Source organism: Panthera pardus, unplaced genomic scaffold (assembly GCF_024362965.1).
Source record: "Panthera pardus isolate Hobbes unplaced genomic scaffold, ASM2436296v1 HiC_scaffold_6, whole genome shotgun sequence".
NCBI lineage: Eukaryota > Metazoa > Chordata > Mammalia > Carnivora > Felidae > Panthera > Panthera pardus.
In genome coordinates, this window is record NW_026526991.1 from 5,946,317 (window position 1) to 6,086,859 (window position 140,543).

Here is a 140,543-nt window from a genome sequence, read left to right on the forward strand (position 1 = left end):
GTCGCATGCCTTCGGCAGGCGGGGCAGGGGCCGGGGTCGCTCGTGGGCGGGCAGGGGGCCGTCACGGGTGCAGGTGGTTTTCAAGCTTCGGCCGGTGGTGTGGATACTCACACCCGTTGGCCAGGGCAAATGTCATGTCCGAGGCCGGGGTCACAGTGGGAGGGCTCTGGGACGTTGTTTAGCAAAAGGCGGCCATGGGGAGGCTGGGGGATTGGGGCCTGCCGGGGGCTCCTGGTCGTGTTCCGCCTCTGCGTTGGGAGACGCGCCCTGTGTTTCCCGCTTAGATACGGCGGAGAAAGGTGGTTCTGCATTCCCAGCACAGAGCCCCCCAGATTCACCCCGATTGGACAGGCTTGGGCCACGTGCCCGCCTTGACCCTCACCGTGGTCGTGTCTGTGCTGATTGCCCTAGGCCTGAGTCGTGCACCCCACCCTGGACTGGGGTTAAGGACGGGTGGCGCCCCAGATGCGTCAGCCCTGGCTTCCGTCACAAACACCACAGGCTGGGGGCCTACGCGACAGACGTTTATTTCTTACAGGCTGGAGTCCCGAAGCTCGAGTTCTGCAGGCCCATGCGGCCGGCTTCTGTCGAGAGCCCTCTGGCTGGCTCGGGCACAGCCACCTTCTCGCAGTGTCCCCGCCCGGCAGGATGGGGAGAGAGGGAGACAGAGAGAGCCCTTTGGAGTCTCTTCGCAGAAGGACAGTAATCCTGGTGGCTCAAGGCCCACCCTCGTGACCTCATCCAACCTGAATTACTTCCGTAAGGGCCCCGTCCCCGGTTACAGCCGCCCTGGGGTTCGGGGCTTCAACGTACGGGTTTGGGGGTGAGGGGGCACAAACAGTGCATCCGTAGCACCAGACGGGATGGTGACAGGTCGCCTGCCACCCTCCACGGAGCGTAAGCCGTGTGTCAGGACTGCGTCAGGGGCCCCAAGCTCTTGCTGCATGGAGGGGGGGAGGGCTGTCAGGGAGCAAAGGATAAATGTCCGTTGCACATCCCCCCAGGCTGTCCAGGCCTGGGATGGGGTGCTGACCCCCGACTGAGCGATGCCCCCGGGTGCCCGTCTGGGTCCTGGGGTCTCCCAGGAGAGAGTGGGTGCCTCCCTCACCTCTCCCTCTCTCTTCTCACTTTCATGGGGTTAATCCCCCTCCCTGAGCTGATGTGCTTGGCTTTGCTGTCTTTAAAGAAGGGGCCGTGTGAGCTCGGCCAGTACCTCCCAGCACCTGCCAGTGGATGGCTGACCCCTCCCACTGAGGACCGTTTGGACCCACGAGCCGGGGAGCCGTTTCTCTGACACGGATTCCGGCCCTTGTCAGGGCTGTAGCCCAGCGTCCCTGGGCCCTGGCCATCCATCCAGTTCGCAGGGACGTCGATCCCATTAAAGCCTCTGGAGCAGAGGGGGTGGGGATCCCCGGATGCTGCGAGGGGGTCCCTGCTGCTCCCTGAACGCCTTCCCTGGGAGAGGAGGGCTCTGTGGCCTCAGGTCGAACGTGGTCAGAGGTGAGGGGACAGACACGGCAACGCGGGGCCACAGGCCGGCGACAGGCAGCTGTGTTCCGATGGGTCCCTGCTCCATAGGGACTGGTTCTCGTCTGCTCTCACCCTTCACCGTGCTCGGTCCATCCTGTTTTTCTCACGCCCTCGGCTGACCCCGGCCAAAGCGACCCCATCACACAGCTTGGAAGGTGACCCTGGCTTCACTTTCTGTTCTGCCACAAAGCCTTTTCCCTTTTCCTTCTTCTTCTTTTTCAAACTCGACCCTCTGAGCCCTGACCGACCACAGCCAGGCGCAGAGAGCCCAGAGCGGACCCAAGAGACCTCCGTGGCCTCCAGGGAGGCTTCCTGGCCTCTGCCCCCCTGTGCCTGGTAAGGGGTCTTGTGCTCACGCACTCCAGCACAACCCCAGAAAACCCTCCGGGTTCTGTTGCCAGGGAAAAAAAACAAAAACAAAAAAACCACCCTGAAATGAAAATGATGGCTCCCTTAAGAGCACACCACTGTGAACAGCAGAATTAACAACGACATTAAATCAAATCTCGTGCATTATGCAGAAGGGTTTACAGGGTGACGCGCGTCTGTGAAATATATGTCTCAAATTTCCTGACTCCGAGAGGTGGCCCCGAGACGTGTCCCTGTGGCTGCCTTGATAACAGTCTCCCTTTCACAAACGATAATTGCGGAATCTCGGCTTCGGCACGGCGTGGCCTTGTCACCCTTCCTTGTATCAAAGCACGATTTCCCCCGTCATTTCCTCTGCAGAAGAAAGCGATCGCGGTGGTCATGTGTTGGAGACACGTGTGGTGCATTTCATCGTAAAACAATGAGTTGTGACGCGGACCCGGGGACTCCAGGGTGTCTCTGTTGGCAGGACGTGGGGAATACATTGTTCAAACATTCACTTTTGCAGAAACGGCAGAGGTTTTTAAGTGACCCCGGAGATTAGGCAGGCTGCCCAGATCTCGTCGCCGATACCCACGATGAATTATTGAATGCCGTCCAGAACGTAAAAGTCGGCAGAATGCACGCGGTCGGTCGGTCTGCCCCGAGGAGAGCCAGGCCGCCGTCACTGGGGGAGCAAGGACGGGGCACCTCGCTTCTGTCACCAGCTCGGATCCACAGCTGCGTGGCCCCGGGCCAGTCATTTTGCCCAGTCTGAAGGTTCAGCTTGGGTTTCTTTCTGTCCCCCGCTGTAGGGGTGCGAGCGGGGTGCTGGAGGCGCTGTCCCCTCTGCCGTCCATCCCGTGTGCTTCCGAGCACCTGCTTCGAGCCAGGGAGTGCCAGTCTGTCAATAACAGAGACGGGTAGGATGCACCTCCTGCCTTCCCGGGGCTGGCGGACTAGTCGGCAAGTAAATAAGCAAAGAAACGCACAAATCAGCGTGTTTCAAGCCAATGCAGTGTGCACGGGACACGGGCAAGTGTGGAGAGCGGGTAAGGGACAGAGGAGCGTGTCGCGGGCACCTGCCGGCCCTCTCACCTGACCTGCGGGCAGCCGAGGGTGGTGATCTGCCCTGACGTGGAGAGGGTGGGAGAGGAAGGACAAGTTCTGCTGGCTTGCGAACAGAAAACCCCGCTGTTGTAAGAACAGGCTGCTCAGAGCGGGGAGAGAACGGAATGACAGGAAGTATAGAACGAGAAGGTGAAATCGCTCGGAATTGTACCGCTCGCACATAACCGCTGTTAATATTTTGAGGCGCGGGCTTTTACGTGCTGCTGGGAGAGCTGTAAATCGGCACACTTTGGAGGGCAATTTCGCCAGATGGTGGGGCGAAAGCTGGCCCAGCAATCTCTCGTCTGGGTGGAGAATCGAAGAGTGTTAACGGCAGTGTTCTTGTCCCGGCAAGTGGCCAGCTGCGGCCTGAGGGTCCGTCGGTAGAAGAAATGGCTGATAAAGGAGTTACGTCCATGGGGTTGAAGGGTGAAAATGAACGAATTGGGTCTGTATGGCTCGAGGCGGGTAGATCTCCAAATAGCACATCGGGAGGGGAAAACGTCGGAGCACGATAAACACAGTGTGTTATCACTCGTGTGAAGTGCTCAGCATCCCCGACCCTATTTCTGTTCATAAATTGTACAGTATTGCACTGTTTAAAAAAGAGCCCACTTTTGAGTAATCTCTACACCCACCGTGGGAGCTGAACTCACAACCCCAAGATCAAGAGTCGCACGCTCTAGGGACTGAGCCAGCCGGGCGCTCCGGTATTAGGCTTTTCTGAACAATATACGTAGAAGACAGATTCTTAAAAAGTGAATAGGTGGAGACATGCCAAATTCCTCAGGAGAGAAGCAAAGGGGCTTTATAGCTCCTACAAGACTCGGCCTTTCCACAGATGACATCTATGGGCTCCATGAAATACAAAAGAACAAAAACAAAAGGCAATGCCTTGAAGGCACTGGAGAGTGAACAAGGACAGAGTCTGGAGGGGAGGCCACACGTGGAAAAGCGAATGGCACAGGGTGAGCTTCCGTTATGTGGCTTTTAACAACCGAGCCAGGCTGAAGCCGGCACTTGTGTTTAACTGGCTGTATCTCCGGTAGAAATCTGGCCTTTTTGGCTGGGAGAACAGGACAGAGTTTGGGACGACAGTCACCAGGAAGCGGGGAGGGGGTTCCACCCGGGAGAGAAACAGCTCGGGAGAGGCTAAATCGCGTGCATCAACTCTGCCCCAAGTTCTGCTTGATCCCTGAGCCACTCCTGTGCAGGACAGACACCAGCTGTGGCCAAAAGACCCAGCCTGAGGTTTATGCCTCTAGGAGAGTTTGCGGCCTGACTCCCAACGGAAGCCAAAGCCTCTACAGCATAATAACAACGTCTAGCATACAATGAGAAATCATTATGTGAAGGACCAGGAAAATGCAGCCTACTCTACGACAATCAACAGAGACCAGGGTGTTAGAAATAACGACCAGGGATGTGGAAACAGCGATTATACACCTTCTCAAGCACATAAGGGCAAACGTGCTTACAAAAAATGCAAAAATAGGGCGACCGGCTGGCTCAGAATGGTAGGCTTCAATCCAACCATGTCCATCACTATTTTCTTTACGTTTTTTTTAATGTTTATTTTAGAGAGAGACAGAGAGACAGAGTACACGCAGGGGAGGGGCAGACGGAGAGGGAGACACTGAATCCGAAGCAGGCTCCAACTCTGGATTTCAGCTCAACACGATCTCATGGTTTGTGGGATCGAGCCCTGCGTCGGGCTCTGCGCTAAAGGTGTGGTCTGCGTGGGATTCTCCCTCTTCCTCTCTCTGCTCCTCCTCCATCCACGCTCTCATTTGCATGCAATTAATTAATTAATTAACAAAAAAAAAGAAATGCCAAGATTAGACGTCTCAGCAAAATTAACAAAAAAAAAAAGAAATGCAAAGATTAGACGTCTCACCAAAAAACATAGAAATCCTAGGAAACAAAGGGGGAATTCTAGAAAACCAAATGCAATACCTGACAGTACAAGGGGGGGGGGGGGAAACAAAAAGCAAGATAGAAACACTGGTTCTGTTTACTAGAGATGACAAAAGAAAGTGACCTTGAAGGTAGCCTAGTAGAAATTACCCAAAGTACAAAGAGTCAAATGGGGGCGCCTGGATGGATCGATCTGTAGAGCATGCAACTCGTAATCTCGGGGTTGTGAGTTTGAGCCCCACGTTGGGCCTAAGGATTACTTAAAAAAAAAAATAGAGTGAAAGGATTGAAAAATATGAACGGAGGCTCAGAGACCTGCGGGACAATATCAGAATATGTCACAAACATGTAACTGGAGTTCTGGAGGCAGGAGACAATAGGGCACAAAGAGTATTTGAAAATTAATGGCTAAAAGTATTTCCAGTTTGGTCAAAGACATACGTTTTCACATTCAGTCATCTCCATGAACCCCCAAACTGGATAAAATACAAAGAAAATGACACAGAGGCACCCTATAGTGAAACTTCTGGAAACCAAAGGTAAAGAGGAAATCTTGAAAGGTCCCAGAAAAAAATGATACAGCAGACCAGCCGTTGGGTGGACCTACGAGCTGAAACTATTTAGGCCAGAAGACAACGGAATAAGGTCTTGTTCCAATACAGTAAAAGAACGATAATAAATTGCCCAAAGGAGGGGGACAGTGCGCAAACCACAATTCTCGGTCAGTCAAAAATATTTCAAGACAAAAGGTTGAATCAAAACTTTTTTTAGGTGAAAAACAAAACAAAACAAAAAACTAAGGAATTTTTTTCATCAGCAGACCTGAACAACAACAAAAAATACCAAAGGAAGTTGTTCAAGGTGATGGGAAATGAGAACAGATTGAAACCTGGATATGTTGGAATTAACGAAGATCACGGAGCCTCCGGAAGCTGTCAGCACAGAGCCCGACGCGGGGCTCGAACTCACGAAGAGCGAGATCATGACCTGAGCCGAAGTCGGACGCTCAACCGACTGAGCCACCCGGGCGCCTCTCAATAGTTATTTTCTAATGTTAACGTACTAAGTTCTACAATGAAGAGCAGGGCAGATATTGTCAAAATGGACATAAAAGCAAGACGTGACTAGATGCACTTTATTTAGGGAGCACGAGTAGGGGAGGGGCAGAGGGAGACAGAGAATCCTAAGCAGGCTTCGTGCTCCGGGCAGAGCCCGATACGGGGCTCGATCCCGTGACCCTGGGATCACGACCTGAGGCAAAACCAAGAGTCAGATACTGAACCGACGGAGCCGTCCGGGCTCCCCGACTGTGTGCACTTTAAGTATCTGGATAGGTTGGAGGTAAACAGAAGCAAAGACACATACCTGGACACACTGGTCAACGGGAATCGAGGGTATCTACGTTACCGACGTATAAGCCGTTGCAATTTTGATCCGTCCACTTTTGGCCAACTGCTAAATCCCGAGGATTAGCTTGTGCCTGGAAATTTTGTGAGGAATCTGGGGTTGCATTTTCAAACACAGCACCTGGGGCCGATCTGGACACAGGCTGGCTTTGGAACCACACCCCTCCACGTCTGTGTCATTTGCACGCACGCGCACGGGTGTCCGCGTGTGTGCGGGTCGGTGGGTGTTTGGCCACTGGCTCTCTAGGGACATAAGGGCCTGATGTGTAGCGTTCGCCCATTTCCCTGGTGTAAATACGCCCACCACGGCTAATTGCAAACTACCAACACGAAGTCCCCAGACACGGATCTGGTCGGAGAGGCACACGGGGACTTGGCCGGTGGCAGCCGGCTCCGGCCGAGACATCGCCGCGCGTCCAGCGATGACCCTTTCCCGGCCGGGCCTCCCCTCCAAGACGGGCCGGTTCGGAGCTGCACTGTCCCGCAGGTGGGTGGGATCCCTCCGTTCTGTTTGGAAACCAGGGATCCTTGGGGGTGGGTGACGGGGCCTCGCCACACGGAGGCTGGCCGGTGGAACTGGCAGCCGCAGCCGGCACCCTGCCCTCTGTGCCCGGTGCGGGATCCTCGAGGGGGTCCTGTGGGGGGAGAGACCCCCTTCCCGCCCCGTCAGCGGGCGGTGCCTAAGCGGGGTTTGGCTCGGTGGGTGGGGTCACGCGCTCTGGTCGCAGACTTCTCCCCGGGACGGGCCCAGGCCTCCACGTGCAGAAATGCCGTCACCGGAACCCACCCAGGAACATCACCCAGAAACGGCAGGTGTTGTTTGGGGAGCCTGAAAGATGGGGTTGGGGGCAAAGCAGAGCTTAGCTTCGGAAGCTCCCTTCCCCCGCTGTGGGGCCACACAGGGCCGGGGGTGGGACTGGGCTCCCTGCCCGGCCTGCGGGGTCAGTACTTAGTTGGCTTGTGCTCCTTTGTCTGTCCCCTTGCACCTGTGCGTGGTCACCTGCAGCCTGGGGTGCCGTCGGCAGCTCCCAACAGGCGAGGTGGCTGGGTCAGGAGCGTGTGTGCGTGCAGCTTGGCAGGGCGGCCTCCGGCTGACCCCCTGTGTCCCAAGAGGTGACCAGGGTCCAGCGGGCAGGGTAGCAAAGGTGCCTGGAGCAGCGGTGTGGAGCCACAGCCCAGGCTGAAGCCACCGGCTGGCTGTGTGACCTCGGAGTGCCACTCAAGTCCCTGCGCTTTGGTCCCCTCTGAGGGGCCGTCACGTGCCTGGGTGGGTCGGAGGAAGGAGCCAGGCGGGACGGGGCGGGCAGAGAGCGGGTCGTCGGGCAGGAGGGCACCACGGTGTCTCCACCTGTGAGCTGCGTGGGGGCAGATGAGGCAAAGGGGAGAGTGCCGAGGGGCCCGGGGGCCGGGGGGCAGAAGCCACGGGGAAGCAGATCTCAGACGACCCAGGAAGGGTGTCTGTCATGGGTTGACTCGTGTTCTCCAGAGGTTGGAGTCCCAACCCCCAGGACGAGTGACTGTGACCTTATTTGGAAACGGGATGGCTAAGTTTGTGTGAAATCATGAGGGTGGGCCCTGGTCCGGTGTGACCTTGCCCTCGCAGAAGAGCCGCTCTGCCAGAGACCCACGCACGGGACAAAGCACGGGAACGGGGGGCAGAGATGGGGGTGATGGGTCTACGGGCCAGGGAACGCCACAGCTCGCCAGCAAGTTACAGACAGAAAGTGACAAGGACACAGGGGGAGACGGCCACCCAGGAGCTGGGAGCCTGCGACAGCTTCTGTCCCCCAGTCCCAGGGGGAACCAGCCCAACTGGCAGAGAATTCATTTCTGGTGTTTAAACTGTGTGGTCTTGGGAGCAGGGGCGGTGGGGGGGGGGGGGGTTCATCCACATTTGGAGGGAATTCCTGTCCTGCTCTGAGGGTCCTGGACAACCCCCCCCCCCCCCCCCCGCCACCCGTGCCTAAGCCCCTGCCTTTCGTGGTGGGAGCAAGGGCTCCCTGGAAACCCCCGTGGGATTGGAGGGCAGGGACAAGGCGGAGCGTGGACCCACCCCCTCTGCAGCTGCAGGGGCTCAGGCAGCCCGGTCTCTCCAGCTTCCTGCCCCCACCCTCCACCCTCGGGGGCCGAATGGGCCTGGCAGCTGGACTGGGAGCCGGGAGCCTGCGGGGACCAGGTCCTGAACCAGGATGGAGGCAGCCCGCGGCCTGGCAGCTGCTTCTCGAAAGGCTCCTTCACTTAGCCCGCGAGTATTTACCGAGCTCCTGCTTCCTGCGTGTCAGGCAATGTTTTAGATGCTGGGAATTGGTGAGTAAAAGCGACCAAGTTCCTTGCATTTGTGAAGCAAAGGCAAAAAGGTGAATCACAGAAAGTTGTTAAAGCCTAAGGAACCAACAGGGAAGGAGAGGAAATGGCAAGTCTTTGGGTGACCGGGCGCAGCTGCACGGAGGGGGGACGGTGGTCGACTCCCTAAGCGAGTGCAAGTGGGGGAGCCAATCGAAGAGACAGCTGGGCACGCCGGGCAAGGACACGTGCAGCCTGTGCAAAGGCCCCGTGGCAGGAGCATGCCGCGTGGGTTCCAGGTAGAGCAGGGAGGCCGTGTGGGCTGGAACACGGCGAGGAAACTGGAGAGAGGCAGGAATGTGGCAAGCGTGGCCCTTGTAGGGCTTGAGCTGTTGCTGGGCAAGATGGGCCGTGAAGCGGGGTTTCGGCAGAGGCCTCGTCCTGCTAGCTGCTGGCTCGAGAACCGACGGCAGCGAGATGGGGGAGGAGCACGTGGCTGCGGTAATCCCGGTGAGGCGGTGGGCTGAGACCCACCCAGGTGACGCTGGCGTGGGTGGGGCACACGGCCACCTCCCGCGTGTATTCCGAGGGCACTGCCGATGACCAGGGGCGGAGGGTGAGGCCGCTGGGGCGCTAGCCCGTGTTATCGGAAGGTGGCATCTCCCGGACACAGGACACGAGCAGGGGAGCTGGCCTGGCGGGGACAGACGCTTGCTGGTGCCCAGTGCGCTGGGGTCCGTGGCAGAGGCCCAGTCCGCAGGTAAGAGTTGGGAGCGGCCAGCATAGACACGGAAAACCAGGAGGCGGGACGAGGTCAGCCAAGGAATTCGGGAGCAGAGAGGTCAGAGCACAGACCGGGAGACCGGGGCTCTCGGGCATTCAGCGATTAGGCGGAAGAGAGAAACTGGAAAAAACAGGCGAGCGGGGGAGGGGGGTGGGGGGTGGGGGGTCCCGGAGTCTCCTCCAGCAGGAGGGCCAATGTGTCACCCGCTAGGCCTGGCCACAGGAAGGTCACTCCTGACCCTGAACTGGGCAGCTCCAGGGGAGCAGAGGCAGCCTGACTGGAAAGGACCCCAAAAGGAGGGAGGAACATAAGGAACTCAGAGCAAGGGGGCTCTGAGTCCCCCAGCCAGGAGGGCGAGGGGCTCCCCGGGGCTGAGACTGGCCGGCTTTTGGGGGGGGGGGGGGAGGGGTGTGTAGGGGGTGGTGAGGGACCTTGTGGCTGGGGGTCGGGCAGAGAGGCCTGCCTTGAGTTCTAGGCCCCGCCCAAACCATGTGATTCTGGGCCAGCCTGGAAACCGGACAGGACTGTCGGGGCCCCCGGCCAGGTGGCCCAGCCCTCCCCTGTCTCTGGGCACATCGCTCAGTCCTGGGGCTCCAGTCGGCCGTCACTTCGTATCTGATCCCACCCTCGGCCACATCTGGGTTCCTCCTCACCTGACTGAGCCTCCCGGAGGCCCCTGGAGCTAGGACGTGGCCGGGGAGGGGGGGGGGGCGGTCTGGCTCCCCAGTTTGGCCGCCCTCTTGAAAGGCCAAGGACTAAGCCCCAGGGTGGCGGCGGGACCTCGTGTGGAACAGAAAAGGCAGGTGCTGTCGATGGGCGGAGAGAAGCAGGAACGAGTGAGGGAGCGGGGTCCACACCGCACAGCGCCTGGCCTGGAGGGTCTCTGCCGCTTGACAGCCTCCGCCTGGTCCCAACAGGCGCACCTGCCACCTCTGGGGGGTGCCCACGAGCTCTCTGCTGCCCCCCTCGCTGGGGGCGGGCCCGCGGCAGGACCCCGCCCTTCCACCTCCGCGAGTCTCCCCGCCCCATGTGCCCCCGGAGGCCTCTCTGCTGACGGCACGGTAACGAGAAGCACACGGCTCTGAAATCATCAGTTGCGTTTAATGCATCCTACAGAAGGGAAACTACACGGGCATATTTAAGACAAACACTTTTCTCTATCCTCACTATCCACTGGACGGTCCTCCGTGGTCCAAAACACTACGCCTCGAGACACGTCGGCAGCTACCCCTCCCGGGTCCAACCTCTCACATCCTCCCATTACGTTTTTTTTTTAAAAAAAAATGGAATCCGATCCACCCAAGAAGAAAAACGAACCAACGGAAAGGAACCTGAAGACATTTACATCGCAAGCCACGCGGTGACGCCCAATTGGCATCTAGAGTAACCAATATAGAAGACGTGTGTCTCACAGCTCACTTTGTTCATCAATAAAAGAATATAAAAATCTTGTTCAACCCAGTGTTGAGTGTATTAAAATAGATCTGTATCGTACAGCACAGTTTCTCCCGGAGTCGAGAAAATGACAGGAGGGACCACGGCAGCCCGTGGGATCCTGGCCAGCCTCCCTGCTCTGCACTTGGCGGTGCGCGTGTGCGTGTGTGTCTGGGGCCGCGTGTGCACGCACGCCCGTGTGTTCGATGCAGCGCGGCACCGTGTGATATGCTGGGGTGGGAGCCCTGCGGCTTCCCCGACGCCCATCCCGTTGTGCTAGGTCCCTCGGGACCGGAGAAGCCGGAGGCGGGGTGTGACAACCCAGCCCAAGACTTGGGAGCCCTTTTAGGACGGCTCACTAACTCAAGGAGGCAGCAAGAAAAGGGACTCTCGAGTCTCCAAAGGCCAAACCCTCCAGAGGCCACGGCCCCCTCTCCCTCCCCACCCTCTCTCCCCGCCCCCCAGCCTCCTTCTGAAAGAACCCTCTGGATCTCTCCAGGTTGGGAGTCCCCCAGGAAGGGCTTTTGCATTCGTACCTTGCAGGTGAGACTACCGTAAGCGGGAAGAGAAGTCAGCAAGCATCCCCCCCCTTCACATTAAATAGCTTACAATAAAAACGCCATACAAAAATGTAAAGTTATTTTTTGGCATAGTGTCTGTACTGGCAAGAAAAGAGGAGTGGAACACTTGATCGGCTCTTCGAGGGGAGAACGGAAAAGGCTTCGGTCGTAAGTTGAAGGGTTCAACCCCAAGCAGAAAACCTGCCACGTGCCTCCCCTGCGTGTCTGCAGCCCCATCTTGCCCAGAAAACTCCACGAGAAACACACATCGGTGGCAAAAGGAGTCCAAACGGTCAGCTAAGGGCAGGAGCCTCGGGGGCACGCGGGGACCCTGGCAGGTGGGTACCGCGGCGTCCCTGGAGGGACCCACAGTGTAGTTTCTTTCAAGTTCAACAGCTGTGACTCTTAATATGCTAATAATACTGACTGACAAGGGCCCGCGATCCAGAAGGCGCTGGAGCCCTGCGGCCTCGAGCCCCGAGCCCCGGGCCCCTACCTAGATTCGCTACCCACTGCTCGTCCCAACTACCCCTACTACTCAGCTAGGTCCCCGGCTCCCCTCCCAACCTCTCTCTGCCCTTCTCTCCCCCGGGGGCAGCACGAGGCCGGGGAGACAGCTGTGCCTGGAAGCCAGGGGCCCGGGCCAGCCCCCCAACGGCCGGGGGACCGACTGTGCGCCCGGCCGTCTCGCGCCCACCTGGCCTCCTGGGGTCCCGTCCGCACGTGGAGGGTAGGACTGCATCCCAACCCGTCCCGGTTCCTTCTCCCCTTCTCTCCTCCGTCTCTCTCTCTCTCTCTCGGTCTGGTTTTAGTTTCGTCTGAAATTCATAGTGTTTATGAATTAAGGCGGACAGAACCCTCAGGTCTGGTGAGCGGGGGTCCCAGGAACCTTCCGTGGGTGTGAAGCCGGTCCCTCGGGGTCAGTTGTGCCCCTGGGGCTGCTGGAGGGCGGGGTGCATGGCTGCTGCCGAGGGCTTGGTCCAGGGCCCGGCCAGCAGCGGGGCGGGGCCGGTGGTCGTCATGGCAACTTGCAGCACCTGCTCGCCCTGTATCAGTCTCAGGAGGGCCCGCAGGCGGTCCAGGGATGTCTGGGTGCCCCTCTGCCGGGCCAGCAGGCTCGTCTTAAGCTCTAGGCATTTCTGTCAGGGGGAGAGGGGGGCAGGGGGAGGCTCTCAGAATCCAGCCGTGCAGGCGTCCCGGGGCCACCGCCCTCTCGGCCCCTCTCCCCCTACAGCTCCTCCCCTCCACTGCGGGGGCCCGAAGGACGCCGGCCAAGGGCCTCCGGCAGCGCAGGAGGAATCCGTTTTAGAGTTCAGGGCTAGGAACGGTGTGCCTGTGCCAGAGTGTGGAACGTTCTCCCTCGTGGCTGTGGTGCCGCCTTGCTGACCACGTCTACCCCTCCTCCTCCTGGAGGAGGCTGGGGCCGGTTCAGCCTCAACGACAGCACCTGCAGGAGACCTGCGGATTGCCAGCCCGCTCTCTGCTCTGCTCCCGCCTGCCGTGCTCTTGCCTCTTCGTGGGCTCTCTACGTGTCACGTGCGTGAGGCAGCCAGGACGGGCGCGCAGGCTACAGCATCAGCCATCTGCTGCTCGGGGAAACCGCTCCCACCCCCTGAAACTGTGTCCCGACTCCCAGATAGGAATGATCAGAGAGCCTCTGCCCGGGCTCCTGAGAGATTAAATGAGATACCGCCTTTAAAGAGCTTCGCTAGGGCCTGGCACCGCCCTCACCGCCATTATCCCCTCCACGACCTCAGCCATCGCCACCACCACCGCCGCCACCATCGTGACCATCACATTATCACGACCACCACACTCCAGGAGGGAAATCATCACGTTCACATCACGCACGAAGCGCCCGAGGCTCAGAGAGCTTTGCCAGAGTCAAAGAGCTAGGAAGGAGCCTAAGCCCAACCGCTCAAGACTGAACGTCGAGCGGATCAGAGCCGCGCTCCGCCTCGCGGAGCGACGTCCGTGAGTCCGTCTTCTCCGGGGGCCTCAGGGACGGGACAGCGAAACCCTGGCCTTGTATCCCGCGGCCGTGAGGTCCCCCAGCCCCCTGACCCGCACGCCCAGCGCACCTTCACTGCCGAGGCCAGGCGCCGGTCACACTCCTCCAGCTGCCGGAGCTCGCTCTGCAGCTCGCTGCCTCTCTGTAGCAGCTTCTGCTTCTCCTCTACCTTGACTAGGAAAGAGAAGGCCAGGTGAGCCAGCAAACTAGGGGAGCAGAAAGGCCGGGCCGTGGGCGAGCGGGAGGAGCACAGAGAACCCGCGCCTACGGGCCGTTCTGGCCACATCCTCCCGCAGAAGCCAGTGGCCCTGGCTGAGGACGCGGGGACTGGAGATGACCCCCCGCTCCCCCCCCCACGGTGATGGCCCTGCACGCTGCACCGCTCCCAGGGTCCCTCCGCGCAGAGCCCTGGCTAGGAATGGCTGCGGATGGGCCCGGGGCGAGCCCAGGGGACGGGGTGGGGTGGGAGGGAAGGGAGCAAGACCGCCTTACCTGTCTTGTGGGTGACGTAGGAGTGCACAATGGCCAGCATCCCGGACCAGGGCACGCCACCGTCTTTCTTTAAGGCCTAGAGGGCAGATGGGGGAATGAACAAGCAGACGGGCCAGAGCCTGCCTCGGTCTGGCCGCGCAGCGCTGGGGGGCGGGAGTGGGGGCAGCAAGGCTTCCTGAGCTGCGGGTTCCTCAGCTGGGACGGGAGGGAGCCCGTCCCTCCTGCCTCACGATCTGGCTCCCAGAGCTCCCCGAGGACAGGAGCCTGCGTATCGCCAGGGCCCCAGACCGTGCCGGCGGGGAGGGGGTTCTGATTTTTCCTGAATGAATGAATACGTGAATGACCACTGGGGTGTTCTCCCCTTGTGCTGGGCAGCCCCAGGCCAGCCGGGGGGGCAGATCGAGTGCCCGGTGAGGCCCCACCATCATGCCGAAGTGGGGAACAGAATCCCGTTCCCTCTGTCTTCCTGCAAAGAGCCGCGACCCCCCGGGCAGTCACAGTGCAGGGGCTGGTGGCACAGTGACATAGGGCCCACTGTACCCACCCTGTCCCTGGGTTATTCTGCCTACAGTTTTTCTCAGGGAGCTGATGATTCAACTATACAGCTGCTATGAAGCCTAGCGTTCTCTCTCTTTTTCCTTTTAAACTTAATTCCATACGGTGAACAAGTCCAAAGAATCGCAAAACCTTTGCAAAGATCATTTTCAATGACCACACAACATCTCACTGAGTGCACCCACTGGAAGTAATTCCACTGTCTCCTGCTGCTTTGAAGTAGGCTGTGTCTTGCCTTTGTGAGCAAGGGGCGAGGGGCTTCTTTGTGCCCAGAATCCTATCTGTATTTGGATCATTTCTTTGGACCGCGTTCCCCAAAGCTAGATTCTGGGTTTAAAAGATACACGCGCTTTTGAGGCTCGGATAAAATTCTGCAACGTCCAAGAGTGCCTGCCTCACCACATCGCCACCGGAGGGGAGTCTTACTGTTTTTTTGAACCCGATTGGTTTTCATTCGTGTGTCAGCAGGGAGATGGGACCTGCCAAGTCAGTGCTATCGTTGTGGTCTGTGTTATCAGTCCAGCTCCACCCGGGAAGGAGTTCTGAGGCCAGAGCTGGAGTCACTGGGTCGTGCCGAGGCGGAGAAAGCCTCTCCCACGCCGGCCCCTCTGGTCGCCCCTCCGCGGCCCGACCCGACCCCAAAACACAGTGTGAGCAGCTGCAGATGTTGTGCGGAGGGTCCCCGGGTACGGGGAGAGAGGCAGGGTGGGGGTGGGAGGGCCGGCCGCCCCGCAGCGCAGCCTCCTTACCTTCTGCTGGCACTTGGGACACACCCACACGCCCTTGGGCGCGGTCTTGAGGGGCGGGTCCAGGCAGCTGAGGTGGTAGGCCCCCGGGCAGGTGCCGCAGGGCTGCAGATTGGCCCCTCGCTTGCAGGCGGCACAGTGCTCGTCGTGGGTGATCTCATTCTGAAAGAGAAGGGGGGGGCGGGAGGCGGGTCAGTGGGGGGTGAGGGGTGGGGGCGGGGGTCCAGGTCAGCTGGGCTGGGAGGGAGCCGGACCCAGCTTCCGCCAGCGTTTCTCAGCAGCTCTGGGAGAGAGAGGGATAAGCCCGGAAGCCGGGAGGAGGAGGCGGCCAGACGCGGGACTCTAGGGCATCCCCCAGGCCACGTTTACTAGGGGTGAGGGTCGGGTGGGTGTGGCCCCCGCATGAGACCTGGTCCCCAGGTGCAGGTGGCGGGGCAGGCGGTCCTGCCGTGGCTTAGGAAACGGTCCCCCTCGGGTCCACACCGTACCCCACGTCGGGGGTGGGGGGCAGGCCAGCGCTCACCACGCGTCCCTCCCACACGGTTTTCCTGCACGCGCTGCCTCGGGAGGCCCGGATTCACGGCGCTCTCCAGGCCCCTTGATGGAGCCGCAGCCCGACCTGGCACCTCCGGCCTCCCGTGTGGGTTACTGCGCCCCTGTTTCTGCCTCTGTAATGTGGGCTAGTGACACCCGCCCCCCCAGGCCACCGGGAAGACTCGAGAGGAGAGGGCACCCCAAGCGCAGTCCAGAAGGAGCCTGGGAAAGGGCAGCTCCCTCTTTCCTTGGGACAAAGGAACTTCAAATGTCCCTTGTGGAGTCGTCGTCATTTGGTCATTCAGCCTCCACTTACACACCTGCGGGGACAGGGGGCTCACTGCCTTTCCAGCCAGCCCGCTGCCCGGTGCACAGCCCTGACCGAGAGAGGAGCTTTTCCTAACGCCCTGCTTCCCGTGACCTGCAAAGTCTGAACGGTTTTCCACCACCCGCTAGAAACCCTTCTCCGTGCAAGCGACGTCGCTTCTCTACCTGTGTGTCAGCGGCAGCTTCCGACTTCAGAGCTGCAAGGGACCAGAGGGCTCCCATCGGGAACGACCCAGGCCACGAGGACACTGGAGCCCAGGCCGTCCACGAGGGAGGGGGTAGCAGACCAAGGGCCCAGGGAAGGTGAGCCACTCGCCCGAGACCACTCAGGGAGCTGGAGCCAGAAGCAGGGCCAGCATCGGGGTCTCCCGCCTCGAGGCCAAGGCCCCTGCGGGACTCTGGGGTCTGCAGAAGCGAGGCTCAGGCTCCAGGCGTCTCCTGTGCTCACGCTGGTCGGGCACAGGTGGCTGTGGACGGGCACGGCAGGCCACCAGCCCTGATCCGTGATGCTACAGGGTTCTGGTGGCAAAAAGCCCGGAATGATCGGAGTTTATACCCGTCACCTGCTGCTGCTTAGTGGCTTGGCCATTCTAGGCATGTAGGGACTAGAAAATTCTTTTAGGACGAGATCCAAAACTTACTTAAAAAAAAAGAAAAGCCACTAAATAAATTCTGAGGCCATGCCTGCACATGAGGTCACGGCCAGCCTGTGTCCTGGGAAGCAGGGACGTGGTCTGTGCACGGGGGATTGGGGTCTCACAGGATCACAGAAACGGAGCCGTGAGGGCTGAGACCCTGGGGGTTACTAAGTCTAGACCCTCGTGAGGTGGACAGTGAGAAACGGAGGGGACCCACTGCACCTAGCGTCACACTGGGGCCGAGAAGAGCCAGGTAGGGCCCGGCTGGCAGCCCTGGGATCAGCTGCCTCCACCTGGGCCTCCTTGGCTCCCGGGGTCCCTGCGTCCTCAGCTCGTGCTTGAACCCTGTGGGCTGGCCCTGGGGTGACGCCTAATGCACCATGCGGGCTGGACGACGGCCGACGTGTTGTCGCAAAGCTCTCGGCGCTGAGGACGGAGCCTGCAGCCCCTCTACTCGGCTCCCGCCTGCCAGGAGCCCCCACACCTGGACCGTGGAAACATGCCCCACCCCGCCCAGGCGTGACAGCGAGGGGACACGTACCTTCCAGCAGGGGTCCTCATTGGCTGGCACAGGGAAGAAGGGCGGAGAACATGTTAGTGGGCATTGGTTGAGCGCCGATCAGGACTGGAGGCCACGAGGCCCAGTACGGGCGGGGGGTTCTCACCCAGGGCATGACGGGAGCATCACTGGACCCGGGACACCCGGGTCTCACCTGGGACACTTGAGTCTCACCCAGGGCATGATGGGAGCATCACTGGACCCGGGACACCCGGGTCTCACCTGGGACACTTGAGTCTCACCCAGGGCATGATGGGAGCATCACTGGACCCGGGACACCCGGGTCTCGCCTGGGACCTGATGGGAGCATCACTGGACCCGGGACACACGGGTCTCACCCGGGACGTGTTGGGAGCATCACTGGACCCGGGACACCTGGGTCTCACTCGGGATGTGATGGGAGCATCACTGGACCCAGGACACCTGTGTCTCACCCGGGGCATGATGGGAGCATCACTGGACCCGGGACACCCGGGTCTCGCCTGGGACCTGATGGGAGCATCACTGGACCCGGGACACACGGGTCTCACCCGGGACGTGTTGGGAGCATCACTGGACCCGGGACACCTGGGTCTCACTCGGGATGTGATGGGAGCATCACTGGACCCAGGACACCTGTGTCTCACCCGGGGCATGATGGGAGCATCACTCGACCCGGGACACCCGGGTCTCACCTGGGATGTGACGGGAGCATCACTCGACCCGGGACACCCGGGTCTCACCCGGGACTCTTGAGTCTCACCCGGGGCATGATGGGAGCACCACTGGACCCGGGACATCCGGGTCTCACCTGGGACACTTGAGTCTCACCTGGGGCATGACGGGAGCACCATTGGACCCGGGACACCCAGGTCTCACCCGGGACCTGACGGGAGCATCACTGGACCCGGGACACCCAGGTCTCGCCTGGGACACTTGGGTCTCACCCGGGGTATGATGGGAGCATCACTGGACCTGGGACACCCGGGTCTTGCCCGGGACACTTGGGTCTCACCCGGGGCATGATGGGAGCAGCACTGGACCCGGGACACGACGGGAGCACCACTGGACCCAGGACACCTGGGTCTCACCCAGGGAGTGACAGGAATAAGGGTCTCTGCCCCGGTCATGGCCAGGACCCACCATGGGACAGGCAGGGAGCTGCCGAGGGGAGGGACCCATCATTCCGGGAGCCTCTCAAGGTGATTTATTTTCGACCGTTTTTTCCCCCCCATAACCACCCACCCTCCTTCCAGTAAGCGATGCCAAACCACACATTTAATGATCACAAAAAATGGCTTTCCTCTTAGTTTCTGGGTCAGGGCTGTCCGCACATGACGCTGTCCAGTGGGAAGCTCAGCTTCGGTGTGTACGGGACAGTTTACAAACCGCGGTCACATCCAGCCCTTACGTCGTCACCCAGCTCCGAGCCCCGGCACCGCCACCGCCACCCGCCCTCCTCCTCCCTACAGACGACGACAGGGCGAAGGGGGCCGGGGCGTGGCGCTGGAACGCACCATCCGCCGGAAACAATTGTCCCGGCCGCGGACGGGCCAGCCCAGCCCCACGGAGGCCAGGAGCGGAGGGCCACCAAAGCCACCAGAGCCACCAAAGCCGACCTGGCCCCCGGCCCCACAGCGGCCGAGGCAGGAGAAGCCACGCCCCGCAGGCACTTACCTCTTGCTGTGAGGAACAGGGGGGTGTTGAGATAGTTGGATGCCAGCCGTTTCCTCTGCAGGGGACACAAAAGAAAAACCGTCTCGCGGGGAGCCCTCCTCAGTGACCCTGCCCCTGCCCAGGGCGTACGCGGGACAGACTCCCCACCCAGGGCTCCAGAGGCAGAAACAGGGATGGACACTGGGGCTGCAGGGCAGGGGAGGGGCGGGCTGGCGTCAGCAAGGGCTCTGCCCTGTGGCAGGCGTGGAACCCGTGCCCGCTCCCCACCGATGCGTCCGCCTCACTCGGGAGGGACGAGTGGGGGACCCCGAATCGGGGCCAACCAGTAATAAGCAGCCACCAGGTTCCCCGTCCGTCTGCCTCCTGCACCTTGTCAGCTGGCTCTGGGGTCAGGTGGGGAGACGAGGGTGTGAGGGACTCGCTCCCCAAACCTCACTTCTTGGCACGGGGCCCAGGAACCCTCGGTACAGGGTCGTCCCCGGCACCACACATCGTGGAGACGCGGAGGCTTCCGGAACGTTCCGAATGGTGGCTTCAGCCACAGGCCGAGAACACACGACCGACTTTGCACCCGCCTCCCCCGTCGCGGTGGGGCTGTGCTCAGAGCCAAGGGCGAGGCCCCCGTGGCAGGGCCGCTCGTGGAGCCACAGATGTGTCCAGGGCTCAAGGGTCACGGCTGGGAGGCGGCTCCTGATTCCTTAACCAGGTCATCTCTGGCCCTGGCCACAGACTGGGGACACTGGGGTGTGGCTTCGCGCACAGCGCGGGGGACGGTTTCATCAGTGAGCACGGCAGAGGGAACGGGGCCCTTTGGTCCAGACAGCGGTCAGCACCTCCTTGCGTGGAGGCCAAGGAACAGCTCAGTGACATCCTTCCAAAAGGGCGCAGTGCTCGGGACACCATGGGCGGGGCGGGGGGGGGGGGTTCCCTCCGCAGGTGCAGAGGGCGGGTCCCTCACCTCGGTCTCCAGGAGGCCGCTGTAGGCGGGATTGGCTGTGCTTCTTCTCTTCCGCTCTTGGCGCTTGCTCTGGATTTCTGGAAAGACACAGACACAGCAGTTACTGGGTCCTTCCTGCCCCGGGAACCCTGAACCCTTCCGCTGCAAGCCCTGGGCGGCCCCGTCCCCTCCTGCCCGGCATCCGCGCCCCAGAGTGGCCCCGGCACGGCTCCCTCTGGGGCAGACAGAGGTGCTGGCTTCCGGCTGGAGGGTGGCGGGTACCCACCGACAGTGCCGGTCCCCCGTGTGCCATCCCCCAGCCCGGGGCCGCCTCTCTCAAGAACCCTGAGATCATAACCCGGGCCGAGGTCGGACGCTGAACCGACTGAGCCCCCCACCCCAGGCGCCCCCAGGAGGGCTATTTACAAAAACCGTAGTAACAGTCACGAGTCTATCAGCAAAGCACCGTTAACGCAGCCCTCACACCCGTTCTGCCAAGTTGTGCGGGGAGGCAGGGGGAGCAGGGAGGCTCTCCCTCTCTCTGCGCTCACAACCTCCGGCACTTGGGACACACGTCCCCGAAGGGACTGCCGCCCCCCCTGCCGGCTGTCACCCCACGGCGCAGGCCGGTCCCAGCCCAGCCTGCCGCCGTGCGGGGTCCTTACCTTCTAAGTGCTCCGTTGTGACCAGGCCAAGAGCTACCATGAAGGCGATTTTCTAAGAGAGGGAAACAGAGAGGCGTTACCACCACCTTCCACGTCTTTCCAGTCATTCGACAAATTCGACAGGAGCACCTACTCATGGGGCTGGCTGATCTGTCTCGGGTCCCCTTCGTTGCTACCTACGGTCCCCTCTCTGTCCCAGGACCCCATCCAGGATCTCCCGCTGCATTCAGTTGGCGTGCCTCCTTAGCTCCTCTGGGCTGGGCCAGATTTCTCTGGTTTTCTTTGTTTCTGATGGCGACAGTTCTGAGCTTGGGCTGGTCAGGTGTTTCAAAGGATGCCCCTCAGTTAGGATTTGCCTGATGGTTTTCTCATGGTTCGACTGGGCTATGGGCCTGGGGGAGGAGGACCACAGAGGGGAAGAGTCCTGCCAAGCCATCATATCCAGGGCACGTGTTATCAACGTGACTCAGCACTGTGACGTTGCCCTTGACCACCCGGCTGAGGCATCGGTCGGCCTTCTCCACTGAAAATCCCTCTTTCCCCGCCCACACTGTCCTCATTGGCAGGAAGTGGCTGGTCACCACTCACACTTAAGAAGCAGGGAATTGTGCTCCCCGGTAGCCTTTTTTGGCCACGTAGACTAAAAAAAAATTGTACGTAGTAGAATTTAGCAGTATTTTCTTTTTCAGTGTTTCGGTGTTTGAATCTTAGCTACAGACTCTGAGGTTGTAAACCAAGTTGCTTATGTTTTATTTCAATATTTGTAATTTCATTGCTTGCTTTATTTTATTATGACTTTTTAAGTTTATTTATTTTGAGAGAGAGAGAGCAGGGGAGGAGCAGGGGGTGGGGAGAGAGACTCCCAAGCAAGCTGCACCTGTCAGTGGAGAGCCAGCCCAACATGGGGCTTGAACTCACGAGCGCTGAGATCATGACTTGAACCGAGATTAAGAGTCAGACGCTTAACCGACTGAGCCACCCAGATGCCCCTATGATTTTTTCACTTTTTTTAAATCTTCATTTATTTTTGAGAGAGAGAGAGACAGAGTGCGAGCAGGGGAGGGACAGAGAGAGAGGGGGACGCAGAATCCGAAGCAGGCTCCGGGCTCCGAGCTGTCGGCACAGGGCCCGACGCGGGGCCTGAACCCACGAACCGTGAGGTCATGACCTGAGCCGAAGACGGAGGCTTAACCGACTGAGCCACCCAGGCATCCCTGTAACTTTAAAAGGAGGCTCCCCCACCCAACGTGGGGCTTGAACTCACAACCCCGAGATCAAGAGCCACACGCTCTACCGACGGAGGCAGCCAGGCCCCCCTCACTGTTTACATTCAGGTTTATGGGCCGTTGGGAACGTATCCTGGCGCTGATGGTATGAAATGCGGATTCCTTTCAGTCCACATGGCTACTACTCACTTGTTCCAATACCATTTATTGAAACGTCCGTCTTTCCACTTTTCACTGGTTTGAGGAGCCGCTTGAATCATAAGCTAAATGATCACGCGTATCCGTGGTCTGTTTCTGGGCCCCCTGTTCTGTTCCTACCTGTTCGTGAGCTCCCGTGGCACCGTGTCCCTACCTTGGCTTTACAGAACTCTGACGGGATTAGGATCCCTTTCTCTGTGTTCTTCCTGTTCAGGGCTCTCCGGTCCTTCCTGCTTGTTTTTTGCAGGTGAAATTTACAGACCATGAAGGAGCCGGAGGGAGCCCCTTGGCAGCTTTACTGGGATGATGTCAAGACGATAAATTAACGTAGGGCGGGGCGCCTGGGTGGCTCAGTCGGTTGAGTGGCGACTTCGGCTCAGGTCATGATCTCACGGTCCGTGAGTTTGAGCCCCGCGTCGGGCTCTGTGCTGACAGCTCAGAGCCTGGAGCCTGCTTCGGATTCCGTGTCTCCCTCTCTCTCTGACCCTCCCCCGTTCATGCTCTGTCTCTCTCTCTCTCAAAAAGAAATAAACGTTAAAAAAAGAAAAAAAAAATTAAAAAAAAAATAAACATTAAAAAAAATTTTAAAAATTAACGTAGGGCATAATGACAACTTTGTGATACGCAATCTTCCCCCCCAAAACCGTGGTGTGCCTCTCTCTCTGTTCCTCTTCTGCCTTCGGGGGTTTAAACTTACCCTCCAGCGGGGTTTGACTGTTGTCAGCGTGTCTGTCCCTAGATATTTCATCTTTTTGTTGCTACTGTAAATACGGTTACCTGTAAGGCTTCTAACAGGCTGCTCTGTGTTTCTGTTGACGATTATCGATGTTTTGCATTAATACTAAACCCCGCTGCCTCGACAACTTCTGTCTGCGGATTTGTTTTCCTATCATCGATTCTCTTGGGTTTTCCAAATCATTCCAAATAGTGACTGTTTACTCTTCCATTTTTTTACTTCTGTGCTGCTAAAAATAGTTCTCCCCCTCCATCTGTCAGCTTTACGTGATATTCTTTGATTCACTGAAAATCTCAGCTACGACGGAGACTCCCCCGGAGCTCATTCTGCCTCCCACCTTCTCTCACGGCCCCCCCACCCCCGACGCCACGGAGATGAAGCATTTGTACGTGATCGGAGAATGTCCTACTTCAGTTCTGATCTGACAACCTTACCCTTTTTGTTTCACCCCCCGGCTGAGTATTGGAGCCACCCGCCCGAGGGCTGGTGCCAGAGGGGCCCCGGTCTCCTCTGGGCCGGTGGGGGTCGAGCCAGGCCCACGGAACAGCATCTCCCGAGTTCTTAGCAGATTTAAAACCTATCTGGAGGGGGGCGCCTGGGGGTGGGAGGGGGGGCTCGGTCGGTGAAGCGACGGACTCTTGATTTCGGCTCAGCACGATCTCACGGTTCGTGGGATCGAGCCCCGCGTCGGGCTCCGCGCTGACAACACAGAGCCTGTTTCAGATCCTCTGTCTCCCTCTCTCCGCCCCGCTCTCGCTCTCTCAAAAATAAATACACATTAAAAAAATAACAAAACCTTCCACGCGGATGGAGGCTTCCAGTTTGAAGGCCAGCTTGGCGGGACATAAAACCCTAGGCTCTTTCTGTCTCTCCTCAGGATCTTGTCTCGAACTCATGAACCGTGAGATCATGACCCGAGCCCTGAGCCAAAGTCGACGCTCAACCGACTGAGCCACCCTGGCGCCCCTCGCTTTGCTGGATTCTGGTCTCAGATGCCGCGCGGGAAAGCCAAGGCCTGGCTGTTTTCCCTCTAAAGTGACGTGACTGCTTTTGCCCGGACGCCCTCCGGATCCCGCAGGGACCTTCCGGGTCGCGTAGCAGGTGCACACGGCCATCTTCCCCGGTGCCTGGTACCAGGGCCACAGTCCGCGTGATGCGTGCGTAAGTCTTCTTTGATTTCAGTCAACTTTTCTTGAAGTATATATTTAAAAAAAATTTTTTTAAGTTTATTGAGAGAGAACGAAAGAGCGCGAGCAAGCATGTGAACAGGGGAGGGGCAGACAGAGAGAGAGAGAGAGAGAGAGACGGAGAAGGCCAAGCAGGCTCCACGCTGTCAGCGCAGAGCCCCATGGGGGGCTCGATGTGACAAACCGTGACCTGAGCAGAAACCAAGAGTCGGACGAGCCCCCCCAATTCTATTTAAAACACCATGAAGCACCTCCACCCCATGGAAAGTAGGGCCTGTAAACTGTATTCCGGAAGGTGTGGGCTCACGTGAAGGCAAGACTTACAACGTGATTAACACGGCCGTGCAGCCTCCGGAAAGGGGATTGTGGGGTCTCCCAGATGCAGCCGACAGTGGTCCAGGCTGCGGTCTGCTGCCACCTGGCTTGAGCGCTGCTTCGGGGCCCTGGGGCTGGCTGCACGGTGGCAGGGACTCTAGGGACCCCCCTCGGTACCCGCACCGGCCTCGCTGGCCCCACCTGAGCAAACACCACCAACGTGGAGGCCAAGCTCCTGCGTCCTCGCGCCCCCCATGCGGCCTCGCCCTGCCGCCACCCCCGTCTTCCACGGAAGGTAACTCGAGCCACAGTCACTCGAGGACGGGAAATGGCAGCCAAGTGCCTGCCACGATACAGCCAAACCCCCATCCCCGCGGCTGTCGCGGGAAGTGTCTCTTCGTCCGTTTGGCTCCGTAATCCTGGTAGGGCTCCCCGAAGCTGCCACTCCCGTCGTCATATCCTCTCTGCTGGTCTTCGAAGGGATCATTCTTTTTCTTCTTTTTAAAAAAAATTTTTTCAAATGTCTTTTATTTTTGAGAGAGAGAAAGAGAGATACAGAGTAGGAGCAGGGGAGGGGCAGAGAGGGAGGCACAGAATCTGAAGCAGGCTCCGGGCTCCGAGCTGTCAGCACAGACACAACGCGGGGCTCGAACTCATGAACTGTGAGATCATGACCCGAGTCCAAGTCAGATGCTTAACAGACTGAGCCACCCAGGCGCCCCCCATACTTTTTTGCAACTCTGTGCTACATCCCTGGTGGCATATTCCAAAGCACTAATTATCTCCGTTCATCCTGTCTCGTAAGCTTTTTATGAAGTTTATTCGTTTCTTTTGAGAGAGAGAGAGAGAGAGAGCGCACGTGTGAACACTTGGGAGCAGGGGAGGGGCAGAGAGAGAGGGACAGAGAATCTCAAGCAGTCTCCACCCTGTCAACGCAGAGCCTGGCCCGGGGCTCGAACCTACGAACCGTGAGATCATGCCCTGAGCCGAAATCAAGAGTCGGACACTCAGCAGACTGAGCCCCTGAGACGCCCCCGTCCAGTAAGACGTTTAATTTCAACCAATCACCATGTTCCTCATCACCAAGATTTCCAAACGGGTTTGACATTCACCTGATCTCGCTTTATCTTTCATGACATCGTTTGTTCCATTATTTCTTATTTATTCCAAAAAGGGGCTGTTATTCCTTTCTTTTTTTTTTTTTTAACGTTTATTTATTTTTGAGACAGAGAGAGACAGAGCATGAATGGGAGAGGGTCAGAGAGAGGGAGACACAGAATCTGAAACAGGCTCCAGGCTCTGAGCCATCAGCACAGAGCCCGACGCGGGGCTCGAACTTACGGACCGCGAAATCATGACCTGAGCCGAAGTCGGCTGCTTAACCGACTGAGCCACCCAGGCGCCCCATGTTATTCCTTTCTTTAAAACACAAACTTGCCCAAGTACCCCCTAAACAAACTCGTGTGCAAGTCGTGGCTAGACGTCGCCGCAAAACGAAGTCCATCTTGAGGAAATTCACGTGCCACACGTGGACTCTGTCATACTCGGCGTGGACCGCGTCACGTGTTCCAGAATTCTGTCCAGACTCATCTTGGGCACAGCTCCTCCTTCCTGTTCTGTGTTCCCGTTTTTCTCTGCCTCCCTCCTGCTCGCCCCTCTCTTCCCCTCCCTCCCCCTCCCTCCCCCTCCCTCCCTCTCCCTCCACCTCCTGCTTGCCCCTCCCTCCCCCTCCATCCCTCCCTCTCCCTCCCTCCCCTTCCCTCCACCTCCTGCTTGCCCCTCCCTCCCCCTCCATCCCTCCCCCTCCCTCCCCCTCCTGCTCTCCCCTCTCTCCCCCTCCCTCCCACTCCCCAGCCTCAGGCTCAGGTTGGCTCCTTTCCTTCTTGAAGAGCTTATGGGACCCACGCTGCCAGGTGTGAGCTCCCCCCACCTCCCCTGCCCTCCTGGTGGCCCTCACCCGATTCCGGCATTCCGGACCTGCAGCCCGGTGGCCCTAGGGTCCTGCTCACTGCTTGGGCTTCTGGGACCCAGCACAGCGGCCTCTCTGTTGTCTCTTCCTGTCACCGGCTAGTCCCCAGGACCTGACCTTTATTGCCCACCTGCTCGTACCCACAAACGTCTTACATTTTTCCTGAAGCTCGCCCTTCCGGCTTAGCTCTTAAACTCAGGCAAACGACACCCGAAACCAGCCCTCAGGTGATGGCGACGGTCCCGTCAAGACCCAGCCCAGACCTCCAGGACAGTGACAGCCAAGCCCACCTCGTGCCTGTGGAGGTGGACCACGGAGTGACGCTGGAATGACGGGCAATCGCCTGAACCTCGATATGATACCGAAACCTCCCCCCGGAGGAGCCTCAGCCACGTTTACAGGACACGCACCGGGTGCACTGGCAGCTTTTGTCAAGGCGCCCTGTCTCCCTACGATGACAAGCCTTCCCTGTCTACTCATCCTGACCCTAAACCAAAGGCACCCCCCCCCCCCGGGGAGTCAGTGTCCAGAGCTATTCCAAAGCTGACTTTGTGTGCCAACTCCGCCTGGCGCGCCCGTGACTCCCCACGAAATGAACTCGCGTTGGTCCCGTGACGTTCCTACGCTTTTTCTGCCGTTGTTGTGGGTCTGCCGCAGGGGACTACCTCCCAAGTCGGAACCCCGAGCCGCCCCGGATCGGTTTCAAGAAGCGGGGGGTGCCTTGGTGATTTCTGAAGTTTAGGAAGATCCTTCTAGCCACTGGGAGGACAGACAGGGAGGAACCCGTCCAGGGGCAGGAACGGGGGCCGTGGTGACCCGGACGGCGTGGGCATCTGTGCGCACGGGTCCGGCCCAGGGAGGTGGCCGCAGTCAGGGCTCGTGCGGGGCTGGGGCCCCTGCAGTCCTCGTGCTGCTCTGACGGCGGCCAGTGTCAGTCAGGTGCCGCCCGAGGCCAGGATGATGGGCGGCACAGGCAAGGCCACAGCTGTGTCCTAAAGGTGGCCGTGGGCCTCGAGACAGGGCCGAGGGGAGAGAGCCTTGGAGTCATTCCGGGTGCCGGTAAACTCAGCGTTCCCTTCCCTTCAAAACGGGGCTCCGGGCTGCAGGCACCCTGGGCTCACTCGTGCAGCCCCGGGAGCCTCCATTGCCACCAGCCACCCAGGACGCCAGCCCACGCCTCCGGCGAAGCTTCTGGGGCAGGGGCCGCCCTGGCCTCGGGAGCTCTTGCCTCGGGGCTCTTGGTGAACGGGCTCCAAGGGCGCCACAGAGCCCCGCATCGGCCCCGCACAACCGCTCCCAGACCCCGTGTTATAAAAAAGAAAGTTTAATAAGGATTTTTACGCCGGGACGTGTTGTAATTGCCAGTTCTATTTAAGTCATTACACGTATTTACGCTAATTATGTAGTTAAATGTAATTATACTAATTGTATAAATGCACAATAACCGGGTGAGATATACTTTGAGGGAACACAGAGAATCTGCCCGGAAAACCTCCAGGAAGGCTGCGGGTCCCCGTGGGAGGACACAGGGGCGCACGCAGAGGCCGGCCCGGGGCTCACCGTGCACGCAGCAGGCACGCAAACGTCACGGAGGGACGGAACGGAGAGCCTCCTGAGACAAATCGGGCCCGGGGCCCACAGAGGACACCCGGTTATCTCAGCCTCAGTGAATGGTCGACTCTGAATCGAAGCTACTCCCAAAAAGCCAATGGGCGCTCTGGACACGCCAAAGGACAATAATGAAGTCACTCTCCCGCTCAAGGATATTCCACGGCTCCCCACTGCCCAAGGAATGAAGTTGCGCCACGGCAGCCAGCATGCAGGCCCCCCAGGGTCAGGCTCCAACGTCTCTCCGACCCTGGGTTTAGGGTTTCTCACGCACACGTGCCACCTGAGGTCCAAGCGGACCCGCTGGCTTTCCTGGGCCTGCTAAATGCCTTCTCACATCCATGAGATTGTGCAAGCAATGTCCTCTGCACAACACGCTGTCCCTCCTGCCTCTGCCCCGCCCCTCCTCTGCAAAGCCTTCCTCAGTCGTTCCGGGTGGAAACACACGCTCCTTCTCCCTGCACCTCCCACCGCTCTGAATGTGAGCTTCTCTGATGGCACCTGACATTTAAAAAAAAATTTTTTTAATGTTTATTTATTTTTGAGAGAGACAGACAAACAGAGAGCAAGCAGGGGAGGGGCAGAGAGAGAGAGGGAGACACGGAATCCCAAGCAGGCTCCGAGCCGTCGGCACGGAGCCCGACGTGGGGCTCGAACCCGCGAACCGCGAGATCGTGACCTGAGCCAAAGTCGGACGCTTCACCGACTGAGTCACCCAGGCGCCCCGACACTTGACATTTTTTAACCCAAGCTCAAGTCCTGGTGGTCGTGTCGGGAGGAGTGAGTTCCCCCGGGGCCAGGGCTCCAACTGCCCCATCTCCACGTCCCTACCCTCAGCACGGAGCCTGGCACGGAGCAAACTCTTAAGACATGTCCGAAGAGTAAGTGAACGAACGGAAGAAAGGCTGACTTCTTTTGGTAACGACAGCCCGTCGATTTAAAAGAACCAGAAGGGCTCAGGAAATGACAGCTGTCGGCAAGGAAGCGGAGGACGCACCGTCGGTGGGAATGCACACTGGGGCAGCCGCTCTGGAAAACAGTATGGGGGGTCCTCAAAAAACTGAAAACAGAATCACCCTACGGCCCAGCAATAGCGCTACTGGGGATTTACCCCAAGGACACAAAAGTGCTGATTCGAAGGGGCACATGCACCCCAATGTTTATAGCAGTATTACCAACAACAGCCAAGTATGGAAAGAGCCCCGAGCGCCCGTCGACGGATGACTGGATAAAGACGATGTGGTGTGTGCATATACACCGTGGAATACTACTCAGCGATGGAAAAGAATGAAATCTGACCATTTGCGATGACGTGGATGGAACTGGACGGTATTTTGCTAAGTGAAGGAAGTCAGGCAGAGAAAGACGTATCATCTGAGAAACTTACAGATGACCAAGGGGGAAGGGAAGGAAAAATAAGATAAAGACAGAGAGGGAGGCAAACCATAAGAGACTCTCAGATACAGAGAACAAACAGGGCTGGTGCGGGTAGGGGGTGGGGGGGAGGAGGAGGGGAAAAGGGGCGGTGGGCATCGAGGAGGGCACTTGTTGGGGTGAGCACTGCGTAGTGTAGGTGACGAATCGCGGGAATCTCCCCCCAAAACCAAGAGCACGCTGTGCACACTGCACGTTAGCCAACTTGACAATAAATTATTTAAAGAACAACAACAACAACAAAAGAATCACAAGTTGCTGTAGGAGCCCAGAGGGGTCTCTTCTGCCCAGTGAGGTGAGGTGGTCAGGGAAGGCTGCCTGGAGGAGAGGATGTCTGAAGTGAATCTCATCGGACAAACAAATAGGGGGGAAAAGGGGGGTCAGGTGAGGGTAGCCGCATGGAAAAAGGCCCAAAGGGTTGACTTTGGCCCAGGATGGCTGAGGACAGAGGCAGGAACACAAGAATGGTCACCTGCTGTCCCTGAAAGTTAATGAAGAATGACCTTGAATTAGCTGCTGGCCTCTTCCACTCCCTGGTGCAGGTGGCTCTGTGTTAGCCACGGAGAAGGATGCCATTCGTCCCTCCTCCTTCAGGTGGGGGTGGGGGGGGAGGCACTCACGTGCAATTTCTGGAAAGTTCTACAGGAACTTCGGGGAGACATCTGCCTCTCCAGCACCAGCCTCGGCTGCAGCCGGCTTCTGAGGCATTCGGGGTCTTGCTCTGCCCACCGGAGGGCCGTGCGTGTGCGCCGCCCAGAGCAGCCCCGTCCCCTGGACTCAGCAGACCCCGACCCGCGGGATCTTCCCAAGGACGCTGCCAGGAACGCTCCCCACCCGCATCACAGACAAAGACACAGACGGGACCTGCCCCCGGTCACACTGCTAGAAAGCTGGCGGCAGGAAGTGCAAAGCCAGGCGCCTGCTTCTCGAATCCGTGCGAACCTCCGGCCCACAGCGCCACTCCGCGAGCCCATCTGCGAGACGCAAGGCCGAGGCCCAACCCCAGGGAGCTTCTGTCGTCCCTGCCTCCTGCACCGCGCCCTGCCCGACCCCGGCCACCCTACCTCGGGGTTCTCCTGGCTCGGGGGCCGGTCTTCCTTCTTCTTTTTGGTGGCCTGAGCTCCCTGAGATGGCTCCTCCGTGGGCGGCCGCGGCTCCACCGTGCTCTCGGGCTGCGTCTGCGCTTGAGGCTGGATGATGATGACCTGGCAGTGGCGGGGGAGGGGGGAGGGGTGAGGGGGGGAGAACCGGGGAGGGGGAGGGGCCTTGGGAGGCGGGATCACAGCGGACCCGAGGAGGCTCTCGGGCCCAGGGGGCGCCTGCCCCCAGGGTGTGCACCTCCAGCCCACCCTTCACACCGCGAGGAGGGTTTGCGTGAGGCTGGGCCTGGTTTAGGAACCAGAAGGGCCTGGGTTCAGGCCTCCACTAGCCTGTCGCGGCTGTGTGGCCTCGGGGCGGTCACTTTGCTTCTCTGAGCCTCAGCTTCCTCGCAATAAACACCCACCTCCAGGGAGGCGGTGGAGACCCGGGCAGCAGAGACTCAAGAAAGGTTGGTTTCTTTACCCCTACCTCAAACGCAGGTAAACGGAGGCCAGGAGGGCTCAGATTTGCCGTCTGAGGTCATCAGGGGTCTATCTGTCTGCAGGGCCCAGCCTGCCCACTGCCCAGCATGCCCCTGGGGCCCCGGGCCACTGTGTCTGAGGCCCTCGCATCTGGCCTCAGCGGGGTGGGGGCGAGAAGGGGGAGGCAGACTCCAGACCCAGCTCAGTATCGCCCAGAGCGGCCCCCACTCCAGCCAGCTTCCATCAGGGTTCAGGGTAACCGTGTGGTTTGATCGAAGGGTCTGCGGCTGAAAAGTCAGAAAGGGATTCGTGCAGCCCAGCCTCTCCCTCCCTCCCTCCATCTGTGGCTCAACTATTTTATTAATTGTTTTGAGCAGGGGATTGGCAAAGGATCGCTATCTTGCACGGATCCGAGGGAAGGAATTCACCAGGAGCAGCCAGCCAGGGTCTGACCCAAGCCAGGAAGAACCTGAACTTGAATTTCTCCTCCTGAGAACATGACTGTCTCGTGAATTTGGAGCTCCTGAGCAGGAAGAGAAAATGCATTCTGTTTTTTGGCTGGCTCGAGGAGAGGTTCTTTGTTCTCCTTTGTATCACAATTTTAAAACCCCAGAATTCTCGGGATGGGAAAAAAAAAAAGGTCCCTCTTTATATTCGTGGGAGGAAAAACGTTAAGATCCCCAGTAGAAAACAGGGCAAAAAATATCCTCAAGCGAGTCCCGATGAAGGAGACAGGATTCTTGAAAAGTATAGGGGCAACATTCGAGATTCCTAATAACCAAAGGAATTCAACTTTGAACAGCAAGCATCTGTTCGCACCGATTAAACAGCAAAAAGTGTTTAAAGTGGCAGCACGGAATGCTGCTGAGGTTGCAGTGAAAAGGGCACTCATCCCACAAACGCCTGCTGAGCTCCCCCCTCGTGACCGGCCGTGGTCCTGAGGGCCATGTCTCCCCCACCTGACCACGGCTTGTCCTAACCGAGGATCCCCGGGGCTACTGTCCACGGGTGGCAGGGCCCAGAACCACAATACTCCCAGAAATACACCGTGTGCAACCACGTACAGGAGCAGGAAAGTGGGCCACCAGCTCTCAGGCTGGGAATTGGGAGGGACGCTGGCCATCAGCAAGACAGAGGGGCCTTGTGGCAGATCCCGAACTGGGGACAGAGGAAAAGGGGCCACCGAGAAGAAGGGGTCAGAGACCTCGAGCCGCACAAGCACCAAGGAGTTCGGAGAGGGACACAGAGAGGATCTGAGTTTCAGTTTTCAATCCTGCCAAGACATCACGGGTTTTCCTTCCGGGCACCTGGCGTCCCCGAAGGTCCTTGGCTACCCAACGACACCGGCCAGAGACCCATCGTCACCAGCTCCGGCCTCCTCCGGGCACAGATCTCACTGCTCAGTTAATGAGTCCCGTGAATGAAGTCGCTCATTCGCTGCCCAATCATCCTTTTTCCACCGACACTGATGCATTCAGCCACGTGTTTTGGCCACACACCCGCTCGTCCGTGCCGCCCCGTTCACGTGTGGAGCCGTTCCCCTTCGCGCCTCGTTCCCACCACCATCCCTTCCTGCCACCGACTCCCTCCCTCCCTCGCTGGGTCGTTCCTTCGCGCCCCAGGCGCTTGAGCACTGACCCCTCTTGAGACGGCTCATTCGCGCCTCTGTTCACACCCGCTTGGTTCACCGGCCCGCGCGTGGTCACTCCGCCAGCCACCCGCCCGCTCCGTCCGGGCCTCCCGCGCCTGCGGGCACGACACACCCACCTTCTTGTCGGCACTGATGAGGAGGGGCTGGACCACGACGCTGTCGCTGACCACAGACACGGCGGTGCTGGGGGCGATGGCGGTGGCATTGCTGGGGGCGGTGGAGATGATGGCGTAGGCCACCCCGGCGCCGCTCAGGGGGGAGGTGATGGCCGAGGACTCGGCGAGGGCCTGGGGCTGGCTGCTGGGCGTCGGCACATGGCTCACGGTGTTGTTGGCGGTGGGGAGGGCCGGGCTGGGGTTCTTGACGCTGACCACGGTGGCCTTCTGGAACGTGGGGGGCTGCTTGGGTGGCCGGTCCCGGCCTGGGGTGACGGGGAGGCTGTCTGGAATCAGAGTCTTTGGCCTAACCTGGGGAGGGAGGGAAGGACAGTCGCACGGTGGGGCAGACACACAGGCAGGCGGGGTGACGACAGACGCGGAGGAGGGGCGGGCCCCGAACACAGCCGGGACTCGGGAAGGGAGGAGCCCGGGCACGGACGCGGCCGGGCTCAGAGGCCTCCCGGGTGAGAGGCGAGGGGACAGCAGTGGAGAGGCCGCGGGGCCCGGCTCTGGACCCAAGCCCCTTCCGGCTCAACCCAAAACGGTGACGAGCAGGAGGGCGATGGGAAAGCTGCACGTGGACCAGTCGGGTGCCCTCTGGCTCCAGCCGCAAAGCAGCGAGCTCTCCCGGAAGACAGAAGTCCCCACGGTGCTGTCGTTGCCGGGGTGGGGGGGGAGGGGACTGGGAGGGGCCACCGGGGGCTCCCGGCCCCGCTCAGTCTGCTTCGTGATCGGGGTGGGGGCTGCCGCCGTGTCCCCTACGGAAGCCACCGGGCCGGGAGCCACGTCGCGCTCTGCGAGGCCCATGCACGCGGAGTGAAAGCAGGTGCAGGCAGCCACGACGTGGTTCCGGCCAGCGCTCTGGACGGCTCGTCCGGGGCCAGCCCTGCCCCTCCGGGACCCGTGTGGTGCCGGACACGCGCCTCATCCGTGCGCTGGGGGTGGGGAGAAGGCACAACGTGTGCGTCCTGTCAGCTGTCGCCAGCTCCCCTGCTTTCCTGCGACCAGAAACGAGCCTCACGCCAACCCCGTGACATCTGCCCTAGGGCCACCTTCTTAGGGACAAGGAGGCAGAAGAGGGCCTGCCCTGTCTTACCTTACTGGGCCCCCCCCCCACCCCGTGACCGCGTTCTGAAGCAGGTACGTTGGCCTATCCTACAGATGAGCAAATGGAGGCCTGGAGAGGAAGGGACTTCCCCAGGAAGAACAAGGCTCCAGCCGTCGTCAGGGCAGAGGGACGTGCACGCGGGACCTCCACGAGCCTGCCAGGTGTTGGCGTGGGCTGGCGGCGGGCTGGGTTGGCTCCACCCATGCCCTCGTGGAGGGAGGGGTTCGGGGTGGCTCCCACAGGGCTCCGGGACCTTGGGCAGGTCACCTCGGTGCGGCGTGCCCCTCAGTCAAGCTGGCGTCTCGTCCACCTGCTCCTCGCCAGGGCCCGCCAGGGGGCTGGCCTCACTTCTAGTGCCCTGCCCTTCCCCCGCCAGCTGGGCCCTCCCGCCATCGGGGGACTCCCCCAGGCGCGTGATCCTGTCCTGCTGCGTCCTTGGCACGCGGGGTCAGGATCACAGCCCGGCACAAACACCGATTCTGAACGTGAGAACCTCGGGAAGTTTGCTTCTTCTGGTCCTCGCCCGCCTTGGGCCAGCCTGGGGACCCCCATCCTCTTGGGGTGGGGGGTGGACCGGGTGGGCGGGGGTTGGGGCTGGGGGCGGGGGGCCTCCCAGCCGCGATGTCCGTTCAGGTCAAGTTCTGGGCCGCCGGTTCCTCCCAGGTCACTCCGGGTTTGGTCCACACTGGCCAGCTCACACCACATAATCCCAACTCCGGACGGGGGCGAGCCGTGCCCAGGCTGCAGGGGCTGGGCCTCCAAGCCCGAGAACACGGATGCGGGGGACCCCAGAGCTCATGACTTGCGGGAGCCGTCCTCCCCTCTGGGGCCAGCAGTCCTGGCGGGCCACCGGGCACACAACACTCGCTCAACACAGCCGAGCACCGGTGAGCCGCTAGCCTGCACCTGCTCCGTACCAGGACGCCTCTGTGCCGTCCGATTCATCCCCACGGCCACCAAGGAGCCACCTGCACCAGCCCCTCTGCAGCACAGGAGATTCGGTCCAGGAGGGTCGAGAGGCCAGGCGACTTGTCCAAAGTGCGGAGCCCAGGCACGGACTAGCCGAGCACCTCGCTGCCTCCCCGAATGAATCATCTTGGGCAGAGTTTCTCGCGCTGCTTTAACTGTGACCGAAACGCCTGTGACCTCGCGACCCGGTCCCGACACAAGGGATTCGAGAAACAATGCCTTTGGTGCATCTTGCTCCGTTCTGTCCTATTCTAGTCCAGCCTCGTTGATTCCGTGAAAAAAGAAGTAGTCCTGGTCACGACCCACTAGAAGGATTCTGCAATCCCTCACTGTCGACACTGGGTCTACTCAGAACGTCCGTCTCCTCCTCTCACAGGCAGGAGAGGCAGGGGAGGGAAGGGACGGGAGCACGTCCTCGGCGCCAGAGGGGCTGGGGACAGACAGACAGACTCTCTGGGGCCCACCTGCGAGCTGCTTACCTGAGGTAGCACGGCCGCTCCTTGTCCGGCCAACCTCTGCAAGGAGCTGACCTGAGGACCCGTGACAGGCACTGCAGTGATGGTTCCCAAAGCCTGCAAGACAGGAGAGGGCGCTGAGCCAGGACCACGGGGACACGGCGCTGAGACCACGAGGCCCCCCCGGCGGGTGCGTGGCTCCCGCCGGGCTGGCCGAGCAGGGGGCAGCAAACCCCGCCCTTCCCTTCCTTCATCAGGAGTTTACGATCACCGAGGTAACTTGGCCATGTAAGAAATTCTGGAAACTAGAGCGAGAGAAAGGACGGCATCGTCCAGAAAATAATTAGCCCTGAGGCACCTCAGCTTTTTCTTTTTTTTAATGTTACTTATTTATTTTGAGAGAGAGAGAGAGAGAGGGAGAGAGAGAGAGAGAGGGAGGGGCAGAGACAGAGCTAGAGAGAGAGAGGAAATCCCAAACAGGCTCCCAGCTGTCAGCACATAGCCCGACACGGGGCTCGACCCCACGACCCTGGGATCATGACCCGAGCTGAAATTAAGTGTCAGACGCTTAACCGTCTGCAACACCCAGGTGCCTCGACTCCTCAATCATTTATTTATTTATTTATTTATTTATTTATTTATTTATTTATTATCTACTTATTTTGGGGGGGCAAGTGAGCGAGGGGCAGAGAGGGGGAGAGAGAGAGAGAAGAGGGCTCGAGCTCACCCAATGTGAGGCCCCAACTTATTTATTTATTTTGGGGCAGGGGACGCAAGTGCGTGAGGGGCAAAGAGAAAAGGAGAGAGAGAGAGAGAGAGAGAATCCCACAGCGGGGGCAGAGAGGGAGAGAAAGGGAGAGAGAAGCGGGTCTCACCCGAAGCAGGGCTCGTGCTCCCCCGACTGGGGGCTGGAACTCATGGACCTGAGCCAAAGTCTGAGGTTTAACCGACCGAGCCACCCACACACCCCCCAACTTGCTTTTTTAAAAGTAAGGTTTTTCACATGGACACCTGTATACTAAAAACCAAGAAAAATGAACTTGAATCCATATTTGGTGCAATATTTTAAAAACCACAGCAAAATGCAGCAGAGCCTAAATGTAAAGCCTAGAACTACAAAGCATCTAGAAAAAAACCGCAGGAGAAAATCTTTGGCACCCTCGGGTAGGCAAAGAGTCATATGTTTAACACCAAAAGCATGATCCATATGAGAATGAATTAGTAAACTGGGCTACAAAAAGAATTTAAAAACTCCTGAAGCTTACCTGTGAAGAGAGTAGAAAGCCCCAGACTGGGAAAAACACACTTAAAAGTTGGCTGATAAGAGACTGGTGTCCAGACTTAGACTAACTCTTGAGGGGCGCCTGGGTGGCTCGGTCAGTTGAGCGTCTGACTTCAGCTCAGGTCATGATCTCACGGTTCGTGGGTTCGAGCCCCGTGTCGGGCTCTGTGCTGACAGATCAGAGCCTGGAGCTGCTTCGGATTCTGTGTCTCCCTCTCTCCCTCTCTCTCTCTCCCTCTACCCCCACCCCCCCGCTCACTCTGTCTCTCTCAAAAATAAACATTAAAAAAACCCCAAAAAACTCTTGAAACACGCTAATCAGAAAACGTGATGAAAACAATGAACACAAGATCCGAACAGATACTTCACTAAAGACGCGTGGACGGCAAATGAGCCCCCAAGAAGATGCTAGACAGTGTCGGTCATTCGGGGAGTGATCACTAAAGCCCCAGTGAGGCACTCCTCCCGCCTCCTCGGGGACGGACCAGATCGGGACGTGGTGGTGACAGACAGCAGCTGACCCACGGCTCCTGGGAACGTTAAGAGGGCACAGTAACCCCAGAAAACAGTCTGCCCGTTTCTCGAAGAGTTAAACACACATTTACTGCTATGGACTGAATGTGCGTGTCCCCCCAAAATCACATGTTGGGAGTCCAGGCTCTCGATGTGGGGGTGTCAGGAGGTGGGGACTTTGGGAAGTGTTCAGTCAGGGGGGTGGAGCCTTATGAACTCGGTGGCGTCGTGTAAAAAGAGCCCCAGAGAGACCGCCAGCCCCTTAGCCCACGCGAGGTCTCAGCGAGAAGAGGGCCGGCACCCGAACACAGAGGCGCCCCCGATCTGGGACTTCCAGACGTCCCGTTTGGGAACAGCCTAAATGCCACCAGGCCCGCAGCTGAACAACCTGTGCTCCACCCAACGGAGCATCAAAAGGAATCAAAAGCGATCAAAAGGAAGGAGCAACTCGTACACGCGGCCGGGACGAACCTCCAAATGTTGGCTGAATGAAGGAGCCGGGCGCCCCCGCCCAAAAGGAAAGGAGGACGTGTCGTGTGATGCCATTTATGTGAGATTCCAGAAAGAGCAAACTAATCTCCAAAACGAAGCGGCAGGTCAGATCACGTGGAGATGGGGGGATGGGAGGAACGGATCACAAAACGCACCGGGAAACGTTTCCAGGTTGTGGGCGGGGGATGTGTTCGCCGTCCCGATTCTGGTGCTGGTTTCATCTGTCCCCAAATGGCACAGCGGAGGGTCTCAGGCCCCACAAGCCCCAGCGCAGCTTCTCCTGATGGAGGGCCGGCTCCTCCCTCCTCTGGAATAGGTCACCTGCCCCAAGCGGGTTCAGGTCGTCCAAGCCGGCTGCCCGCCTCTCGGTGGGGAGCCACACCCTGCACATTTAACGGGAAATCCACCGTGGACATTGGCCGGAACAGGGCTGGACGCACAACACAGCATGAAAAACACACGCGGTCTCTTCTCGGGGACGCGTCTCAACCCATAATGCCGTCTCAGGTCTCTGGCCAGAACAGCTTGGGGAGCAGTGCTAAAATAACGCCCCAGGCGCCCCCCAACGCCCACATTTTAAGAGTCTGCCCTGCCTTCTGCAAAGGGATGTGTGTAGAAGGTTCTGCCCTCCCCGGCCCAGCCCTGCTGGCGATCCGCACCACCTGTGGGGCCTGCCTCCAGCTGGATATGCACCCCCCCCCCCCGACCACCCCCGTCCGCCCCGCTCCGGCCCAGGCGTGCACAGGTGGAGGCAGGCACGGTGCCCATCTGATTAGCAAGCTTCCGGGTGATTCTGCCAACCTGGGGACCACAAGCCAAGAGGAAACCACCCTGTCCCTCTAGCAGGTTCTGCATCAGAGACCCCCACGGGCACCTGGTGTCATCAGTGAGCGAAGCTGTGTGGCCCCCTGGGAGCAGGGATTCCTGCGCAGACGGGAGCCGACCGGAAGATCCTGAGGCCGCACAACTTCTGGGCAAATGCACACCCAGCACCTACAGGAGCCAGGGAACAAGGGGCCAGCCTACTTCCCCTGGGAATCCCCTTCTGGCTAAGACGCCCCCAGACAAGCCCCCGGATGCCACCAGCTTGCAGAACGAACAGCATTCACCCGCTGACTCCACCAGCTAAAATCCTGCCTGACTGCAGCCCAGCCCCACGGCGGCCGCTGCCTGGGGCTCGCTCGGGGTGCCTGATGGGGCTTTAAGGAGCACCTCGCAGGGTGTCGGGGTCCCTCTGTGCCGGGGCATCGAGAGGAGACCCAGAGACGGGACCACTCCCGGGTCAAAGCCTGAAGTCCTGGGCGCTTAGGAGAAGTTTGCTACAAACGGGGCTGCTGAGCCGGGTCCCTCCACCTCGCGCTTCTGGGAACGCTGGGTCGCCTCCCAGGACACCAAAGTCACCTGCCACGAGCGTCCACTCCCCGTCTGCGCGGGGCCGGCTTCCGGGCACCCTGCAAGCCTCATCTGTTTGCTCCTTTTCTAAGTTCCGCCCCCAGAGTGCGTTCTTCCATGTCCTTATGAAGCTTTAATTAACAAGCTGAAAAGACATTTTATCTGGCAGGGGCTGACCTTTCTGCTCCGCGTCGGAATTTATCGGTACCAGCAGAAACAATCATCTCAGCGGCTATGTCACGAGCACTGGATAGTTTATAGCCACACTTTCGTCAGGATAAATGAGCTCTTTAAGACTACATTTACAGCTCTAAGCATCTTAATAGGGAAAAAAAGGGCCATAAAAGTCAAAGATAACTTCACATTTGTCCTGCATCGGCGGAGTCCCTGGGGCAGCCCAGCCCTGACAGCAGCTGCGTGTGGCCCCCCAGCTCTCGGTGCCCAGTCCCCTCATCTGCCACAGGAACAGAGCCTGCTGCACGGGGCGCCGTGGGGCCGGCTCGCACGGTGAGCGCTGGGCAAAGGGGGAGGGTCGGAGCCGGCCAGCCTGCCGGGAACGGGGGAGGGACGGGACTCGTGGCATCAGCCTGACCAGGTACCCGCCCCGGAGTGGCCCCTGTCTTGTTGGGCAAACCTGGGCACCCCCTGCCTCTCAGATGGGGTGTACGGACTTGCCTTTCCCTGCCCCCAAAATCAGAGTAAAATACCCTGGTGCCCAGCAGCGCGAGGAAGAAGAAAAGAAAACCAGACCCACCACCTCTCGGGCTTCCGCCTGTGTTCCCATCTACCGTGTTTCCTTCTGTGCCCAAGTGCAGACACCAGAGCCTGCTGGGCTCTCAGTAAACCCCCGGCCAGGGCGAGCCACGGGACGAGGCCACGGGGCCACGCCCCTGCCGGGTGGAGGTGCTTTCATCCCGACTTGCTGCTCGTGCACTGCGGTGGCCAAGGTTCCTCCCCGTCGTGGCCTCCCTAGACCTCCGGGCACTGCCAGACGCCCCCCGACCACGGTGACCCCCTTCTCTCCCTCATTCGTTCAGCAAACGTCCCGGAGCACCCACGGGGTATCCGGCTGGCAACGGGGTCCGTGAGCCCGGCCTCACCGCGGCTGCTCCCACCCCAGCCTCTGACCCGAGGGACCAGAACCGGTCTCTGCTCCCCTGCGGGGCGGGACAGGAGGGCCCCTTCGGCAAGGCGGGGCAGGGCAGGGCTGAAGCCCCTCTCCGTGTGGAGTCCAGCCCAGGTCCTGGCCGGAGCGGGTGTCTGACAGATGTCGTTAAACCAGGAGGGCTTCGGGGAGCGGCCGAGGGACGGGAGGCTCTTTCTGCACGACTGCAGGCACGGCCACCAGGGTCCACCATCAGGTGGGCCTGCCCTCTGCCACCTGCACAGGCGGCAGGCCACGGCCAGCTTCACCCCTGCCTGAGCCCGCTCTCCACACCCACGCAGACCGCGACCTCTGGGCGCTGACCCCAGACCTCACAGGGCTGTCCTCTCGGTGGAACCCAGGGGGTCCTGAGGTGGCCCCGTCCAGGTCACGTAGGTAGACGTGTTCCCGAAGCAGACAGCGACCCAGCCGTGAGCACCGGCCAACCTCTAGGACCGGACAGAACGACTCCCATGCAGGACCTCGAGCCGGGGCCTGCCCTGACCTGCCAGCTTCCGGCCCGTCTGACCCCGAAGGTCAGCCCCTGATGCTCAACAACGGGAAGAGTGACCGTCATACCTCCCACCGCATCCGGGGACCGTCCTCGGGCAGGCGTGTGCCTGCGCCTTCCACACGGCCCACCAGCAAGGGCCTTGCACGCGGACAGCAGGAAGGGACCCCAGCGGCCACAACACCAGAACTGCTGGAGAGGGCAATCACGGGAAGGCTCCATCAGCGTGCAGGGCCTCGGTGGCCGTCTGCCTCTCCTGCCCAGGCTGTGGCCCCCGGGACAGGCCGCGAGTCGGTGGGACCCAGTCGTCCAGACCCTCCCCTTTCCTCTCCCTTGGTGCAGGAATGGTGCAGGGGGCGGGCATGGGGTCACAGTGAGCCCCTCCCCTGGGTCATGTCAGGGACAGGATGGACAGGGAGGAGGAGGGAGATCCAGTGTGAGCCCTGGCTGGTGTGTGTGGGGGGGGGTGTTGTGTACCCGTGGCGTGGTCAGTGGCCAGAGCGGAAGGTGGCCCTTAAGGACCTCGGAATTCATCACAGGAGCAGCGGCCTCACAGAAGGAGGCCGCATCACACAGAGACAAACGTTTCTGTAAGTGCACGCCTGTCCCTCCCTTACTTGACGGTATGTGTTCCATATGAGGTGACAGGCCCAGAGGGGGTGGGCTTGCTGGGCCCCGGGACAGTGACTGGCAGAGCCGCGACCTGCCTCCGCCCTCGGTGGCGGGGCTCCGGCCAGCACTGTGGACACAGGAGCCGGGTTGCCCCGGAGGAACCTGCCTCTCCCCGCGACCTCCACTAACCTCGCCTGGGAGGGTGCCGTCCGGCAGGGGACGCGGAATGCCGAGCGCAGCTTTGAGGACAGCAGGGAAGCGTGCGGCCCCGCTTCTCGGGCCTCTCCAGCGGCTGGGACGGGACTTGCTGTCCAGAGCCGGGGCTCCCACATCCCGCACCCCTCCCGGCTCCCACCTCCTCCCGAGCTGGGCGACGACGGCGGGGCAGCAGCCCCGGGCCCCCCAGGACCACCCAGCAGCCCCAGGGAAGGTGGCCTCGGTTCGCATCCCTCCACTCGAGCCGCGCGGCTGTGTGGCTTCTGGAGCTCTGAACCCTTGCCTTCTCAGAGGCTGGCTGGGACGCGGGCCAAACGCAAGTGAGCCCCAACACCAGTAAGCGCTGATAAACAGTACTCTAACACAAGCACCACTTTGGCTGTCGTGCGAAACCAGCTTGTGGCTCGCAGGTGAACCCTGGCCGCCGGGGACGGGCTCTGGGCTCACTCCGCGTGCGGCCGGCGTGCTCCCGCTCAGCCCGGCCACCACCGCCCACCCGGCCCGGGGACCCCACGCCGGCTCCCGCTAACCCGAGCCCGTCCACGCAGGGCCAGCGGGGGCCACTGGAGGTTCGTGCGAAAGTCCAGGGAAACACGCACCTGCTTTTGCTCCCGCCGCCGTGTCCCGGGAGTCCCTGTGTCCACCACGCCCGTGTCCCTACCGGGGGGGCACGGCCGACCGGCAGACACATTCATTCCCATCGCCGGGGTCCCGACAAGCGTCCCTCCCACCTGGCCCAGAGCTGCTGGCGCCTGGGTCCTTCCAGTGGCTTCTCCCGTCACGAATGTGCGTCAAGGACCAAGGCGGCATCGAGACAAGGAAGAGCGGGAGAGGCCGGCGTGGGGACAACGGCCACGGGGTTGCCCGACAGAGTGAACACAGGCAGGGCCAGGTCCGCGGCTCCCCTTCTGGACACACCCCCCAGGGCCACGCGTGCCCACGTGCCTGGGACACACGTGTTGCACAACAACACCTGCCTCGGGGAAAAGGGACTGTCCCATCGGCAGGGGACGGGCCCACCACAATGTCCCTCCGACGGGGGACGTTCTCTGGCTCCCGGCAGCCAGAGCCACAAGCCGGATATAGACGCGTCACCGCAGAGACAGGCCCTTGGGTGAAACCCACGAGCGGTGCCCGCCACCCGCTACGTTCACGTGGAGTAAGCACCACGGGACGGCCTGGTTTGCTGACGCTGAGTAAACGTGCAAAACCGACTCACGATCGTGGGTGCCCCTGGCGGTGGGGGGGGGGGCGATGGCGAGGGGGAGTCCGGAGGGCACCTGCTTCTTCTGCGCATTTTACTTCTTCAAAAGACAATCAGCGCAAATGTGACGAAGTGCCCACTGCTTCCTTCGGGCAGAGAGCGTATGCAGGCTTATCACAGCACCCTTTGCGTACTTGTAATTAAAACCTAAGCGTAAAAAAGGCAGAAAGGGCTCTGCAGAGGGGAAGGGGGGAGGCATCCTGGAGGAGTGGTGTCCGAGCCGGGCCCTGAGAGATGCACCAGAATTGATCAAGGGGGCAGCCAGGTAAGTGCGTGATAAATAGGAGGGACGGGGGGGTGGGGGGTGGGGTGGGGTGGGGGGGAGAAGGTGGGGAGGGAGGGGTGAGGGCACCAAGAGCTCGGAGCACTGGGGGCCGAACCACAAAGCCAAAGGTGGGTATGGTGAAGTAGAGAGCCAGGCAGGGCCTTGAATGCCACACCCAAGAGCTTGGCCATGCCCTATGGGAGATGGGGAGCCGTCAGCCACTGTAGGCTCTTGGATGGTGTAGCAGGGCAGGAAGGGGGCTTCTGTGTGGAGGCCAGATCTGAGGCCGGGGGTAAGGTGTGGACTGTAAGCCAGGACAGAGTCCTCTGGGGCAAGCAGGAAGTGGGTTGTGGCCTCCTCTGACACGACGGATTGCTGGCTGGCTGCTTCCCGAGGGGGCGGGGCTTCTGAGCATCCCACGGTGGTGCCCAGCCCAGGACCGGCCTTGTCCTAAGGCTCTCCTTGCCCAAGGGCACCCACACCTGCCGGCCCTGCCCTGGGCGTCCTGTTCTCCCCCGGGGGCTGGCAGGTGGTCCCCACTGAGAGCAGCTCCCGGGAGAGGGGGGCACGTCCAAGGGGACTCTCGGGAGACTGTGGCACTGGGGCTTTAACACAAGAACCGTCTCCCGAAACCGGCTTCTCCAAGCACCACAGGGTTTGCAACGCCAACCCATTTCCCGAGTGCACAGCGGGGGAAACGGCACGGCCCCCCGCACAGGCGGCTCCCGCCCAGCCAGGTCCCGGTGACCCTGACCGAGTGGGCCAGCTGAGGCAGGCTGCCCGGGGACTTAACCAATGCAGAGGTCCTTCCAGGGGAGGCCGCTCGTAATCAGCAAGCCCCAGAGAACACAGGCGGCTTCTCTGCGCTGACATTTAACCCCCCCACCCCACCCCCCGCCCCAGCAGCCCCAGCGTCGCCAAGTGCTTTCATTAACTTGAAAGGGTGTAATTTTATGCTATTTAGTAGGAAACACACGCTCTAAATGGCCTGGTGGACTGAAGACGGGGGGCTGTGCCCTTTCTGCAGTTGGGGGGAGGCGCAGAGGGGCGTCCGGGAGAGCAGCTAAAGCAGCCGTATCACATCAACAAAATTGGGGAAGAAGCGCCATTTCTGAGACGGCACTGGACTACGGAGGGCAGAAGCCAGCTGGCACCCCTGCGCGGCCCTCCAGGTACCCCTGTCCCCAGGGATGGTGGCCCCTGGCTAGAAGGCCCGAGAGCAGGCTGCCTCCCCCGCTCTGCAGGGGTCCTCTCAAGGAGGGGCCGGGCCGCAGCGAAGATGCTGTGGCCAGAGCCCCCCGCCTGCCGGGAAGGCCACCGGCTTGTCTCCGAGGCTGCCCGGGCAGGGGCCCGAGGCCAGAGGAAAACACGGCAGGGGCGGTACCTGCCTGTCCCCAGGCCTTGCTCCCTACAGGCCACCTGTCGCCCTCGCCTCGGGGCCCCTGCTATCTGGGACTCGAAGTATCTGTGTCTGCCCCTTGGCGGGAGGCCCGGAGCAGCTCTCTGGGCCCTCGGATGTGGAGGCGGCCCCGCCAGGTCCGCGTCTTCAAACAAATCACAACGGCCGAGTTGTGCGATCCACGGGAGGGCTTCTCCCGGCTCTCCCCACCGACCCGCGGACCTTGGGAAGATAAATCTAATTTCCACGTGTGGTCGGCGGCCGCGCACTCCCCCTGGCCTCGGCCTCATCATCTTGCCACCTCCGATGCCCCGGAATCTAATTTGCCCCGGAATCTAATTTAGGGGACGCACATCTGCACGGAGCCCCGGGAAGCCCGCTGACAGAGCGCCTCCGCCCAGCCTCCCGTGGGCAGTGACCCAGACACTCTCGGCTTCCGAAAGGGGGGCCCCCTGCGTGAAACGGAGACACGATTTACTTACAGCGAAAGGCGCAGAGCTCAGCCCAAGTAACCACCACCCAGACGAAGATACGGAACCTTCCAGCAACTCGAGGGGGGGGGGGCTCCTGAGCACTCCTCAGAGGAGGGCCGGGCATCCCCACAAGGGTTCTAGCTGGGGGAGCAGCGTACCGTGTGGACAGATGTAAGCAAGTCAAGGTTCCCACCCAGGCTGTGAGGGTACAGGCTCTCAGCAGGTGCGGGGCCGGGATGTGAACTCAGATCTGAAGGTGCCGGCCGGTGAGTGGGCCCCCCACTCGGCCCCCACTTGGCCAGCACAGACGGAGGCGGATGGGAGGTTCCTGCCAGCAGGGGAGGGCGCGGGAGCATTGTTCGTCGTTGATAAAGCACCTCTGTGTCTAGGTGGTTGCCACTGTTCTGGAAGACGAGTACCAGGACTCTGATGGACGTGTGGATGTTCAAAACGTAGGGACAGGAAGTGACCTGCCCCAGGCGGTGGCCGGAGGGAGACGGCTAGGAGGGGACCTGGGGGGCACCCTGGGAGGGGACCCTCCTCTTCCCACCACCCTGCCCTACCCCTCCCTCTCTTCCTCCTGACTCTGTCCTGCAGGATGAGACCTGGTCGTGGGGAGGAGGGGAGGACACACAGAGAGGGGCTCAGGGTCCCCCGAGGGCTCAGCACAGCCATCTCAGCCATGCAGGGGGTCTGCGGAAGACAGTGCCTGGCACTCAGGAGGCGCTTGATAAAGGCACAAGCCGAACCCCTTCCCTCCCAGAGGTACGTCCCAGCACCAGCCTGTCTGGAGCAGGACACGAGGGGCCTGTGACACTTACTTGGTGGCAGCACTCTGGGACCTGGGCGGTGACGGCCATGGTAGGGATTACAGGGGTCACTCTTCTGCACGTGGCCCCGTGTGGCAGGAGGGGAGGGTCCCAGGGTCTCTTGGGCCAAAGAGAAACAAGGCGGTGCTGCCTTCACCTCGGAGTGACCTCATCTCCTGACTCAGTTTCCCCATCTCTGTGACGGGGGTGGTCAACCAGATCACCGGAAGACATCTTTTGAACTCGACACTGACCGCCCAGGCCTCGGGCAGGGAGTGTGGTGGGCGTGGTGAAGGCCTGGCTAAGAGCATGCCACACGTCACCTGCTCTGATGGCACCCACCGCGGCATCTCCAGGCCCGTGCCGCGCCCGCGCGCTCCCCCCGCAGGAGAGAACACCCTGTCTGATCCTCGCTCTTTCCCCGACACGTTTCCGGATGCCAGACCCACCGCACCCTGAGCAGGCTCCACGAGGTCATGTCCTGGGAGGCGCCCCAGCCTCGCTGAGACGCGCCCCCAGGTCAGGGTAAGAAGACAGGAGCGAGCCGGCTGTGAGAAAGCCCACCCAGAACCCACCTCCGGCCTCCCCACATCCCGGGGAAGAAGATCCATCATCCTCTTAGGGGGAGGGGACCAGGTCTGTTAGGTGGCTGCAGCCACAGGCACAGAGGGACGCTCAGCATGGCTTAGCGGGGACAGAGGACCCTCTCACACCATTCCCTCCATGGGACCGTTCAGCCTAAAGGGCATTTCTCAGGGGGCAGTAGCATCCCCTGCGACTGTACAGGAAACAGGACGGGGCCAGAGCATCTCTGAGCACTCCCGTGCCCCGCAGACCAACCTTTACGCCCCACGGGATGGGCGGCCCGGCAGCTGCTTAAGAGCAGAATGGGGCAGGCATCTCGGGCCGGCCTTCAAGAACACGAACAGTTGCTGACGGTCGTGAGCTGCTGGGTGCGACCTCGCAGAATCTCACTAGGCTTCCCGTTTTACAGGTGGGAAACTGAGCCCTGGAGCAGGGGATACTGACCCACAAAGAGGAAAGAGAAGGGGCCCCAACAGCAAATGTTTTCCCGTCAGCCCGTGGGAGCCTGACGCCCGCTCTCGTCCAGCGAGACTGTAAGAAGGTTACTGCTCACCCACCGGCCGCCAGGCACCGCACCTACCCGTGCTTCACATACACCACCTCAGCCGACCCTCCCGCCATTCTGTGAGGCGCAGAGGGCCGCCCATTTTACAGACAAGAAAGCTGAGGCCCAAGAGCTCAATGCCGTGCCGGTGAGAGGAATTTTTTTTTTTTAAGTTCACTTATTTATTTTGAGAGAGAGAGAGAGAGAGAGAGAGTACGTGCTAGCAGGACAGGGACAGAGAGAGAGGGAGAGAATCCCAAGCAGGCTGTCAGCGCAGAGGCCCGAAGCTGGGCTCGAACTCACGAACTGTGAGATCATGACTTTGAGCAGAAACCAAGAGTCAGACAGTCAGCCGACTGAGCCACCCAGGTGCCCCAGGAGAATCGTCAATTTGCTTTCTTCAGTGGCTCCCCCTTCACCCCTGGGTGAACGGCTGAGCAGACTTTTGGGGGCCTTTCTTCTGACATGCATGTCCCTCCTGGATTCACCCTGGCCAGGCTCCGCCCACGTCCCCAAGGACGGTGGTCTGCAAACACCACCGCCTAGCCCACTCCCTGGGAAGCAGGGTGACAAGGGGCCAGCAGACCCGGGGAGACTTCGTGCGTCCACGCCCTTTGCACACGCGTGTGTGGGTGCACACCGGGCCCCCTGCCTGGCATGCCCTCCCTGGCTCCCGTGCCAGGCCAGCAGACCTTCCTCAGCCTTCACTCAACAAGAGCATGGGCTACAGAAGGACGCTCGCCCACGGGGGGGGGGGGGGGGGGGGGGGGGGGGGGGGGGCTGGGCCACATGACTCAACCGGGCCAATCACAGCACCGGATTATCCGGGATCTGTTATTGGTCTAGAGGGCGGGCAATGTGACCCAGCAGACCAATCAGAGTGCTTCCTGGGACTGCTTCTCCAGCGTGGAAAGAGAAGCCGTCCTCCCCATCCGGTTTGTGGTCTTGCTCAGACTGCAGAAGTGTCCCCCGAACCCTGGGGCCATCCCCGGGCTGCTTCACGTTGCCACCCCGGGGCTGTCATCCTCCCCTCGAGAGTCCAGGGAGACCTCGGGCTGGGAGCCACGCACCTGCAGCCTAATGCCTTGGGGGGGAAGGGCAGCGCCCGCTGCACTTGGGGAAGCTCCCGGGACCTTGGAAGCCTTGAAGCCCCGTTAAACACACGCTCGAACACAGCATCCACTCTCGCCACGTTTAGAGCAGAGCTTCTAAAAATGCCACGCCAACCGCACGTCCACACGTGTAGGCTGCCGCTGACGGTTCCAAGGGGTCGCGGTGACCCGCCCAGCTGTCACTCCTGCCCCCACACGCGCCCGAGGTGCCTCGCTGGGAGCTGCAGGGAAGCGGCCGCAAGACCTGGAGTCAAATCCCAGCCCTGCCATGGAGGGGCTGTCACTTCTTGCACAGCTTTATGCAAACTCGCCGGGCCTCAGGCTGTCTCCTTTGTAAAACGGGGACAATTAACTGGTCCACACTGGTTTGCTGTGGCAGTCCTAAGGGAAGCAGGGGACCACATACCTGGAGCCTCGGAGTCCCTGAAACAACGGTGGCTCCCCGAGAACAACATGGTCTCAGGCAGCTGGGACTTAGGTGAGGCCACCTCGCCACCAGCGCCTCGGCTTCTCTACAAGACGGGGACGCGGGGTCGCCGACATCGGCTTCACAGGGGGGTGAGGGATCGGCGAGATTAGGAACGCAAGACCTTCAGCTCTGGAAGGGGTGGCCCCGCCCCCTCCCCACCCCGCGCAGGGACGCCCGGGCCTCACGCAGAGCCTGCTCTGAGCTGGACGCCGCGACGGGCCGTGCTGTGCGTGGTGACGGTGTGCCCACAGCCCGCTGCCCCCGGGAGACACTCAACATCCTGCTCTCTCTGCCAGGGTATTTTTAGAAGAAACAGCACTTCGACATGGAAACGAATAAAGTGTTGAAAATAAGTTTGAGAGTTTGAGTTCCGTGTACTAGGGGAGGGGGTTTGAGTTCCGTGTACTAGGGGAGGGGAAAAAAAGTCCTCCTAGGCGAAATATAGTGGAGAACACCTCTAGGGGGCGTCCTGAGGAAGCAAGATGCGGTGTCTCCACAGCTGGGTGCACCCCCGCCCCATGCGCCCCTGGAGGGCTCCGCCCAGCGGGGTCCAGACCAAGGGCAGGGGCGCTGCTGGGCTTCCGGGGCCGGGAAGGTGCTAGCAGCCCACCCACTTCGAGGCTGCTCTCTTGCAGAGGACGCTGCTGTGCCAAGCACCGCTCCCAGGCCGCGGCCCCCACTTCTCAATACTCAGGCGCTCCCTTCTCCCCCCACAACCCTCCCAGGGTCGCACCCCAGGCCCCTGAGACATCCTGCCAAGAAACCCCAGAGACGAGCAACGACACGGACCGTCTCCCCTGGCACAGCTTGTCTGCCACAATCTGGAGCTGAAGCCCCATTTCACGGGGAAGGAAACTTAAGGCTCAGAGAGGCAGAGTGGCTTGTTCAAATCGCACAGCGCGTCAGAGGCAGAGCCGGGATCCGAACTCAGCTCTCCACGGCTCCAGAGCCACCTCTGAGTTCTGGGCAGCCAGGCACTCGTTGCCGGTGAGCACGTGAAATGTGGCTGATGCCACCGAAGATTTGCTGTCAGCGTAAGGCACACACGGGACTTCACAGACTTAGCGTGAATAAAACAGCTCGCGAATATTTGGAGAGGTTAGTTACGTGTTGCAGCGATAAGGTTTTGGATACACTGGTTACGAGGCCCCCAAGGTGTGAGGTTACACACGTGGCTCCCTTTATACTTCCGTTGGATGGAGCTCTTCTACGGGACGTTGCAATTCCAAGACAAAAGCCGCGGACGTCCGCTTCTAACGAGAAAGCAGAAGGATGAACGGCCTTGACCCTGTGCTCCATGGTAACACGAAGGCAGACTCACTCAGAATAAGAACCATACCTCTCTATGGAAGGACAGGAGACAAATGATGGACACAAGAAAGACCAAGTTCCAGGGAGTAAGGGGGAGCAGCAAGGGGAGTGTCCACACCGGGGCGGGCGCCCGGTGTGAGCACAGGTGCACAGGGGACCCAGGCACCGAGGCACGGGGCCGGGAGGCCAGCCGAGTGTGCCGGAACGGCCGGGGCCGTCACAGACCGCTGCTGGGGACTGGGAGGTGCGGCCACCCCTCTGGGAAAGAGCTTGGCGATTTCTTGCAAACTTGAACACGCACCTGTGCCCTAGGAGCTGGCAGTTTCCCTCCGAGGTATTGACACGAGAAATGAAAACATGTCCCCAAAACGATGTGCACACAGATGCTCCGAGCTTTCTTCGTAACCGCCGGAACGCGGGGACCACCCGAATGTCCGTCAGCTGGTGAATGTGGGACCCGGGTGGTGGCACACCCACGCCCCGGGCTGCCCCTCAGCCACACGGGGCGGTAGACCTGCCGTGCCGGGGAGCCTCAAAAATGGGGCCGAATGAACAGAGCAAGACAGGCCACTTGCTGAGCACTTAGTTCCACTGACACGAAGCCCAGGAGCTGGTGGGCTCGTCGGGTGAGGGAAATCAGAAGGGGGGGCTGCCCTGGGGGAGCCTCACCGGGCAGGTACGTGGGGGAGCTTTCCGAGGTGGTGAGAACGTTCTGGGGGGATCAGTTACTCGTGCGTATACAGGTGTCAAAACTCGTCACACGGTACAGCTGGGATCTGTGAAGTTCAAGGTACGTAAACATATGTATATTTTTAATGTTTATTTATTTTTGAGAGAGAGAGAGAGACAGAGTGCAAGCGGGGAAGGGGCACAGACAGAGGGAGACACAGAATCCGAAGCAGGCTCCAGGCCCTGAGCTGTCAGCACAGAGCCCGACGCGGGGCTCGAACCCACAGACCGCGAGATCATGACCTGAGCCGAAGTCATGTGCTCAACCGACTGAACCACCCAGGCGCCCTTTTTTGTCGTAAATATGTTTCAAAGGAAAAAGCTATACGTGTTTACAAAATGCAAGGGCTGCAATGCCAACCCCCCAGAGAGCAAGGAAAAGTGGGGGCAGCTGGGGTGCAGACCCCTCCCCCCGCCCCTGGATTTCGAGACTTCACGGCTAACTCGCTGCGTTCGGACTGGAATCGGTGTTTGTGGTTACGCCACTTACGGCCTAAAAGGCGAGGTCTCATCAAAGGGAATCAGGAACATGTCAGAGGGAATCTGTCGGGGCTGTTCTTGTAGATAAAACACATGCCAGCCTCGCCAGCCTCGTCCGTTGCCAGCAGGGTTTTGACGAGTCTGATCCCACCTCTCTGAGAAGCATGGAAAGCACTTAAAGCCGCAGAGGCCGAGGGCTTCCCCAAACCCCACTGTGGCTCCGGGCTGCATGCACGAGGCACCTGCCGCGACCTGCCTTCCCCAAGACCTCCGAGGAGGCTCTAGTCGAAAATCCCGAGAGAGGGGCTCACACGGGGCCGGGGCGCAGTACTCCGTGGGGCCCCAAGGGGAAGATGATGGAGACGCTGGGACAGGATCTCACAGGTGGGGGGCACGGAGTGGGGATGCCCAGGACACCAGAAGATGACAGGGATGCAGGGGACGGGCAGAGATGCAGAGGGGGCCGAGGCTGGGGAGGCTGGGTGGGGGGGGGAGTGGGTCCCCGGGCCCCGGAGGCCACCCCGTGCGGGGCGGACAGGGAGCTGGGGACACGCGAGGCTACCACAGAACAGCGCAGGGGCTCGAGATGGGCCACAAGGGGTACAAGTGGAGGCAGGGAAGTGAGGGAGGAGAGGCGGGGAGGGGTCAGGGGAACAAGTGACGCGAACAAGAAGCCACGGAGACCTGCTGGGGCTCCGGGGGCTTTAAGGAGGAGACTGACCTTGCTGAAAACCCCAGCAAGCCCACCTTTAGGTGGTGGGGACAAAGATGTGAAGATCAGGCCCTCGTCCTCAAGAAAATGACAGCCGTGGTTACCGGGTGGGGGTGGGGGGCCCTCCCCCCGCCCAGAGCCTCCGCTTCCCCACGCGTCAAACGAAAGAGTCAAGGTAAAACGCAGATGTGCTTAAAACTCCGCCAACCCGTGCCGGGCACGGAGTGTTCAGATCAGCAGGAAATCATTCGCCCCTGCTCTCGGCAAGAGGGTCCGATCCGGACAGGCCTGCTCTTAAGCCTCCCGTCGGCTTAATTATTTCCACACCCGAAACCCAAAACCCAGCCCCGACGGGCACGCACCATCCGACCACGTTCTAATCACCGGACATTAGCATTTCTCGTCCGCCCGCCTGCTGCGCGACTTCAGAGGCGCGTGGCCGAGCGTCTCGTCCTCACGTTAATGAGCCAGGATAATGAGGCTGCACCCAGCAGCGGGGCCCAACGGGACGGAGGGCTATTTTGACTTCAGGTCTTCGGGTCTCAGGTTCTTCGGGGCCACCGGAAGGAGCGGGGAGGGGGCCGAGTGCCGCCCCTGGTCGGCGGGCTGCCGGAAGACAGCGTGAACAAGGCTGGGGGACCGGGGCTCGGCCTTGTGTCAGGACAGAGCCTCGTGCCGGGCTCAAGAGAAGGCTCTCACGCCGTCCCTGCGCACGCCTGGGGGCCAGGACACGGCGTGTGGACCGACGGGGGGCACAGAGGGAGCGCATCACGTGGGTCTCGCTGACGGGCCCGGGGGGAAAAGGAAGGTCGCCTTTGGCCGTGACCCCCAGCCCTTGGCCAAAGACCCAAGTGCGCCCAAGCCTGTCCTTGGGGCAGAAGGTGGGTGTCCTGGAGTCCCCCGAAGTGTCGAGGGCTCAAGGAGGGAGAGTGGAGCAGGAGGCCGGGGAAAGGACAGATCACCCCCACACGTGGCCTCACGGCAAGGGGGACACAGTGCGGCCTGGGACTCCCCGCTGAGGACCTGGCTCAGCAGTGGCAGCGGCAGACCCATGGGAGCTTCCTTGCCTCGGGGTCCCGGGGCCTCCCCCACCACTGGGACCGCCCCCTGCAGCTGGCGAGCTCCGGCCAGGCCAAGGTGGGGCCGGCCTACCCAGTACTGCCTCCTCCAGGGCTGGGGGCCCGAGGTGGACACGAGGTCCACCGTGGGCAGAAGGGGACACACGTAGGAGACGTCCGGGGACATGCCAACCCAGCCCACAGACATGGACGGCAGCCCCCTTACTGTCATCTTCGTGGAATTTAATTTTAATTTATAACGCTAGACCAACTTCTGAAATTCCAGCCTCTTCAAGCTTTAAAAAATGTTCCACAAACATTTGCGGAGCAAGGAGAGAGACCACAGAGTGATGACGCCATTCCTGGCATGACCCCTGCCCTGGGTCACGCAGCCCCGACTTGACTCAATCCTTCAGGAGCCCCGGGTGCCCACGACCGCTGTTCCCTTTCACGCGCAGAAACGGAGGCTCAGAAGACACAGTGACTTGCCCAAGGTCACCCCCAGCTTCCGGCCCCTCCCAGGCCCCCACCGCCAGCCTCCCCGACTCCCAGGGGCCCTGCAGCGCTGGGCACGTGCCATCGGCCTGGGGGGGGGGGGTCAGGCGGCCCCTGTGGGGCTCAGGCCCCACCCTGCACCTTCACACCCTCAGCTGGTCTCGTCTCCATCGCTGAGAATAAGCAGGTGCAGCAGAAGGGGTGGAGAGACCACAAAGGCACAGATCCCACCCAAGCTGAGCACGCCTCGCGCCTCTGACCCAGCGGCGGCCGCGGAAGGTCACGGTACAGCTCCATTTTCACACCAACCCCGACTCTGAGCCCCTCCCTTGTTCAGAAAACCGCCCGCGCACCTACTGTGTGCCAGGCAAGGGGCTTCGGTGGGCCAGACACACCGGCTGACGGTGACAGACCGCGGTGAGGGCAGTGTCGGAGCGGCGCCAGGGCGGGGACCCCCGCGGGGCCCTCCTGAGCCACGGAAGCTGCCTCCCTCCCTCCCTCCCTCCCTTACTCCCTTCTGCATTTGGTTCCAGGCTCAGGGAAGCAGGGGTGAAACGGACGCAGCTCCCGTCCCCCAGGGGCTCAGTTCGGTGGGTACAGACCCATCCCCCCTCAGTGTGTGGGGGCAGAGGGAGCACCTTCCCAGAGGAGGGGAGTGAGGTGGCCCACGAGAGAGGACACAGCGGCGGCTAAGGCCTGGTGGAGAGGGTGTGCCCTTGGGGGGCCTAGGGAGCAGCCTGCAGGGGGCGGGGGCGGGGCAGCAGGTCTGGGGCCAGAAGGGCCTCAGGCCATCATGCTCAGGACCCGCACTGAGGGTTCCTCTCCCTTCTCCCAGCCGGACTCAGGAAAGAGGCAGACGATCCAGGGCCTGGAGCGTCTCAAAGCTGGCCACTGGGGCCCGGGGACCAAGACCGCAGGGGAAGAGAGCAGGATGCCAGGCGCACAGGCCACCCTGGCCTAGGCCCCTGACGGGCACGGCTCATTTCATTCCCTCCACAAGCCTGAGAAGATCATTCCACTTCCGTGACCAGATCCGGCCACGAGGTGAAGGGAGCCGGGCCAGAACCAGCCTGGCCACAGAGACGGTGCACGCCCTAGACTGTCCTCAGAGGCCCGGCGAACGCACAGCAAAGGTTCAGGGTGGCAGCAAGATGCCTGCAGCTCCAGCAAGGCCTGGCTGCTGAGCTGAGACCCCCGAGGAGGAGCAGGAGGCCACACGGAGGGCAGGACCACCCACACATGCCAGGAGGTTACAGTCAATCTCCGGAGAACACCCAGGAGGTGGGCGTGCGGGGAGGTCTGGTTCAGGTCCAGCAAACCCTTTGACCCAGATGGACCTCAGTTTCCCCACCTGCACGATGGGGGTGGGGCTCACTGGCTGATCCCCGAGGTCCAGCGTGGTGGGTCTGACTCAGAGAAGGAGGAAGGATCTGAGAACCTTAGGACGTAAGCCGGAGGCAGAGGCCCCTGGATTAGGCGGGGCAGGGGGCCCGGGAGCCACGGCCAAGGCCTGCCAAGGCTGGAAGAAAGATCTAGAGCAGGTTCCTGCTCAGTGAGACCCCTGACCACCCAGCCGGGCCCCTCATATCCACCCCAACCCTCTCCTTCTCCTTCCCCAACAGGTGCGATCCTGCCCGCAGGCCCCCATCGTAGCGTGCTTTCTGCCCAGAAGCCCGGAGACCAGGGCCGAACCAGACAGGTCCCGGCGTCTGTCCCCCAGCAGCACACCGTGAGGGGGTGGGGGTCACCTCCACCCAGAGGACTGCAACGGCAGCATGAGAATCCCCGAGACAGAGGAAGCCCGGGCTCTCGGCAGGACAGACAGACCTATGTTCCCGTTTCGTTTGACGCAGGACCAGATCTGTACAGACACGTGGGGAAGGTTCAGGACGCGGAGGGGAGGAAGCATGTGGGGCTCTGGGCAAGGCCCCACGAGAGGTCAGGAGGCCTGGCTCCCCAGAAGGCTGGGCTGTGCCTCGGTTTCCTCCCCGGGACGTGGCCAGCTCCCACGCTCCTGCAGGCCCCACCCTGCCGTCCGGAATCCCTGGCGGGCACCGTGCCCGCTGTGCCGCCTCCAAGACCTTCTTTGGCAACCTTACGTTCAGCCGAGTGACAGGGTTTGGTCCCCACGTGCAGTGACGCAGATGACAAGTGCTCCCCTGGGCTCTGCCCAAGGGACAGAGGCGTCAGCGTCCAGCCCAGCAGCCCCCCTGCCCCGTGCAGGTCCACGGGCCCCAAGGAAATCTGCCTGGCGCATTCCAGCCTGTGTCGAAGCAGCCGGGAGACCAACTCGGTCTCAAACGCATGCAAACCCTCGGTGCCCCGCGTGTGGCAGGCGGTCGAGAAAACGTCTTCGGCCATTCGGCCCACTGACCCTCCGTGACAGGCTGAGCCCCGCGAGCCTCAGTTTCCCCATCTGCAAATGGGAATCCTATGGCCACCTACTGGTAAGACTTCTGATGAGCCGTGTGGGGCGCGCTCTGTGTGGAAGCGGAAAACCACATCCCTTCAAGAGAAGGTAAGGGAGGAAACACGCGTCATTCCTGTGCGCATCTCGTCTCCAGACTTGGTGTCGTGAGGGAGGAGCTCCCAGGGGCCGCGCGCTCACATGGGGGGGCGGGGGGCACAACTCCAGCCCACGTGCCACGTGACGTCCTCCTGTTCTTCCTCCCTCGGCCGCAAAGGCCCCAGAAAAGGACTGTCCGGAGGCCCTGACCACAGCTGGGCCATCAATAACGTGTCGGTACCGCCTCGGGTCAGGGACACGCTGGGGACTCAAAGGAGGCAGCCGCAGAGCTAGGAAATGCACTGACCGCCATGTAACATGCCCCGCCAAGCCCCGCCGCCACCGACCAGCAAGCTGACGCGACCCCGGGTCGGCCGGCACACGTTGGTTCCGCCAGCCGGAGAAGACGCGCAGCGTGGACCATCAGGACGTGCCGTGGGACGTCCGGCTGTCTGCCCGGGGAGAGACGGGGCTCCTGATGAGTGAGCGAGTGAGCGAATGAATGAATGACGCCAGAAACCGCAGATCCCTGGCCCAGCCCACCTCACGGGGGGGACCTAAAACCCACGCGAGAGCCCCGGACTAGAGCAGGGACGTGGGGGAACGGGAGCGTCCAGGCTCCGCAGTCAGGCAGGGAGAGCGGGACTCTGGGCTGGCACTCGCGTCCTGCTCGGTCAGAGGTCCACCCGCACCTCAGTTTCCTCCTCCGTCAGTTGGGGAGGGAGACCCTTGCCCTGCAGGATCGCAGTGCACTTGCTGCACGGGGGGCTGACTGCCTGCTTAGAAGGCGCTTGATCACGGCCCGCTCCCGTCCGTCTCCTGCTTTAATTTCCCGCGACCGGCCGGTGACGAGGCTCACCTAACACAGCGAGGGGGAGCCCTCAGGCACGTGAAATGCTGCAGAAGCACTGGCATTTATGAAGCTCTGGTTCACGTGGAAATTACTTTACACTTTTTAAAAACTATTTATTTTGAGGAGAACCCGGGTGGCTCAGTGGGTGAAGCGTCCGACTCCGGCTCAGGTCACGATCTCGCGGTTCAGGAGTTCGAGCCCCGCGTCGGGCTCTGTGCCGACAGCTCGGAGCCCGGAGCCTGCTTCGGATCCTGGGTCTCCCTCTCTCTCTTTCCCCTGCTCACACTCTGTCTCTTTGTCTCTCAAAAAATGAATGTTTAAAAAACATTTTTAAAAATTTGTTTAATATTTTGAGAGAGAGCACATATGCACACACACTAGCAGGAGAGGGGCAGAGAGTGAGGGGGCGGGGGAGGGAGTAGGGAGAAAGAATCCGAAACAGGCTCCACACTGTCAGTGCACAGCCTGACACGGGGGTCGATCTCACGAACCTCGAGATCCTGACCTGAGCAGAAGCCGAGAATCGGACGCTTCACCGACTGAGCCAGCCAGGCACCCCACTTTATAGTATTTCTGGCCCAGGTTCCTGGCACCCCTGAGTGGGGCCTGTACTCCCTTCACTGTAAAATGGGGCAGCTTAACTCCGGCCCAGTGACCTGGGGTCCTGGGCTCCCGAGGCAGACGAGAGCCTTGAATCTGAGCCCCTCCCGCCCCTGAGTGGGGAGCGAGTTTTACTGCCCCAAGAGGGAATGTGGGGCGGTGCCCAAGCAGTGGCCGGCAGCCTGGGGCTTGCGTCCCTGTCCCTGCACCTGGGCCTCAGGGAGGGCTTGAATTGAGGGGACAGGCAGTGATGGGGGGGGGTCCTGGGATCCCCTTCTCTTCTGGCACCTGACTGGGCTCCCCTCAAATACCAATGGCAGGATGGGGGAGTAAAGGGTCCCTGCCTCCCCCAACCTCAGCAGGCAGCCCGGGCAGGCACCGGGTGCGGTGGCCTGGACACAACTGAATCTTGGGGCTCCACGCAGGGCTGGGGGTCCCAGAACTCTCCGAGCCTCAGCAGGAAGACACCGTGTCTTCCGTCCGGATCTCTCTCCCTTTCCCTTGGCCCAAGTCGCTCATTTATCCATTCCACGAGGGGCCCTTTCAGTCGGCCCTCCTGAGCAGTGGGTGCACCCCCCTCCTGACCCCCCTCCCCCTCCTTCCGCTCCAGAGCCCCTGGGGTTTCTCCTACAGCAGCAGCCCAGGGTGGCCAGGGGGTGGGGTGGGCTTGGTGCCGGAAGCCCAGGTGTGGGGCCTGGCTCCAGCCAGAGAAGGTTCCCCGCTGCGCCCTCCACACGGACACGGAGAACCCGGGCCGGGGCAGAGAGGCTCTCGGGAATCTGGTCCCGCAGCTCGGGACGGAAGGCACCTGCTAGTCTGAGTGTGGTTTCCCAGTTCGTTTTCTTTTTAAGCAGAGAAGCTCGACCAATTAGGAACATCAAACTGGCCGATCCAGCCTTCGCCCTCCCGCGGGCACCCCACCTCGGCCCCCAGCCCCTCGCAAACCCCAACCCCACCAGTCCCAGACCCCATGGGGCTTTCCTGCCTTGATCACTCCTCACTTCCCCACGTTCCCTTTCGTTTTATTTTTCCTGTTCTAATTCATTAATTAGTCTCTCTGCTCACAACATAATCCCAGCCCCGGAGTGGATCCCTTCAACACAGCCAACATCTCTGAGCGTTTTCTCTTCTGCTTGTGGGGAGCGGGGGGGGGGGGGGGGAGCCAAGCAGGGGCTCCCTGCTAACATGGAGCCCCCCGCCCCCTGCTCTGGAGGCTTCCAGCCCTCCCCCTTGAGACCCACCGCCTCTAGGTGTGTGGGTTTGGCGACCGAAGCTGCGAGTCCTGTTTGATTAGGAATCAAGGTTCTGAGGGTGCCCCTCCTGCCATCCGCTGGGGCCTCCCTGAATCCTGTATGCCCTCGGGGAGCCTCCCCCGGCTCAGGACCCCACTGTGTGGGGTGTGACCCACAGCATTCCTCGGCCGAGAAAGGGGTCCGCGTTTACATTGGGGAAGTGCCATCCGTCAAGGTCTTTTTCTCGTGACTGCGTCGAGCGGCTACCAGTTCCTTTCTGTCTTTTCAAATCCCCTCGGAAAATACTTTTGCAAGCACCCAATGCTTGTTCGGTTCTTTCCAGCCCCCCCCCCCCCCAGGAATCCACGGCCACCAGGACACATCGCTCCCTCCCTCCTCTGGACCCCAACATCTCTGTCTCTGAGACGTTAGGTGACTCTTGTCCGAGCGCCTCCTACACAGGCATCCGGCTGAACTGCCCCAAACCACGGCCGGAAGGTGCTCAAATGAACAGGCACGGTGGCCCCCAGTGGCTAGCTGTCCCTTCCCCAGCAGGGCTTCTGAGGCCAGGACCGCCTCACGTCAACCCAGCCAACCTGAGCCACGTGGAAGTATTTCTGCACAAAGTCCTGCCTCGACTTCTCCAACGTTCCGTCCCTGCTTCTCTGCGAACATCCATCTGGCCCGTTCGGGAGTAATTCGGGGCTACGGACTAACTGAGAAGTGGTTATCCACACCGCAAAAGTTGGCTCTGAAGAAGGGGGCAGGTCTTGACAGATGGCAAGGGGCTCTCCCCGCAGGGAGGAGGAAAGGGAGTCCAAGGCAAGGAGGTGTGAGACGAGGAGCAAATGGGGCCAGGAGTGCGTGGGGCGGACGGGCAGGTGGACGGGATGGGGCCACCAGCCCAGAGCAAGCACCGTGCGGGTCACGCCCCAGTGATCCAGCCGGGTCGGGCCTAAGGAGACAAAGGGTGGAGGCCCAGTCTTCGGTCAGAATCCTGGTCACCGCCCAGCTGTGTGACCTTGACCTCAGGGAGGTCCCTGAACCTCTCTGGGCTTCAGTTCCTCATCTGGGTGATCTCGATCTATGCTCACAGGTCATTGGTTGCGGCCATTGAGGAGGAGAGCGTCCCAAGTTCCTGCAGTTACCTGATACACATGTCACCAGCCCCGCCCACGCTGAGCCGACACTGAGCCACCTGGGGCTCAGGGTCCCCTCCCTGCCCCACGGAGCCAAGCCAGCAGCCAGCAAGGAAGGGCGCCGAGCATCTCAGCCCCAACGGCGTGAAGCCACCACCCCCATCCTGGCAGACCAGCCTCCAGTAGGAGACCCGGGCTTCCCCTCGGGAGGAAGCCAGAGTTTCTCAATCTTTCCTGGGGGACGAGGCACGGCTGCTGCGGGGGGAGGAGGGGGGCCGCCCCCATCCCTCGGCCCCAGATTGACCGGGCAGCGGCCTGAGAGCCAGGACTTGCTCGCCTGGGTGAGTAATCTTTTCCTTATCAGTCAGCTCTTAACGGGGATGACAGCCAGGATTAAATAGTAAGTCATTTCCAGCCCCATTACGGCCGCAGCAAGATGGCTCCAAATTAAATCTAACAGTCAATGAAATCGTCAATATTTAATTTACTCGTTGCAGGTGGCAATTCAGCCCTCGTGACGCTATTGTTTAATGGCAGAAATATTGGGATTTCTCACACATTACGGGACACAGAACTGCTGGACCTTCTCCACGAGGCGGCTTGTGAGTGAGGGGCGTGGAGACCTCGGGGGGCATCCCCGCGCTGCTCGGGAACACGGAGGCCCATGGGGCGCTGTCTCCCGGGGGCCCCGCTGTGCCCACCTGGGACAGTGGTTCCCATTCCTGGAATCCACTCGGCCCCTCTGGAAGCTGGAAAGAGGCAGAGGGAACGTCCCTCCGTCCCTCCGTTCTCTTCATTCTCCACCTGAGCTGCGCGATGGTTAATCTTATGTGTCAGCCTGACGGGGTGCATGCTGGGCGCCCAGACATCCGGTTAAACGTTACTCTGGCTGCGTCTGGATGAGACGAACATTCGGAGCAGCAGACGGGGTAAAGCAGGAGGCCCTCTCCGATGAGGGTGGGCCTCATCCAACCTACCGGAGGCCTGAGTAAAACGAAAAGGCTGAGTAAGGAGGAATTCTTCCTGCCTGACCGCGAGCTGAGACATCGGGCTTACCCTGCCTTCAGACTCAGAGCGAAACATGGGCCCTTCTAGGGTCTCGTGCCTCTGCTGACTCTTGGGCTGGAACTTACACCATCAGAGCTCCTGGGTCTCCAAATTCCCAACTTGTCAGCCTCCAGAATTGAATGCACAGATTCCTTGCCACAAATCTCTTGCGTTTACACACGCTTGTGTCTATGGACGTACGTACATAATATACACGTTATGTATGTTAAATACGTACACGTGTATAAACGTCAACGTATCACATATATTACAAACATACGTAAACACGTAATGTAAACGTGTACGATATATGAACGTGCATATGTTAAAAGTTCCATCCTGTTGGCTCTGTTTCCCTGGAGAGCCCAGCGCAAGCTGGTCACAGGCAGCTCCGAGTCCTGCCTGCAGGGGACACTTCGTAGCAATGGAAGACGAACGCACGAAGAGCCCTCTGTTCCTCGTGGGACAGTAGTGGGAGGCAGCGGGGCACAGAGGGGGACCCCCCACTCTCCACATGGCTGGAGGACGCAGGCCTCCCAGGAACATGTCACTACCACTGCCACATTTGCCCCGAGCACCGAGGTGACAAGGGCCATAAAACAGTGACGCCTCAGACCTGTGCGTTGTGGTCCCAGAGCCGCAAAGCATCAGCTCGTCCATTCTCATTTGGTTCCTTCTTGTTCTTCGGTTCCTTCTGTGGAGGAGGAAACGGAGCTCTCTGGAGCGCAGGGGCTCCCCCCCTCCCTGGCTCTCACCTCCTAAAGCATAAGGTCTTGGCTCCAACCTGGGCCCTCCCTGCGTGGCGACCCTTTGCCCGCGTGCAGTGGACTGCCAGCCCCCTCGTCATGTGTGAATGACCAGGGGACTCACGCGAGCCTGGGCGCAGGGACGACTTCCACGCCATCTGGCAGTGGCCCGGGGAGCGAGACCTCACGCCGACGAGCAGAGGGCGAGCGTTACACTGGGCGGCCTTTCAGGACACGCACGTGCTGAGCACAGAGCCCCTCCTGCTGCTCCGGGGCCAACAGGCTCGTTTGGCTTCCACCCAGAAAGCTGGCTGCTATGGGGACCTCGCCAGCCGGGTCCGAAGGCTCCAAGATGGCCCGACCCACACGGTGTCGCCAAGCCTCCGTTGGCCATCAGTGTCACAGCTGTCGCCATCATCATCCCGAGTGCAAAGTGCAGCTCAGGTGGAGAATGAAGAGAACGGAGGTGCTTTCCGGACCCACAGGAAGCGTGCAGACACGAACCGAAGACTTCACTTTAACCCCGAGAACCCCACGCCTTTCTCTGACCTAACCTCCACAGGGCGTGCCTGACTGATGCCCCTGCAGGCCTGGCCCCTGGGGCAGAACCAGGAAACACCCCAAGTTCAGAGAAGAGGGCCACTCCCGAGCGCGGGCAGAGGGCCCAAAGGACCAGCCCCAGCAGGTGTTTTGTTTTTTTTTATTTTTTTATTTTTTTTGAGACACAGAGAGACAGAGCATGAACGGGGGAGGGTCAGAGAGAGAGGGAGACACAGAATCGGAAGCAGGCTCCAGGCTCCGAGCTGTCAGCACAGAGCCCGACGCGGGGCTTGAACTCACAGACTGCAAGATCATGACCTGAGCCGAAGTCGGACGCTTAACCGACTGAGCCACCCAGGCGCCCCCCAGCAGGTGTTTTTTTTTTTTTGTTTTTTTTTTTTTTAATATATTTTTTTTAACGTTTATTTATTTTTGAGACAGAGACAGAGCATGAACAGGGGAGGGGCAGAGAGAGAGGGAGACACAGAATCTGAAACAGGCTCCAGGCTCTGAGCGGTCAGCACAGAGCCCGACGCGGGGCTTGAACTCACGGGCCGCGAGATCATGACCTGAGCCGAAGTCGGACGCTTAACCGACCAAGCCACCCAGGCGCCCCCCCCAGCAGGTGTTTTTAAACACCTGCTGTATGAACACAAACCACTGTGTCCCTCCTCACGGAGAGAAGCCTGGAAGGCACGGGGAACTCATGTTACTCTCTGGAGGGGCACTGGCTCCAGAGCCAGGTGGCCTGCCCTCACACCCCGACCCTGGCCCCATCCGGCTGTGTGTGCTGGTGGGGGGAAGGGGGCCCACAAGCCTCAGCTTCCCCTTCCCCACAAGGACCAACGAGAACACACAAATTACTGTTATTACTGATCGAGGCCCCAGCCTCTGTTCTCCCCTCACAGCGGCGGTTCAGGTGACTGTCCTCAAAACACAGACCCCAGAGCACACCTGCCAGACCGGGTCACCGAGAGCCCCAGCCCTGAGAGGGCGGGAGCTCACGTGGCTCACCTCGGGGAGGGGGGGCCCGTTCCCCTCCCGCCTCACTCCCCAGGCCCAGCTGGGCTCAGGGCCCCCCCCAAGACTCCCGCAACCCTGCACCCGGCCCCTCCCACTCGGAGCTCAGGCCTGACCCCTGGGCCGTCCCTGGGTACCCCGAACTCCAGCAGTAAGACGAGCCCCCGCCCCCCCCCCCTCCACGGGAGATCCTCACTCACTGCGCTCTGCATTTTAAACGAACAGATTATGCTAATTTCAGCTACGGTGATTAATAACTACATGTTAAAGGGAGATACCTCCCAGGGTGAGATCTTTAGGGGAAAGTTCTTGCCTGCAGCAAATGTTCTAATGTGACTTTAGACAAGAAACAGGTCTCCTCGATTTACTTATTTATTCGCGTGAGCAGATAAAAGCCTGAGCCACCGAGAGCCCAAATGGAAAGACCTCCTTTCTTGGGCCTCGTGGACACTCACACGAAACTCTGGATGGTTCTCAGGGCGGAGGGTGTGGCCGCTTTCTGCTGCGTGTGCCTGGGCAAGCAACCCTAACCTCTCTGGTCCTCAGCTTCCCATCCACGTGCTGGAGAGGAGGCGGCTGGCAAGCAAGGGGTCCCGAGGCCTTCCCGGCGGGGCTGCCCTGCACGTGGTGTGGATGACCCAGCCACTCGGAGTCTCAGCCTTGGACCCCACCCGGCCTGAACCGGCCTGGAGATGCGCTTGGCCGGAAGTCCCCGCACCTGGGCCACCTGTTCAGGGCAGCCGCCAGGCAGGGCTTTCCGACCTCTCAATCCGGCGGCCCCGCCCAGCCTCGGGCACACACCCACGTGCAGGTGGCAGGCCACGCTCCTCCTCCCTCAAGGGATGTGTGGCCCTTGCACGGCACCCCCGGACGGCACACCTCTCCCCAGCCCCCCCCCCCGTCCTCACTACGCCAAGCCACCTCCATCCGGGTCTCCGGCGCAGGCCCCCCTGCCCTTCCGGGGGTGGGAGAGGCAAGCAGGCGGCTCAGGTGCCAACGTCTCGGGCGGAAGTCACCACCGTTCCAGCCAGGACCTCCGCCCCCGTCCCCTCCCCCCTCAGCACACAGGTCCTGCTTCTTCTGGCTCTTTCCACCCTCTCGGAGCCCTGCTGCTGCTGTCGGCTACTCTGGCTCCTTCCCCTCCAGACAAGAGCCCCAGTGGCCCTGCCTGACCCGGGAGCCGCGGGCAGGGTCTCAGTGAGGGGGTCCAGCGCTTCCTCCTCCAGGGCCTCAGACCCGGCACGGCCGGCAGAGGGTGGCAGGGGACGCGCCCATCCCTGGAGCCTGGGACACAAGCACCAGCCATTTATCCCCAGGAGCTCCGAGCCGACCACCAGGGCCTTTCCCCACCCTGATCACCCACCTGCCCCAGCCACCTGCGCCCTGCACACAGGAGGCGGGCGCCGGCCAGAAATCCTCTTTCCGGAGGCCTCACTTCCACACCTCTGTTCACCCACCCACCCCAAGGCAGGGATGAGTCTTCACCTGGAACTAAGGCAGGGAGGGGGGCGGGCAGGTGCGGGAGGATTCCAGAGATGGCCACGCGTTTCCCTCCTGCTGCCCCTTCAGCCTGGAAGGCCCTTTCCTCCCGCTAGCCGAGGCACAGACCCAACTCAACCCCACCCGCCTGTCACCCAGGTCCCCCCCACACTGCCACCCACTGCCTCCTCCTTGCTGTGGTCAGGAGCTGCCGGGATGGGGGGGCAAGGGCCCAGTAGGCACGCCTCTGGAAAGATGATGTGCAAAAAAGTCCAAGCCCCTGAGTCCGGCCTGGGCTCTCCCCTGGCGTTCCAGGCCCTGGGAGCGCCCTCACCGGCTTTCCAGCACAGACAGAGACGGGGGTGGGGGGGGTGGGGGGGTGAGCCCAGAGCCCCGAGCACACCCCGCCCGGCCCCGGTCAGCCCTCACGTGGCCGCAGAGAAAGCTCAGAAACCCGGTGGGGCGGGCGCCTGCGTGGCTCAGTCGGCGAACTGCCCAACTCAATTCACGATTTTTCGGTTTGTGAGATCTGTACTGATGGCACAGAGCCTGCTTGGGATTCTCTCTGTCCCTCCCTCTCTCTCTGCCCCTCCCTGGCTCTCTCTCTCTCTCTCTCTCAATGAACAACTACGCTTAAAAAAAAAAAATTAAAACAACCAAAAAGAAACCCAGTGTTTCAGTCTCCTTCTGGAGAAGCCTGAACCTCGGGGCTCGCCTGCCCATGGCCTCAGGCGGGCCCCAAGCTCCGCTCCTGCTTCTCAGAGGCCGGCCTCTTGGGAAGCTCGGGGTCACACGGAAGGGCCGGCCTGGGCACTGGAGACGTAGGGGAGTCAGGCCCAGCCACTGTCCTCACAAAGTCCCCAGGCATGGGGGGGGGGGGGGGCGGCGGGAAACGACAGGTCCAAGGCCATTCTGTCCCCGGGGCCCCAAGAGGAGGGCAGCAAGAAGCATGTGACCATGCCAGCGTCCGTGTAAGCATCAAGGTGCCAGCACAGGAGCCCTGGTGCCCACCTACTGTGACCACAAGCAAAGTCGTAAAGGCCGAACGAAATGACAGGCGGCCACTGGGAACCCGTGAGTGGCAGCCATTGTCAGATCGGTGCCTGCGGAAGAGATGCCAGAATCCCCTTCTGTTTTATTTTTTTATTATTAAAAACAAATTTTTTGATGTTTATTGTTGAGAAAGAGAGAGAGACCGAGCACGAGCGGGGGAGGGGCAGAGAGAGAGAGGGAGACAGAATCCCAAGCAGGCTCCAGGCTCCGAGCTGTCGGCACAGAGCCCGACGCGGGGCTCGAACCCACGAACCGCGAGATCAGGACCTGAGCTGAAGTCGGACGCTCAACCGACTGAGCCACCCGGGCGCGCCCTTAATCCTAATTTTTTACAAATAATCTTTTCACTTTAGGATAGTTTCAGACATACAGAAAAGTGGCCCGGATGGTGCCGGGTCCCACACACGCACGCCTGGCTGTCCCTATCGTCATCGCCTCCCCCTGGGGTCTGGCACATTCGTCTCGACTACGGACCCAGGATCTGTATGCTCCTCGTTAACTGACGTCCACACTCCATCCCGAGCTCCAGTGTTTCCACCTCACGTCCTCTTCCCGGGACCCCACCCAGGACCCCACGTGACACAGCCATCACGCCTCCTTGGGTCCCTCCCGCACCGTGACAGTTTTTCAGACTTTCCCCGTTTTGACGACCTTGACAGATTCGAGACAAGTTCGTCCGGCATTCTGCAGAACGAACCTCAACCGGGATGCGTCTGATGTCTTGCTCGGGGTTGGACTGGGGTCCCGGGTTTGGGAGGAAGCACACAGAAGGGCCCTCCTCGTCCCGCCCCATCAGGGCACCTGCTCGTCAGCCTGACTGATGACCGAGGTGCCGGCCTCAGTCACCCCCACCCCCACCCCGTCCACGCTGCCCTGGAGGGGGCGGCACTGCACGGCCCACGCGGAAGGAGGCGGTTCTGCCCCAGCTCCTCCGGGGCCAAGTATCTGCGTCCCGCGCTTGGAATCTTCTGTGTGGGAGCCTTGTCTCTTCTCCCCTGCCTATTCAATCCCTTATTTATAAAGCAGGAAGTCACGTTACCCTTGGGATTATAACCCCATACTATGTTTTGCTCCTCAAACTGTCCCAGCCGTGGCCAGGGGGTGCTCTGAGTCGGCTCCTGTGTCCCTCTGACATATTCCCATCATTGTGATTTTTGTTTCCAGCACTGCAAGATGCTGTGCTCCTGGGCACCCTTTATCTGTTGCATCGAAGGACATGGCCAGAGTCACCCTGGCTTCGCGGAGGTAAGTGACACAGCATCGGAGCAAAGGGGTCTCTGTGCGGTGCCAAGGCCCCCCTCACGTCAGTCAGCAGGAGATCCCCCCAAACAAAGGGTGTTTCCATCACAAATGACACCCCGTAGCCGGTGGCACGTGAGCTGTGGAGTCAGGAGGAGCCGGGATTCAACAGAAAAACCGAGCTGCTTGAGGACAACCGATTGGGGTGAGAGGCTGCTCGCGCTTGGTTAGAGTAAAGTCTAGTGTTTGTGCAGGATTTCCATCATCTCACGTGGTCCTTGCCACAGTCCCACAGGAGCCTTTACCGCCCCCATTTTGCAGATGAGGAAATAGAGGCACGGAGAGGTTGAGTAACTGGCCCAAGGACACCCAGCTGCTAAGCGTTGGCACGGAGATCGAAACCCCGTCTCATCGTCTGCCTGCTCTGGAAAGCCTTCAGGGTTACTGCTCCGTTGTCCTCAGGTCCTCTGGCAGCACCCTCGTCTCCTGAAACCACAGGAGGTGAGCTCTGGAAAGGCCCAGAGATCACAGCCCCACCCCACTGTCTGATACGTGGGGACACCAGAGAGGCCACAGAGCCCGCTCATCAGACAGCCAGAGGGCATCCCTGCCTCCCAGCCCCTGGGCACCGGGACTCTGCGGTGTCTCCCCAGCCCTTCTCGTGGGGCTGGCCACGCCATCTGCTCTGCGGAGAAGGCCGAGGGAATCCTTCCCGCACACTGTTCTTTCGGGACGGACTCCAGCAAAGGTCCATCCTGCAGAGCCACAGGGCAGGTGCTGATCAACCGAAGCCGAAACGCCAAAGGCTGGCACCTGAGCCCCGGGAGGGCGGGGCCCGGCAGGGCCAGATGCACCTCGCTCGCTCGTGCATCAGAGGGCATGAGCAGTGCCGCCACACCCCTGCCGCCACAGCCCCCAGGCACCCCCCCCCCCCCCCGTGCCTGCTCCTGAGGCCAGGTCAGTGTATCACCAAGGCTGCTGTGACCCCGGCCACCCCCGCAGGCTTCCCTCTCTGCCGGGGGCAGCCGCCTCTCACCGCACAGACAACGGCCCACACACCGCTGTCTCCGGCTCCAGCAGCAGCTCCCAGGCTCGATTCTCGAACCCTCCCTAGAGCCCTGACCTCAGGGAGCAAAGGTGGGGCAGGGCACCTGGGTGACCAGAGCTCCCTTGGCCACTCTGAGGCGACCCATCCTCAGACCAGCTCTGAGGAACGAGGACCTCGGCGCATGTCCACATACCTCATTCTGGAACTTGAGGCTTTGGCATCTGGGTCCTGAATGCCCTTCACTCCCCCCTCCGAGGCTTCCCCTCCCTGTCCCCAGGGGACTGGACACAGAGGGGTCTCTAATACACTTCCGGGCATTTCTTCCTTCCCAGGTGGACAGAGCAAGTCGCCATCAGTGACCCCCCCCCCCCCCACCGCCCCCCACTACAAAGCCTGTCCGATGGGGATGCCTCTGATGTCCTCACGGGCACCTCTCACCTGGCGGGATCGCTCTGTCCTCCCTTGGATTTTCCGCCATTTTCCAGATGACGAAAGAAGGCACTCATGCCCCGTAAGCGGCACCACTCTGCAGGATTTCGGGCCCTTTCGGGAGCCAGTCGGGGCCGGCGGTCGAGATGATGTACCCGGCACCCGGTATAGACGCGTGACTAACACCCCAGAGTCAGGAAGACGGGGAGAAAGGGCTTTACGTTTCCACTTGGGCGTGGCTGACCTTGGTGGAAATGGAGCCAATGATGTGTGTGTCCCCCCACTGTGTCCCCAGGTCCCAGCAGACATCTGGAGGCCTCAACACAGCTCTGATCGACTCGGGGATGTGCGGTGCCTTCAGGCAGCCAGGACGGGGCCTGGCCCTTGGGCGGCCCTGCCCTCTTGGCACTGGTCCACCCCCTGCAGAACGTGACTGAAGCCTGTGCTGATCCTTCCCCTGTGGGGTTGGGGGGCGTCTCCCCACTGGGCAGGGAGCTCCCTGAGGGCATCTTACAGAGCCACGCATGCCAACAGGTGTCCCCAGCTTCCAACAAACGAGTACGAACACGCTAGCAGCTCGGGGAGGCGACGCAGCTCTGAACTGGGTCCCTGGACTGGGGTGGGAGGGGGCAGTCACGTGGGCTCACGGTGGGGCCACCCGCACCGTCAGCACTGAAGGCTTTAAAGTGGGCAAGGACTGCAGATCCTCCATCCACCAGCTCCCCTGATGGATGACACAGCTGGGTCTTGGGGGAGCCCTCACAGCAGAAAGCATTAATGAGAGATGAAGGCTCGCTTTGAAATTCAAATTCTTTTGCGTTCCTCATCCACCTCTTCTGAGATGACTATGGTTCGACCGGTTTTTCCAGAGCTAATCGCTTTGATGTTGTTAATGAAAATATGAAAGGTGATTAAGGGGGACTCTTTTTCTTTCTTTTTTTTTTTTTTTTAACTTTGGGAGAACGTACAATGCGTTCTGGATTTGGGCATTCTGGCCGATTGTGCATTTTCATCATTTTGTTAAGGGGGAGGGGAGCCGGAGTAGCCTGGAACCTCGTCTTGGCTGAGACGGCTCCCCGACTGGACCGAGGGCCCGGAGGCTGGCGATGGCCCTCTTGGCACGCGCTGTTGGGTCCGGATTCCTCTGCCAGGGTCAGCTCAGGGGTGCTCCGGGCAGAGCCAGGCACAGCGCCGGCCTCACAAACCCTCAGTCGGTCCACAAACGCCGAAGGAGCATTTCTGCCTGCCTGGGCCTAGTGCAGCTGAGCCGGTCCTGGGACCAAGACGATTGCGGCCCTTCCCCTCCGCAAAGAAGTGTGCGCCGGGGCTGTGTGTGTCTGCCCCAAATGGGGATTTCCGCTTGGCCGCCAGACGCAGCCCTGGCACAACCCTGGTACCCCGTAAGCCCAGAGAGCGAGCAGGAGGCTGCCTGGAGACGGGGAGCTACAGACGATCACAGCTGACTGCGAGCAGAGCTGCTGGCCAGGAACCGGCAAAACACTCGTAACGGTGGCTTCAAAGACCTTCTGGAGGCTGAATGTGAACAAGCTGGAGAGTTAAAATCTCCCGACGGCTCAGTCGAAGGGGGCCCCTCATACTTTGGTGGGTTTCCCTCCAGGAACCCCATCAGGTTCTCCTAGTAAATCCTGGAGGAAAATCCTCTCGCGCTTGACCGAGGGGAGGGGAAAAGTAACCCTTTTGAAACACGATGAACACATATTGATCACCTACTGTTTTTCCCAGCTTTGGCAAGGTATGATGGGAGGGGACTCTGTGGCCCCTGCTCCCTCCCAGAGCTGTGCAGCTGGTTGAGGAAGACCCAGCCCAGCCCTGTGAAGTCAGGGAAGCCTTCCTGGAGGAGGAAGTACCAAGTCAGTTCTTAAAGGATTTGCAGGAATGAGCCAGGACACAAGGCAGGAAGAGACAACACAGAATTAGCAGAAACAATACTAAATGCACACGTTTTGGACACTGATGAGCCATCCAAGTGTGGGACGTGGGGCCTGGGGTTGTGTCCCTGGACCCCTGGCTAGACTAAACTCTCCTCCTGGCTCAGAAGCACTGTGAACTTTGGGCTGCAGCCATAGCGGTTATGACAACAGACAGGAGTGGAACATCAGTTCTGTTCTTGGCCCTGGAGGGCCGGTGTGTGAAGTCATAATCGTCTTCATTAGGGACATGACGGTCTGTACAAACATGCCCTGATGTGGCACACGCTTGCATTTTCACGTACACAACCCACACAACTCGGGCGTGCTGGTGCAACACAGCACCGAGTCCTGCCTCTGTGCAACGTACGTCGAGTTTTCACACCGGACAGACGGCCCTGCCGACGGTGGGTCACTTCTGGGACCCTGCCACCACCTCGCGGGCCCTTACAGACACGGCCCGACGCTGTATAGCTAATGTCGAATCAAGCCAGAAATCAGAGGAGAAAGAAAGATAGGTCTTCAAACAGCAGGTATCCCTCCTCCACCACGCCTGGGCTTACAGTTCAAATCAGACCTGCCGAGTGTGAATGTGATTTAGATTTAATGAGATCAGGGCGATACACGGAGATACAGATGCCAACCAATTCGTTCCAACTAATGGTGTAACGTTCTTGCTGTTGCTGAAAGTTTAGGTCACATGATACCACTCAGTGTCCCAATCGCTGAACAAGTAAATCAAAAAGAAACGTGGGGGCGCCTGGGTGGCTCAGTCGGTTGGGCATCCGACTTCGGCTCAGGTCACGATCTCGCGGTCCGTGAGTTCGAGCCCCGCGTCGGGCTCTGTGCTGACAGCTCAGAGCCCGGAGCCTGCTTCAGATTCTGTGTCTCCTCCTCTCTCTGCCCCTCCCCTGCTCATGCTCTGTCTCTCTCTGTCTCTCAATAATAAATAAACGTTAAAAAAAAAAAAAAAGAAATGTGGATTAACAAATGAGCGTTGTTGTGGCTGGAAACAAATGGCCTAGAATTTAAAGCCGAATCCTGAGATCTTCCTTCAGACTTTGCCTCTTCGTCACGAAGGCACCTGGCCAACTCTCCTGGCCAATCCCTCCTCACCTGCTCCCCCCTCCCCTGCTGCATCCCCACACTCAGCTGAGAGCCTTGCTTCTCATTTCACTCAGAAAACACAGCAAAGAACTTTCCAGAAGCCACCGCCACCACCATCTCACTACCCTCCCCACATGCACCAAGCCACCTTCTCTGCAGAGACTGAGGGCCAAGCAAGGGTCCAAGCTCTTGATGGAGACCCCTCTGCTGGCTCCACCTGCCTCACCACTGAGGCAAGCAAGCCCAAGGCAATGCCTGCACCTGCCTGGCCTCGCTCCTCCTCTGGTCACCTGGAGGCTGGCCCTGGGCGGGAAGTGCAGGTGGCAGATGGGCAGGTGCCCAGAGCCACAGTGACGCTCCCGCCCACCCCGGGAGCCCCAGCCAGCCAGCCTAGCAAGTGTGTGCAGAGCCTGGTGACACGAGTCACCACTCACGGTGTTCCTCACAAGTCACACGGTTGTGACTGACTGATCTGGCATCTTCTGCCCCGCCCTGCCCTGCCCTGCCCATCCCATTCGGCCCCATCAGCCCCTGGATGACCGTTTCTGGAGCACAGAGCCCATTCTGGGTGCCATGGCGGTAGCTTTCCTCACTCTGTGTTCCCCGAGGAGGGGAGCCCCTCCAGGATCCTAAGAGACTTGCCCAAAGCCACACTGCTGCCAAGTGCGGGAAGCCTAATTCCAGCCATGCCCAACGGGGTGGCGACCCAAGACTCGGGCTCTGTCCGTGGTGCTGAATCAACGCGGGCCCAGCTCTCCTACCACCGGGACACCAGGGGTTCCACCCCGTCTTGCCCAGGAGAGGGCGCTAAGCGGTTTTGCTGCATTATCCAGGTTAAAAACAAAACTTTTAAATGGGGCCTTTAAGCTACCTTAGATTGGGCGGAAAGCTGATTTACGATTTAGGTTTCACAATGTACACATCTAGTATCATGCAGTTTTCACCATTCTGTCTCGTTTCCAAAAGTTACACAACTTTTCCTCTGGGAAGCTGGAAATGCCTTATCCCTGGAGGCTTCATGGCCAAAGACAGCCCTAACCGCCCCCACCCCGTCTGCCTGCTCTAAAGCGCATCATCTCGCTGTGCATTTGAGGCAGGACACTTCATGCCTGCAGGTTCACCTTTGGAATGTATATGTATTTTATTAAGTACTAAAGACATACCAAAGACGATAAGATAACGTGCATCATTTAAAGAATAACAATACCGGGCATCTGGGTGGCTCAGTTGGTTGAACATCCAGCTTTGGCTCAGGTCATGACCTCACGGTTCATGAGTTCGAGCCCCGCGTCCGGCTCTGTGCTGACAGCTTGGAGCCTGGAGCCTGCTTGGGATTCTGTGTCTCCCTCTCTCTCTGCCCCTCCCCCACTGGCGCTCTGTCTCTGCCTCTCAAAAATAAAGAAATGCAATTTAAAAAATTAAAGACTAACTATACTGTGTGTGCCCAGTGCCCAGGTTACAGAAGGAAAATCAACACTAGCTTTGAAGTACCCCTACGTGCCCTCCCCACTCCCTCCCACATACAGGTAGCTATGATTTTGCATTTATCACTCCCTGAATTTTCTTCGTAGTTTACCAAATCTACACATCCAAAAATACAGTTTTGTTTTGCCTACCTCTGAACTTTATATAAATGGAATCATACCAAAGTACCGTGCAACCTCCACTCTGGGCTCAACGACCCATTCCTAAGGTTCGCTGCTGTTGCTTGTGGCCCGGCTCGCCCCTCCCCACCGCCACACGGCACATGCGTGTACTTGGTGACCCATTCACAGTCAGCACACATCTGATGGTCTTGTTTGGGCTGCTAGGAACGTGCAGATCTCCTGGCACACCTGTGTCAGGCTTTTTCTAAGGCACGCACCCAAAAGTAGGACTTCTGGCCACAGGATAAGTGTGTCTTCAGCTTTACTGGATGACTCCAAATTGTTTTCCAAGTTCCCCAATTTCTGGCGCTCGAGCACCGCATAGTTTAGGCTGGTCTGTGTGTGCTCACCAACCCCCAGCACCATCAGACTCGTGTCAACCTGACGAGGAGGAGGCAGAAGCTCAACGTGGTTTTCGTGGGTATTTCCCGGACACGGGTAAGGCCGAGCATCTTTTCACAAGTTGACTGACTCTTCGCTTCTAGGAAGGTCTGTCCAACACCCCCTGCTCCCGCCCCGCCGACACCTCTGGGTTCCGGCTTCGGTCGAAAGGCTCTGGACCAAACGCACGTCCTTCAGAGGACCGGACAGGCTGCTGTTCTGTGTGGAGTCTGCCTGGAGCTGCAGAGGGCAGCAGCCCCGCCCACCCCCCAGGGTCCTCACCCCCCAGGGGAGCCCACTTTCCAGGTTCACAGCTAAATGCGTTCTTGCTGCCCCCACCCCTGATAATAACAGCCCCTAAGCTCCAATCACACTTCGGGTGCAGAAAGCATCTCCTCGAGCTGTCGCCCTTCCCGGGTCCCCCGGAAACCCCACCACGCAGCCTTAGGGGCAGTTCCGGGCTGACTCTAGGGGGCTCTAGCCCCCGTGGGCACACCATGCCTGTCTCACTCTGCTGCACCTGCAGTGAGTGCCTGGTCCAGGTCTGGCACGGATCTGGAACCCAGAGGATCCTCCCGAAGGTGGGGGCTGTGGAGGATGGGAAGAAGTTACCGTCTGGGGGCTCCAAGCAGGCCTGGCAGATGCCACGGCTGAGGCCAAGACCGCCTTGAGGCCAGGGAAAGGGCAGCCACGCTGGAGAGGCGGCTGTGGTCTGTAACGTGCACAAGAGCCCCGGGTGGCAACAGAGGCAGGTGGGGCTGCCTCCTCCCAGCATAAACGTGGCTCGCGCTCCCCCTTCCTACAGCCCCCGGAGGGCAGCCAAGGCAGAAAGGAAATGTGGTCTCGCTTGCACGCTTTCGCCTCTTCCTCACTCTTGTCCAAAGATTGCACCTCCAACCTGGGGCCTCAGTGGAGGCGGGGGGAGGGCTCTTCCCTCCTCCCCGCTGTGCTCCCTCAACCCCAGAGGCAGACTCAGCATCCATGATCATCTCTAATACTGGCTCTGTGTTCTCAGAAACTTTATCTCCTTAAAGCCTCGGAGATATGCTCAGTGTAGAGTGTTTGGGCTTCCAAAATACACCTCTTAGCACTCTGCTGCCTTTTTAAAGACCCGAGGTGACATTCACATAACGCGAAAGTAACTATTTTAAGTGTTTTTTCGTTTGTCTGTTTTTACTTATTTATTTTTGAGAGAGCGCAAGCAGGGGAGGGGCAGAGGGAAGGAGACAGAGGATCCGAAGCGGGCTCTGCACTGACAGCAGCGAGCCCGACGCGGGGCTCGAACTCAAAACCGTGAGATCATGACCTGAGCCGAGGTCGGAAACTCAACTGACTGAGCCACCCAGGCGCCCCAAAATAACTATTTTAAAGAGAACAACTCGGTGGCATTCGACCCACTCACAGAGTCAGGCAACCCCCATGTCCACCCGGCTCTAAAACATTCCCTTCCCCCACAAGAAGCACTTGGCTTGTTCCTGCAGGATGTTTTCAAGTCTGGGGTCTGGGGCCTCCGTGGGGAGACTGGGAACTCCTTCCTGGAGGGCAGGCGGGGTCTCGGGCCATTTCCACCCCACCCTTATCCTTGCTCAAAGTCACTGACAACCGGGGCACCTGGGTGGCTCATTCGGTTAAGTGTCTGACTTCAGCTCAGGTCACGATCTCACAGTTCATGAGTTCGAGCCCTACACTGGGCTCTGTGCTGACAGCTCAGAGCCTGCTTGGGATTCTCTCTCTCTCCCTCCCTGCATGTGCATGCATGCTCTCTCTCCCAAAAATAAACATTTAAACAAAACAAAAGAAAGTCACCGACACGTGCAGTAAAGTAACTTCTAAACATGAGGCACATAGTCTCCAGTGTCTCCTAAGTGTAAACCCAGCACCTTCCAGTGTTACCACCCTCCACCACAGCAGCATCAGCAAATGTAACCAAGGGCATCTCCCTGCAGCCTAGGCCGGGGGCCTCAGGGAGAGAACCCACAAGGAAACCCAAGCGAATGGGGTGCGGAGGGCGGGGCCATGATAAAGACGTGGAGACAGAGGAGTCAGGTACAAAGGAATCCACTGCTATGGTCATCCATGGTGCCAAACCAAAGCAGCCTGGAAGGTTCTGGTTCCCCAAAAGTCAGGCCCACTGCCCCCCAAACACCAAGAAGTCACCTTACACAAGTGGGTCCGGCACACGTGTCTCTGTGAAGTGACTAATTAGCTGTGACTCAGACACGCTGACGACACGGCTGGGGTCCTATGTCTCCAGGGAGCCGAACGAGTCCCTTCACGAGGGGAAAGTGCCCCCCCCCAATCTAACCCGGGACCAGGAAGCAACATCTGTCACCCTGCACTGCCACCCAGAGTCATCAGCACAACTAATTACCACTAATTGTAATATCGTTTCTGTCTTGCTGCTAATACATTTAGACTTGCTAATCAAATCAAACCGTCCCACCTTGCCGTGCGGCTTCGAAATAAACATTTCTGCAAAGCGAGAAATAAATCACTCCTGAGCTTTGTTCTCTTTTTTTTCTGCAGCCGTGTCTGTGGGGACGTGGGGTGGGGGTGGGGGGTCCATATACTTGTCTCTGGGACCAAAGGCATGGGAGAAATCTGCCAAGGAACTGGCCTTTACTATCCAAAGCTTCCAAAGAGAGGGGGAGAGAAAGGGTTAAGAGACACTTGGGGACTGGGAGAGAAGGAGGGGAGGAGGTGAGCAGGAAACCCTCCTAACTGAGCCTGCACAATTTGCTAAGCACTGTTCCTGTGTCACCTCCACCCTCTCGGGGTCGCTGTCTCCTGTGTCCCCTGGCTGGACTGGTGGGTCCTTTGCAGGACCCCCTCCGAGCTCCCTCCTTTTACTCACCAAGGAGGGCTGCCCTGATGTATCCCCAGACCTGGCTAGGAGCTTGTAGAGGGCAGGGACCTTGTGCAGTTGCTGTTTTCCCAGCACCTCAGCCAAGGCCAGGCACACAGCAGGTGCGCAGGAAACGCCACCCCCCCCCCCCCCCAATAAACACGTGAACAGACCGTAAGAACTAGGTCAGTGCTACTCTATCCCTATCTGCAGATGAGGAAACTGAGGTGTGAAGAGATACTAAGTAGTAGCTGTCCAGCATCTGTAGTCAGTAAAGGGCAGGACCTAAGGACCAGTCCTGGGTAGGTCTAGGCCTGCGCTCGTGCTCCTTCAGGAAGCAGGGCAGGGGAGGTAGCCCCTCATATAGCTACACAGGGACCAGTAATGAAATGCTAAGGGCCACAGGGCTCTGTGCTCAAGGACACACTGCCGTGATTCGCAGAATTCTGGAACGCAAGCTGACAAAAGGTTGACCACGAACGCAAGTTAGTATAAATGCACCTGTTACTACAGCAATGCTGCTGTCCTCACCTCTCCACGTCCACCCCATTGCTGAGAAAGGGGCTTATGCCACCCCAGGGTGGGGGCAGGGGAACCACAGAGCGGTGGCCCTCGGCTGGCTCCTTCTGCCTGGGCAAAAGCCAACTCCCAGCGACCCCAACAGCCTGGCGAGGCCATCGGTGTGGTAGCGTAGAAAGGTTCACGCCTGGTTCGGCCAGGCCTGGCCTTGATCAAGTCACTTCCCCACCTTCAACATCCTCAGGTGCTTCACCGGGAGGAGGGGAACTAGTCAGCTTTTGTGTTTATCTCGCGGCAGAAGTAAGTGAATGAATGGGACGATACGACCCGAAGAACACAAGTGTGGGGTAACCTTTCCAGGGCAAGGGAAGGGACAGTGGGGAGGACAGAGGCTGAGACTAAGCAAAGACCACAGCCTCACAGCAGCACCTCCTCGCCATCACCCTCCACCAGCTGCCCGTGGGGCCGACACTGATAAACCCATTTCACAGATGTGGAACTGGAGGCATGGAAAGTCAGCCAACCCTACTGTAAGAGGATGCAGGGCTGCCAGCCAGGTCTAGACGACTCCAGACCCGGGGGAGGCGGGTACAGAGAGCTCAGCTCCTCCTCCTGCAAATCCCCCCACCCGGCATCTCGCAGCCACTGGTTCTGCCCGAGCAGAGTACCCGCACGGCTCCCGTACGTAACTAAAAAATGAGAAGCGCATCCCACATCAAATGAGGCTGTCGATTTTAATTAATTTCAGATCTTGCGTGTTTCTGGCAATTATTTGTAACAAGGCTTACAGAGGGCATTTAAAATTAATTGTGATTTTTATCTAGAAATCAATGCTTATTTTTTAAGTAGCTCATTAGGGGTGAGGATGTATTACAGGAGCAGCAGGCCCTGTGTCAGGAAGGAGGCACCTGGGGCTAACGGGAGAAGCCAGCAAAGGAACATGTCTAAACTGTGATGGCAAGATCAAAGCCAGCAGAACTATGAGACGGAGCTCCAATAGACAAAACAAAACCTGATCTGGATCGGGCAAAGGCAAAGTCACCCAGAATGGGGAAGGAGAGCTTCTCAGCCTCGGCCGGTGGCTCTCAGGGAGCCCAGCCGTCCAGGCAGCTCGCCGACACGGGCTGAGGCTACGGCAGCAGCATCAGGCACCCTGCGTGGGGACCGGAGCACAGACTGTAGGGAGGGCACCAAGAGAGGAGCCTGCGAGAACTGGGGCGTGTGACACGGGGCCCAGGCCTCTCCCCAGACGTCACACCAAGGGGCAGGTAATGGAGGCTGGTGCCATGACCCTCACTTTCTGTGTCTGTCTTTTAAACACACGTTTACGGAAATAGGTTTTAAAATTCATCCCAAGAAAGAGGAAGGAAAGAAGGAATGTCCAAGTATCGGCGACACAAAACAGGAGTGCAAACAGTCTAACGTCACAGACCATTCTCACCGATAGTCCTCTTTCCTCCGCTACCCCTCCGCGTGCAGAGGTCACGTGATTAAAACCGAGGCCACTCCTCCGAGTTATAATAAAACCACGAATGTCGACGCAGGCTCTTACAGCTACAGCTACGTCCCTTTAGCGAGCAGGGTAATTAAGGTTTAGGAAGTTTCCATGCCTTACTCAAGAGGGCAAGGCGAGCACTCAGAGGACCTGGGGCTGGGCCCCCCTCGCACGCCCCCACCTCAACCCTTCTGTGAGGGTAGCAAGGCGGGACACACCCATCACCACCCACACTGCCACCATCATAAGAGTCACCACCCTTGTCTTCTTCTTCATCATCATCATCACCCCCATGGTCACGAAAGAGGGAAAGGACCGAAGAAGCAGGCTGTCCACACCCTTCCATTGTGTCAGGTGCCCAGGGAAAGGGTTATCCTCACTCAGAGGACTGGTTCTCACTCTTCGGGGGCTCCAGAATCTCACGGGGGGAGGGGGCAGCTGCTGCTTCTGCAACTACGGACCAAGCACCTGCTGGCAGATGGAGCTCCCAGGAGATTCAGGTGAAGACAGGCGGTCAAGGGGCCAGAACCTAGAGACCCCGAACAAAGGTCCAATTGGAGCCCGAGTCTCTGCAAAGCCCGAAAACACCGCAGTGGAGCGTAGAGAGTCACCTGGGAGTTAAAAAAACACGTGCTATGTGCAACAAGGAGCGATTACGTCAATGATGATATGGATGCTTATTTTTATTTCGATATCGCTCCCGAACCCGTTAATGACATTTGTAGGGTGGCAGGATCGCTTATCTCGTTCTTTTTCATTTAAAGTTTTAATTTTCGGCGCGCCTGGGTGACCCAGTCGGTTAACCGTCCGACTTCAGCTCAGGTCATGACCCCGCGGTTCGTGGGTTCGAGCCCCGCGTCGGGCTCTGTGCCGACAGCTCGGAGCCCGGAGCCCGCTTCGGATGCTGTGTCCCCTCTCTCTCTGCCCCTCCCCTGCTCGCGCTCTGTCTCTCTCAAAAATAGATAAAAACATTAAGAATAATAATAACTTATAAAATAATAAAGTTTTTATTTTCAAGGGGTACCTGGCTGGCTCAGGTAGAGGAACGCGACCTGACTCTTGATCTCAGGGTTGTGGGTTCGAGCCCCACACTGGGGGTAGAGGTTACTTAAATAAGTAAATAAATCTTTTAAAAAGTCGTCATTTTCAAGAAAAATCACATAGTATTTTCTACGCCTGGGATGCCTCAGCGGCGACAAGAGGGGACAGCCGACTTCCAAGGAGACCTACTAAGTGGCAGCAAATGTCACAAACATACCTGCAGACCAACAACAGACACCTGCCTGGAAAGTGCTACCTGAGCCCCACAGTCTTTATCAATAATATTGGCAGAGTCTCGTGTTCTGTCATCTGTTATCAACCCTGTAGGGGTTCCCAGGATGATACGCAAGGGGCACGAGGGACTTTGTTGCTTGGGTGTTGACTCTGGTCACTTTAGAACCTCTGGAGCTTTTTCCTTCCCCTCTACACACACACACACACACACACACACACACACACACACACACGAGCGTTTTGTCTTTTTTTTTTTTTTTTTAGTTTTAAACGTTTACTTATTTTTGAGAGACAGCACATGCAATTTGGGAGGGCAGAGAGCGAGCGGGGAGACAGAGGATCTGAAGCGGGCTCTAATGCGGGGCTCAAACTCACGAACTGTGAGATCACGACCTGAGCTGAACTCGGATGCTTAACTAACTGAGCCACCCGGGCAACCCACGGGCATTCTGTCTTCAGGGACACAACAGAACAGCAAAGACATTTCTTTTTCTTTTTTTTTTTTTTTTTATTTTTTCTAATGTTTATTTATTTTTGAGAGAGACAGAGAGACAGAGAGTGAGTGGGGGAGGGGCAGAGAGAGAGAGAGGGAGACACAGAATCCGAAGCGGGCTCCGGGCTCCGAGCCGTCGGCATAGAGCCCGACGCGGGGCTCGAACCCACGAACCGTGAGATCACGACCTCAGCCGAAGTCAGGTGCTCAATCGACCGAGCCACCCAGGTGCCCCGCAAGCATTTCGTCTTCAGGGACACAATATAACAGCAAAGAAGACATTTCTCTCACATTTACAGTTTTTAAGGCACATCCCCGCCCACTACCCACTAATCAAAACAGAACTGTTGTGCACGGATGGGTCAGACACAGACAACACCCCTCACGGTCTTCCATTCTACTGAGGAGTCTGATTGGCCCCTAAGTAGCAAAGCCAAGCCCAGCCCGGCCGCACTAGCCCCTGCTACGCGTCTGTCTCCTCCAGCGTGTGGTGGGGATGAGACTTCCTCACGGGGACGTGCTGCGATCCCAGGTCAGGCAGCTCAGAAAACACTCACACCCGCGGCGGGAGTGGTCCCCAAATGGTAGCGGCTCTCACCATCGCTGACGGTGTTCTCGCCATCACCTCTACGGTAACCGGCATCCTCATCATCACCAGCAGCGCCGCATCACCACCCTCATCACCCCCGGTGTCAGCATCGCCGTCACCGTCCTCCCCACCACCACCGTCACCGTGACCGTCGTCACTCCCCGCCCCCCCCCCCCCCCACCGCGATCCGATCCAAAGGAATCCAGAGGTGCCTTCCTGGAGGGTGAGCAGATGACCTCGACCTTGGCGGATGAGCAGGATCTTGCTAAAGACAAAAGGGCGATCCACAGGTGTTTATAGTGTGTCTGAGAAATGGTCAACAGCTCTGTGTCGGGACACGAGGCTGAAGACGTGATCCAAGGTCACATAACAAGAGGCCCGTCATCAAAGAATTTCTGAATCTTCTTCAAGTCACTAGCCCCACCCCCATGCGGTGTCCCCTGGAGCCCCAGGAGTCCCCCACTCGCCAGCGGCCCTGCGGGGGGGCACAGGGCAGGGTGCAGGGGGGGCCGGGCCCCAGCACTGCTTCGGACAGAACACCCCTCGCGGGACTCGCACCCGGAGCTCCGCTGTGGGCGCTGGGGAGTGGGAGAGAAGAAGGCAGGGCTGAACCTCAGAATGACAACCGTGGTGACGGTGTGGAGGACCAGTGCAGGAGGCAAGTGAGGGCAGTGAGGAGGCTCCGGAACCCTCTGAGTGAGAGCAGCTGAAGGCGAATGAGAGCAGCAGAGGCAGGGAAGCAGAGTGAACTAGGAGGAGGTGACCGGCAAGACGATGGTGGGGAGCTGGGGTGCAGATGAGCCCCGGGGAGAGAAGGTCGCAGAGACTCGCCCCTCCTGAGCCCTCACCGCACACCAGCCTCACCTCTCACTTCAGGCCCCACCACCCGTGTTGCCTCTGCCGCCCCGGGGGCCTAAGCGGAGGCCCAAGGACGGCCAATACCTTGCGCGTGGTCACAACACCTACACCGATGGCTGACGCCTCCGGTCGCTGCGCCCCGAGCTGCTACACCACTGCCCTCGGGGTGACGCAGAGCTCTTGGGGGACAGTTCGTTCGTAATCCCACAAAGCAGCCCCCCAAGCGCTGCATCGTCGACTGGTCCGTGGATCAGTAAGGTCTCCCCCAGTGGGTGGATGGATGGAGGGAGGGAGGAGAGATCAGGGATGGGGGGATCTGGGACCTGACACAGGAGGTCCCAGACCCAAACTAAAAACCAAATCCTCCCCATCAAATTCCTCTCTTCTTTCTCAGCACATGCGTGGTGAATACTGAGCCAGGCCGTGTCAGGCACAGTGCACTTTGGCTCAGCCATCGGGGGACTCTGTGCACTTAGAGGGGACAGGGCAGGGACAGTGTCCACCAGCCAAGTGACCTGAAGGCCAGGGCCACACCGAATCCTCCCACCCAGGTCTCCGGGAGTCACACAGCCCAGAAGGAAGTGAGAACTTGGGGTCAAGAGACCTGGGTGGGGATCTGAGCACCGCCATCTAGGAGGTGGGTGACTCGGGAAAGCCAATGACCTCTTGGGGCCTCAGTTTGTTCACCTTTCAAACAGGGGTAAGATTGTCTACTGGAGTCAAGCAGATGCCTCTGGAACCCGGCACTGCCCCTTGGCCACTGTGGGCCTTAGGCCGGTCACTTGTTTCCTCGTCTGAAAACTGGGGAGAATCACACGGTGACACCTCCCGGAGAACCGACCGCCCCCTCCTCGGAGCCACCACCGTCACCAGGTGGCTGTCTCAGAGCGTCTGTGACAACTGGGCCAGAAGCTGATGGAGCACGTGCCCTCGTCCTGTCTCTGTCTCCCTCCTGGAGGCCAAGTCTTGAGTCTTGTCCACATCGGCATGCTCACCTCTGCCACGTGGCAGGTGCCCAGTGAACTGGCAGGGATGGATGGATGGACGGATGGATGGATGGATGGGTGGACGGATGGATGGGTGGACGGATGGATGGATGGACGGGAGGATGGATGGACGGATGGATGGACGGATGGACGGACAGATGGATGGATGGATGGATGGATGGACAGGTGGATGGACAGATGGATGGATGGACGGGTGGATGGATGGACAGACGGATGGATGGATGGACAGATGGCTGGATGGACGGGCGGATGGATGGACGGACAGATGGATGGACAGACGGATGGATGGATGGATGGACGGATGGATGGATGGATGGATGGATGGGGGGGTCAAAGGGCATCCAAGCACCGACAGGGATGAGCAAGGCTACTGGGGATGACGGCAATGACAGTCACTCCCAGCCACCCCTCCTCTGGGGTCCTGAGCCTCGGGCGGAGCGCTACAGTGGAAGTGAATACTTACTGAACGACAAATGCTTACTGGAGACCAGGTGGAAAAGTTAACTGAAGAAGAGCTAAACACGCTTGCAGCCTCCGAGGGAAAGGATTCCCTTACAAACGCAGTAGCTGCGTCCCCTGGAGGCCAGGCCAGGCTGTCTAGTTCCCGCCCAGTGCAGGCAGGCCAGGTGAGCCACCTGGGAGGGGGAGGGGTGGGCCCAGCCCCGCCTCATGCAGCCGCCACCCCCCCCCCCCAACCACTGCCCTCCACCAGTAACTGCAGAGCCGCAGAGGACAGGGACGGGGACCCAGGGCACTGGGGTGCCAGGGACGCACTGCCTGAAGGACAGACAGGTCAAACCCGGCCCGACAGGTGAGCGGATCTGGGAGCGGATCTGGGAGCTGGGAGAGCACACAGGTGCACAGGCGCCGGGAGCAGGGCGGGGACGGTTTCCACAGGACAGAGGGCTCGTAGGGGCGGGACGTGGACGCAGGTCTGTGGGCTCCAGAGGCCACTCTCTCCCACCCCCACCCCCCCCCCCCCAACGCTGCCACTTGTCCCAGGGGTGATGGGAAGTGGGTGTGCCAAGCGGCCACCTGAGCAGGTGCCTGGGTGGTGACCAGCAGGATGGCACCGCTGCCCTCTGTCCTGTGTGCTCAGGGACCCTCTGCTGGCAAGTTGGCCACGTGGCCCGCCGTGGCCAACAGAAGAGGAGCCAGAGTGCCACGGGACACGGCCCGAGGTCCGAAGGCCCCAACGGGAAGGCGCTGAGCAAAAGCAGGCACCTGGGGGGCCTGACCAACACAGCCTCCCGACGTCCGAGCCTCCTGGCAGCACAGCCCCTTCCCGCCTCCTTTGGGAGGGGACGAGTCTGGATTCTGTTTATCTACCAATGAGCCACTGACACATTCTAGCTCTGCAGAGTTTTCCAGCTTGGTGTATGGTAATGACAGGGGTCCAAATGAAAGGACCGGAAAGGTGGTCTCTGTGCCTTCAGGTGGCGGGACGGGATAAGGGCCTCCCTGCCAAAGGAAAGCCGGTGGACCGACACTAGGAGGAGCCCCTCGGCGGGGGGGAAGGGGCGCCTTGGGAGTGCCAGACCTGAGCGTCCCCCCGCCAGCACGCGGGAGGAGAGACAGCCCCCCGCCGCCCCCCGGCCTTTCCCCCCAGCCACATTGTCCAGTCCTGCTCCGCTGTGGGCGGCACCCAAGCGAGGGCGATGACCGACCACGTCACCCCGCTCAACCCTCCGAAGACACAGGAGCTGCTGTGGAATGTATTTTGCACGCGAGGAGCGGAGGCTCCGAATCTGGAGGCGGGAGAGGGTTCCAGGGTTCAAAGCCTGCTCCTCTGTGCCGTTAGCCACTCCCGCTCCTGAAAGCTGCTTCCATGCTTCCTGTTCCCGTAAATAGGGATCAGGGCTCGGTTCCAAGGAGGAACGTGGCGCTATTGTGTGTAAAGCACCTGACACACAGTAGGCTCAAAATAAGAGACGGGGATGGGGATGGGGGAGACCATCCCTCTGGACACTCCGGCCCACTCACGTGGCCCCGGCACCCCAGGCCCAGTCCCCCGAGCCCCCGGGTTTCCCCTCGTGTTTTTTCATTCCGCTCTTGCAATTCCCCTGTGAGTGGGGAGTGACGTCCCATTCCCACGTTACAGATGCAGAAAAAGAGGTGGGAGCCCCTCGGAGGGGAGCCTCTAACTCCGGCCCAGGGTTGGAGGCCAACCTCCCTACGAGACAAATGGGAGGTTCTGTGCAGCCCAGTGGGTGCCCTTTCCTGCTTACCATCCACCGTGTTCTAGAGCATTCTGTCCCCGCTACCGAGTGAGGACAACTCTGGGTGAAACCACGGGCCAGCTGGTTTTCCAAACCGCAAATTCACGGCAAACCCTCCACTTGCGGTGGGCCGTCAGCTAGACGAAACAACACCGCCAGGTTTTCTGGGGTGGCCCTGATTTCAAACGTCCACACCAACTGCCACGCTGGGGGGACAGGGCCACCCTGTTGCTCATGACGGAGCGTGGCTTCAGCAGCTTCTGTGTCGGCTCCCAACCGAAGGGAAAGGGTGGGGAGGCCAGCGCCAAGGGAGCCCAGGGGGTTCCTGGCGCTGGGTGAGCATCAAGGGTTCACCGTCTACTCTGACCCCCCGACCCTGACCTCAGTTGGGCGTGGTAACCTTCCACTGGCAGGTTGGAAGTCCACGGGCTGAACACTGTCTGCCCCAAATTCACGTGCACCCAACCTCTCGGAACGTGACCTTGTGTGGAAATAGGATGCTTGCAGATGAGATCGTTTGAGCCCACACTGGATTAAGGCAGGTCCTAAGTCCAATGACCGGGGTCCTGAGGGGAACAGGAGAGGACAGAGACACAGGAAAGACGGCCACGTGCCGGCAGAGACAGAGACTGAAGGGACTCGGCCACCCGGAGCTGGGAGAGGTGGGTGGGACCCTCCTCTGGTGCCTCAGGAGGGACCACCGCCCTGCCCACACCTTGACTTCAGGCTTCCAGCTCTAAACCGTGAGAGGGTAAATTTCTGCTGTCGTAAGCCACCGGTTTGTGGCCCTTTGTGACAACGGCCCCGGGACACTCACGCAGCAAGCAAGAAAGTTAAGCTCAGAGAAGGCAACTTGGCTGAGCACCCTGGGGGCCCCGTGTCCTAGCCCTCTGTCCTTCCCTCCCCCACCACGGCCACCTCATCTAGAACGCTCCCCGGCCCCACTCACAGGCTGCTGATTACCGCGAACCATTTGCAAACGTCCTCACTTCCACCACATCCGAATCGGTGTCATGACAAGAAGTCCAGATAAAAATACCCCAAGTCAGGGAGCGCCCGGGAGCGAATCGGCACTTGGACGGGCGGCACCCGGACTCGCGGGCGGCCCGGCCGCGGGAGGGCCGCCCCCCTCTCGGGCCGGGGCCGGGGTCCCCTCCGTGCCAGCTCGAGCCAGCGGGCAGGGCCCCCGCTCCCAACGCCGCGTGCGCCCTTTCCAACCGCCGGAACAAAGCCGAAGCGGATGCAAACAGAGCCCGGGGGAAAGCGGGCCTTGCGTCCTTCCCTCTGTCACCCCTGTCACCAAAGAGAGCCGGGGTGGGGGGCGCCGCCGGGGGAGGGGATAAATTACCGGGCGGCGCGTCCAGCTGCACCAGGATGTAATAAAATGTGTTGCTAAGATACGAGTTCCAAAGAAGTTCATCAAAGGACACTTAGACCGAGCCACCAGACTCTTCTCCCTTCCAAGGCCAGTTGTTTGGTTCCGTCCCTCATGTTTATAATTAGCTCGACAACACGAGAGCGGCGGCCCCCACGCGAGCCCACTCAGCAGAACTCGTTAATAAAATAACTTCGACGAGCCGCCGACTTCGGCTGGGGCGCGGGCGGCTGCGGGCCTGTTTATTTACAGAAATGTATTTGAGTCCCACTCGCGCATCTGAGTGAGAGATGAACGTTCTTGAAGAAAACCGCAATAGCCCTCTGGCCCCGCGATCGGCCGTGTTCCCCTAAGTGACAAGGCGGGGGGGGGGGGGAGTCTCTGGGGCCGCAGAACCGCTGACCCTTCAGGGCTCTGGTTATCAGACACTCGCGCCCTAGCGACCGAAGGTCACAGAACCACCCAAGGGCCCCGGCTCTCACTCCCTCCGCCCGCGGCTCTGTGTTTAGTGCTCTGTGCGTGGACACCACGCGAGACCGTGACTGGGGGACGTGCGGGCGGCAACGATTAGATCGTGACCCCGGAGCGATGGAGCCCTGAAGGGCGCTGGCCCGGAGGAGGGACACCCGGCCCGTCTGCGAGGTCAGGGCGCTGACCACCTCAGCGAGGCCCGGACGCCACCGAGGAAGGCACCAGGGCACGGCGGAGGGGACTCGGGGCGGTGATCGGAAGAGGCATCTCGGGTCTGGCTGCAGGGGTGCTCCCTCGGGCGGGCGGGCAGCATTTACAAGAGGCCTTATGCACTGCCCACACCTACCCCTCAGGAGGTCCCACACAAGCACGACTTTCCGGCTTCTCTTGAAATATCAAAGGGGCAGGTGCTGGGCCACGCTGCCCTCCCCCTGCAGGGCGCTGCCCTCCCCCTGCAGGGCACGGCCTCAGGACCACTGGCGGCAGGCAGGCTCGAAGTCTGCGGTTCTGCATTAGGCAGAGCATCTCTGCTTCTCATCAGGCAGCTGCAGGATCCTTGACGAGCCTCGGCACTTCTGGGCAGAACCTCGGTGTCGGGAGAAGCGGCCCGGGGTCCCCTCCCGCTGTCACGGGAGCCGCCTCGCCTCGCCTCGGCTGACGAGGTGCTGGTGTGGCAGACAGAGGATTCCCAGCAAAACCACTTCTGCCCCGGGCCAGCTCTGTCAGGGAATTTCTCCAGACCTGGGAGTTAAGGCTGCCCTTCTGAAAACGTCCAGCTTCTACTCAAAATTCTGCCCCAGCCAACGGCTGTTCCTGCTTATTCATTACGGCCGGTGCACAATTCATTTTTTTTACTATTATTGATTTTTTAATATTTTATTTATTTTTGAGAGAGGGCGAGTGGGGGAAGGGCGGGGGGGGGAGAGGGAGAGAGAGAGAGAGAGAGAGAGAGAGAAGATCCTAAGCAGGCTCTGAAATATCAGGGTAAGCCCAATGCAGGGCTCAAACTCATAAACCTGAGCCTAAGTCGGGGGCTCAACCAACTGAGCCACCCAGGCACCGCCCCCCCCCCCCCCCGCCCCCAGCCAGTAGACAAGTTAAAGGCAGAGGGCAGTCACACTGGAGAGGACAGCCCCCCACCCTGCCTCAGCTCCCAGATCTCCCTCGTGCTCACCTGTCACTCTCCCCCTGCCACACTGGCCTCCACTGGAAATGCCAGGCACACCCCACCTCAGGGCCTTTGCACAGGCTTTGCCTCTGCCTGGGACACTCTTCCTGCAGAGAACCACGAGGCCCACCCCCGCAGCTTCTGCAGGCTTTTGCTCCAGGGCTGTCTCCTCAATGAGGGGCTTAAAACACACACACTCTTTCACCCCGCTCCCTTCCAGCCCCCTCCCTACGCTGAACCCCTCGGACCTCCCACATCCTGGCTCCTGGTGTAGACGCAGGGCACGGGGTGGCTCCTCGTGACCTCCCTGTGACGTGCCCACTTCCTGGAGCCACGGCTGTAACCAGGTTCAGGACCCCTCTGATCTCTGCCCACGATGATGCCAGCAACTGTCATCACCTCTCCCGTCCAGCCAGGACAAGCCCTTGGAGGGGCCTTCTTGAGGACGTGTCCCCTCGGCAGTGGCAGCTGGGAGCAGGTTAGCGGCGTGGGCCGAGCAAACTCTGCGTTCAGTGGGGCCGTTCTGGCGTTTATCTGTGGTTGCGTTTATCACCGCCGAGATGAGACGCGTTAATCACGGAGAAGAGCTGCTAACACTGATTGTCGGAAATGCTGTTTGTCACTTTGCAACCTGTATCTCCCATTAAATTCTGGATCACAGTCTCTAATATGTATATATTTTTAATTGCATTTTCAAGTTCATTTACATGTGCAGATTGGCTTTCCGCCTGAATGACATCAAGGAGAAACCCATCTTCTCTCTCTCTCTCTCTCTCTCCTGCCCCAGCCCTGCCTTCTTCTCTTTCGTGGGGCAGAAAGTCTGTCCCCAGATGGATTACGGTATCGCCCGGGGACAGCCTGCGGGCGCCCCCCGGGGAGGCTCCACAGACCTCTCCCACCTGCTGTTTCAAGTAACTTTTGGGGTTCCGCTCAACAGACGAGACGGCAGACGCGTTTCCCCTGGAGATGGCTGCTCCCCGCAAACTGCGGCCCCCACCGCCTTTTCTGCTCAGGAGGGGGGCTGCCCGCCCAAGGCCATAACCAGTCTCCACCTCGAGGGCAGACTTGAAAGGCAGGAAGCGTCCAGGGGGCTGGTGACACGCGGCCCCCCCGCAGGGACTCTTTCTGAACCATCCTTTTGGAACCACTGGCACCTACAGGGCTCCAGTCGGTCAGATTCAGCCGGTTGCGTAAAATGGACAGTTCCGGAATGCGCGGTGCTCTACCAAAGCGGCCGGCCCCCCCCCCCCACCTGGGCCAATCGGGGGTCAACCGCTCTTAAAGTCTAAGACTGAGGTGGTCGGGTGGTCCTGAGGTCACAGGGGGCATCTTGTGCGAGACCCCGGCCCGTCACACAGGGGAGAGCCAAGAGGATGCTTCCAAAGGAAAAGTCCAGTGAATGAAGCAGAACTGCCTGAGCAAAGACAACAGACTTCTTGCATGACTGCGGAGTGTGGTCGGGAAGACAGGCGTCCTCCGGGGCTCGTTCTGGGTCCTGGGTGCCACCCCCACCCCCACTCAGGGCCTCGGTTCCCCACGTGTAACGTGGGGGCTGGGCACAGGGGCCCCGCGAAGCCCCCCGTGGCTCCTGCATCTTGTGCCTTAAGCCATCACGCCGAGTCTGGGGGACACGCACCCTCCATTTCCACTGAACCCCAAACTCACGACCCAACCCAGCTGCGGACATGCCAGTCCGCGGAGACCAAGGCAAGCCAGAGGCTCCCGCCCTGACAAAAAGCCCCAGTTGCCGGTCTACTTCCCCATGGCAGTGAGATCTCTGGGGTGTGGCCAGCTCTCCACGTCTCACACCCTGGGTGACGGAGGGATACTGCTCACCACGCTCCCTCGGACTCCGCTGCCCTGCGGCATGCTGGGAATCACACCTGGCACCTCACACTTGCCTGGGAAGCAGCATTTTCCCCTTTGAGATACTCTGACATCAGGACGCAGCCATCTGCCCCCTCCTCTTGTAACTACCTGGAGGCTGACGAACCCCTCGGCCTTAGACAAAAAAAAAGAAAAAGAGGAAGGCAAAGAAAATGCCCCAAGGAAGCCCTTCTTTCTGCTGTGTTTTAACAAGACCGACACAGAAGAAGGTGCCAAGCAGAAGCAGGAACAGAAAACAGCAGGGCCCATGTGAGACCGCACGGGACGCCCGCTGCTGGCGGGCAGAGGCCGTAACCAGAATGGATCTGTAGCAGCAATTTCTCACCACGCTCTGGAAACTGCTGCTACCCCACAAGAAGCAACCGCCGGTAATAACAAAAAAAAAAAGCTTGAGAAAGCAGATCTTTTCCTTTCGAAAACAGAGGCCGTTTCAAAACGAGGCAACGCCTCGACGTTCAAGTGTGAAATGACACTGGAAGTAAGAAGAACCGTAAGTGACCAAGCCACGGGGGCCAAGGTGGGGCTCACAGAGTGGGGGGTGGAGGGGGGGGGAGCGCCCACGGGCTCCTCACCGAGGGCGGGGTCAGCACGAACCCCGGCTTCCACACCGCGGAGCCCCCCACCCCCTGCACCCAGCCCGCTGCCCACTCCCCACCCTGGTGCCGCGTGCAGAGACCAGATGCAGGCCCAGGCCCCTTCCAAAGTTCTAGAACCTTCCACCTCAGAGTGAAACTCCCGCTCCTCATTGCGGAACGGCTGCTTCTGGTTCACCCGCGCTCGTCTCTGAGGCGCGAACGCCACTTACTTGCGTCCGAACGCACGCCCTGGCCGCTTTTCTAACTCGTGGCCCAACGTGTGTCCTCTCCGCCCCCCACGCTCTTCCTCCGACGCGGCGAGGACCACAAGGCCCGGAACCGGACTGCAGCCCCTCCGCTCGTCACCTGACATGCGTCACGTCAACAAGCCGGTCAACCTCTCTGGGCTTCAGCCGGTCCTGAGCACGATGGGATTCAGAGCAGGCCTTCCCCAAGGGCTCTGTGAACGGTGGACGGGTCCAAGGAACCCTCGGAGGGGCGTGGCTCCAGTTAGCATCAGACAGGGAGGCAGGGACTCAGCACTGAATCGGACGACCTCCAGGTCCCACCTGCTGAGGACCCTGGGGCGGGGGGGGGGGGGGGGTGGCTTACCGCGTCATCTTGGCTGAACCCTCCGAGCGCCTCTCTCGGGTCATTTCCTTAGTTCTTACCGCGTGCCAGCCCTCTGCCACCTGGTTCGCAATGCACTGTCCTACCCATTGTACGGCCACTGAGTGTGGAACAGCCACAGAAGGGTGGCGTTGGGTCCACAACCCCCGTCTGTCCCGCTCTAAAGCCTGTGCTTTAAGCTCTTCGTGACGTGCCTCTCAGAGACAAAAGTTAAAAGCCTTCTCGGCAGCCCTCTTCTGGAAGGGAAACCAAATCCAGGGTCCCAGCTCCTTAAACAGTGCACTTTGCACACAGCGTAGCCATACTGACTGCAGACACCCTCCTCTTCCCCCGAAGCCCCCCCGTGTCTGGGGTGAGGGCCCCGGAGGCCGAGCCAACAGATACCCCCAAAGGGCCCTCCTCAAGTCCCCCGTGTGTCACCAAAGCGTGCCAAGACCCTGCTCTGCTGGAGAAGGCAGGCGCGTCCTCAGACCCAGCGGCGAGCTCCGGCGCGCGGACCAGGCAGCGGCACGCTCAGCTTTGGCTCGTACGAGGGACACGAACAGAGCAGCGAGCCGGTCACTCGGCTCCTGGACAGACAAAGGTATTGGAGGAAAGACTTGCGAAATCACGGGGCTAATCGTCATAGCCAGCGGCTCTAATGAGGCATCGTGGGATTACCAAAGTTATCAGAGTCGTCTCGCCAAAAAAATTCAAAGCTAATGGAAATCAATTGTGCAGTTCCGTCGGCAGGTGTTGTAAGAGGCTAAGTACCAAAGCGAACCTTGCACCGGCTGGAGAAGACAGCACAGCCAACGTCAAGCTCACCCGGGGCCACCGAGCAACGGGACGCCCACACTTGGAAAAAGGAAATGCCCCCAACCGCGAGCAGGAGGCAACTGGACATGCAAAGGTGGCAGGTTCCACAGGTGCAGGACAGGGATCGGCAGGTGTCTTCTGTGGCCACGGGGACAGCAACCACAATTCGCTCCAATCAACCCCTTCGCTTCCCGGCTGACGCAAACTTTTACATCCCTTATCTGACTTCATCTCAACGACCTGGTGAGATAAGTCTCACTGCTACGCCCACCTTGCGGACGGGGAAACAGAGCCCAAGGAAGCAACACGACTCGTCGAAGGCTACTCAGCCAGATGCGGGGAGCTGGGACATGAACCCCATTTGCCTGAGCTTGCCCAGCCTGATGCGGAAAGCTGGGACATGAACACTGGCGTGTGACTTTAGGGCCTCTGCTCTTCTGGCTGCATCATGCTATGCTCTGGAATGCAGGGGGCCAGTTGGGGACGAGGCAGTGGCCGAAACAGAGGGCACCCTCTCAGTGGTCCCAAGCCGGGTGACCTTGGGAAGCTGCCCTTCTCTGACCTGTCTGGCAGGAAGCGTGTACCTGCCCGGCCCGACCCAAGTCATGGGATCATCCCGACAATCAAATAAAAAGACGGCACGAAAGAGGGGACAGAGCTGATCGCTGCTGCTGACGGCCAAGGGATCGTGTGAGCAATCTGTCTCTACGCTTCTCTACAGGTGGACACGTCACCCCCTCGGCGTGGTCCCCAAGCACCCCATCAGAGCACACCATCCCGTCTGCTGCCCGAGTGAGCCTGGTGGTTAAACATCTCACGCAGACACCTCACCGGGCTCCACGGGAGAGGGAGCTGTGGATGCACCTGTCTCCCCAACTGTGTGTGAAAATGTGTGCAACCAAAGACGGGTGACAGCATTTTGTCAGCATAAAGCCTTACAAAATGAGACGCCCCCGTTGCTCACGGCACACTACCCACCATCACCTCCATATCCCCGGTACTTGGTGGATGCTCGTTAAGTGTTTATGGAATAATTAAACTGAGTTATTCCCAAGAGAGAGGGCTGCACTACAAGGTCAAGCATAAAAAGCAAGTTTAGGCAAGGTATGTGCCCAGCCCGTGCACTAAGCGTGTTTATCTGTGTTGTATACATTTGTGTGTGCACAGAACGTGCCCTACACACACAGCCCTGCTCTCATCCCCAAGCAAGGATGGGGGTGGGGTGGAAGGAAGGGGACTCGTGTTTTAGGACTCAGATCGGTACTGCAAACCTTCCTCCTCACAAGCACATGCTGCTTTTACAGTAAAAACTTTTTTACAAGCAGAATTCTTCTTTATCTCCTCAATGTTACAGAAATAACAAAAAAAAACACCGATCACCACCTTTCTCGGTTAAGATTTTACTTCAGGAGAATGATAATTATTTTCTTACTTCCAAAACAAATCCTTAGGAGCGCCTGGGTGGCTCAGTCGGTTGAGCGTCTGACTTTGGCTCAGGTCACGATCTCGCGGTTCGTGGGTTCAAGCCCCGCGTCGGGCTCTGTGCTGACAGCTTGGAGCCCGGAGCCTGCTTCGGATTCTGTGTCTCCCTCTCTCTCTGCCCCTCTCCCACTCACTCTCTGTCTCTGTCTCTTAATAATAAACAAACATTAAAAAAACAAACAAAAAACAAATCCTCTCATTTTCATTAGGAAATCCTGGAAAGTTAGTAACTGATTTTTATACACATATTACATAGTCTTTACATATATTTATTGGTACATGGTGACACGCTTATTACTTACTTTACTTGTTACGTTGTCAAAATAAAATCACTAATACAGGTGTACCTGACAGAGAAGTGTATACATATACATATATACACGTACAGTTTTTTAATTTTTTTTTTTTTTTTAAGACAGAGAAAGAGAGCACGAGCAGGAGAGAAGAGAGGGAGACCCAGAATCCAAAGCAGGCTCCAGGCTCTGAGCTGTCAGCACAGAGCCTGAGGTGGGGCTTGAACTCACAAACCGTGAGATCGTGACCCCAGCTGAAGTCAGACGCTTAACTGACTGAGCCACCCGGGCGCCCCTACATACACTTTTTCTTAAACCAACTGAACAGAACTGCTAACCGAGACACCTTCTAGAAGTTTCCAGAAGCACTCCCCTTCCCCCATTAATTTCTCAGTTCAAAGAAGCTCTGGGGAAGGCAGGAGGGAGAGGATCACCAAGCGGCCCCCTGCCCCCACAGCCTGTTAGGTGCCGGTCATCAAGTCTACGTGGCCAACGGCCTCCCAGCCTCCTGTCCCATGTCGTACACGGGACCCAGCGCCCATGCAAGGGCCTCCCCATGGAGGTGACAAACATTTGAAGAACTCACATGGCCCGGCCCGGCCAAGCAACGCGGGAGTTGAGGCGTCCTTCTCTCTCCTCCCATCCCACCTGCCCTTAGCACCATTCCTGCACCTTCCTGACCTATGCACCAACAGCCCTTGGCTATTTCCAAGCCTAAGGTGTAAAATCCAGGCCCTTCCTCCAAGCAAGTGATGCCTTCCTTGCTCTGGCCCCAGCTCACCTTCTCTGATGTCTCTGTCTAGCTCAAGGCTTTACTGCCAGAAGGGTCACAGCACCTGCAGGTTTCTTTAGGCCATTATCCCTTAGCGGGCTCGCACCAGCATCTCCTGTCCACGACCCTAGGCGTCCTCGAGGACCTACCTACCTGTCCCCCAACCTCCTCTCCAGGAAGCTGTCCTCCATCTCCAGGCCAGACAGCATGACTTTCCCAGAACTTTGCTGGGATCTTCTCGAAACGTGGTTATCCACGCCTTACTCTTTTGTGAGGTTTCCAAGGGCAGGGGCCGCGGGTCTTAATCAGTGCCGAGTCCACTCACTTCAGACACAGGATAACCTACCATTTGCTGCACGCCTATGACAGGCTAGGGACTCCCCACTAGGGGACTCCACTAATCCTCATGCCTGTCCTGTTACAACGTCATCCACTCACTCAACTGAGCGCGTTCAGTCCCTACAAGGCACAGGGGAAGAGGGAGAGCAGGCCGCGCCACCCCCCTGCACGGAGCTTACAGTCCAGCACAGAAGCAGACGTGAAAAGATCGAGACAGACGCCGGCCAACACCGTGTAAAGGCAGGAAACTGCTCGACGTGCCAGAGAAGCCGCCGGAAAGCAACCACGGAGACCGCACCGCCACGTGCAAGAGTGAGATGGAGACCGCCCTGAGCAGAGCCCGGCAGAACATACCAGAGGGGGCAAGAGGAGACGCGATACGTTATTCACGTGGCCAAGAGAAGGACACAACCCAAACGTCCGTCAACCCGTGAGCGGACGGGCAAAATATGGTCTATCTGTACAACAGAGTATCGTTCAGACGCACAAAGGAACGAAGCACCAACATCTCCCACGACTCGGATGAGCCTTGAAACGTTATGTCCAGTGAAAGAAGCCGGTCGTATGATTCCACTCACAGGGAAGCAAAACAGGCAACCCCAGAGAGACAGAAGGTAGATCAGCGGTTGCCTAGGGCTGGGTGGGGGTGGGGAGCGAGAGCCCAAGGGTTTCTTTCTGAGATGAAGATGTTCTAAAGTTGATGGTGGGGACAGTCGCACATCTCTGTGAATACACAAAAAACCATTTAATTGTGCATTTTAAGTGGGTGAATTGCATGACATGTGACATGTACCTCACTAAAGCCGCTTTGGGGGTTTTTGGTTTTCACAGGAGATGCGGTGAGGTGGCAGCTTCAATCCTCAAGTGGCAGATGATGGTGGGAGTCGGGGGAGGGGAAGAGGGGACTCAGGGAGCAGGGCTCAGGTGAGGGGGTGGGGGGCGCGGGTAGGTTCGGGATGCTGCGGGATAAGAAGCTTGGTAGCGGGCGAAACCAGGGCTGGGTCCTGCCATCCGAGGCCACGTTCTTCCCCGCGGGGGACGGAGTGTGGAGCTCCGCGAGACTTCTCTCTTTAGAAAGTAATGATCCTATTGGAAGCATGACATCTTCGACTCTAAGTCAGGAAGATGGAAATTGACCCCCCTGGAGAGGGGCAGACTGGAAGGAAAGCTTGGAAAACGGAACAACGCCCTTTTACCAAAGGACTGTAACCAGCCTGCAGTTTTGTTCAGTGGTCACTTTCAAGGCAGAATTCCTCTGCTGTCCAACGCGGCTAGTGAATCACGGTGAAGACGTGATTCAGCGCCCGGGTGCACGCCACATACATAATACCTTTCAAGAAGACATATTTTTATTGCTGCACTTAAGGACAGCCCCTCGGAATCCAGAGTCCATCAAATCGATGGATCGAGCAGCAGGAAAGGCCCCAAGTTCACCTCCGGGGTCTCTCTCGCGAAGCCACACCGGCGTGGACTACAGTCAACCCAGGAGGCTCTTCTCGCTCCGTGGTGAAGCTGAACTTCATGAAGTTCAGGTCTAGAGATGCCCGTGATACGTGGCATCCAAACGTGCTGAGAACTTCAAAGAGGGAAGGGGGAAGAAAAAAGAAAGAAAGAAAGAAAAGACACCCAGCATTTATGACGGGTCTGTTATTTACACGGAAGTGCTTGTTGCTTGACAATTTAGATACAAATGTTACTGCCTCTCTGGGTGTGCTGCAGATTCACAGCGTAAAACCATCAGAGCAACTAATGGAGTCTTCAAACGTCCTATCTCGTTAAAGACGAGGGGTCCCTCCTCCACTGAACTCAAAAAACCCGGCTGCCAGGCGCGGCCACACCTGGGAATGCGCCTGGCCCAAAACTCCGCTCTGACCGACTCCCACACCTCCTTTTTTTTTTTTTTTTTTTTAAAGAAAAAACTATGAATTCCGTTTTCACACAGACACTGGTTTCCTGTTTATCCCCTGGTCCATCAACGGTGGGAGACGCACTGAACAGTTATACGGGACTCGTATCTCTACTTCTGACCAACAACTAGCCTATTTACTTCTAGGAGTCCTCCATAAACATCTTTAGACACTTGTCTGGGTTTCTAGACGTAACTGAAAACATTCCAGTGTCAAGGGCATGAATGGGAAATTGATGGCAGGGCACCAAAAGATGTTACTCAGCTGCTATTGTATTTCTAACAGATGTGGATCATGGGGTCATCCGTTCGCTTTACTATCCAGTTCATCATCCAAGTACCCACTTTTAATTGAAACTTAACCTTTATATCCCACATTCCAAGAGGGAGCGGCTCGGAAACACAGCTCCGGAGGTGGAAACGGTGAGTTTCTTCCCCAGCAAATCTATAAATGAGCCCTACCCTTTAGTTTCATGTTGAGTTAAAAACAAACTCTGAAAATACTGGCTTTTTCATACCTGCTCCCACATTTCAGCCACTCCCAGGCAGAGCCCCGCTGCCCCTCTTTAAGACCCTGGGTCGGAATCACCTCCGAGAGCTTGTTCCTGGACCTTCCCCCCACCCCCCACCAAGCCGCCAATCACCACCAAACTCTCCCAAGGAGAGAGGGACGAGTAAATGTTAAGTCTACCCAACTCATTTCATAGGTGACTTCTGAAAGATTTCACCTCGGAGCCTGGGAGAGACCAGGCAGCTTTATTAGCATGCTGCACCACGGCCTCGGCCCCCTCCCCTCCCTCTTTTATGAGCCCTTGTTATATAAAATGCCACAAAGGGAAAAGGAAAAACAACAGACAGTTCCAAACACAAGTTCCGATGGCCAGGCCCAACGCTGGCTGCTTACCAGATGTTATATTTAGTCATTTAAAAGAGAAACATTTTTAAAAGGCCAGAGAACAAAAGTTTTCCTTGTTTTCTTTCTTTTTGGACACACACTCACAGACACAAAAAAGATGGAGGTACATTCCATTCGCAAGCATCTTTCCTTCCCGGAGTTCAAATTTAAAGGCAAAGGCAGCCGGGAGTAGGACAGTTCCTTCCCCTGAGATGCATGGAGCCTCCAAACAGAATTTTCGAATGTTTCTCTCAGCCTCATCTAAATTCTGGCATGACGGATAATAAATAGCTACTCATTTACTATCAACATAAAATTTTAAACAGCCCTGGCATAGTTGCTACAATACAGAAGAAACGATCAGACCCAAGCTCTGAAAAGCCACTCCAAATAGTAAAACTATTGCCATGTAGAAGCACACATAAAGACATTGTTACGATAAAGCCGCTGGATTCCTGGATTCTCCCTCCCTCCCTCTCGCTCTCTCTTAAATCGTTCGCTCAGAGCGTAAGAGTCAACAACTTGCCGTTTTACCCACTGAAAACAGGGCTTAGGAACCCTCAGCTATCACACGGCACCCGATTTGGTGGCGGATTTAAAACAATAAAATACAAATAAAGTATCTGATTTGATTCTACACAGTGATTAAACATCTTTGTGCTCAGCGAAGGGTCTTCCAACCCCTCCCCCTCCAAAAATGGCATCAAAGCAATCAAAATGGTAATGCCGGGGCCCGGGGCCCCTCCCCCCGCGAACTCCCCGACTTCGCCGGGGCCGCGCGCCGGACCCCCCTCCGGCGGGAATGGAAGCTTCCACGCCTGGACGGGGGCGCGGGCCGGGCGGGCGGGCGCGCGCGCTCGGGCGCGCGGCCGGGCAGGGCGGGGGGGGGGGGGGGGGGGAGGTTGGAAGGGGGGGTGCCGCGGCAGCGTCAGAAAGGGGTTAATGCATTCGTCCCAACCCGCCTGTCCAGCCGGGCGCCCCCGACCGGGCGCGGACCCGCGGGCACAGCCATCTTTCTTTGCGCGACCTCCGGCCCCCTCCTCTTCAGCACGCCCCCTCCCACCACTTTTCAACTTTAAAGACTCGAAATTTGCACCCGGCCTCCGAGTTCTCCCGCTCCGCGGTCGCCGCCACCCCCGCCGATCTCGTCCACGTCTCTCCCTCCACCGAGAATCCCTCCGGGGAGGGGGCATCCGACCCGCGGCCCCGAGCCGGGGGAGGCCGGAGGGGGCCGCACCGGCCGCGGGGGCGGGGGCGGGGGCGGCGCTGTCCAAGTTTGGTGCTGACGGCGGCGGCCGGCATTCCGAAGGAAGCGCGATCGATGGCCAGGGGGCGCGGCGGGGCGGGGGCGGGCCCGCGGAGGGGAGGGGCCGCGGGGAGGGGCGCCGGCGCCCCCGCCCCCCGCCAGCCTCGGAGCCCCGGGAGCGCCATTGGCTGCGCGGCTCAAAGTTCTCGGCTCCGGGCGGCGCGGGGGAAGGGGCGGGAGCGCGAGTGCGGAGAGCGGAGCGCGCAGGGGGAGGGGGCGGAGGGGGAGGGGCGCGGGCGGCGGGGAGGGAGGGAGGGAGGGAGGGGAGGGAGGGGGCGGGGGCGCGCGGCCGGCCGCGCTCCGGCGGCGGCATCTGTTCGTGGTGCTGAAACCCCGAGCGCTGAGCTCAGCGCAACTAAGTCACAATGGACAACTTTTCCTCCCCGGAGGGGCCGGGAGGGGGGTCGGCGGCCGTGCCAGCCCCTCCCCCCGGCGCGAGGCGGCTGTCGGGAGTCCCAATCTACACCTGAAGCCCCGAGACCAAAGTTGGGGCAGAACTGGGGGGGTCCTGGGGGCGCCTTTCTTTTGTTCCCCGGGAGCTGGCGTCAGGTTCCAAGAATAAAAAGTGATGCTGGAGAAGTGGCGAGGAAGGGGGGGGGGGGGGGGGGAGCCCGGAGAAAGGTTCTTTAAATAAGGTTCGCAATGGAATCCAGAAGCTGCTTCCAAGTAGTTTGGCGTCCGGGTCCCAAATACGGCCCCCCGCCACCCCTACCCTCACACCGGCGTGGGGTGGGGGACACCGAGCCGGGAGAAACTGCCACATTCCAAAAACATGTCCACCAACTCAAAATGGACGCCGGGCTGCTCGCCGCCTTTTGAGTGCAGCTCGTCTCTTTCGGCCACTGCCGGAGCCCGGCTGGCTCGCCCCCCTCGGCCTCCAGGAACCCGGCTCTTTCTTTCCAGAAAAGGGGGGGGGGGGCGGGTAACTTTGAGGGCTTCAGACAGACTCCTCTGGGAGTCTGAGCGTGCGGCGCCGAGGCCGGCACTTTTTTAGGGGGCTGCCAAAGTGCCGGGCGACCCCTCCTCCCCACCTCGGGCGGAGTTGGGGGGCGCAGCCTCCAGCTCGCTTACTTGTTTGTCGCTGAGCGCGGCGATCCGCGGCTGCCTTTCGTGGAGCTGCTTCTTGAGGTCGCCGTTCTGCGGAAACACGGAGGAGCGGGCTCAGGCCGGGCGCCCCGGGGGGGCCGAGTGCGCCCCGGGGCCCCGCGGGCCGCAACCCCCGCCCGGCCGTGCAAAGCGCGCCCCAAGTTCCCCGGGCCGCGCGTCCCGCACGCGCGGCGGCCGGGCAGTGCCGCGCGGGGCCGCTTACCTGTGGCTGCCGCCTCATCGGGGCAGCTCGCGGGGCGGGGCGGGGGCCGCGGCCACCCGGCGGCGCGCCCCGAGCCGTGCAAGTTTGCAGGCAGGGGTGCGTGTGCGAGTGAGTGTGAGTGTGTGCCGGGGGAGGGGGGAGGAACAAAGAGCCAAGTAAACACGGCGAGTCCGTGTCGAGCAAAGCTCATAAATATTCAAGTCGCGTCCTAATCTCCCCAACACACACACGCGCACGCCGCAATACCGCTCGGGCTCCGGCCGCCACGCCGCCGCCAGCCCGAGCAACAATCGCCAAAACTACTTTTGCAAACTGTGCGGGGTTGCACGCGAGTGGGGGTCGGGCGGGGGCCGGCCCGCACTCTCACACAAACAGCCCGGGGCAGGCTCACGAAGGGGCCCCCTCCTGGCCCCCTCCGTCCTGCGGTCCCCGCGCGGAGGAAGAGAAGACGCGGGGGCTCAGGTCCCACGGGCTCCAGCCCCCCCCCCCCCAAAGTGTGCAAGACAGCAAGAGACGAAGGGAGGAGGAGGAGCCCGGGGGTCGGCGGGGGCCGTGTAGGTACCAAGTCCCCCACCCGGGAGCAGGCTTGAGGAGGAGCCCTTTCCGCGTACCTCCGGCCGCACAGACCCTGCGACGCGGGAGAAGACGCCGGGCTCGGGTCCCTGAAGCCCCGCACTCCCGGCCCGGGGCCCCGGCCGCCTACCTGGTGGCGCGCGAGTTCCACGGCGAGCGCCTCGGGCCGGCTCTGCAGCTCCATCCCGGCAAGTTGGGCAGCACTTTGCGCTCACTTTGGCCCCGGCTCCCGGGAAGTTGCGCGACTCCGCGGGGGCGGGAGCGGGCGGGGGCGGACCGGGCCTCCGGGGACCGGGTGGGGAGGGGGGGGGGACACGAGCCCCCTCCCCCAAGGCCGAACGGGAGGGGGGGGGGGTCTGGCGAGGGGGGAAGAAAGGCGGCCGGGCGCCGCGGCGCCGAGCCCGCGGCCGCTCCAACTCCTCAGGCTGCCCGGCAAGTTGCGCCGGGTCCCCGGGCCGCCCGCGCTGGCCGGCGCATGGCCCCCAGGCGCCGGGCGCCCCGCGCAGCCCCGCGCAGCCCCGCGCGCGCCCGCCCCGCCGCCGCCGGCCGGCAGGGACTATATTTCCTCCGGCGCGCGCCTGGATCTCGCTGGGCCTCGGCAAAGTTGTGCCTCGGCGCGATGCTAATTCGGCAGTGCCCGGATGGAGCGGGCCGGGGCGGCGGGGGGCGGCGCCGGAGCCCGCCGCCCGCCCCGCCCCGCCCCCGCCCCGCCCGCGCGTGCGCACTGCGGCCCCGCCGCGGCCCCGCACCCCGAGCGGAGAACAAAAGTGGCGGCGCCGAGGGGCGCAAACTCGCCGGCCCGCGGCTTGGGGCCGCCGGTCCCGGGACCGTTCGGGCCGGACGCCCCTCCCCCTCTCCGTCCGCGCGCGCAGCCAGACGTGAGGACCCCGGGCCGCCCAGCCCAGGGCCGGGCTTGTAGATACTCTCCGGTGGGGGGGTGGGGGGGAGAAGAATGTCCATTTTTTCTTTTTTCTTTTTTTTTTTTCATTTCTTTTTTCCTCTGGCTCTCGGTGCTCCCTCTTTCCCCGTGCTCTCTCTTCCCTGCCTCCGTCAGCCTCCGTCTCCTACTTTATTTAAATTGTCTGCCGTTCCTTCCTGTCCCCCTGCATATTGACGCTTCTACTTGGGAGATTCAGTTAGTCCTGTCGCCAGATTCCCCCACCGCCTGATGGCCACCGTGTTGTTTAAACAGTAAGGACATTGATCTCTTGACTGTGCCTTTAATGATTTTTTTTTTTTTTTTTACACTCACAATTAAACTCTCAACAGATGTCACTGGACTTTTTAAGGCTGTTGTTAAAAATCGTAAACACGTCCGGTCAATGTCACATAAAACAGTTATAAGTACAGCTGCCGAGGTCGTATTCCAAAACTCCCAGCCCACGGCCAGGCGGTTAACGTCTCGGAGTCGATATTACCATGGTCGAGTTACCAACCCTCATCAATTAACGTCGGAGCGCTTTGTGCCCTGTTGGTAGCATCCTGGTATGTTTGAAAAATGCTGGGGAGAAATGGCAATTGTCTTTCGAAGTAAAGGCTTAAGCCGATAAATCATCATAACTTCCTGTTCCTGCCTGGCACAAAAAATACCCAGGCACACACGATCAACAAATGGCCCTTTCAACATATGCCACCGGGCCACGAGCTCTTCTCATGTCAGAAGTTGCCAGAATTTTTTTTTTTTTCAGGTCAGGACCCCAGTGTTGCTCTGGCCTCCGTTAGGGCTTTTGCCACACGTGACTTACGCGTTTTTCCCTTGGGCCCTCAGACACCAGGGGCCTCTCCTCTCTGACCCCAGCAGCCAGCCTTTAGGAAGACCTCAGTGACGGATCGCTGGTTAATTCACACGTTCTAAGTGGTCATGACCCATTTGGTGTAGCACCAGTCAGGGAGGCACCGTTCACCGAATGCAAAACAAAAGGGCTGACTCCGGCTACCCTGAAGAGGCTCTCGCTCCTTCCTCTGTGGGTTCGGCCCAGCTCGGGATGGCATCCTCTCTCCCTAGTGCTTTTGCTGGGCTGCCCATCAGCCTGGTAAAGTGGGCTGCCCAGGGGACCGGTGTCCAGAGAGCCAGGGAGAGACGGCACGTGAGAGCATTCCTACTGTAATCTCTGTAAATGTCACTGGCTTTTTGGTTAAAAATTCATAATAATTTCATTGGCCGTGTATGTAATTAAATCAACAGAGAGGACTCTCAGGTTGTCCGTGACCCGCGCACTCGGGCAGATGCTGGCTAGAGGAGGGTGCTTTCTGCTGCGGAGACTTCGAAGGGCTGTCTGCAAGTTTCTGGTAATTAATTCGCAGCACAGCAATAATCATCTGCTTGGCCCTCTGCTGTTTCCGTAGCTGCCTAAGTCCTGAGCCAGCAACCAAGGCTCAGGGTTGGGGTGCTCTCTGACGACGTGGGCGTTGGTTATGTGCAGAAAGCCAAAGCTGAAGTTCTTGTCAGTAAATGTGCAGAGTTCTGTGCTGCCGCTGTGGACGTGCTTTTCCCTGACGACGTCCTGCACCCCGGACCGCCCTCCCCTTGCCCATGCTGCACCCCCCCATGTGGGATGCCCTTTCCCTCATAACCTACCTTAAAAATTTTTTTTTTAATAGTTAATTTAGTTTTAGAGAGAGCAAGAGAGGAGCAGAGAGAGAGGGACAGACAGAATCCCAAGCAGGCCCCACGTTGTCCGCACAGAGCCCGATCAAGGGCTCAAACTCACAAATCGTAAGATTATGACCTGAGCTGAAATCAGGAGTCCGATGCTTAACTGACTGAGCCACTCAGGCGCTCCCCTTCTAACCTACCTTTTAAAAATCCTCTTTAGGGGCTCCTGGGTGGCTCAGTCAGTTGAGCATCCGACTTCAGCTCAGGTCATGATCTCACGGTCTGTGAGTTCGAGCCCCGCGTCGGGCTCTGTGCTGACAGCTCAGAGCGAGTCGGGCCTGTGAGTAGAACATGGTGTAAGTATGTTGAAGGAAGGCACAGTGTGTGCCTAGAGCCAAGTAGGTGCCTAACGGATGAGAAGGTGAGTGAGGAGGGAATGAATAAATGGATGGATGAATGCTAAGAGAAATACATTCCATTTCTGGAAAGGTGGACTATTCATAATAGCCACAGAAATGAGCCGTGTCTGCGGTCCATCCCAGCATCCACATTTCTCTTCACCTGCATTGCGATCGAATTGGCCTGGATTGGAGCTTGAATATCTGGGTTTGAGACTTGGGTCCACCCCTTAACAGCCTCGTGACCTCGGGCTCGAACTCATGACCTGCGAGATCATGACCTGAGCCGAAGTCGGAAGCTCAGACGACCGAGCCACCCGGGTGCCCCTGAAAGATGTTATTTTTAAGTTATCTCTACACCCAACAGGGGGCTTGAACCCACAACCCCGAGATCAAGAGTCACATGCTCTACCGACTGAGCCAGCCAGGCGCCCTTACAACTTGACATTTTGGTTTCAAACACAGATATTCCGAGAAGTCTCAAAACACATATCGTGCCACAGGGCATTTCTAAACTACATACCTAGTGCTCAGTCAGCTAAAGACGAGAGAGAAGCCCTCCGTATTATGGATCACGTGACTGGAGACCAGCTTGTTCCTGCAATCCCACATCCCTTCAAACATGAACAGGATGGCTCTGGAAACTGAGGGAATGCCCACAGGGCAGGAGAGCTCCCCTTTACAGGATGCGGAAGGTTCTGAGGGTCTGACCCAAGGCTGAGGCTCCCCGGGCGTTCGTAGCGGGAAAAGACGAGGCAGGGAGCCAGGACGGATGAGCCCCCCATCACTGCGCCTACCCCAGGCTAACTGGACCACTTCACCACATCATCACGCGCGTCAATATTGTGCCCTGCCTCCCCCCACCCGCCGCCCCGAAAAGGCAGAAATAATTGCTCACTGTCAGAAAAGGAAGCCCAGCAAAGCTAAATAGTTGTCTTAGATCTCGGCCGGTGTGGGCGAGGGGCAGGATTCAAACTCAGGACGGTTTGATCCCAAACCGAGGAGGACGTCTCCACCGCCTCTGGCCACCTCCCCTTCCAGCTGGCTCTCCGCCACTTGGGGTGTTGTTTTTCTATCCCCCAATACATTTTCTTCCCTCCCCTGCAGGCAACGGCCCAGTTTCCAAAGGCAGAGTTCAAAATCCAGAAAAACCACCGAGGGATGACTGACAAACAGAAAGCTGTGGATACTCAGCGTACAACATGCTGAGCTCGAGGCAAGTGTGCCTCCATGAGACCATCGCCATAGTCAAGGCCATGAACTCATCCGTTCTTTCCAGCCGTTTCCGGTGGACTCTTCCACTTAAAACTTTTTAAAAATGGACTTGTTTCTTTTGTGGTGAGAAGGGCGCTGAACACAAGACCTACCACCGAGACAGAATTCTGCATACACAGGACGGCACCGCCAACTATCGGTCCTGTGTGGTCCCGCGGATCTGTAGTTCCGTTCCTCTGCCCCCGCCCCACTGAACACCTCCGTCCCTCCATCCGTCAGCCCTGAAAGGGGGAACAGAGACGTGGACTGGGCTGAGAGAGGGTCAGAACTGGCAAGGTGGCGGCCGGGCAGGGGAGGAGACTGGAATTAGCATTTGCGGAGAACGTTCGAGAGCGCGGCGGCCTTGAGCTGAATACGTACACACGCTTCGGGCGATCCCGTAGTAGCCCTGGGAAGTGCTAACATCATACCCGTTTACAGGGGAGAGAATCAAGGCCCACCACACGAAGTCACAACCCAGGGCCCCCCACGTACGTGGGGCCTCCTTGGAGTCAGAAGCCATAGGCTCCTGGCTTCACCTCTGGGGGTTCAGGTTCCGCCTGGAAAAAGTGGTTGATGTGAACATCAAAGAGAGAAAATGGCCAGGGAAGGACAGGGACTTCCAGCTGCAGCCCTGACCGCCCGGAGCCCCAGTACAGGAGCCACAGAGACAAGTGAGAGGCCTCACGGGATCTGAGCGTTGGAGCCACCTAAAATGTGTCTGTCCTGAAGCTTCCATTATTAGCAGAAGCTTCCTAATTAGGACGTCTACACCCACATCATAGATTCCAAGTCAGAGGTTCAATTCTTTCTTGAGGGTGAGCCAACGTGTTGCACACATAGGTAGGATGCCCTTTACGGGGAGGAGTGAAATGCCCCGGGGACGCACTGAGCTAAGGCCTCTTTCCCCGTCACCTTTATCCCTGGAAGACTCGAGACGCCACGACAGTGGAATTGCTTCTCTGATTTTCTTTCTCACCGCTGGGTGATGTTTTTGTTTCCAGGCTTCTGCCAAGCAGCGATTCTGACCCTGGGACCTCTCTGCGGAGTAATAGTGAAGTTATTTTTCATGGTCTGCCCCGAGCCTGGTTCTTCTCTCCATGGACAGAGCCAAAGTGCATCTGGGGGAGTAATTGATGGGGCACAGAGGGAGGAAAAATGGGATTTCGTTCCACGGCATCATGTGGGGATCCTATTGTGTTTTGGGCCTCGTCCTGGAGGCTATGGGGAGATGGGATCTCTCTTCCTTTCTTTTTTAACTGGTTTTTTTTAATGTTTATTTTTGAGAGAGACAGATAGAGTGTGAGTGGGGGAGGGGCAGAGAGAGAGGGAGACACTGAATCTGAAACAGGCTCCGGGCTCTGAGCTGTCTGCACAGAGCCCGACGCGGGGCTCGAACCCACGAACCGCGAGATCATGACCTGAGCCGAATGCCGGACGCTTAACCGACAGAGCCACCCAGGCGCCCCGAGATGGGATCTTTCTAGAGGCTCCTAGTCTGATGGGATAACAGGTTCCCGTCCACCATCCCACGGGTGGGCCCTAAATAGCTGCTGGCGAGCCGAATGGGGGCTGGAAAGCACCCAGGAGGGAGTCCCCTTTCTCACCGGTAGGCTTCACACGCCATCATTCCACTGCCCCTGCTACACCCTGGGGAGGAGGTGGGGGCTTTGCCGTCGCCTCCACTCTTCATGGGGAAACTGAGGCTCAAGGCAGTCAGGCTACCTGCAAATCACCCAGTCGGTGGACGCCGCTGAGGGTCTAGATGCAGAGACGCGAGTGCGCGGGTGGGTTTGGGCACAGGTGTACTGAGTGAGGCTCGAGGCCATGGCTTCACTTGGATCTAAGCCAGAAGCTGGCCTGAGTGGGACTGGAGAGAGGAGTTTAGCTGGCGGGTGGTCCCAGGAAGCGCCAGTGGGAGCAGGAAGTGGCCTGGAGAGAGGAAGGAAGCCCGGGCAGGGTGCGTTAAGGAGCACGTGACCTTGCTGGGCCACGGAGCTCCGTCGGGGAGGCTACGTGGACCTCACCTGTGAGTCGTCCCACTCAAGAGGAGAGACCTGGGGTGGTTCTCCCCCCAACTCTGTGCCCCTCACGGATCGAGGGCCGCTCCGGGGGACATTCTCCTCGCACCCGCTCCCGAGGCTGGAGAGTTGCAGACGGACGATCACAGTAGAAGCCTCAGGATGCACAGAAGGAAGGCGGGAGGCTGGGAGGGGTGAGGCAGGGTGGGGCAGTATCTGCCCAGCCAGAGAGCATTAGCGATAAGCCAGAAATGGAGGCGGCAGCCAATGCCTCCTAGAAGCAGTTAGGACAGTCGGCAGGTGACGGGGAGGTGGCTAAGTGCTCTGACTGCGTCACTGTCTGCGAATTCAGACCCGGGGGCGGGGGTGGGGGCCGTCTGGACCTGGCTGTGTTTGGGGGGCACAGGCGGGAGAGGCAGGTGTCGCGAGGAGCTGGGGTGGAGGCTGAGTGGACGTGAGCACGGGGACGAGAGGCTCCAAAACGTTCCTGCCTGTCTGACCCGCGAGGCCAAGTGGGCCTACCCGTTCAGTAGTGGGTCTCAGAGCGCACGCTACGAGCCGGCGGGAACATACGATGAGTCAATGGAGCGCCTCGCTCTTGGCAACACGGGCCGGCGCGTCCTGGGCTCAGCTGGACGCCAAAGCACACCTGGGAGGCAGCCACCTGGCGGAGGACCCGACATCACAGGCCAAGAAGACGGGCGCCGTGAAGGTTTGCGGCAAGGACCTGCCGGTCATCGGCTGTCCCAGATGGAGGGGTGGTGGTCCCCGCCCCCCGTGACTGGAGCAGGACACTATCTACGACAGGAGGAAGGAGTGGGACCCACCGGGTAGGCTGGGTGAAGGTGACACGGGTGGGCAGGCGAGGAGGCAGAGCAGGGGAGAGGCGGGGGTCCGGGCAGCGTCTGGGTTCTGGCCTGTGTGACTGCAGCGGGCTCGGGGGGTGGGAGAGGGGAGGTTGGAGAGATGATGAGGTTGGGGCGCTGAGGCCCCGCCCTCAGCGGGCTTGTCTGGGGGACGTGTTGCGACCCAGACAGGGCCAAGTTCTAGTGCAGGGGTAGGCAGGCAGGGGGAAGTGAGGTCTGTGGTCTTTTGCCTCCCCGCGTGGGGTTAGACTACGTCCTCACAAAATTCGCATCCTGCCCAGACCCCCAGAATGTGACCTGGCTGGTCTTTGCAGATGTGATCAAGTTAAGACGAGGCCGTTCTAGAGTAGGGTGGGCCCCAGTCCGGTGACTCGGGTCCTATTATTGTTATCACTATTATTATATTTTCTTTTTAGGGAGAGAGAGCACAGGTGAGGGGAAGAGGCAGAGGGGGAAAGAGAGAATCCCAAGCAGGTTCCACGCTCAGTGCGGATCCCGGTGTGGAGCTCGATCCCACGACCCCGGGATCATGACATGAGCCATAATCAAGAGTCAGACTCTCGGGGCGCCTGGGTGGCTGAGTCGGTTGAGCGTCCAACTCTTGATTTCAGCTCAGTCATGATCTCGTGGTTCATAGGATCGAGCCCCGCATCAGCCTGGAGCCTGCTTGAGATTCTCTCTCTCTCCCTCTGTCCCTCTTCCCCGCTGGCACTCTCTCTCTCTCTCTCTCTCTCTCTCTCTCTCTGTCTCTAAAATAAAATTTTTTTTAAGTGTCAGACGCTCAACCAACTGAGCCACCCAGATGCTCCCTTACTATTTTTATTATTATTATTTTAAAATGAATTATTAAAAAGGGTCCTACAGGTTACAACCATGGCTCAGATGTGGCCCAGGAGAGACGTGGTGGCCCCTTCACCACGGCCAAGCCGAGCTCACTCGCTTGGCTGTGCCCTGTGTGGGCAGTGGACATCTCCCAACAGCGGGCCAGGTGGCCCTGGTCTGTCAAGATTCACAGAACATGGCAGGCCCACCCGACGACAGGGCAGTATCATCTCAAACAGCTTAGGTTTCTTTAAAAAACACTTGCAACCCGGGAACGTTTGAGTCCAGGAGCAGAGCAGTAATTGAATGCAAAGGTTGGTGGCCCTACCCGGGGCCTCTTGGGACAGACCCTGCTTGAGCTCCGCCTTGATTCTGTCCCCTGCGTGGGTAGGAAGCCAGGCGGGGGCCAGGAGTTCCACGATTGAGCAAATGGGACAGAGACACATCCAGAGAGGAGAATCCCACGTGGCGACAGACACAGAGAACAGAAGGGACAGCCAACAGCCCCAGAATCATGGGACAGATTCCACCCTGGAGCCTTCAGAGAAGACAGCCCCTGCTAACACCCTGATTTCGGACTCCAGACCCTCTGTTGCTTAAAGCCGCCCGCCGTGGAACCCCAGGACGCGGACACGCTCCCTTTCCTTCCTTCCTTAGCCAAACCTGAGTTTATTTGTGGGGTCCCACCTCTGTCTCCGAGCCGCTGTGATCAAAGTCCTAAGCCTCCTTCCATGGGGGAGCACTGAGGCTGGGCCCGATGCTTCCCATCAGGCCTCCCCCGGGCCAGGCCCCCGTTAGATTTCACGCCCCTTTCCCGCCAGCAGGTTGGGCGTCAGAGTCTCCCTCGGGTCGTGACAACGGGACACGGCGGTCTGCAACCCCGGTGCTCCATTGTCCTCAGATCCTGCTTGCTCTTCCTCAGTGGCCTGTGTTTGCAGGCACAGGAAGTCGAGTTCAATAATTCATGCACACGGTCAGCATATTTTTTCCCATAGTTCGTTGAAAACGTTCAAGGACTTTTCAAAAAAAAAAAAAAAAAGCTCTTTTACTCTCTCCCCGTTTTAGTTAGCCGAATGCCAAAACAGCAGAACGGAACGGCGTCCTGCTTCCTGTTTCGCTCACCCCCGCCTCCCTGCTTCACGTCTGGGCCTGCAGATTCCAAACGGAAAGAGCGCCCATCATGTAGACCTTGGTTCCACAGTAGACCTTGTGAGTTATAATAAAAATAACAGGAGAGTTTACTGAGTGTGGACATATTTAAATTCCGGGCCTTATGGCGAGGGCTTTCGTGGCTTCTTTAATCATCCTCGCCAAGACCCTAGGAGGTAGGTGGTGTTAACCCCGTTGTGTAGATGTGGGAGCTGAGGCCGACATTACACGGAGCGAGCCGTCCAAGGAAGCGTGGCTGGTAGGTAATTGTTTCCAAGGGAAGCTGACTCAGGTCCAAGCAGGTGCACTACCCTCTACACTGCAGCCTACTGGGCTTGCAAAGGACGCCCAGCAAACACGGCCAGTGGCCAATGGACACCACAGGCTGGGAGACTGAAATACAGGCACCCGGCTCCGTTTTGTCACTCTCTGGGGAGGACACAGGTAAAAATCTTTCAACGGCCACGTGGCAGTCACCAGGGAGACTAGTAATTAAGGAGTTACAAGTAATTAATAACATTTATAACAATGAAATGAAGACCTTTATTAAAACAACAAGAGGGGGGCGCCTGGGTGGCTCCGTGGGTTAAGCGTCCGACTTTGGCTCAGGTCATGATCTCACGGTTCGCGGGTTCGAGCCCCGCGTCGGGCTCTGTGCTGACAGCTCGGAGCCGGGAGCCTGCTTCCGATTCTGTGTCTCCCTCTCTCTCTGGCCCTCCCCAGCTCTCTCTGTCTCTCTCCCTCAAAAATAAGTAAACATTAAAAAAAAAAAAAAAAAAGCAATCAGAGGTGCCATGAACTAGTGTTCCTTGCAATAATTACTCATTTGGGGGGGGGGGGGTTTAGAAGATGATTCAAGGTTTGTAAATCAGGGAGGAACGAGAAAGGTAAGTCTGTGAGAAAACACATGAATTTGGAAGTTCTGAATACGTGCCTGACTGAGGTCAGGGGGGAATTTCCACACAATTGCTTTCCCGAGGATATTCCCCTACCTTGGTTAGCTCCTGGTATAGTGTATCCCCTAAAATTGCAAAAAAAAAAAACCCCAAAAAGGTCACCCCGGGCCCTAGGACGATTCTTCCAGGCTAAGGTGGCAGCTGTTTAGACACAAGCCTGCAACACAGGTAAACCGTAGGGCGTATGGGGCGAGCAGAGGGGCAGGGGTGTTGTTCATATCCACCCCCCGCCCCCGGCCACCGCCTTAATGCCAGTCCCCAGCCCAGGGCCTGCATCAGGGCAGGCGATCACCAAACGGGGGTGTTTCGTCCAGCTAACTGCTGGCCAGGCTTCATTGTACACACTTGCAGGGGTGTGTGTGTGTGTGTTTTATTTGTGTGCTTCTGTGTTCCAAATAGGGAGTCAACTCCGTGCTAAATAAATGCATTAAAAATTGGACAGCTGTTGGGGCGCCTGGGTGGCTCTGTCGGCTAAGCGTCCAACTTCAGCTCAGGTCACAATCTCGTGGTCCATGAGTTCGAGCCCCGCGTCGGGCTCCGGGCTGATGGCTCGGAGCCTGGAGCCTGCTTCCGATTCTGTGTCTCCCTCTCTCTCTGACCCTCCCTCGTTCATGCTCTGTCTCTCTCTGTCTCAAAAATAAACATTTTTTAAAAATTAAAAAAAAATTGGACGGCTGCATAAAGTTGTGGTTTGTCATTAAATTTCCAAGTTGAAACTCACACACTTCCAAAGATTCAAGTGGCAGAATCTTACAGACGCTTCCTTATTTGTGAATGTGAAGGCTGTGGCCTCTGCCCACGCTGGCTCACGGAGGTAGGAGGCTGGGTCCAGAACCAGAGGTGGGACGAAGATGGAAATGTGCTAAACAGCTCCTCACCTCAGCGTCCTTAACTTCCCCGCCAACCTCCCCCACGTCCACTGAATCCCAGGGGCTGCGGGATTGGCCTTGACCAGCTCAAGGAGCAGTCGACTTGGGCCGTGGAGGAGGCATCCGCAGCCCTGGGTCCTCGCCATTCTCGTGCGTCCCAGGGCAAGGGTACAGTGCCCGTGAGGACGCACTGCAGAGGACTGTCCTCCATAGTTTTGAATGTCGAGGGTCCCCTCTGCCTGAACCATGCATGTCTGCCTGGAAGTTCATGTGCACAGCCAGGAAGAGCCACCAAGGGCTATCGAACTGGGGCTCTCTTGCTCTTTCTTATGCAAAGGGGACGTGTCCACTGAGGCAGGACCATGACCCTTCATCAGGGCATCTCTGGATGAAAGCAAAGGCTGAGTTTCCAGATATGACATTTTATTTTTATTTTTTGTAATTTTCTTAAACGTTTATTTATTTGAGAGAGAGAGAGCACAAGCAGGGGAGGGGCAGAGAGAGAGAGGGAGACACAGAATCCGAAACGGGCTCCAGGCTCTGAGCCGTCAGCACAGAGCCCGACGCGGGGCTCGAACTCACGGACCATGAGATCATGACCTGAGCTGAAGTCGGACACTCAACCGACTGTGCCACCCAGGCGCCCGTCAGGCACAACATTTTAAAACTTAATCATCCCCGGCTTTCAAAATCAGAATCTAATTCAGGTGAGCAAAATATTAGCATCAAAAAGAGAAGAGTCAGTATGTCCAAATTAATCCACTGGCCAACTGAGGCTTCCTGACGTCGGGTCATAGGAAACGCGACGCAGCAAGGCGGCTGTAAGGCAAGGGCTTTCCGTCCACGATCCCAGGTCTACCTGAGCGGTCAGTGCACGGGCTTCAGAGCCCCCACCTGAGGGCCCTCAGTTTCCCTCACTGCCCAGTGGGGGCGATAACGGTACTTGCCTCCGGGGGCTGTTGGGAGAATTATGCCTTTAAAGCAAGGTCCCCCGCGCTTGGTGCCCATAGTGGGTGGAGCTAAGTCCCCCAAACAGATACGGTCAAGTCCTAACGTCACCCCGGGGTCCTGTGCACGTGACCTTATTTGAAAGTAGGGTCTTTGCAGGCATGACCATGTTAAGGGAGGGCATCATCCTGGATTCGGGTGTGACCTCACACAAAGACTGGAGTCCTTCCGAGAGAGGGACATGTAGGCACGTGTGGGGAGCAGCCCGTGTACAGATGAGGCAGAGCCCGGGGTGACGCCAGGAATGGCCAGCGAGGATGGACGCAACGCCAGAGGCACGGGACGGATGGATTCCGCCTCAGAGGTTCCGGAACCTGCTCACCTTGTCTCAGATCCAGTGGGCAGGGCAGAGGGGTTGTGTGGGCCGCTGGCCTGTGCTCCAGGAACCCATGGGGGCCCCACACCTTCCTCCTAAAAAGAGTTTCCAGGGAAGAGAAGAAAATAAGCAGAGCTCTGCGATATGCACCTTGCGTTCAGATCTGGCCTTGCCGAGGGCAACAGTTCTAGCAAATGAATAACGTCTCAGCATCAACCAATTTAGCAAGAGTGGAAAGCCACGGGGCGGGGGGAGGCTTTCTGTTGTGAGGCCCCAGGCAGGTTGATGAAGTTCCCGGTGGGGGGGGAGGGGAGCTGTCTCGGTGGCATCCGTGACCTCCCCCTATACAGCACAGCAGACAGGGACCCTGCCTGGCCACCAGGCGCGCTCCGGCCGCCCTGCGGTCCTCCTTTCTGACCCTCCCTGCTTGGTCCCCGCCGGCCCCCCGACCCCAGCGCTGGCCTCCCTGCCATCCTGGGATGGGTCCTGCGCATTCCCGTCACCCCTTGCTCCCTGAGGATCCTCGGCCCCTCTCCGTTCCAGCTCCTCGGCCGGGAAGGAGGGGGCTGTGCGCAGGGTTCACGGCCTGGCCCAAAGCCGCCTTCTATGAAGCTGCCGGTCACGGCACCCCGATGCCTCCTGGCACTCACAGACAGGCCTGATAGCCACACACTTGACCGACCGACTGGCTGACTTTTGATCCCCAACCATATACACGTCCGGTGCCTACGAGCTGAGCCAGGCCCTGTCCCGGGGGCCGGGCCTACGGTCGCTCACGAGAGAAGCGAGTCCGTGGCTCCACAGGGCGTACTTCTGGGGTAAGAAACAATCACCGTGGAAGCAGGTACGGGGACAGGCGCCGAGTGCCGAGTGCGTCTGAGCTCAGGCCGCCGTAACACAACGCCACACCCGGGGCGTGCACACAGGGCTCCCCTTTCTCAGCTCCCGGTGGAGGCTGGGAAGCTGGAGGTCAAAGTGCCAGCAAGTTCAGTCCCCAGGGTGGCATTGGCCGCCTCCCCACCTTCCTTGACTCTCCTTCTTCTTCGAAGGCCCCCAATCCTATGAGATGAGGAGCCCGCCCGCAACGACCTCTGGTAAACCTACTCACCTCCTCGAAGCCTCGCCTCCAAATAGTCACATTGGGTGTTAGGGCTCCGACGTATGAATTTGCAGGGAACACGGTTCAGTCCGCTGCAAGCACGATGCAGGGGAACACGGCTGGGACGGGTAGGGGGTCGACGTGACAGGAGTGGTCATTTCTGCTTTGCAGGAGAGAGGCTCTTGGAAGCCATGGCGTCGGAGCAGAGGCCTCGATGAGGGGAGCAGGGCAGTCAGGTAAAGAATGGGGGCAGGGCAGTACAGAGGGAGGAGCGGCCCGTGCAAAGGCCCTGGGGCAGGGTCTTCAGGGAGGCCAGTGTAGCAGGAGGTGAGTGAGGGGGACAGGAGGGGTCTAAGGGGTCCGGTGAGAGAGTCGCCAAGCCTGAAGTTCGCCAGGCCCGGTAGCCCCGGTGGAGGTTCTTGGATCTGATGGTGCAAGTGACGGAGGCTGTTCGGGGGACGCCAGGCTCAGGCTAGGCGGAGAGAACGGGCTGCGGAGGGTGGGGTGGAAACGGGGGGCCCGGATGGACGGCCGAAGGGTCGAGGAAAGAGAGGAGGAGACTTGGCCGGGCAGGGCTGGTGAGATACGAATCCGGGACACCGCGGGGAGGGGAGGCGCTAGGAAGGATGCCGGGACAGCCCCCGCCCCCCGCAGTTACAACAGAAACCGTGGGGGTCTGGCCTGGGCCCTGGGGTCTGCGGGCCGTTCTCAAGTGCGACGGGGTGGGGGCCGGCGGGTACCCCCCGTGGGGGTCCTGCTTCCATTCCCCCAAACCTCTGATCCTCTCCGTGCAAACGCCTATTCAGGTGCCCTCCTCCCCTACCTACGGCCAAGGCCTCGTCTGTACCTGACGCGTCACAGCTCACAAACACGAGCGCTCAGGGGTCCGGGGGGGGGATATTTTGGCCAAGAATGAGGGCTCGGAAAGGCCAGATGACTTGGCCATACCCACACGGCTGAAGGTGACCCTGAGGCGACCCGGCCCCGGCTCCTTGTGTCCCTCAGCCACCGGCCTGCATTCTGTCGCTGTCTCCTGACTCCCCCCGGCCCCCAGCGAGGCAACGCTTGACGGGAACACCGTCCGTGGTTCGCTTTTGTCTTGGTGTCTGCAGTGCCGATGTTTTGTAGTAATAATTAGGATTATTTGTTGAGTGTCTCTTTTCTGCGTCCCTGTGTTGGGACAAGCATTTGCTGAAGTGAGTCTTTAATCATCACGGTGATACTGTGAGCGAAACACCGGCGGGACCCTGTGCTGTGGGCTGTGTGTCTGTGCCCCCCCCCCCAGAGTGCAGGTGGAGAGGCCCTGACACCCCAAGGGGCTGTATTTGGAGACGGGCCTTTAAGGAGGTAACTGAGGTTACCGGAGGTCGTAAGGCTGGGGCCCTGATCCCATAGCACTGGTGCCCTTGTAAGGACAGGAGGAGACGCCAGAGAGTGGCCCTCCCTCCCTCCCCCACCGTCCCTCTCCCCCTTCTCTCCCTCCCCCTCCCCCATCCCTTCTCTCCCTCTTCCCCCTCCCCCCCTCCTCCTTTGCTCCCTCCCTCTCCCCCTCCTTCTTTCTCTCCGTTTCCCCTTCCCTCATCCCTCCTTCTCTCTCACCCTCTCCTTCCCCCTCCCTCTCTCTCCCCCTTCATCCCCTCCTTCCCCCCTCCCCTCCTCCTCCCCTCCTCCCTCTTTCTCTCCCTTATCCCCCTCTCCCCTCCCTCTCTCTTACCCTCTCCCTCCCTTCTTTCCCCTCTCCCTCCCCCGTCCCCTGCTCCCCCTGTCCCTCTGTCTCTCTCTCAGCCACCCCCTCTCCTCCTTCCTCCCTCTCCCCCCTCCCTCCTTCCTCTCCACCTCTATCTCCCTGCCCACACAGAGGAAAGGCCATATGCAGACACAGCGAGAAAGGAGTTGTCTCCACCGAGGGAGAGAGGCCTTGCCAGAAATCCATGCCAAGGGCACTGTGATCCCCGACCTCTGACCTCTAGAACTGACAGAAAATAAAGTTCTGTTGTTTAAGCCCCATCTGTTGGGGCAGATGTACCCCCAGATACATTAAGCTGATGGCTCCAGACGGTTTGGGATGAGGAAACTGAGGCACAGAGAGGTCAGAGCACTCCTTCAAGGGTGTTCTGTCTTCTCAGATATAGGAGAGAGCCTCCCAAGCCCTCCATGAGGCTTCCTGCGGCCCTGCCCCTCCCTTCCTTCCTGGGGGGCCCCTCCCAGCTCTGGGGCTGCCCCCCCGGGGGTGGGGACACCCTCTGCGGCTTCTCTGACTGCCCCGGCCCCCATCCGGTGCAGTTGGACTGTGGACTGGCCGTCTCCAGAGTAACAAGGTTGGGTTTGCTTTTCCCGCCTCGTGCCCTCGTCACCTGGGGGTGTGTGTGTGTGTGTCTGTCCCACCCCAGAAAGCTCCCGGGAGTCAAGGATAGCATCCTGCCCGCGTCTGTCCCACGGAGCCCAGCCCAGGCCCCTGCCTGCGGACTGTTGGACGGGCCTGGGGCAAGAGGAGGGTGGAGGGGCCCTAGGTGTGGGCACATGTGCAGTTCTGAGCTCAGAACTGGCACCTGGCGTTTATAAATAGAGTCTGAGGGGTAAAAATACATCTGCGAAGAGCAGAGACGCTCAGAATATAAACAGTTTATTTTCCCTTGTTGGGGTGACCAAGGGTGACGACCTGAACTGTGTCCTTGGCCACTGGGAAGGGTGAGCCATCTGCCCCGGGCCCCGGCCACACCCGCACCTGCTTCAGACCTTCTCTGCTCCGCGGGTCTCCCGGGGCGGTTTGCAACGTAGTCTGGGCGCGTGCACTAAACAGGCCTCCTCGGTATACAGTAGGCAGCCAATAAATGCCCATCCAACTTGACCTTGGGGAACTCTATGAGGAGAAACAGAACAGAGAGTGTGGAGCCTGACCTCTCTGTCAGAGCCCCGTTCTCTCAGCCCCCTGCCTAAAGCTTCCTGCCTTCAGGCCGAAGGAGACCATTCACTGTGTCCAGAGCAGCAGGGACTTAGCTCCCGGCTCCTGGCCCTGCACACACACACACACACACACATACACACACACACATGCACAGACACACAGAGACCCGTCTTAACTCTACACATGGAGACAGATCCTGTCAATTTAATCCAACCCAACTCTCGAAGTGAAAAGAGACTTTCAAGTTCATCTCAGAGAAAGAAAAAATGGTTTGTGGAACCTGATTCCATCTGGCTCTCCTCCACAGGCTGGTGGGGGGGTGGGGGGTGGGTGGGCAGCTCTCTGTCAGGAGGAGGAGGTCTTATGACTCCTGGGTCCTACCTCATGGGCAATTACTTACTGCCAGTGGAGCCAGACTCCGAGATTTGTGCTCAAAATGTGAGGACTTGCCCCCCCAGTGACAAGAAGGAGCATCTTACCAGGAGAACCGTGTCTCAGGGTGGGTTTTTCCCCGTCCTCAAGATGAACAGGACTGGATATGGTCTGTGCTATATTTAGTGGAGAGGGAGGAACTTGTGTTTATTAAAGGAAATGAGAGCAGAGATGTTTGGTAGTTCTCAAGTTATTTCAAGTCCTTTCTCCTGCTTAATATTCTCCGTAGGACGTTGGACATGTGACAACACGCACCCGGAGAAGAGAGGAGAACCACGACGTGGAAGTCAGTCCGCTTCACCCTTACCCGAGGGAAACGGCCAGCGTGGGGGAGGCGGTAAGCAGCGGGACGTGCCGAGGGGCTCCCGGGGTGGGGGGCACGTAGGAAGAGGGAGCATCACAGGACCAACCCCGGGTTGAAGGGTTGCAAAGCCAAACCGAATCTTCAGGGTGTCCCCACCCGCACCTGATCCACAGGGAAGGGGGGGCCTGACCCAAGGGCAGGTGCACCTGGCGACGCCCCATCCTCCGGGGACACTTTCATGCCTTAAGACATACTTTAACATCCCTTCGCATTTCGTTCACAAAAAAAAAAAAAAAAAGTCCAACGAGGAGAGAGGAGAAGCGTTGTCTGTATTTGACAGGAAAAACCCTCGCTGAGACTCAGGTTAGGTGTGATCTCCCCGAAGCAGGAAGTAGGAAGCGGAGTGTGGATGAGATCTGAACTCCAGCCCCGACAGTGGCCGAGAGAGCACATGCCCACTCACAGCAGCCGGCCATGCGCCCACACCCACTAACCGTGACCCTGACATCATGTTCTCTGGACTCAAGACCGTAGTTGTCACCAAAGCAGGTGCCTGTACATGCCCCCTCACACAGGAAATCATGCTTTTTTTTTCTTTTTTTAAGTGTATTTATTTTGAAAGAGAAAGAGAGAGAGAGGAGGAGGAGGGGCGGAGAGGGAGAGGGAGAGACAGAATCCCAAGCAGGCTCCGCACCGTCAGCACAGAGCCTGACGTGGGGCTCGATCTCACCAACTGTGAGATTGGTACCCTGAGCTGAGAGGTCGGATGCTTAACCAACACAGCCACCCAGGCGCCCCGGAGACGACGCTCCATCAAGCCCGTCACGGGTTTGCCCACTGAGGCAGGTACGACCGGAGATCTGGAAGTTCAGACCATTTACTGATTTGATATTGACACACACCGCCCGTGGGAGTCGGGATCCCCGCGCGGAACAGAAGGACCCTGAGAGTCTCCCAGCTCCGGGGCCCCACCCCGCGCGGTCCCTTCCGCAGATCCGCCCCGGGACCTCACTCATCCGCGTTGGCACAGCCTGTGTGCAGAGACGACCCGCGACGCACCCCCACCCCCCCCGCCCCGGGTCCTTCCTCAGGCAAAAGACAGCATCGCTCACCAACCTTCTCCCGGTGACATCTGACTTCTTTCCTTCCTCCCATTTCAGCGGTTATGTTGCGTTTATTTTGTTAAAGGCCACCTTGACTCCTTTCACACGTTGGCACGGTGTAATTCCAAATACCCGCATGGGAGGGGGAAGGAAGGAGGGCAGGGAGGGAGGGCAGCAGGGAAAGGAGGCGGGGGGGTGGGGGGGGAGAAAGGGACGGGAAGGGGACGCACAGGACGGCAGACATCCTTTGAGGACTGGCCCCGAGACGCTGCTGGAGGGCCTTCATTCCTCGTTAAGTGTCGCCCTTGCCAACTGAGCACCACCTGTCTGCCAGGCACCGGACGGGGGGCTTTGTGGGCGTCATCTCTGCTTAAAAGCCACCCACCAGGTCCGAGATCCGATGCCCCCCCCCCATCACAGTAAGGGAAGTCACCAGCCAAGGTCACAGAGCAGCAGGGGGTGGGGCCAGGCCAGGCCAGAGGCTTCGCCTTGCGGAGGGCAAGCCACGTTGCAGTGACGTGCCCGGGGGTCCCGCGGACCGCGCTCGGGCTCCAGTGAGCTCCAGAAGAGTCCACTCTTCTCTGTACTTGGCCAGCTGGCCGCCCCATCCCCCGAAGGGCGATGCTCACCGCCTGCCCCTCCCCCCCCCCAAACTGTCGCGAGGGCTGAAATGAAAAGTGTCTTGGGGGTCAAGACATCCTGAGACGGCAGCAGCCTTATTTTTTCTAGAAGGGCTCAGTACTTCTGTCAGGGGTGTGTGGGGGCGGGGGGGGGGTATCTGGGATTTTCTGTCCCTTCTTTCCTCCAAGGGCACCGAGACGCTGGGATGCTGGAGCTTTCTCAGAGTGAGCTGATTGTGGGGCTGGGGCCGGGGGCTGGCCTCTCCTGACCCCACTCCCGCGCCCCCCCACCCCCGCCCACGGACGCACATGGACTGGGTCACACACCGGTCCTCCCCGCCATAAGGTGGGTGAGGCTGGGCAGGCGACCTAACCTTTTGAGTCTCAACACTCCGGCACGACAAGATCAAATGGGCGGTGGGCCTGGTATCTAAGACAGACTCATAGAAGTGTTGCCTCCGTTTTCCTTTCTGTGGGGACGGGGCTGCTGAACCCCACGGAAGGTCAGAGCTCCGAGCCGGCGCTGAATTCACTTCGCGACGCCCCGTGTGGGGTGAGTACCTCGACGAGCCGGGGTCAGGTCAGCTCAGGGCGGCCAGGGGCCAGCCCTCCCTGCACCCCTGCCCCGGAAAGAGCTCTGTGCTCGCTGGCATTTGGAAAGGCCCTTATGGTCACCGACCCCTGGCGGACCTCGGTTCTCAGATCTCGCGCCAGCAGGCTGTGTGGCCCTCACCCGGCTGGGGGGTGGGGGGGGTGGGGGGGTGGAGCCTCTCACCTGCCCAGGACCACCCAGGAACAGGGCCGGGAGCGTCCTTTGCCAAGCCCCCAAGCCAGTGCTCCTTCTGCTTGGCCCAAAGAAGAAAAGACACCTTCGTTCTGAAAAGTCGGTTCTGCTGTTCGGTCTGCGAGTTCCCCCTAATGGTGGTCACGTTTCAAGCCACCAGGCCCTTCTGCATCTCGGTGCAGCGAAGCCGAGTCTGAGGTTCCTGCAAGAACACTGACAGGTTCACCACCCCCGCTTCCCCGGCCCTCCGATAGCACTGACTTTGGGCGACGCTTCCGGGCTGTCTTCCGTGGTGGCCACGGAGTCTTTTCATACCAGCGACTTGGCGGGCAGCTCACCCTGGGTCTCCTTGACCGGCCGCTGTGTGGAAGCAGAAGAGGACGCTCCAGTTTGCCAGGGACACCCGTCTCCCGTGGGAACAAACGCTCGCATCTGGTCTGTCTTCTCTCGCTGCGTTGCCTCTAGCCGACCAGTCCCCATGCTCCTTGCCTGGGACTCAGACGCCTCAGCTGTAAAACGAGGGGGTCTTGGCCACCGCCACGCTTCCCCGTGGCCGTGGCCACGCCGGCCTCGCTTTCCCAGACCCAAACCACCTGCTTTCTGCGCCCAAAGAAAGAAAGAAAGAAAGATAAGCGATTCTCTCCCCATATGGCTAACAATGAAGCTTGGGAGCAGACCAGGGACACAGCGGCTGGCCCAGTGTAGACACACATTCATTCGCTTCTGAATGGAAAAAAGCAGCAGCACCCGCTGTGAGTGTCCCCAGGACGATGGAAGGGAGCCACGTCCCAGCCCTCCGGTCTCTGACGACAGGATGACCCGGATGTGGTTCTGCTGACCCACGTGAAGACATGACACCGTTTGTCACCTGGCATCTATCCGAGGGGAGGTTCCGGTCACGCCGAACTCTGCTGGAGGAAAGGGCGTCACCTGCAGGAAATAAAAAGTGCGCTGTCCTGACCCGCTGACTTGCAGCCCTAAAATGAGGTTCTTTGTGACACGGGGGACACAGTTTCTCCCCGAGACCTGTCTTTGACCAAGGCCCATTTGGATCTGTTTTCCCTCGACCCTCTCCCTCCTGTCCCAATCCCGAGATGGGAAGGGGACAGACGTCACGTACGTATGGTCTTCCTTCGGCTCCGCAGGGCCTGCCCTCGGGACCCCCGGGGGCTCTGTCATCAACAGGTTTTGCTTGCACACCGGACTCGTAGAAGGGGAAATCTAGTTCCTGCCTTTGGGGCTTCACCCCCACGCTGGGGGGACTAGCGTCCCTCAAACCTGCGTGTCCACCCAGAGCCCGCGAATGTAACTTATTTAGAAACAGGCTCTGGGGCGCCCGGGGGGGCTCAGTCGGCTGAGCGTCCGACTTCAGCTCAGGTCATGATCTCGCAGTTCGTGGGTTCGAGCCCCACGTCGGGCTCTGTGCTGACGGCTCGGAGCCCGGAGCCCGCTTCCGATTCTGTGTGTGTCTCTCTCTCTAAAATAAATAAACATTGGAAAAAACTTAACAACAACACAGGCTTTGCAGATGCAGTCCAGTTCAGGTGAGGTCACGCTGGACGACGGTGGGCCCAGTCCAGTGACTGTGTCCTTATGAGAAATCCGGACACAGGCACAGGCAGAGGTGCGGTGGCCACGAGACAAGGCAGGTGGAGCCTGGGGGGAGCCCCCACAAGCCCGGGAGAGCCGAGGACGGCCGGGAGCCACCAGAAGCTGGAAGAGACACGGAAGGTTCTCCCCTCGAGATGTCGGGGGAAGCACGGCCCTGCTGACACCTCGATTCTGGACTCTCCGCCTCCAGAGCCGTGACAGGTTATGCTTCCGTTGTCTGACGCAGACACAGGGAAGAAACGCACCCCCGGGAGGGGACAGAGGCCCCGTGGCCCGCGGCCCGGCTGCAGGGGAATGAGGCAAACACGTTCCAGTGAAAGCACCTGCCTCGTGTGACGCACGTCCTCCTCATGCTCCCATTCTGCCTCTGAGTCCCCGTAATCATCTGAGAGGTGGGCTGGGAGGGGACTGTCACCCCCACTTTCAGATGGGGAAACTCAGGCCTCGAGAGATAAAGGGACTGGCCCAAAGTCCAGCAGCTGGGCAACAGGAAAGCCTGGATTCTAACTTAGCTCCCTCGAACCTGGGAACCTGGGGACAAAAGGCCTCGTGTGGGCTCGGTGTTACGTGCCGTTTCCACCCTCACCCCTAGGGGGATGTCCCCTCGGGCGCTTTGCTCGCTGACCAAGGGCGCCATCAGTGCCGGTCCCCCCGAAGCACCACAACAGAGCGTGACTCCACAGGGCATGATCTGGGTTTTGACCCCCCGAATCGGGAGTCTCACAGACAGAGGTAACGCACCGTGAGCCTTCTCAAATCGGCGCTCAGCAGGTGCACACATCACCCATAACCGACCTGCTTCAGTCCGGCAGGGGGGGGTTCGCAAAAAGTCATTGGCCAAACTAATTTTCTCTTGCCTGCTGTGTTTCTGGTGGCTTCAGTTACCTCCATCAATACCTGGTCCCCGACTCTCCCCCTACTCAGGGCTGACCCAACTCTTGGGGGCACCGAGCCCGCCTCTAGGCCCTGTGGTGCGGAAGGGGTCGGGCAGGACATCGGCCGCTGTGGAGAGCTCTGAGTCCGGAAGGAGAGCAGGGGGTGCGGGGGTCCCTGGAGGGCAAGCTGGGGAGCGAAGGGGGTCCGAGACCAGCGCCCGCGCAAAGGGCAGTGTCTGGGGGGTTATCAGGGAAGCTTCACGGAGGAAGCACGTCCCTGCGGGATCCAGAGGGAAGAAGCCTGGCTGACAGGGGTGGACGGGCCGTGACCACCCAGCCCCGTGGCCCGGAAGCTCCACCGAGTGCCGAGACCACCCCTGGGCCGGCAGCTTGAGCTCCCAGTGTCTTTTTTCTTTATTTTTTAAAGTTTACTTATTCATTTTGAGAAAGACAGAGAGAGCGCAAGCAGGAGAGGGGCAGAGCGAGAATCCCAAGCAGGCTCCGCACTGTCGGGGCAGAGCCTGACGCGGGGCTCGCGCCCACGGAGCCGCAAGATCGTGACCGGAGCTGAAACCAAGAGTCGGGCGCTTCACCGACTGAGCCCCCCGGGCGCCCCTGGAGTCCCAGTCTCAGAAGAGCCGGGCGCTCGCCCGTGAGGGTGACGCTGGGGCAGCACACGGGCTGCAGAGATCCCACAGGGTCTGTCTGCTCCTCCTCCTCCTGTTCCCCCTCATCGCTCCCGGGCCAAGAAAGCCAGGGCTCGGCAGCCGGTAGAAGACACCGCCGTTGGCAACGAGGGCGGGTGGGAGCCCCCGCGTGCGTGTCCTCGGACAAGCTACTCTGGGCTGTCAGTTTCAAAAGAGGGGGTGCTCTTGTGGGGCCACGCGACACGAGGCAGTGGGGCACCGCTGTGGCCCTTGGTCGTGGACACGCTCAGGCCGCGTCTGCTCCGGCCCCCACCCCGTCCCCGGCCTCGCTGTTCCCGTTCTGCCCCTTGCCTCCCTCTCAGCTCCGCTCCGGTCCTCTCTGGGTCTGTGTGACCCTCCAGCCCACTCGTCCTCCACCCCCCTCCGGTGGTCAGGCTTCCCTGGTCCCGCGTTCGCCTCCGCGCCTCACTTCCCTGCTCGGTTCGCTTCCCTCCACCCCCACCCCCCCCCCATGCCAGAAACTTCCAGCAGAAGAAGCACACACAGGCCCACCTGTGCCAGGCCCGCCTTCTCTGCTGGGCCTCGTGTCCCCGCTGGGTCCCTGTGCCACGTTCACGCCCACAGCCATCCCTCGGCTCCAGCTTTGGCCCGAGCTAGAAATGTCTGGCTGTTCTTAACTCCTGGAGGTGATTCTCAGAGCTGTCGCCCTCCCTGATGCCCCCAGTGCCTCTGCCCCAACGACGGGCTGCACGCGGCTCGTCGGATCATTACAGCCGCTCACAGCCGGCCGGCAACTCCAGGTAAGGCGCTGACCCGTCTTCCCGCTGGGCCAAGCCACCTCCCTGGAAGCCGGCTCCGGGGGTGACACTCCCCTGCCCCCCACTGCCCCGATGGCCTTGCTCCTCTGACTGGCACAAGGGCCCTTGCTCTCCGCCACCAGCCAAGCCTCTTCTGACGCATCCCTCCAGCAACGCAGGCAAAATGACCCCTGGCCTCCTCCGAGGATCCCCACTCACTTTCTCTCCCCGTGGGACCCCCGTTCTTTCTGCTTCCTGCCCGGCCGGCGGGATCTCCCTGCTTTGAGAAAACATCCCACTCTCCCCGGGGAAGTGGGGACACGTCCTTAGGCTTCACCTTGCAGTGAGGCTGCTCTCGCTCACCGCAAGGCGGGTGACCCCCTCCCCGGGTGACGCTCCTGCGGGAGTGCAGTCCCTCCAGGTGGGAGCCCGCACGCGGGGGCTGACTGGTTAGACCCGAGAAGGCCGCGTGTAAATAATTTTTAATATGCTGAAGCACATTAAAAATGCATTGGGAAAGCTGGCTAGTTAAAGGGATGCCATGGGGAATCGTTTTCTAAAAATGAGAGCCTCTTTGTAACGGGAATAATCACCCCCTAATTCACACGGCGCCCGCGTTTGACTCTTCATTGACAATATCGCCTCTCTTAATAAAAAGAATATCTTACAAGGACGTTTTTTGTTGTCAGAACCTTTATTCCCAGGGGCAGCGATAATGCCAATGAGTGGCTGGGCCAGAAACTACAATGAAATATTCACTAAAAGTATATCAAGTGTCCGAGAAACTATGAAGCACATTTGTAGGTGTCTTTGCTGGAGGTAAGGAAAGTTACGGCCGGGGCCACAACGGGGTACGTAATTTGCTCTCACGCCGTCACCTGTACCCCCACTGGGCTCGTGCACAGGGCAGGGTCCTCGACACAGGGCGCGGCACCCCGGAGGGGTGGTCCTTGAGTCTCACAGGGCAGGTGAAAGTGAGCGCAGGCGGGCTGGGGGGACCCTCTCCCTCGCCATCCCCACCCCACCTTCCCTCCCGCACAACTCTGAGCCTGTTCAGAATCCTCCCTACCCCACCTGGGGCTCTGGCCCCTTCCGCGGGTGTCCCCTGGCTCCCCTGAGCTGGGCTCGGTCGGGATTGCTTGCAATGGGTCCCGTGTCTGGTGGCTCCCAACTCCCTTTCCATTCTGCTCCCTCGACCGCGGGTGGCAGGGGGGTCAGAGTTGGCAAATGGCAAATGGCAAATGGTACACAATGAAGCTAGGGGGCTGTTACTGGTGGGGCCAGCCCTCTCTGGGACTCTCCAAGGTGCTGACAAGGTATGTCCCAGCAGCAGGCGCTCCCTCTAAAGCCAGATGTGATTTTCCAGCCGGGGCCACGGAGCCGCGTCCACAGCATGGCAACGGCCCTGTCCACGCACCCCTCCCCCCATGGGACGGGGCTGTGGGAACCAGTGGAAGGCTGCGGAAGCACGGGGAGCATCTGCAGAGGCGTCTTCTCTAGGACCCGGCAAGGGTGGGGACCTCCTCTGAGCTCCTCTCACCAGCACCGGTCAAGACACACGTAAGTTCAGGTAGGGACAGAGCACGCTGCCCTGGGGAATTTTCTGACTCTATTGCCCACGGTCACCTAGAGAGAGGATGGCCTGGACTCGTCCCCCGCGGATCCTTAGACCTTCTGCCAGCCTCAGGCCAGGACGAAGGATGGGGCTAAACCCAAAGGGACGTGGGGCCCAGCACCACTCTGTCCTGCTTCTTCCAAAGAGCCCCCATCTGCTCTCAACGCAGCTGGTTGACCAGACGTGGGCTCAAAAGGGTTTGGGTGGGAGTGGGGTGTCCCCTCCCAAGAGGGGGAGGGCACTTGGAAACTCCCTGCCGGGTCCCCACGCAGCCTGCCTGCTCCACACATCTACGTGTTTTCAACTGCTTAGCGGGTAGGTGAGCCCAGCAGCCAGGCCCCTGCTTCTGTGGGTCCTGCTCGACTCGTGTCAGTGGGGACAGGCCTGGGAGTGGCCGGCCTAGGGTGGGTGAGGGATTTGCTCAGTAAAGGGGTGCTGCCCCTTTATCCATACCAGCCGGGCTGACCCCTGGGGTGTCCCTCATGTGTTTCGATGATTCTGCTCTTCTCTGGGGCTTTCCATCACAGACAATGGCAGTCAGGTGGCCCCCAGGTCCCTCAGGGAGTCTGAGAGGCCACACTTGCAGAGACCGTGCTGAGAGATGCTTTGCTGGTCCCTCCGGCCACACCCATGCACCTGTCTGGAGGCCTGTCTCTTCCCTTCCCTTCCTGCGACCTTCCTTGCGGAATTCACCAAGACGCCGCGCCTTCCCCTGAACTCCAGAAACCCCACTCCCCTACCCAGATTCCCATGGGAATGCTCAGGGCTGCACCTCCTTCCTCCCCACACACCACCCCTTCCCCCTGCTTCCTCTTCCCCGGGGGCACCTGAGAGCTCACATCATCCCCCATCACTTTCCTCCGTCAGTGGACAAGTCTACCCGCATCCCACGACGAAAACTCCGGGGCAGAGCTGCAAGAAAAGGGGGTCCAATCCCGAGCAAAGACCAGAGAAGTACATTTTAGCATTCTGGGAACGAGGGTTTTCTCTTTCCACTTTCCGCTGCTTGTATATGCTCATCAGAAGAGCTGTTTGGTTGGTTTTTCGTCTGTTTGTCTGTCTCTTACTCTATGTTGTCCTAGTAATTTTCCAGAACTGATGTTCACATTCCTTTGCGGGTACAGGTGAAAACGCCGTCAAAGTAACATCTTCTGTGGCGATGATGTCTGAGCGTTGGTGGGCTTCTCCAACATTCGGAATCCCAGTTGACCTGAGCACGGACACAGGCTGGTGGGTATTGTTCGCAGTTGACAGATGCGGAGACGGAGGCCCAGAGTCAGTATCACCCTTCTATCCTTAGGCCCTTAGGGTAGATGGGCCCCTGCGTCAGGGGGCCTGTCCTTCTGAGCGCTCCCCTCCGCATTTTCCAACCCCCCTCCCCGGGACTGACCACAACAAGGGTGCCATCCGGCCAGTTGCTTCTCTTGCGGGCGGACAGAAGGTGCTGACACGTTGGTTTGGAGGTGACTCCCAGTCATGTGGGTCATGTGGGCTACTGACAGCCCACAGCCCGCCCTTGGGCTCGAGCTGTGTGGGAGCCACGCCTTGGTTCTTGCCTGAACATATTCCAGAAGGTGCCGCCTCTGGTCTATGGCGCCTGAGGGCGGTGGGGCTGGTGGCTTTACCCATGCCTCCCGCAGGCTCAACGGCACCCGTCAGAGGGTCCTCCGGAGGGTTTTCCAGACCATCCCTCCCCACACCCACAGGTCCTTCCAATCAACATCCGGTCCTGCCCCTGATCAGTACATTGAGCTGTGCCGACAGCTCAGAGCCCGACGCGGGGCTCGAACTCACAAACCGCGAGATCCTGACCTGAGCCGAAGTCGGATGCTCAACCGACTGAGCCACCCAGGCGCCCCTGGGACTAGTCTCAAAGAAACGGCCCCAGGAGACTGCAGATGGGGAAGGTCTGCATGGTGTCTGTGCAAGAGCCATGACCGTGTAGGTAATAACAGCGTTGCCACGTTTTTCTTGCCGTAGGAGACGTGAAACCACCCGGGAACAGTGCCGTTGACAAGGGACACGCAGGGATGGCTCCTGGACGTGGACAGGAGGGAAGGGCACCCAGAATCTTCACGTGTGCCCCTTGACAAATACGTTAGCAACTCTTGCCTACCATCACTCTAAATCCTCACCCCTAAACCACCGTGCCTCTCACGGGCCCGTGGACCTGCGATGCGTCTTTAAATGGCATTGCTCCTAGAGACAGGGACCCCGACGAACACTGGCCTGGGGCCTCATACGCCCTCGGGGAGGCCTGTCCCGCCACCCAGTGAGCTGGATGGCTCCAGAGCTGACTCCCTGTGGTCTGTCAGTGCCCTGGTCGGAATTGTCACGTGCCACCCCGCTTCTTAAGACGCGGGATCTGAAATGTATCCTCCCCACCGGGAGCAGGACTTGCCTTTATTTGACGACGACACTCCTGCCGCCAGTGATCCTGCTCCCGCTATGGGACATCCAACCACGAGCGATACAGGTCATATGCTGAAGGGCCCCTCGATCACCAACCTCCGCCTTTGCACACAGAAGAGAACCTTCCATGGCCACGTTGCCCTCCCTGGCCTCGGACCATCCCTCCAGGGCTTTCTCAAGAGGACCCCCCCCCGGCTGCCGTCTGGATTGCCAACATGGGAGCCGGTTCCCAGTTGGGGCTCCGGTTCCCTCGTCCTCCAACTGCTCAACCGCTAACACAAGACCCCCGCCTCTGCCGGCTCCTTCCCACCGCTGACCTGGCTGCCGCCCCACGTGGACACTCCTTCTGTTCCCTGAGTCGGTCTGGCTCAGTCGAAGCTCACCGCGTGGCTGTCGCGACGTAGCTGAGTCTGCCCGAGACGGCTCAGCCTGACCCCAAGGAGCTGCAAAGTACGAGGGGATTGTCCACACGGGACGCCCCTCACCTCTGACACCAGCCGTCGGTGCGGGGGCTCCCCAGATCACCGTCAGTGTCGATCACTCAGTAGACGATCTCACAGAACGCACCGGAAGCTGCCCTCCTCACGGGAAAGCAGTCACGGGAAGAGGCGGGTGTGGCAGGGTCCAGAAAAGCGCCAAGCGCGAAGCTTCCGTCGTGCTCTGGGTGCGTGTGACAATACGCACGGAGCGTTGCCAATCTGGGAAGCGAAACGGAGCCTTCGTGTCCAGACTTCCCGCTGGGCCTTCATTAAAACAAACAAACCAGGGTGGGAGGGAGGGCAGGGTGGGTGATGGGTATTGAGGAGGGCACCTTTTGGGATGAGCACTGGGTGTTGTATGGAAACCAATTTGACAGTAAATTTCATATATTAAAAAATTAAAAAAATAATAAAAAAAAAAATAAAGACAAAGAAAAAATAAATAAATAAAACAAACAAACCAAAGAAAGCGCCTTCTTTAAAAAAAATTTTTTTTTATTATGATGTGTTTATATATTTATTTTTTGAGAGAGAGAGCGAGCGCACAAGCCAGGGAGGGGCAGAGAGAGAGACAGAGAGAGATTCCCAAGCAGGCTCTGTGCTCTCGGCACGGGAACCGTGAGGTCGTGACCTGAGCTGAAACCAAGAGTCGGATGCTGAACCGACTGAGCCACCCAGACGCCCCTATTTAATCTTTTAAAAACTGCTTTCGGCGCTGTTTTGCTTGGCTGACAGGGTTTTGCCTGCATTTAGGTGAAGGAAATGACCATTTGCTACCGTATCTCTATCTCTGGCAAAGGACTGTCTCCTGAACTCTCTAGGTATCAGTCCGTGGGGACAACCCCCAGGTGAAGCACACAGAATGTGTCCTCCCTTCTCCCCGAGCCCCCTCCTCCTCCTGCATCTGGGACCTGGGTGAATGGCCCACCACCCATGCTGGTCAGAAGCCTGGGGCCATCCCTGAGCTGGCTCAAACCCACGCGGACAGTCGGTCCCCAGGACCCTCCTGGGTCTGTGGCTACCCGCTCACCCACAGTGCTTCCCAAGCCTTGGCAGCTCCGTCCGTCTTGCTGCCCCCAGCCTCGCCTCCTTTCAACTTGTTCACCACTGGGCAGCTGGTTTAAACCCATCCCTCCCTTCAGAGTCATCAGCTCCAGGACTGAGAGCTTCTGGGAGCTGGCGCCCTCCCCACCCCAGCCTCACCCGTCACTCCAGCCATGGCGGACACGAGCAGTCTCCCAAATTTCCCAAGCTCACGCTCACCCCTGGGCCTTTGCACAGCCTTCTTTCCCTGATTCTCCTCCCTGCTGCTGCTTCTGTCCTGTCGTCTCTGGCTGAAGGGTGATTTAGCTGCAGAACACAGAGATCTGAGACACCCAGCAGGCACAGGAATTCCATCTATAATGGATTTTGCCTGTTCGAAGAGCTGTAAACACCTGTAACATCAAGGTAAGTGAGACCAGCAGGTTTCCGGAAGGGGCGTGATATGGTGGCGGAAGCTGCTGGAATAACAGCTGGGGGCCCTGGCCAGCCTGCTCTTTTCTGCTGACCTGAGCCTGGCAGCATCTGTCCCCCCCCCCCCTTTCCAGGCACACTCTTTTTCCTCGCCACCCCGGAACACGGGTCTCCCGCCCATCTGGGTCTAGCCTGACCCCAGCTGGCCATCACCCCTCTCTCCCCTCTGCCCACCCCCCAGCCTCCATCACAGACACCCCATCCCCCCAGTCACCCTGCATAGCTCGGGAGGAAAAGGAGCCACCCCTCCCCTTCTGAGAACTCTGCAACTGTCCCCATCTACCCTCGGAGGGTGGGTGTGCTCACTTACAAAGCCACAGGCGTGGGGGACAAGATTAAGGTCTTCTCTAGCTCCGATGTCCTTGAATCAGAACCTCACCGGGGGATGACGGAAGCGTGGGCAGATACGCCTGGTTCAAATCTTAGGTCAAATCCAGCTGTGTGAGCTTAAGTTGACTTAACCTCTCTGAGATATACTTCCCTAATGAGGACTCTCTCTCTCTCTCTCTCTCTCTCTCTCTCTCTCTTTTGGTAGCGGTCATAATTCCTGGCTTGCAGAGGTTTTCTGGGAAGCAGAGAGGGTGGCTGTGAAATGTCCCGTATGTCACTGGCACTACCTAACCGGCACCTGTAATTACAACATTATGAGGATTCAGAGCGATTTCAACTCCACAGTTAAAGGGGGACATTTCAAAAGTTCAAAGCCATTTAAGGTAAATCAGGTACCATTCACACTGCCACTGTCCCCCAGAGCGAATTGTGTGCGCCGGAAAAGGGGTGATCGCTGGAGGTTATTAGCTTGCAGAGGGAAATACGTTTCAAAGAACGGCAAAAACGCGTCTAATCTTAATTAAGTACCGTTTTTCTTCACCCAGGAAGAAGGAGTTTGTGGGTGTGCAGGGCGGGGTCCGTTGCAAGGGTAAAATATCCTGGAGGACTCCCGCAGGCTAGGACCACAGGGAAACCGTAAGTGGGGGGTGGGGGGTGGGGGTGGGGGATGGGGGGGAGACGCCATGAGAAAACAGTGCTCTACCCCAAGGTGTGAATGTTCCGGCTGAACCAGCTTCTTCCTCCCAAGTGCAACCCCCCCCCCGTGTTCAGAGTCCCCGAGTCTCCCCCCTGCGGGACAGCACGGCTCTCTGACACTGTCGAAGCCTCCATTCTCAAGCCCGTGTGTCACCTGTCCCCGGGCACCCCGAGGTGACAATACCCTGAGCTCCCAGCACTAGCTGAAGGAGGCCCCGAGGTCACGGCCAACGGCCTCTGGTCGGAAGGGGTGTATTCACTGAGGGCTTCCTCCGGGAAGTGTGCTGGGGAAACAGATCTGGACCCAGGAGACCTTTCCTCGGTGCTCTGGTCCTGCCTCCCCCAGTGCCTGCTTGTGCGACATTGGGAAAGTCCCCCAGCTTCCCTATGACTCAGTTGGGTCATCTGTAAAATGGCACAACAAGCGTGTTTGCACCACCTGCCCGCGGGAGGCTGTCCAGGAGCCCACCGGCAACGGCAGTGCTGGCTGCAGGTACCGTGAGTTCTTACGCTGTCATCTCGTACCCACTGGTCTCCCCCCAACCCCACAGGAGAACCTTCCAGTCCAGGAGTGCACTGCGGAAAGGCTGATGTCGGGGGAGATCCAGGAACTGGGACACGACGGGAGACACTTTATTAAAGAGGATGTTTCGGGACCACCGGATCCCAGGTCCCCATCCTTTCCCCCACCCCACCCGGGCTCTGGAGCCCCAGCCTCCCTGGTTCCCTCTGCCCCCCGGCCCCCCTGCTCGGCTCCATCGTTGGGGCTCCCTCTGCCCTGCCAGCACCTCTCCTCTCTGCCAGACTGGCGGGCCCGTGACCTCACCTTGGCTCTCACACCCTGCAGCCCCGAACCGAGCTCCGCGCATGGCCATCAACCCCCTGCCGCCTCCTCTGGCCTCCCCAGCAGGCACCTCGCAGTCCTGTTCCCCTGCCTCCAAACTGGCCCTCCACCTGCCACCCTCGGCCTGGCCACTTAAGGCAAAGCCCCGGAGCGGGCAAGGCCCTATCTCCTCCCCAACCCCCACGTGCAGCGCATCCCGTCTCCAGGTTTCAGGACCATCTCCAGGTTTCAGGGCGCTGGCTCACCCTCGAGCCCCCCCAGGAAGGTGTCCCCAGCACCGGCCTGTCTCCCCTCCCCTCCCCTCCCCTCGCCTCCCCTCTCCTCCCCGACTCTGTGGGGCCCCGGGGACGCAGTGCTGCCCGAGGCTTGCTGTCTATGCTCTGCTCGGACCCTTGTCAACGGAAGCTAACCCGGGCAGGAGCCTGGCATCAGAGGGTCTCCAGAACCGTTTGTTGAGTGAACCACTGGTGTGGAATCCCGCGTCCCGTCAGACCTCCCCAGCCCTCTGTCGTCTGCCCCTGCTCCCCGCCACTGAGATCAGATCCGCAAATGAGCCCCTTTGCCTCGCCGTCTGCCCAGCCCGGGCTCTCTGCCTCTAACACTCTTTCCTGTTTGCTCAACTCAGAGCCGTTCTTCAGACACCAGTTCCCATGTTTATGTCGCCGGGCCACCTCCAGGAAGGCCTCCAGGAAGGGGCTCCCTGTCCTTCCCAGCACTCAGGCACACCCTGTGCCACCTGGTCATCGCCAGCTCGTGGCTCGGTTGGCCACACCAGGCTGTGGACCCCTGGAGGCCAGGCTCCTGCCTCTGGCCCTGTGCCTGCAGCTCTGGGACCTCGGTATCACCCAGGGATCAGGAGGGGCTCCCCGTGGAAGTGTCACTTAAGTGGAGACCCGAAATACAAGAAGATGGGGGGAGCAGTTTTGAGCCAAAGGAGGAAAAGGCCCACAGGTGCAATTGAGGACGGGGTTTAGGAGCTCATCAGGGAGGACGTGGGGGCGGGGCAGGACGGGGTGGGGCGTGGTAGGCTCAGGGATGCTGGGAAAGTGACAGCTTGCCCCCCCACCCCCCGGGTCCTCAGGGTGGCGGACAGCCAGGCGTGCTGGGAGAGAAGTACGTTTGGGGCGTCAGAGGACGCGGGCAGGCGCAAGGCAGGTTCCGGTTCTCGAAAGCACCCAAGGGCCTACTGGGGACTGGCTTTCGAGGGGGGAGGAGACAGGACAGGCTCTGGCTTCTGAGTCTAGGATTCAAAGATCCTCCAAATCCAGATCACTTTCTACGTCTGGCGGTGACCCAGACTCCATCCTGGGGCCCCGCACGTAGTAAGTATGAGAGGAGCCCCGGGGAGCACGTACTGGATCGGAGGGGTGTAGACGGGGCCCCCGCAGCAATTCCCAGGGGACCCCAGAGCCTGTCCACCCCACCGCACTGCTCTGGTCCAGTGGGAGGCTTTGCTCAAAGGGCCACGTCAGCAGCGACTCCTTAACCTGAAACCAACACCAGAATCCCTCAGCCCCCCCCCCCCCGCCCCCACCAGGTGTCTCCCCGGGGGTCTCATGACGCCCAAATGGCATTTTGTATCTGTCCTTTCTCTCCCCTGCGACCCATCTACCACGTCACACCTCGGACGCCGGAGTCCTTGAATTAAGACCAGTGACTCTGCCATGTTTAAAAGGAAACGAAATTGGTTTTTGAACAACACAGTCACGGGTTTTATGAAGATCACACACTAAAGTACACAGCACGCATTCGTTTTCTCGGCTTCCGGGAAAATAAAAACAGCCCGGGGACTTCTGCTTTGCCAGCTCCCCAACAGAGAGACACGAAGGGAGACCAGAGGATGCACATTCTGTATGAAATGCAGGGAGAGAGAGAGAGAGAGAGAGAGAGCGGGCTGCCACTTTCTGGAAGCTGGACAGGCAGGTGCACGGGGGGCTCCGGAATTCAGGCCCGACTGCGGTCTGCTTGAGCTGCTCAGGGTACAGTGCGCCTCGGTCAGCGGCTACAGGAGATGCTGGTGGTCACGGGGGACGTCAGGTGCCGCCCTATGCTGAGCCCACGAGCAGGCGCCCTGAGTCCGGCTTTTGGCTCCTCTCCAATAATCTGCTGCGGCTTCCCCAACCGTCCCTGGTTCGCCAGGTCTCTGCACCTTCTCCCCAACATCCCGTGGGGCTCATTCTTTTTTCCTTCTCCTTCTGCCCAGCCAGCCTGTACCTTTTTTTTTTTTTAAATATTTTTATTTATTTTTGAGACAGAGAGAGACAGAGCATGAGCAGGGGAGGGGCAGAGAGAGAGGGAGACACAGAATCTGAAGCAGGCTCCAGGCTCTGAGCTGTCGGCACAGAGCCCGACGTGGGGCTCGAACTCACGGACTGTGAGATCATGACCTGAGCTGAAGTCAGACGCTTAACCGACTGAGCCACCCAGGCGCCCCAGCCCGTACCTGTTTTAAGGCCCCCGTCATATATCACGGCTCAGTGGCCGCCCCGCTACTTCCTGCATCCACCAGGGACTGGGGGAGGGAGGGACGGTGGTGACCCGTTAACCCTCCTAGCCTCAGAGAGAAAGGAAGTAATTGGGGTGATGCTGGGGACCAACCCACCATGGCCAGGGAGGCAGGTCACAGAACACGCTCCCGGGCCCGGGGCCACCCTCGCACGTCGGGACTATGGCAAGAAAGCAATCCCCGCGAGGCTGGAAATTCACCCAATCCACACATGTACGGGCCGGAGAAGCCATCACCACCAGCCAAGAGCCTGGATCAGCACGGCGATCGGCTTGTTCCCGTATCTTTGGGTGGAGACGCTCACAGAGTTACGCGTAGAACACGCTTCCCGTCCAGTCCTGAATTTTCCACTGCATCTCGAACACATAACCGAGATGGAGGAGCACTAGCGATGTTTTCTGTGCAACCCCTGTCAACCTCCCGTTTTGCAGTCGGTCACGGGAAACGTGGGACGATTTGAACACCTGGGATTCTCTTCAGCGGGTCCCGGCCATTGATAGACGTACAGCTATCAGCAAAGAAGAGATCCCAGGCTCTCCGGTCCTACTGGGACTCAGCCTCGGGGCTGGGGTGCACCTGGCCATAGCCACCTGTCCACTGTCGCATAGAATGTGTTACGGTGACCTACCGGACACACCGAATCCCACGGAGCAGGGTCGCCTGAAGTCTAGTGCCAGTGTGCCAAGGACCGACGACTGAGGATTATTCACAACAGTCGTCACGACAGCCACCTTGTGTAAAGATTTCGTCCATCCCAGCACCGCTATGCAGCTATGGGGGTGACCCCCTTGGCAGTGAGGAACCCAAGCATCAGAGAGGTTTCGTAACCACCCAAGGACACACAGCTAACGAGAGAGTGGAAAACCCAGGAGCCAAATTTTGGTGTCTCTGGACCCCTCTGCTCCGCTGCCCTTCTAATCATTGTTCAAGACCCCCCACCAGAGGGAGAGAAAGGGAGCGAGAGGAGGAATATCATTAAAACCATACGGGTTTTGATACATGTAAGAAGGATACTTCCCTGTGAGGAGACACATAGAACAGCGGCAATATTCTGCAGACGCGTCTCGGCACGGAAATAAAACCAGGAGAAACGTGGGTCTCCTTATCTCCTAACGATGTGGTTTGGAGAGCTGTCTCCTCAGGACATTCAAGACCAAAAAATAAAAGAAAAACAAAATTGAAGGCGTAAGCTGAGGGGTTTATCCCTGCGTCCTCCCGGAAGCCGAGGGAAATACTGCCTTTACATTCCTGCTTTATAAACCGTGGTTTTCATTAACCAAAGAAAAACGCACTGAGATCAGAAATGGCACCGATGAACGATCCTTGCATATGGCCCTCCAGAAATCGTACAATGAAATGTGGAAACCCCGAGAACCTGCCGGCGAAATCCAACTCCTCCACGTAAAACAACAAAGTTAGAAATGTCTCTTTGCTCGTGGGAGACGTAAAGTCCTTTTTAAAGAACATTTTCTTTTTTTTTTTTTGATCAAAGGAGATTTTTCCCATGGGGATTTTCAACAAAGGGGGCTCAGGAATGAGTGACGGGGGCAGGAGCAGGTGCTGAGATAATTATAGATGTAAATCATAAAGGTCAAGGCAAGGAAGTGTCCCGAATGGACAGAGCGTTCTCCAGGTCTGACTGTCGAGCGTTGACTGTAGGTTATAACCCGTGGAGTCTGTAAAGCTCCGATGGGGTCACCCAGCACCCAAGGTATGACAGCTGAGACCCCAGCCACCACAGTGTCCCCAGCCCCGCGTGGGTTCCTGCCCTTCCTACACCAACAGTGACTTTATTTCTTTTTTTTAAATTCCTTTTCTTTTTTAAATGTTTATTTATTTTTTTGAGAGAGAAAGAGAGAGAGACAGGCAGAGAGAGAGAGACAGAGCCCAAGCAGGAAAGGGGCAGAGAGAGAGGAAGACACAGAATCCAAAACAGGCTCCAGGCTCCGAGCCGTCAGCACAGAGCCCGACACGGGGCTCGAACCCACGCACCGCGAGATCATGATCTGAGCTGAAGTCAGACGCTTAACCGACTGAGGCTCCCAGGCGCCCCTTTCTGGGCTCCTCTTGGCTCTGCCGCCCCAGGAGACCTGGCTGCTGGGGACCAAGCAGAGAAGGGCTCAGACCCGGAGCCCAGCAGCCTCCCTGGAATCCCAGCTCTGGGGAGATTCTGCAAGCCTAGGCATGCTGAGTGTGCAAGTGTATGGGCCTCAGTTTCCCTGTCTGTCCAATGCAGGTGACGACAGCCCCCCCTCCCAGGGGTGTGGTTAAGGGTCAACTGAGTTATTTCATCCGTGGTGCCTAAAAGAGTCCTCAGTAACTTGTCAGCTGCCACTACCACGATCAGTCCTGTCCACTTTCTGATTAGGGGTCAACACATTCGTCTCTCGAAAGAGCAGAGCAAACAGAGGGACAGAGTGTGGTGCCCCAGTCGCCTGGCCCTCGGTTCCCGCAGGCGCCCTGTAGGCTTCCTGTGTCTCCTCCAGGATCTGTCATGCCTACAGAGGCAGAGAGGGACATCAGTGTCCCCTGGTATAAAGTGACAATACACTCATGCCAGCCTTCTGTGGCCGTGTGACGAATCCCCACAAACCCAGCAGAAGTGACGCTGGCCTGTCTCCCAGCTCCTGTGGGTCAGGGGGTGGGCGGCTCAGCTGCCATCAATGTGTCCACCGGGCTGGGGCCGCACTGGAGCCCGGGTCCCCTGCCAGGCTCGTTCCGTGCTGTGCACCCACCCAGGAGGGGCTGGGGGGGGCCCCTCGGTGGGTGGCAGCTGGGGGCTGCTCTGAGTTCCCAGAGGCCCCTGCAGCTCTTACCACGGGCCCCTACACACTGGAAGGGAGGGTCTCTTGCCGCCAAGATGGATGCGAGCTACGGGGTGAACGTCCTGTCGCCTTCGCCAAATGACGTCACCCCGTCACAGGAGCGACCCCTGTCACCACTGCTGTGTTCCGCTGGTGAGAGCAAGACACAGGGCCCACTGTGCGCAGGGAAAGGGACTCACACAGGGAAGCCCGCTGGGGTCCCCTGGGGTGACCTCGAGGTTTTTCATCTACGTTCTTCTGGCCGTTCCCCAAATCACACTCCCCCCCAAAGAAAAGGTCTGTGGTTGCTGAAGACAGCCACCAAATGTGCCACAGGCCGTGCACGGGCCATTGAGCAGAGCTAGAACAGAGGTCAGGGTGTGTGTGTGTGTGTGTGTGTGTGCATATGGTATCTGTGTGTGTGCATGTCCTATGTGTGTGCACGCACGATTGTGTGTGTGTGTCAGGGGGAGCTCGGTGGTCCCTGAACTTCCGACTTAGAAAGTCCAGGCCTCCACGTGCTGGGTGCTGGTCTGGGTTGTAAACGCCGGGCCCGTCCGCCCACCTTCCCTCCCCGTCCGCAGAGCGTTTTCAATGCCCTGCTTTGTGTTCCAAAGATCCTGACGGATTTCAGTACGAGGGGTGAGTCACCGCTCGGAAGGCATTGTCAACCTATAAATGGTGCAAGCAGTTGACAGCGTGCGTCCCACGTGGGTGTTTCACTCTCCCCCACCCCACACCCCGGTCACCCGTCCGACACATCGTTAGTCCCTCGGCCGCCTGCAGCGCTGGGTCGCTGGCCCCTGAAAGACTTGGGTCGCGGCCTGGATGGTTGGTGGCTGCAAAGGAGGAGCCGGCCGGGCCCCCTTGGGAACGTATCAGAGGGGTGTCCTTGCGCTGTCACCGGGTTGTGTCTTATGAAGCAGGCGCTGGGTTCCCCTTCACGGGACATGTTTATGCAGGGAGGGGGTCCCTAGAGTGGTTCTTCTTTATTTAAAAAAATTTTTTTTTTATTTTAATGTTTATTTATTTTTGAGAGAGAGAAAGAATGTGAGCAGGGGTGGGGCAGAGAGAGAGAGGGAGACACAGAATCCGAAGCAGGCTCCGGGTCCCGAGGTGTCAGCACAGAGCCCGATGCGGGGCTCGAACTCATGAACCGTGAGATCACGACCTGAGCCGAAGTCGGATGCTCAACCGACTGAGTCACCCAAGTGCCCCTTAAAACAAATTTTTTTAGAGAGAGTGAGAACATGTGGGCAGGGCAGAGAGAGAGAGAGAGAGAGAGAGAGAGAGAGTCTAAAGCAGGCTCCATACTCAGTGTGGGTCCTGGTACAGGGCTTGATCCCACGACCCCGGTATCACGACCTGAGCCAAAATCAAGAGTTGGAAGCTCAACCAACTGAGCCACCCAGACACACACACCCACGTGATCAGTGAACATCTAGGACATTCCCAGCACCCCAGAAAGTGCCTCCTGCCTCTTCAGTCCTCTCGCCCCACCACCCCTGCAGAGGCAACCACTGTTCTGACTTCTCTCCCTAACGATGAGTTTGCCTGCTGTGGGAACCTCGCCTCGATGACATAACACAGTCCGGGCTCATTCGCGTCTGGTTTCTTTCACTTGACGCAATTTCCGGGAGCTTCATGCTCGTCGTCGTGAGTGTCTTTAGATCTTTCTAACATTATGTGAAGATTCTGTCCTTCTGTTGCGTATGAAATTCTATCATCTCACGGTTCTGCGAGTCTAACACCAAGAGACACATCTGATTCCAAGATTTGAAGGCAGCTTCACGCTCCACCGACGATCAACAGAAAACCTCAAACCGGGGGTGCCCTGAGACCTTCAGGATCCGGGTGTCCGGATGGAATTCATCCTTGCAAAAAGCCCCGCAGCCAAGAATGGCGATGCCACCACCGGCTGATTCTTACAGTCAGAGACCCGTGCCAGAAGGCCCCCCACATCCACTGGCGTGCCAAGCCCCCGGGGCATCAAGGGTCAAAACCTCTCTGTATCGCCTATCATCCCCAGGACCCCGCATGCACGGGGAGGCAGGCACAGAGCCCAGAGGATGGGCCCCGAAACCCTCGCCTGGTGTGGGGGGAGCGTGGGGCAGGCAGTGCCTCACGAAGGTGGGGACATTCACCGCGAGGCTTGGGGAATCCTCCCGGCTTGGAGAGGGGGATGAACCCGAGCCAACAGCACAGAGGCAGATGCCTCTGGATGGAGGATGTGGTGGGAGGGCAGAGGAGGGGAAGAAGGGGGGAGGGAGAAGAGTGGCCTGTGACCCTGGGGTTTCCATCAAGGGCAATCGGGTGGGTCGCACGGAAGCTACAGCGTGAGGGGACACTTTTGGGTGGAGAGTCGCTTGTTTGCGTGAGGCTGGAGCCCAGGCGACGACCTCGTGAGGGTCTCCCGCGTGAATGAGTGGAGACATCTAAATGGCAGGCGTGGACTTAGGACAGACTTAGGCGTCATCCACAGCGGACCGGGCAGGAGGGGTGGTTCAGCTGTGAGGGGTGCTGGCCCCCGGGGGAGGTCACAGAAGAGTTGCCAGGGGGCTCTGGCTGGGCGGAGGTGATCTTGGGCGATTTCTTTAACAGCTCTGAGCTCAGTTTCCTCGTCGACAGAAGGGGGACCAGAGCCGACACGGAGATCCCAGGGCGGTCGTTCAACAGACTAAATGTGAGGCAGGCGCTTGGAGCCTGCCTGGCACACGGTAAGAGCTGAGTTAAACACTAGCAATCATCAGCCTTAAAGGCATCGTGCTGACCAGAGAGCATCAGCGGTGTCTTTAACCCACGTGCTCTTTGTATCTATCCCTTTCTGCCACTACCTCTCCCCACTCCCGTCCCCTCCTGTCTGCTAGTCAAGAGCTGTATCGCTTTCTCCCCAGACAACATCTGCCTCCTTTTGAATCCTTCCAGGTACTAGCCGCACTGGTTTTAAAGGCTTGTTACCAGCTGGTTAAACGGCCCCTGCGCACGGCGCCCGGTTTTCCCCGGGAGGGAGTTTAGGCGGCAGGGTGCCGCTGGGGTGGCCACCCGGGTCTCAGCTGCCTCGTCTCTGCACGGGGACAATGATCTCTGTCCGCCTCACCCAGGGTGGAGACAGCATCAGCTCTCCCTCTTCCAACTCTGAGGTCATGTGCTCTCTGAATCACTTAGTTAGTACGTACTTCTCAATATTTCATTTGACCCTTCGTGAGTAAGGTCCGTGCTATGATCAAGGACCTTTATGGCTAAGGCCCGCACCCCCCGCTCTGTGGGGCACCCCGACTGCCGTTGACCAGACGGCCTTCTATCCTCATGAGGATAGGAAATGATGCTATACTTAGACCCAAAAAAGGGAGAGCCAGTAAGTTCCTGTTGGGGGCTGGGGACCGAGGGATCCTCCCTGAGCGACGTGGTGGCCCCCGATTCCCATTCATCAGATAAGACCCCAAGAAGGACAGAACAGTCCGTGATGGGGGCTGGGGTGCTGTCCAGGTTAACAGGTGGACCCGGATGGACACTGCACCCCTCACAAAATTTCACGTCCACACTGGAAAGCAGCCTGGGTAGGAACTGTGTCCTCTATATACATGAGGGATCCAAGGCTGATGGGTTGTGAGTGGCATATTTATTTTGAGAGAGAGAGAGAGAGAGCAGGAGGGGCAGAGAGAGAGGGAGAGACAGAGAATCCCAAGCAGGCTTCATGCTGTCAGCACAGAGCCTGACACGGGGCTCGATCCCAGGCTGTGAGATCATGACCTGAGCCGAGATCAAGAGTCAGACGCTCAACCGACTGAGCCACCCAGGCACCCCCGTGAGTGGCATATTTTTTTATGTGGTTGACCTGCCACGGCCCCGGTAACTGTGGCACCCCCAGCGTGGGACGGAGGGGCCTCGCCGGGTAGAACTGAC

General features: G+C 59.2%; 1 protein-coding gene and 1 non-coding gene across 3 annotated transcripts; one reads left to right on the top strand and one right to left on the bottom strand.

Annotated features, from left to right (window-relative positions):
* Positions 1 to 11,438: 11,438 nt before the first annotated feature.
* On the bottom strand, positions 11,439 to 100,302 carry PHF21B (PHD finger protein 21B). 2 transcript variants are annotated; one of them, XM_019447158.2, is made up of 13 exons: positions 100,138 to 100,302; positions 99,197 to 99,262; positions 35,093 to 35,185; positions 32,495 to 32,845; positions 30,230 to 30,370; positions 20,493 to 20,544; positions 19,849 to 19,925; positions 18,891 to 18,945; positions 17,217 to 17,239; positions 15,180 to 15,338; positions 13,876 to 13,951; positions 13,454 to 13,557; positions 11,439 to 12,511 (listed from the first exon to the last, which is right to left on the bottom strand). In XM_019447158.2, the coding sequence occupies exons 1-13, from the start codon at positions 100,189 to 100,191 to the stop codon at positions 12,293 to 12,295; spliced, it is 1,470 nt and encodes a 489-aa protein (XP_019302703.2). In that variant the 5' UTR covers positions 100,192 to 100,302; the 3' UTR covers positions 11,439 to 12,292. The 2 variants fall into 2 exon arrangements, with proteins under 2 accessions (XP_019302703.2, XP_019302704.2); XM_019447159.2 differs by lacking the exon at positions 100,138 to 100,302 and adding an exon at positions 99,435 to 99,484.
* Positions 92,588 to 92,672, top strand: TRNAQ-UUG (transfer RNA glutamine (anticodon UUG)). Its single transcript has one exon. It is a non-coding gene; the product is annotated as a tRNA-Gln (tRNA).
* Positions 100,303 to 140,543: the final 40,241 nt, after the last annotated feature.

Excerpts from the sequence above, each read along its gene's own strand:
- PHF21B (XM_019447158.2), bottom strand. The coding sequence starts at position 100,191 with ATGGAGCTGCAGAGCCGGCCCGAGGCGCTCGCCGTGGAACTCGCGCGC. Across the intron at positions 20,545-30,229 it reads CGAGCCAGGAGAACCCCGAG|AAAATCGCCTTCATGGTAGC; the intron begins GTAGGGTGGCCG and ends TCCCTCTCTTAG. Across the intron at positions 17,240-18,890 it reads CCTGTTCCTCACAGCAAGAG|CCAATGAGGACCCCTGCTGG; the intron begins GTAAGTGCCTGC and ends TCCCTGTGCCAG.